The 144,179-nt window shown below is 31.3% G+C and overlaps 3 protein-coding genes across 10 annotated transcripts; all 3 read left to right on the top strand.

Moving 5' to 3' along the window:
• The first annotated feature begins 36,821 nt into the window (after positions 1-36,821).
• Positions 36,822-46,492, top strand: LOC112685801. Of its 3 annotated transcripts, none has more exons than XM_025557806.1 (4): positions 36,822-36,885; positions 40,300-40,407; positions 45,807-46,053; positions 46,176-46,492. In XM_025557806.1, exons 3-4 carry the CDS (start codon positions 45,813-45,815, stop codon positions 46,439-46,441), a joined length of 507 nt encoding a protein of 168 aa, XP_025413591.1. In that variant the 5' UTR covers positions 36,822-36,885; positions 40,300-40,407; positions 45,807-45,812; the 3' UTR covers positions 46,442-46,492. The 3 variants fall into 3 exon arrangements, with proteins under 3 accessions (XP_025413591.1, XP_025413590.1, XP_025413589.1); XM_025557805.1 differs by lacking the exon at positions 36,822-36,885 and adding an exon at positions 39,316-39,530; XM_025557804.1 differs by lacking the exon at positions 36,822-36,885 and adding an exon at positions 39,316-39,764.
• Positions 46,493-51,782: 5,290 nt separating this feature from the next.
• LOC112685793 (1-phosphatidylinositol 4,5-bisphosphate phosphodiesterase) lies at positions 51,783-91,960 on the top strand. Of its 5 annotated transcripts, none has more exons than XR_003148835.1 (23): positions 51,783-52,042; positions 79,722-79,932; positions 80,188-80,247; positions 80,343-80,480; positions 81,697-81,776; positions 81,839-81,974; positions 82,035-82,135; positions 86,062-86,228; positions 87,665-87,875; positions 87,938-88,031; positions 88,404-88,568; positions 88,626-88,814; positions 88,882-89,035; positions 89,100-89,257; positions 89,350-89,721; positions 89,798-90,002; positions 90,361-90,552; positions 90,612-90,792; positions 90,867-91,070; positions 91,140-91,305; positions 91,385-91,465; positions 91,531-91,675; positions 91,760-91,960. XR_003148835.1 is itself a non-coding variant. In XM_025557787.1 (22 exons), the coding sequence occupies exons 2-22, from the start codon at positions 79,762-79,764 to the stop codon at positions 91,606-91,608; spliced, it is 3,303 nt and encodes a 1,100-aa protein (XP_025413572.1). In that variant the 5' UTR covers positions 51,783-52,042; positions 79,722-79,761; the 3' UTR covers positions 91,609-91,960. The 5 variants fall into 5 exon arrangements, 3 of the variants coding, with proteins under 3 accessions (XP_025413572.1, XP_025413574.1, XP_025413573.1); XR_003148836.1 differs by having other exon boundaries at positions 51,786-52,042; positions 91,553-91,675; XM_025557787.1 differs by having other exon boundaries at positions 91,531-91,960.
• Positions 91,961-106,258: 14,298 nt separating this feature from the next.
• LOC112685794 (homeobox protein vnd-like) lies at positions 106,259-136,886 on the top strand. Of its 2 annotated transcripts, none has more exons than XM_025557792.1 (5): positions 106,259-106,962; positions 127,849-127,985; positions 128,098-128,202; positions 131,560-132,005; positions 135,666-136,886. In XM_025557792.1, exons 1-5 carry the CDS (start codon positions 106,484-106,486, stop codon positions 135,948-135,950), a joined length of 1,452 nt encoding a protein of 483 aa, XP_025413577.1. In that variant the 5' UTR covers positions 106,259-106,483; the 3' UTR covers positions 135,951-136,886. The 2 variants fall into 2 exon arrangements, with proteins under 2 accessions (XP_025413577.1, XP_025413575.1); XM_025557790.1 differs by having other exon boundaries at positions 128,095-128,202.
• The last annotated feature ends 7,293 nt before the right edge of the window (positions 136,887-144,179 follow it).

Here is a 144,179-nt window from a genome sequence, read left to right as displayed (position 1 = left end):
TTAACAATGAGTATTATTTCCATTTTAGAAAGAATCTTTTATATTTGCGTTTTATAGCAATTATTAGACTGAGATGAATTTAAAATGCCAAAAATTGATTTTGTTAACAATGAAAATAAATCATGTTCACCAGCAAAAATTAGAATTTACTAAAAGGAGAACTGTTCATTTGGAATTATTTTATAAAGTGCGTATATTAAAATGATAAAATGAAAAAATTATTTTATTGTTACCAACTTTTATCAAGTCGACCAAGAATATATTTTTATCTTACAGATTCACATTTCAATTTTGACATATTCACATTCGATTTTATCAGTATTATTAAATTACTCGTATAATGAAATTAAAATTAATAATAGTTGTTGTATCATATGAATGTATAAGTAAGTATCTTTTTATATATAATATATGTATAACTATGTGTATATATACATAATTAAACATGTAATGAAACATATGAAACATACGATATATTTATATGTATATGTGTGTTTCATATGTTTCATTATATATACTGACTCTGAATTTTATGGTTCAATCATCATCCAGAACCTCATTTCGCTCTAAATTGTGATTTCTTTTTTATCTGTTGACATATAACATAATTTTCATGTATTACTTTTGACAGTTAATCACCCTACTCTGATTTTTAAACATTATTACATAATCATATTACATACAATACTAATTATTTTGTTATCAAATTGTTTTTTTTTTTTTTTTATTGATGCATAACTATTTTTAGTTTAATTTTTCTTCATATTTTTATATGCACATTGCACAAAATGTGAACTAAAAAATTATCCATACTCGTTATATTAATAAGTAAATTTAAAAAAAATGCTATTATGTTTCTATTTAGTGTTTTTTTTATTTTTCATTAGCAACTATATAAATAAATAAGAATATGGAATTTTTTACGTATTCAATAGCTATTACACCAGTCATCGGATTCAACTAATGCATTAATTATTTCTACGTATATTATATTTTAATTGATAGTATATGAGTTATATAGTAAAAATTGTAAATAAAAGTGAATAATTTAGTTTATATAGCATAATGTATGTATTATTTTATAAATATTCTATATATTGACTTTAGAGAAATCAAAATTTTCCTCATTCTTTTACTGAAATCATTATTATAAAAATAACTGATATAAGCAAGATAAAAGTGATCTGGTGAGATTCGTAAGTCAAGTGGAATACAAGATGACTAATACTCGTATAGTGAAATCGTTTTATAAGTTTGAAATTGATGGAATATTAGTTCCGATTTAATGAGAAAAAGGATCTGATTCTCAATGATATTTTGTTTGGTAATTGTTTGCAATATGTACAGCTTTTATAGTTGACCGGATGAAATGAATTGTATTTAATGAATTTGACCTTTTGGGTGGGGTTGTTGATCCTTTGGGGTGGATTGAATATTGATGCCCTCGGTCATATTTAAGCTATTACGAGCAATGGATGGTTATTTTTATCCATAAGTAGTCTGTACGTAAAATATTCTTAACCTAACTTCCACTGTGGACTTCGTTATCATATTCATAATTAAATGCTATTGGTAATATTCATAAATTAATAATATGAAATTAATCAAAAAGCTTTGGATAGTATTTTAACAACTATAAAAATGTTAATAGAGAAAATAATTTTTAACATTTTATTTAATATTTTTTGAAATTTTAATTCAAACATAAAAAATAAATTTTATCAATCCTATAATTATTTGTTTTTACATGGCATACTTCCATTTTTCTCATCATTCGACGTTTAATTGTTTATCACCACGTACAATATTAATATGTCAGTATTTCATTTAGTATAAAATAATGATCGATATTTTCTACATACAATTTTGTAAATGTATACGAACTTTTTTCGATAGGTTCTATTCTCTTCCCATTCCAATTAATTCAAATTTATTTAACGTATAAGATATATTATTTCCCATAATAGATAGTGCAATTATTATATTTTAGTATTTTTCATCGGATAGTTATGAAGAACTACATTTTTGTTTTTCTAACTGTAGTATTTCAAGTACGTGACGATTTCTATTTTTCCCCTATTCTGTTAAAAATTTAAGGTACTTTAAAAAACACTTTAAAATTTTCATATGAAAAGTAAAAACAAACTTATAACAAATTGACGTTGTGTAGTATTGTAAGGTATATAATATTTTGTATAACTAAAACGGGTGAAACTCCTTGGTCGGGTGAGACAAAGGGACGGGTGAATAATATTGCTGTATTGGTCTTTTACAGTTGAAAATAATGTACCATTGCTCTCCAAAAAGCGACTCTGAATGAAAGAGGTCAGGTGGATCAGTTTGTTTTTCTAAAGATGATAATATTTGTTCATTTATTAAAAATTTAATGTCATTTAACAAAAAAATATTAGTTACAGAAAATGCATAGTAATATGACCAAATTTCTTAATAAGATAAGTTAAACTTCTAATGTTCTAACTTTGCCAAGAATGAAAAGGCATCTAAGTAAGTAAATAAACATTAAATTTATAATATAACCCCCTCCCATCCCGTATTAAAAAAATCATAATCGAAAAATAATAATAAATAAAAAATAATAATAATATTAATAATATTAATATAAATAATAATAATAATAAGTAATTTAGAAAAAATCATTAACTTTATTTTTATTATAATAATACGTATTTCGAACATTATGCTATGTTATTAAATTACTAACAGTAAATATTTCGAGTCATTACGATTAGTATTTATAGAATAAAAATCAAACAACTAATAATGGTAAATCAAAATATATTGAATTACCCGATTTTGTTAATATTTCATTTTCTAACATAAAAAAATATGGCATTTTCAAAAAATTTATAAAACGCTCAAATAAGCAAAAATCTTTTAAAAGTTATACCATATATAATGAACGATGATGTAAGTATTTAATGGTATATTTTAAGTCCTGATGATTATTATTTTTTGAATCACGATGAAAAAAAAAATTCGATTTCGTCAAAAACCGATTTGTCGTATATTTTATCATTTTTTTTTTTTTGTAATTTCAAGTCAGTTTAAAATATTTTTTATTTTTTATTTTAATACGTAATATACAATCTATATCAAACGACACAATAAGCATATATGATAAGGGGTACAGATAACATGAGTATACAAAATACAAAAAGTGAATAAAGAAGCCACCCAATGATGACACTTAAATGTTGATAGTTTATATGAAAAATGTAAATGAATTATATATATTTTATAAGTTAGTATTTTTTTTTTCTATATTAAAATTTGTAACAGGTCTCTACACCATTCACGTTTTAATCGTCTAGGAGGACTGCCGGGGATTGAGAGGGAGGAAAGATTTTTAATTAAAGGATTTGAGTGGGAGGAAAGACGGTTGTGGAATCTTTTGTAAAAGTGTTTGGCTTCCTCGTGGATAGTTTTTAATTTTAGGTCTGTATGGAGAGTATGGTTAGATATGTATGGGGGGAGCATTTATTAATTTTCTTAGCGCAATGTTTTGAAAACATTGAATTTTATTTAAATTTGTCTTTTTTGCACTTCCCCATAGCTGTATCCCGTACGTCCAGATTGGTTTCAGTAGTGTTTTGTAGATGAGGAGTTTGACATGAAGGGAGGTGTGTTTATTAGAGACTAGAGGTTTGAGGATACGAAAGCGGTTGTTCAGTGAAAGTCTTTTTGCTCTAATATGGTGGGCCCAAGTTAATCTTTTATCTAATGTAAGACCAAGGTATTTAACTGAAGGAGAGGATGGAATTGGAGCACCGTACAGAGTTAACTCAGGGGTAAGAGCTGGTCTAAGCGTAAAGGTGGTGTGTATAGACTTGCTATGGTCTAATTTAAATCTCCATTTGGTATACCAATTCTCCATAAGGTCTAGGTGAGTTTGAAGGTTTGCGGAGGCTATGCATGGGTTGTCATTCATAGATATAATTACTTTATCATCGGCATAATCTGCTACTGATGTATTTGGTGTGATTGGTTGATCTGCTGCGAATATATTGTAGAGAATGGGGGATAAAATGCCGCCCTGTGGAACCCCAGCATTTATACTGCCAATATTTGACGTGTCAGACCCGTATCGTATTTGGAAGGTACGTTCAGTTAGATATGATTTGATTAGAAGATAGAAGGGTGAAGGAAGAAATGTTTTTATTTTATGCAGGAGACCATCGTGCCAGACTCTATCAAAAGCTTGTGATATGTCTAAGAAAGCTGCTGTACAAAATAATTTTTTTTTCCAGAGAGAAAGATATTGCATCTACTACCCTATGCAGTTGATGGGTCGTCGAATGCGAAGAACGAAAACCAAACTGGTAGTCCGGTAGAACTTTTTTGTCAGAAATTATTGGTAGGATACGTTTAAGTATAAGTTTTTCTAAAATTTTCGCAAGGAAGGGAAGAAGACTTATTGGTCTGTAGGAAGAAGTTGTATCAGCTGGCTTATTTGGCTTATGGATCATGATAATTGTCGAGAACTTCCATAGTAGAGGAAAATAAGATAATCTGATTATTGAGTTGAAAATATGAGTAATATGAACAATGGCTCTCTTGGTGTAGTTTAAAATATTAAAAAAATTAATGACAGTTTTATAATACGAACCTTTCAAAAAAACTGTAACTAGACAATATTTTCATTCAAACGTCTACCATGAATGTGATGACCGAAGCAATCCTCAAATTCATGTATACAGACATGAAAAGAAAAAAAAAACATACTTCAGTGATATAAAACCAACACATTTTTAGTTTTACTTTGAATCTAAAATGTAAATGTATCTAAAATATGATGATGTTGTTTCATGTTTAAAAGCAAAGTATTACACAATAACCAAAATGCATGATTAATATTGACATTATGCAGCAAATGTTGAATTTGTCCAAACGTCAACGTTAACATAATCATAAACATAACCGCTGCGATACAACTATTCAGAACTTTGAAACGGTACACGGAATTTATGTGAGGTTTTTTAGTCTATATGATGTATAGGGCTGTATGGTTTACGATACAGAATATTATAATATATGAATCATATCCCATTGAAATAAATGAAAATAATTATAATGATTACATCTCGAGATGCATCATTTATTCCAATGCACAACAGCACTCGAGCGCACTGTAATAAACAAATAAATTACAATAAACATTGTTTTACCTCAAGTTGAAAAAAAAAAAAAGGTTGAAAGTATGAAAATCAATAACGTATCTAGTTGATGACAATTTTAAAGTTTAATAATTTATATAGATATTATTTATACGCATACTAAAGGCTTTTCGTTAAAACTTTTGTTTTATTTTTTTTTTTTTTTAATCATTGTTATTTAAACCGCACGCCAGTGGTCTTCAATCTTTTTGACTCGTGACCCACTTTTCTTATTACCTACATATTTTTTGCCACCCATGTCGTAATTTATAGATAAATGACAGGTAAATGAGTTTTAACGATGAAGTCGGGCTTTCGCTACACCATTACTTCGTTTGATGTTCATTCTTATCTTATACAAAATAGTATTTATATCTTATATAATATACGTATATGTATATGTATATGAAAGTTTTCGTTTTGAATTGAAGATTTATCGCTACCCAATCTTAAAGTTTACTCGACCCAAAATTTGGTCGCTTTCCATTGGTTGAAGACAATGGCTGTACGCTAAAGAAACAACAAGAAAATAATGTGCCATGGCCTTATTGCGATTAGTTTATTTTCTTCAAAACTTGCTCTGTACAGATTAGTAGTGTTGTACATACGAGTAACTATACCTTTACATCAGGGAGGGCTAGAGTTCTATACAATGTTATAGCAAAATAAAGTATGAGAAGGTGATTACCCTCACGGTCCACATAGTCTTAATTTATATGAATTACTTAAAAACATGATAAGATCAATCGATTAAAACATTTCTGAATTTGTATAATAAAATATGTAAAATTTAAATTGATTAATAATTAATAATGCATATTAATTTTTTGTTTCACACATTCGCCTGAATTCGATAAAAATAAATAATGTATAATATGGGATACCTAAAATAATAATCAATAATCTAAGACAAAATAATAAATAGGTAATATGTAGATAGCCAGTTAGGTACCAGTAATATTATTTTAACACCTAATTATAACACACTAACCATTTGAAGCAAAACAAAATTCAGACAATTTAGTAGGTATATTCTCGTAGAGTTTAATTTTTTTCGGTGTGAAAAAGAATGATTTAATGGACAAATTGGATTGTTTTGTTTTTATTTAAAAAAAAACCACTTCTAATGAATAAAAGAAAATAAAAATTGATATTCTCCCATTATCGTGCATTATTAAGATCGATTAAATATTCAATCAAATGAACAAAAATGAATGAAAATTATTATACATTGAATTTTTTGAATATAGAAAATTCTATAGTAAAGACACATATCTTAATAGCCTATTTAAGCGATCTACGCTTAATAATGTAAACGTATATTAAACTTTAAGGTTGTCGTTTGACTTACAACCTCTGAACCCAACAAAAAAGGAAAATGAAGTGTGATAAGTAATTAAAATAAAGGTAAATTAAGTGCACTGTTTAATTTGAATAATCACTAGGAAAAGTACAAAGCAATTAAAAGTTTACTGCAAATTCTTAAGGTCGATAATTCTTACATTTTCAAGAAGAAATTTAATATAAACATAGGAGGTGCTGCATGAAATAGATATATAATAACGCCCGCCATTTTCTACATTTTGTAAGTTTAATTTAATAATTCAGATGTATTTTTACATAAAATGAAGAAAATGACACAATTTTCGTTTCTTAAGTATCCGCCCCTAACTTACAGTCAACACGCTGAAAAATGTTAAGATACATAAAATATTAAAATATTCGTATTCAAATCCATGTTAACTATTCATACTGATGCATATGCATTCTTTGTACACAATACTGCTATATTGTATCTTTGAAGAACTTATAGGTACTAAAACGTATATGAAACAATTGTGTTTAAAGTTTACTCACTAGTTATTTATCTAAATTGTTATATGATAACAAATGATAAACAATGATATGGTGATAACAATTTAAAAGTTAAACACATCACGTATACGTTATAACGATACACGTAGACGTATGGTTATAACTTCTGCGGTTCTTTGAATCATTTAATATTCAACAATATTCTACCGCACGCTAATGGATTAACAAAGGTATTGTGTGCATTTTTCCGCGGGAACAATATTTACTTATTGCAAAATTATAACACGCTCTATATGCAAACGACTGTCGAGCTACCATTTAGTCTATTATAAACGTGTGCGGGTGAAACAATGCGTTTTTCAGCGAACAATTCGAATAAATTTCAGCTTTCAACCCGTAAATTGGCACAGTAAAATTAGCTGTTCTTACATGCAAAATTCGATTTGAAATGAAAAGAAAAACAAATTAATAGTGTTAGTTAATCGAAAACGTTGGTTATTCCTCTTGGTGTTTCGTGACGACTGTCGGATTGACGTCAAGTTCACCCCGACCACTGAACGTGATTCCGATTTCCAGCACTTACAAAAATAATGGTTTCGGTGTACTTGGCTGTACACAATAATTCACTCGAAACACGATTGTATCGTGAACACGTATTCACGATCTTATCGCAGCGGAAAACATAATATTCACGAAAGTACCGGGCATACGCGTCGCAGGTGCATGCACGTTCATGAGAAACCGCGGCAACCAGAAAGAGCCGGACCGCGAGCAAATCATGTTCAACGTGTCACCATCAACTGGGACTGCACCGGTTCTTAGCGCTGGCAAACCGCGGGTTACCAGTTCGATGGTCAACTGGTCATGTGCGAGAAACGTTTAGCGTACGAAAGATCGTGTGTTCGAACATTTGAAAAAATACATTGTAGAAATAATGCCATCGACGAAATAATACGTTCGTCATTTTCTCGATAGTATCGACCGGTATCTCCGACAATATTTATGTAGAGTGCCGCGTAAAGGGTTTTGTGACGTCGGCGAAGATAAACGTGAACGCGAGCCACTAAATGGCGGTTCACGGGATTCACAGCATGATGTGCCCAGGTGCATCCATGAAGGAGATCGATGGGGGCCATCGCCTTCTCTCCATATGCTGGGCGATGTTCTAGTTTCGTTTTACAGAATACCCATAGTTCTTAAGCAAACATTTTTAAAATTACAATTCGTTTTTACCGTTTTGTTTGCCAAACAGTTAGTGTAACAACTGCAGAAGCCCTTTGCAGGTAATTTTTTTTTTTTTTTGTAGCATTTTCACTTGTCAGTCATAAAAATTTAATGAATGCATTTTTGTATTTTTATTTAAGCCATTTACTACTAATAACTGTAAGTTAGTGACTATAAAACCACATTTGAGGTCACCCTAATCAAAGTCAATATAATACTCGACGATAATGACTGAGTAACTTAAATATTTATCACTCAAAACGAATGGTGAACAGTCACCATTAAAAGTGGCAGTGACTTTGAAGTAGCTTTCACTATTGTTGCGGTGATCAAATTTACTTAACCATTTAGTTAACCACCGTTAACCATCACTAAATATAACCCTACATACTACTAACGCTTTATAGATGCGATGAAAATGTGTACTAAACCCGTAACGCATTATTCTGACCGTCAACTATCAATGCAATTTAGATATATGATAGCTAACCTGTATATCTTAACCCGTGATAGAGCCGATGTCGCAGCCGGACGCGTCGTGTTGCCGTAAAGTATGGTTCACACTAGTCAGACACGTACCGACATACACCGTACCGTACCGTTCAAATATACTATACTTATTATTGTTCCCATACCTACATTTTCGCTACAACATCGTAAAGTGACTACACAAGTTTCCCTTTTTCCCCTTTATTTATATTTTAAGTTGGAAATATGTTTAAACATTTTTGTGACAGTGCATAAAGACATTTTTATTCTCTAACAAGTTCAATTAAAGACTCTAAATTTTCCAGTAAATGACAGCAGACGGATATTATAATTTTATGCCTGTTGTTTATTCACACTTATCATACAGACCTGTTCAGACCGGATCAGACACCAGGGGCGTATTTAGACTTACTTCTAGGGGAAGGGGACTCAACATTTTTCTTTAATTCAGGCTCAAACTTTACAAGTAACATTTTTGGTAATATTTATATCAGGGGAATCCTTAATATTTGTGTTTTTTTTTTTTTTTAATCTAATGTTGGATCCACTTAAAATGATCTTTTATGTAGTTCTTTTTTAATACCTATCTGTGTTTTGAAAGTTTCGCTTGTGTTTTATTTAATTTTTCACTAAGTGTGGATTGGGTCTTCAATCAAAATAATATATATTATTTATCGCTATGGGACATATAAACGTTATAAGAAATTGAGCGTTTAACGCTATAAATAATTTAAACGTTATTCAATTTAAGCATTTAAAATTTAGAATAATATTTAAATTTAAACGTTTAAAAAATTTTCCGTTTACCGTTATTGAAAATTAAAACGGTATGAAAATTTAACGTTTTGCATTATTTAAATTAGTGTACAATTTGAAACGTTTTCAAATGTAGTAATACTATAAAATAAATTATAATTTTTGTTTCTTAATAAAATACCCATTACTTATATCAAAATTGTCTTGGTCTAAAATTTTCGGGGGGGGGGGGGCGATTGCCCCCATCGTCCCCCATCAAATACGCCATTATCAGACACGTGCCGTCCCGACAAAACATTCTCACGCGGAATGCTGGATGGACTCTGTTGGTTCGCTACGTGTATGAACGGAACGGAAACGTTTAAATGTGAATTGCTGTATTTAAACAAATATTAAAATATTTTCCGGAACGGTCCAGTATCGTGTACACACCACAACACCTACAACCTATCACTTATCAGTTATCACCAATTATAGTACTTTATAAAGTTAAATGAGTAACTAATTAGTCAACAAAATGATTTATAAATAAATATTAATCTCTCATAAATATTATATAATAAAATTATTGCTATAGAGCAATATTTCATATTCTTACAAAATATAGGTGGTGCACGTGTTCCATAGCATGAGCCACCACTAAGAATAATAGACATAATCTTAGTCAAAAATTATGTAGAGGAAAATGGAAGCCAACATTTTTTTTTTTTTTTTTTTGAGGAAAATGGACAGTGAAGGAAAAGGCTATCTCATTTTTGGAGGAAAATGGCTACGACCAAATAAATGTTAATTAATAAATGTCAAAATAAATGTAATACAATTTTTCACATCTATAATTCGAATAATATATTTTTTCCTTCGATTTTTCGAACACTCGGTAAATCAAAAACATCTATTAATTGAATTTTCAGTTCGGTCTGAATTTCATATTATTGAGTGGCTTCAATTGTTTCATTATTTATATTCAATTAATTAGCATGTCGATGTAGACACTGTTTATTTTGGATTATAGCATTTTAAATATTTTAAAAAAGCCTAACCTTAAATTAAATAAAATAATAAAATATAAATAATAATATATAAATATAAAAAAAAAAATAATATATTAATATTAAATTAATTACCTTTAATTTACAAAAAAATAATTAATAAAAAAAAAATAAATATCAACAATGTCAAACGAAGAAGAATATAAGTCTGAATAGACAAAAAAAAAACATTTGGAATTGGATACCATTGGAAATTTCATTAATTACTCTTAATGTAAGAGGCAACATTTTAACATAAACAATGGTAAATAACTTACTGGCGAAAAGAATGCGGTTCGAAATTAGAAGATTTTACTTGATAAATGTTAAAATACAAGATGTAGTCGTTTATGAGGTGCCAAGAGTAGAACAGCAAAACGCTGAAGTTGAACTGGCACTTCGTAGGGGTTGGACAACATTCAACTTTCAATTAATATCGATCAGTCTCGGGCAAAACACAACGATTATCTCAATTATGAACCGTCTGCTGGTGGTTAGAAGGAGCCCAGAAGGAATAAATTCAATAAGTATAGAAGTAGCAGACTTCTTTAACAATCTACTCACTGATGATCAGGTACGTAATCAGAAAATACTCACTAGGTGGCCATCCCCCCCCATCTACTGACAGTTGCAATTTTAAAATTAATTTAAATATATATATATATAAGATATAAATACTATAAATTGTACAAATATTAAGCAGGTGACGTTAGCATAAGTGCGACGTGCGTTGAATGTGAATATAAGTGTCCAACCGGCGATCATAAAATAATTCTATATTTCTATATGAATCAATATAATGACAATACCCTCGCTCAAAGCATTTGAAAAATAGACATACAAGTATACAGTAGTCACTGTCTAGATAAGAAAGAACAACATGACATTATAATATAGTACCGGTATTTAGCTGTAAATAGCAATTATTTCCTCGTAATCGATCGTTTAAATTTAGTTATAAGTTACATTATTTATATTAGATTATAATTAAAACCTGATGTATTTGATTTTATTTGCGTCATATTTAGGCAATATTAAAAATTTGGTAAAAATTAAAAGTCATCATATAATAATGGGCCCATCTGAATACTTTAGGTGGGCTGGCCTAAGGCTGGACACATATTAGGGTGGCCTGACACACCCTGGCCCTCCCTTAGCTACGTGCCTGCTGATGATGAGTACAAATTAACGAAGAAAAGAGAACAAAAACTCCACTTCTTTGAATTTTGGATTTTTCTTAGCTATGGTAAAATATCGGCTATAAGTTACATATTATGTTAAGAAAACGGAACTTCAATATTAGCATTATATTAGGAGTAATAACTGAATTTCCAATTAATTAACATACTGTATATAGGAAAGAATTAAATTTGCCTCATGACAAAAAAATTAAATTTAAATAATATATTAAAATAAATTTGCATAGGTATTATATTAATATAGGTGTGAGTAACTATTTTATATTTTGTAGGCCGACAATTAGTAAAAAAGACTACGGTGCTGTTGTTGAGAAGACAAAAAGACCCTCGAACGAAACAGTGCGGAAAGTTGAGGAGCTTGTGGTGGAAGATCGTAGATTGACTCTCAATGAGACCAAAATTGAATAAATAGAGTTTCTACTGCACACTTCTTGAAGTTTTTCGGCCAACTCGGTCAACATTTTGGTCTCGTCAATTTCTGACGCGGGTCCGACCAGTATTCATTATCAAAATGTACACACCATCCATTTTATTTTATTTCACTTCAACCTCAATTTATCGGCAACATTTAAGCGACACCACCGCTCAATATTATGTAAAATAAATGAGTGTGGGCTCATCATGACGACGATTGCTGCACAAAAGTTGCTACGAACCGATCAATTGTACATAAGACACCACATTCCCCTTGCATTTGTAATTACCACGGAAAAATTTTAATACAATGTAAAAAAACGATAACACAAGTTCATACAAATTGAACATTAAGAAAAGACAAGGAGAAAAATTAAAAACTTTGAAATTCTGACTTGGAGTGGATGTAAGTGTTTCATATATATAATACGTTAACAGTACTAAACATTTTTAAACCCGCTAGATGTTTATGATTGTTTCATCGATGACTTAATTCTATTTTACCTTAAGACTGTTCAGTGGAATGTTTTAATGACTACATATTAGAAAATTACACATCCAAAAGCTCACAACATCCTTTGGAAATGTGGACCTCATTTACATGGTCATTGGCGAGGACCACTAACAGTTGTGAATTCTTTCATTCGAAAATCATTGCTATGTTGTATTCAGCTAATTAATTGGTAAACATTTTGTTGAATGTACAATGCGAAACGTACATAAAAATTAGAATTATTCATATAATTAATAAAAAAAAAAAGAAAAATAAATCAAACATCAAATGCAGTTGCCATCAAACACAATAACTAGATTTTAATATATACAACAATGCTTATCCCATCAATTTTTATCGATATAAAAAAAATATTATTTTACCATTATCTATATTTATTAAATTATTCATATTATAATATAACCCTACATTATTATATATTTATATTATAAAATATTAAAAAATAAAAATATTATTAACCATACTTGTAAAATTTGTTGTTACAGATAGTCCTAAGTCTGTAAAAATGGAAAAGAAAATGTTTCTTTTTTTTAATTTTACGGGACTCGGTTAGAATTAAAACACAGACTCAATTAGTATTATATATAAAATTTCACTGGACTCAATTGGTATATACCCTAAAATAACCCGGGACTCGATTCATTATAAAAGGTTATATTGGAACTCAGTTCGTATGCAGCCCACGTTTCGCCGTCCTGAATCTGTGGTTTCATCAATACACACCCATATTTTATGTCCACATACAGCATCACGAATATTTGACAAAACCACTTCGTAGCATTTATCAAAGTATTCTTTCCGTAATGTTGATTCGCATGGAATATTTTGTTGGAATATTTTGATAAAAAATATCTAAAAACATCATTATTCAATTTATTCATAGGAATATTTGCCGCGACCAGCGTTACACAAATTGTAATTGAAATTAATTGACTTAATGGTATTTTTATGAATGAAAGGCTGAATTTCTTTACTATTTTCAATTTTTTTTGTGTTTATATATTAAATATTATAATTTTTTTTCACTTAACAATTTGACGTCACAAATTTTACAGTATAAAATTAATCCATCAGTTGAAAAAACATTTTCACGGAATTCTGTAATATACTTTTTCAGTTATTTTCAGTTTTTCAGAATTTTAATTTTGTTCAACTTTCGGACATAATTAAAAAAAAATAAAATAAAAAAAAAAAATAAAATAAACGCGTGGAAAATGTATTAAATAACAATTGCGGTCGACGAATGTGAACTGATGAACAATCTTGAATCTATGCATTACCAAAAACTCGATAAGCCGGTAACAGATATAGTATTCAGAGATATCGACAAATATTGCAAAGAATAAAACTAATTGAAAATAAATTTAAACATTACATCGACAATGCACCGACTTCACAAGCTCTTATCGTTTTCGATTTTTACAAATAATACGTAAGTTGGGTATGCAATTATTAAATCATCTGAAAATGTATTAAATCAACAACGCAAAAAAGGCATTTAGGTACTATTAAAAAAGGCAAAAAAGCATTTATAAGTAAAAAAAAAAGGCAAAAAAAAATATACATCCATCGTCCTAGAAATTAAATGAAACACATTTTTGTATAAAAATTATTTTTATATTATGATTATTAAAAGAAAGGCTTTTGCTTCCAAATCCAAACCTTACATATTAGCAATTTGGCCTTTATTAATGTCTTTATCATTTTATTTATTTATTTGTTCTTTATTTATATTATTTAATAATGTCTTTATTAATTTACAAGTTCATTATAGATTCTTAAAGATACTCTTTTATTAATTTGAATTCATTAAATCATTATATGACGTGAATCGAGTAAATCAAAGTAATTTGGCTGTAAAGAGTCGGAAAGTATTTATTATTTCAAACAAATACACAAAGCATAACTAATTAAATTATCCTATTATAAAGTTAGATATTTCCCTTTTTATGTTTGGGACGTCTTGAATCAACAAATATACATTCGAAGTGACAGTATCGCCAAACATTGCGTCTGAAAACCCATCAATTTAATTTCGACTTCTTAAAAAAATTAAGTCTCTTCTTATTTTTCCTCTACATGTTAATGTTCTGTCGCATTATAAATTTAACTTTAAATTTATTTTTCTTTATTGCATGGCATAATGTTGTATGAGATTTGCCTGAGAAATTTATTAAAAATTATACATATATGTATTTATATATACATTTCAAGAGATAGCTATGGTTATTTATTTCGTGTTTTGCAAATTAATATTTTTATGTCTTATAAATACTCGCGGGGAAATAAGTTTGAAGGCATGAATTAATATACGCATTCAATAGTAATTTTTCATTTTCATCTTTCATAGAATTCAAAATTAAATATATTTATATAGTTATTCTATTAATATTTTTTGATATTATAAGTAGTGTAAGCAAATAGAAAATTTAAACTTAAATAATGACAGTTAAATATAATATATTTGATATTTTGAAAATACACTAAAATTTAGAGCCAAAAAGAGATATTAAATACTCAAATGTTGAGAAATCATAATGTGTGACGTTTTACTTTGCTGATTTTTATCTTAAAAATAACTGAAAAACAATTTAAATTTGGGTGAAAATTCTAGGTCAGGTTAAAGTTCACAGAAGGTTGATCGATAATGTTGTATTGGTCTATTAAACTTGTAAAGAATTATAAAATAAAATTTCTCTCAAAAAAAAAAAAAACGATTCAGAATGACAGATACCAGGTGGATCAAAATGGCAACTTACGAGTATATTGGTTTTTTTTAATATTTCATAGTTTAATATAAAAAGTTAATATTTTAAACGCCATTGAGAATTTCATAAATTTACACTCTTCAATTAACAAGACAACATTTCCAAGAACCTACCATAATTATCATGATCGGATTTATGTTTCTAGTATAAATCCTATATACCAACAGTAATAGTTAAAAAATACTTTACATGATGAAACCATTACATTCTATAGTTAAAAATTTAAACTCTATGTTTAAATATTAATTGTACACAAAAACATATTATATATAAGATAATTAATACATAAAATTGTACATGCTATGCTACGAATTTTGAATACCTAAATAATAATCATTTTATGAGTAGAACTATAACTAATTAATCTATATAGATTTTAAAATTAAAAATTTAATTAATCGTTGCATAAACAATAAAAAGAAAAAGAAACAAAAATGTACATTTACATCTAATCTCCTTTCGTAAGTATATAACTATAATTTGCATCTCATTATGACAAGTATTACCATAATGAAGAACAAACTTTGGTCATGTTGAAAATGCAGAATATCATTTGAATTTAATCAAATATAAATAAAATAAACAAATTTTTATAGCAGTAGTATTTACCTTGATAAGAATATTGTTTAAAATTTAAAATTTTAGGATATCAAAGAAGGGAAAAATTTGTATTTTCCAATTTTTATAAGTAAAGGTCAATCTTATAATCAAAAAGATAAAAAATATTTTAAAGTTTAACTGATCAACAGATTAAATTGTACGTATATTACTCAGAAGTCAAAATTACCAAAGAAAATGCAAATTAAATTGAATCAAATATTTTATATTCATACTTTTTAAGAAATGCTGAAATTTGACGAATTATGAGTCTATTTTTATGTTATAACTTACTTTAATTTAATTTAATTTAATTTACTTTTCCTAAGTCTATCAGTTCAAAAGATATAGAAAGAAATATACAGAAACAGGATTTCAAACCATAATGATTTTTTGTGGTTAATGGTTTTAGTTCATCTACCATATTATTTGGTTTTAAAAACTGATTAATATTGATCTTATATTTATAGTTTTTTAAAACCGGTTAATTTTGTTCTTTTAAAAAAATATATTTTTTTTGTAACCATTTTATACCTCAGACAATTCATTATCATAATTATGAAATAATTAATTAGAAAATTCAAATATCGTGAGATATTCTTAAAATAAGTTCATAATTTATATATTTATAATATATTTTTTTAATATACAATAAATAATATGATACACAATTTTAAGTTTTTATTATGATACAATATTGAATATACTAACACACATAATGAACAACATAATTGCAAAATTTATTACCGAGTAAGACAAAAAAAAAAAACCATATTAATTCAAAATGTTGAACAAATTTACAAATATTTGATACAATTTAAGATAGCACCATCGTCCATTAAAAGCGGTATTGTAACGATAAACAGGTGGTTTCTAGTTGTCATTAATCGTGTTCACATATTATCTATAGTAGTGTCGGGTTACAACCAGTAGTCCCACTTACCAACTGTTCAATTTTCATCTTTTGAATTATTTTATATTTATCGAATAATTTTTACCTATCTTTTGTCGAACAAAACAGGCTGACCAACTTAACAAAATGTGTAAAAACTAAAATTAAATATTAATTATTTTTCGTAATTAAAAATATAAATTTATTTCTGTTCGAGAACGAAAAATATTTTATATTTTTAAATTTTTATATTTTATATAAAATAATAAATAACTAATTTGTATCAATCGATTTAAATTTAAATTTATGATAATTATGGTAAAAAAAATATCCTTTTACATTACATTTGTATAGGATACATTAATGGTTATAAAACTATATTTTTATATTATTCTCACTATATTATGTTTGTATTCGAATGTTAAACTCAACACTTAGCATATGGTTTTAAACTTTCCAACTAAACATAAAATATGAACTAAAGCATGGGATGTAGTGAGAACATTAAAAACTGAGGCTGCTTAGGTTAAATAATGACAAAATTATACAATACGATTAATATTTCAGGGTCTTGATTATTCTAGAGTTTTCAACTTGAATTTTTTTGAAAGATCAAAAAGTTAAGTTTGTCAGTCACAAATTTGCATAATAACTCAAAGGTATAGCATAGTATATATCAGGGATGGCAAAAGATTTTGTGAGCACGCGAAAATTTTTACTATTAAATAATTAACAAAGCAATATTATTATAATTATTATTATTATTATGTACCTAAACTAACCTTTTTATACTAATACATTAATTAAACAATCAAATTATAATACAACAAAATATAATATTTTTAATATTTTTTTCATGGCACGTTCTAAAAAAAAAAAAGGTAATTTTTGGCACGCAATGTTCAAAAGGTTTGCCATCCCTTATATATATTATAGTAATCGAATATTTCACAAGAATTATATTACTTCTATTGTAGATATACTGAGAATCGAAAACTTTTATTTAATTATAGACATTAGATTATATGCCATCAATACGCTGTACGGGATTAACATAAATAAAAGTTTTGAGTTGATTTACATTGATAAAATCCCTATTGCTTATTTATAGTTCAATACATACATTGAATTAATTTAAGGTATCGAATTGTTCAGCTTGCTTATAAAGTTTTAAAATAGTATACTATATAAATAATCGGTGTATCGTTAAAATCACTTTTCTATAATATCATTTAATAATAATACTGAAAATCGATAAACAAAAGGACTAAAAACTTATCTAAAAACTCTTTTCACAGACGTATGGTAAAGAAATGTCTTTTATATATCTGCAGGTTTGGCTGGTATAATTTTATTTCAGCTGGACTTTATGCAATCGTGTGCCAATAATGACACTAAAGATCAACTATTAAGACGTACATTTCTATTGATAAAATGTATTAAATTATAATACTTTCCCTTGATATTGTTTATACTCAAGCATATTAGGCAATGTGTATATTAGTAATAATGGCAATATTATGGATAAAACTACATTAGTTTAATATTTTATCAACTGATTTGACTTTATAGAATACTATCAGTCGAATATAAAATTATTTTCTGGTAACATTTAAATATAGTTTATCATTGAAAACTATTGTTTTTGATAGCCAGACTCACCTCATAATAATAAGGAAATTGTACAAAAAAATAACTTCAATATACTTTTCCTACGCTGGGAAAGTCAACGATTTTTTTAACTCGTTTAGTTAAGTTATTTTAAAATATTAAAGTTAAGTTAAATTAAAAGTTACATATATTTTTTTCGTTAACTCGTTAAGTTAAAAATTAATTAAGAAATAATAAGTTTTCACAGAAATATAATAAAATAATAAAGTAATAAATTAATAACAATATATGTATTATAAATTCTAACAAAACGTGAACAGACACATACTAGTTGAATAATGAAATTAAATTGAAAATTATACCACAGTTGTTTTGTGATTAATCCCCATTGTAATAATAAATGATTATTTTAGTATTATAGTAGTATTATAATGAAGTTTTTTGACGAAAATCTTGAGTTAATTTATTTATTGATTTATTGATATTACGTAACTGGTTAAATTATAATGAATTAATCTAACTATGCCTAAATAACTTACAAATACAAACAGCTATTTATAAATTATTTATATTATTTATATATTACAAAACATATTCAGCTAACTATACAATTATTGAAATGACCTAGGCATTATTTGAAATGCCAAACAATACATAAGTAATGTGTTTTATACATTTTAACGATATTGATAATATAATATCGAAAAGTTATGATGGTTTTCGACTGTTAACAGGTAATGTCAATAGTTAATTGAAGCCAAAAGCATAGCTAAAGAAGGAGTAAGGGGGATTTTTCCCTCCTTGTTTGACTTATAACAGCTAAAAAATTTACTAATTTTTAATAAAATTTTAATTTGACCCATATATTACCCAAACTTAACCTGCTTATAACTTTTCAAATTTTTATTTTTTCAATGGATTTTTTTTTTTTTTTTTTAATTATGTTCTAAGTTGTCAAACTATCATTCTCTACCTAATGATAAAATATTTTAATATTTTTTAACAATACAATGTTTCATACATATTTTATATGTTTTTATATAGGTATATATTTTTTTTATATATATATTTACCTTGTAAGATTATAATTAAATATCATAAAATAAGATGCTAAAAAGAATTTGACATGTGTAAAAATTTAAAAATATACTTCATAAATAATACTAAACATGTTTTGGTATCTAATTGCCCTTCTCCCCCGAATGAAATTTCTTGCTATGCCCTTGACAGCAGCTGTACTTATAAACTCATTATTTGTAATTTTCACATTTCATTCTTTCATAAAATGCCGTGTTTAGAAATTCGAGTGCACGATGTGAAACATCGTTTCAATACTGAATTATTAATTTGACAATATGATTAAAAAAATAGTGTATTTTTAACAGATGAACAATAGCATCAATTAATAAAAGATGTTGATAATGACTTAAATTATTAATATTTATATATGCATATATTGTGCATTAATTGGTTTTTCTTAATGAAAATATTATTGTACTAATAGAATTAATTGTTTTTTTTTTTTGTATCATTCTGATAAAAAATAATTGAATTTTCCTATTCTGTACTTTGCCAATATTTTTTCGACGTTTCATTAAATTCCTAATTATATGAAATACCTAGGAAATGAATGTAAAAATATAAATAAAATATATTTTTTTAAAAATAGTTAGGCAGTACATAAAATTCTTAGTTATTGTAATAAATGCTATGATTATACACATTGCCGCTAACATATGTAATGTGAAACAAATAATTTTTTTAAAAAAAAAAAAGAATCGATTTGGCAACATTTCATGTTAGTAAAAGTGCTGAAAGAAGTGAAATTATGTTTATGTGTTTGTATACCTAGAGTTATATAGAAATGTATTGCTAAACTTTATAATTTCAACTTTTTTTTCGGTAAATTTACGAGTATATGAGCTCAAGTTTATAGATTTTGGTAATTAATTAATTCAAATATTTTGTTTGAAAAATATGTTATTATTATTGGGACGCTTTTAAGTATTGTTTACAAAATTTAATATTTCATTTTATTTTATTATTATTTTCAGATACCATTATTAAATTACTTTTCAATCTAAATTATTTTAATCTCATTGCGTCTCATCTCATCTCTAAATCGTATTAATCAATAATGGCACATAGTGCCATTGTGGCGTCTAACCATGAAATCTAAATATTATATTATTTTATTATTTTGTTTACCACGAATGATTTACAAAATATTTTTAACATTTATAATCCATTGATTTTATTTTAGCAAACGGGTCTAAAGTGTTATATTCAAAATATAATTCTCAGACACATGTGTTTAATTATAAAATTAAAATAATGGCTATTTATAATAAGTAAAAACCAATAGATATTTATTTATGGTTTTATAGATTTATCCCTTTTTGAACCACTAACAATTCACTAATTTGTCATCGTTTTTAATTATTATGTAACTGAATATAATAATACAATTTTATATATCAAATAATAATAAAGAATATATTAAATATTGATTTTCTTGATCCATCAGAAACAAATAAGAATAAAAACAGAGTGATTAAATCCAAATATTTTCATTATTTTTCTTTGTATAAATTGAAAATAAGAATATTAATTATATTTTAGATTCTGAGTAAAACGAGAAATTTATTAGGTATGATATGTGTATAAACGAATAACTGGCAAAAATTTATAAAAAGGAAGATAAAATTTACGATCCGTTTTCATATGTCCGTCTTCAACATGATCAAATTTGTATTTTCTTTGTAATTGAAAAAATATTAATAGTAGAGATATTAAATTTTCACTAAATACTTATATAGTCATCTTCTATAGATTGTGGTATAATTTTCAAAATACTTTTTTGAGCTATTTATAGAAATTATAAAATTAATTTTTTTTAGATTTTTATCGAAAATTATCAAAAAAATAATTTTGTTTTAACAAAAAGTCTTCACACATTATATAAAATTCTATATAAATTTACATGACTGATTAAAAAATATATATATCTTTAATATCAAAAAACAATTCTAACCCATTAAATATTAAATTTTAAGAAAACGATATAAATCATTAAAATCCATTACATTTTGTAATAAAAATTCATTAAATTTTTAATTTTTGTATTTAACACTAGAAAAATAGGATATAAAGTACTTTGTAGCTAAAAAAAAGTATTAAAAATTTGTGAATATGATTTATAAGCTCTTAAAGTAAAATGTTGACATAAATTCGGATATTTCCCGATATTATATCGGATATTTCAACAATTTCCCATTAAATTATATTAGTTATCCAAATAAAGACATTTTTTATTTCAAGATATTTTAGATATTTTAATGAAATAAAAATTTTTTATAGATACATGAAATTTTCGATTTTCCGAATTTGTTGATGCTTTTTTTATTATTGTGAAAATTAGAAAAGTTCCACTTAACTTATTAAAAAGTTCAATTCTTCTACTATATCACCCATCTTCTGAAATATAAATTAATCTATTCGACCATTCTTCCATTCAGAATTGTTTTCTTGAAAGCGCAATGGTATTCTGATATCAGATTTAAATGACCAATACAAAAATACGATTCACTCATTCTTGTATCTTGACTGAACGTGGCACCTCACCCGAGCCAAAAGTTTCACTTTTTCTTATTTTTTAAATATTTAACATGTAAATCTGTATAAATATTTAAATCACGACTGTAAAGTGATGGGTTTTAAGAAATTATGACTGCTATTTTAGATGGAAATAATACTCTGCATAGGATGATTTATGATCATTTTTAAATTAAAATACAATCGCTCATCAACGGCTCATTTTTGTATCAACCTTGTAATATCATCCCTGAGTAATTTGTCCAAAACTTGTATTTGTCTTACATTTTTTTAAGTTTACGTGTTACTATATAAAACACTCATGTATTGTGCCTCTGCATCCTTACTTCTTACTCAAAATTATGTAATTATAATAATAAATATACTTCATCGAACGAATGAAAACTTTTCGAATAAAACCATCACTAAAATAACGCCTTAAGGGAGTCATTAAATGATTAATATAATAATTTACCTGTGCAGTAGCGTGGTGAACATTTTTCAAACTTTAAGCAAATTATTTATACAATAACCCACCAAATACCCCCTCCTCCACCCCCACCTGCCAAACTATATATAATTTTCTATATGCTAATTTTGAATTTTTGTTATAAGAAGCCTTGCTTATATGTAAATGTACTATTAGAAATTATATTTTTTAATGCATTAATTATAATCAAATTTCAATATATAAAAAATAATATAGGTTTATAGTGATATCATTATTTATTTACAGTATCACATAAATATAAATTGATTTATTTATTTATTTAAATAAAAGAGCTCTTTCTAGCAGTTGAGAAGATTTGCCCATTCTATCTAATGTTTCTTCTAAATTATGTGAAATATCTTTTTCGCAAAATAAGAGTATTGATAATTCCAATCTGTTTTGACCGTTAGTTGTTCTTAATCTATTCTTTATTATCTTTACCTTAGTAAATAAAAAAAAAAAAAACAAGTATTAATATATTATTTATTTATATTTATGGAGTGTAAATATTACTTTTTAAAACAATTAACTATTGGATACCTGAGTAATAATATACATGTATTATAACAAATATATAATGATGATTAAGAGTTATTTGGATATATTGATTTATAACTAGTAAATACCAATATAATAATAATGGTATAATACTATAATATTGGGTACTAAAGTGTAATATGTATAATTATGGTTCATATAAAATCATTAATTAAAATAACATTTATTATAATGTTAACAATCAGTTATTATTAATTTTAAAAGATACAAACAATAATCGAATATATACAATTTAGTTCTATCTTACCTTAGAAAATACTCGTTCCGCAGAAGCAGAAGATGCAGGAATGGTACACATGGCTTTAAAAGCTAAATATAAATTAGGAGACGAAGCCATTAAACTATAACCACTCATAATTTGGACCATTCGAGAAGCAAAACCAAATTGTATATCATTTGTATGAGAAACTTCTATATCTTCACTTCCACTAACAATTTATCATTCTTATTAATATTGTTTGACTATTGTGCAAAGATTTTAGATATTTCCGGATTAGTAATACTAACTTCCAAAGATTCAAAACTTGCTGCAAAAGCCAAATATTCAGATTGTAAATTACATTACATTTATCTCAGGAAGCCATTTATGAAGTTCTAAAAATGTATTTGGAGGAAGAAATGAGTATTTTGCGGAACCTTTAATATGATAGTCAACTGAGATCTGTTAATATATATATCTCGACAAGATTGAAAACGACTGTCTAATGTACTAATTATTTTATCCAGAGTATAGAAATATACATTTATCTTAAATTTGTTAATAACATTAGTAAGTGCTTCGTCTCTGCAATTTATACTAGACAATTTTGTTTTCCTTCTTAATCGTTCTTCTTTTAAACTAGTTTCTTCTAACTTATGTTATATAGAAAATGATTTGGCTTCATTAATTATGTTGTTAAACATATCCTCATTTTTTAATTTTTTCATTCAATCTTGTGCACTATCAACTAAATGTAATGCTTCAACAAAGTCTAAGGTTGATGATTGTAGGTAATCTGAGAGTGTGGTAGTTAAATCAAATATTTTTTTTCATAAGTATCATTATAGCAATAAATTTGAATGAAACAATGTTTGGATAAAGACCCTTTGCTTGGCATGCTGTGCTAGTATTAGGTGACTTAGTGAAGATTTCTAAAGTTTCTAAAACAGCCAAGTATTAACTTCAACTACATTAACTGTATGATTGTGTGAGGTTCAACGAGTGGTGGACAAATTTTTAATTCTTTGTATTCTCATATTTGGGTACAAAAAATAGCTGAGCTTCAACAAAATCTGCTGTTCGTTTTTTAGCCGACATCAATGTAGTCAAAGCTTGGATATTAGAAATCAAAATTTTAATAACTACGTTAGAATCACAAACATCGACAACAACTAGATTTAATATATGCGCTAAACACCAAATATATACAGCCTGTGGATTCTGTAATTGAATATGAGATCTTAAGCCTTGGTATTCCCCTTGCATTGTACTTGCACCATTATATGCTTGAGCGATGAGTTCTTTTTTCCATTCTAATTGGTATTTCGCACATATATCAGAAAATAAATTAAATAAACCTTTGTCTAAAGCATCTCTAGCTACTTCTAATGCAACTAAACGCTCTTGAATAGTTCCATTATAAGTTACAAATCTTACAACAAATGCCATTTGCTCTAGCTTAGACAAACTAACTACAACTGTGGTACTATATAGTTAGTAGTACTATAGTACTCTATAGCTAGACACCACTGCAGTCAACAGAAAGTAAGGATCTAAATAAAGGTACAATTTTAAAGAGCCAAGGGGTACCCATCCACTCCTCCAGAAAATTTTTAGGGTTAAGGGCATTAAGTAAACGTCGTTCACCACACCATTGTACCTGTATAATAACCATAACAAAAATAAACTATTTATAAGATGATTTCAATGCACTCATCAATAGTCCCTGACAATAATATTATAAATTATTTTAGACTTCATTTGTAAGCTAAAAGGGCAGATGACGTAGAACCAGAAAAGTTCAACGTTGTTATGAATAGGTTTAAAACTTTAGACAGTTACTCGGAAACTATAACAATGCGCAATATAACTCAATGTTGATAACAATATTATTTACTTTGACGATAAATTAACGTTTGTACATTATACGCGCAGTTGTCAGTTATTATTATTATCATTATTATTATTATTATTATTATTAAACCGTTAGCGAGCTATTATCGGTGTATAATAGTGCATAATATATAATATATTTTATATTATTATATATTTTATACGCCTAGAACCAATGGATTAAACGCTGTCTCACGGTCGACTTTTTGAAGTCGTTAAATAAAACAATGAAGAATAATTAACCAATAGTTTTTATGAGTTTAAAGACGACATTTAACGTTTGTAATTTATACATACTTTTTCTCAGAGATTTATTATAACATTATCTTGTTATATATTTTAATAATATTAATACATAGTTCGTACATAGCACGTGACATAGATTACATCTACTGTATAAGAATATGCACGTTTTATCATACGCATAATATTATAAGGATTAAAATTATTGTTTTTTATTTTTTACTGATGGTACATGATGCGTAGCATGAAATTAGTTTTTATAGTGTTCTTATTGTAAAGTTCGCCAAATTATAGTGATAATGAAATAATCCTGAGTGCAATCGCAATAGCACCTTCACGCTATACTTATATATGTATGTAAGTAATATATATCAAAATAATACGAGCGTTGTGTTAGATATAAATTCGATTACATGATTTTGTAAAACAAATTTTTTCGAATGAAAATAAACAACAACTTAATAACCTAATATTTTTATTTATTTTTCGTCTATAAACCTCAATGCGCACCCGATCGATTTTGAACGAATCTCAAATCAAAACTGTAATTTAGCCGAAAGTAATATCGTAAAATAGCATTGATCCTTCAAATTTGGAAGCTTGGTGGATTTGACGACGCCGATACCGTTAATTTTTTTTCTGAGTTTTCCGACAATTTTCAATAGATTATTTTCAATATTATTTACATGATTTGCATCGAAATCAATGGGGATAAAACACAACAGTGATCGAGGGTAACTTCAGGCGTTTGAAAACGAATATTAATTTCACTGGCCGATTATCGACGTCCTACAAGCAATATATTATTACAGTGTACGCTTGTAACGACGACATTAATTTTTACTCGAGATAATGTCATAGTATCACCGAGCGACCCGTGACCGAATGATATTATAATGCATAGGCGTCTCCGTGGTCCCAGTACCTGCAAACAACCGCGAACCTTCATCTTGCGGTAATCCGAAACTCGAACACACGTGACTTTCCGTCCGGTCGATAATTTGTTATTCCAGCAAAGCGAAAAAAGGAAATTCACTAATGAAGCTATATTGTTTGCTGTAATACACTATACGTTTTTTTTACGACCAGCGTTGGGTCGGTATATACATATCGTGTTTTTTGCCGTTGTTGTTAATAATAGACCGCATTGTGTCCGTGTTCATTTATATGGGCTTATTCGTGAACTATTAGTTTTTTTTTTTCGTGTATACGTGATTGGAACCCAAAAACATACGGTCACGACATGTATTCTCGCCAATCCCACTTACTTTAAGATTTGTTTTATCGACGTTTCGGTCGAAAGCAAATCGATAAACGTACTTAAAGTAATATCGGATATCACCCCGTTCCAGGGATGCGAACGATGATGATGCGGACAGTAGAATATCGTCATTGGATATCCGATCGCGTTACACGTGTAAATTCGTCACCGGGAGATATAAATGGACGATCATTAATATACGGATCAATGCATTCTTTCTGTGTATAGTATACGTATACACTGTATACGATAAATGATGCAACACACGCGGTGTCGGTGCGCGGAAAATGTTTTCACAGTATAGTATTTAAGAAGAAGTTAATGCGGATACGTGCAAATTTAGGGTTCAAACCGAAGCTATTAATGTCCGCACCTTCTCTGGTTAAACACGTTATATTTTTATCAAACCACTTTCACACCTTCTAAAGTAGATCCTTGGATATATACGCACCACCCGTTCTTCTACAATAATATTTTGTTCTAGTTCCGTAGGTGGAAAATCTCAACGGTGACGTGATTTTTAACGTTGAAGCATATGGACAAGCCAAAAGGACGGTTCACCTCAGCAATGAGCGACGTGTAGGCGCACGGTAAACGCTGTGTGCACGCAGTTCTGTGATTGAACCGTCGATTTGTGATTCGCTTAGGTGCGTATCGTAATCGTTTATTTTTCAGTTTCTATTTTTACACTCGTCCAAATTGTGCGCGATTTATATTAATTTACTTGAATGAAACGTCTCCGACACCGAGATTGATTTATTCGATGTTTATTTGGAGGGAAAAACGATGATAATAAGTGAGTGGGTAGATATAATAGATAGGAAACGTCATTAATCATTAACCGGAACTAGTGGCTGGACTACCGGCGTTGCAGCATTCCAAATATTTTTAGCTAGGGATAAGAGGCTCATTTATCTAACTTAAACTCAACTGCTAAATATTTACTCGAATTACGATTTCGATAACTGATTCTAAAAAAATAAATCTAAGTTCTATCGTGTACCTACGACTATTTATCTTCAATATTGACATGGTTATTACGCAGACAAAATGTATTCAAACTTAGTACAACATTAATTTATACAGCCATTTGAGTGACTAATATGAAAATGAAATTGTTCAAATTCTGTCTCTAGCAAACAATCTTTACTCGTAGGTCCAATAAATGAAATTCTTATGATATAGAATTTATTTTTATGGATTTTAGAATTGCATAAAGTAGGGATATGCAATTTCTTTTATATTCTTATATCATCGTTTGTTATATTATGTTTTTTGATCAGTGTTTCTCAATCTTTTTAACGTCACAATCCCCAAAGTAGGAAAAAATAAAATCAGTGACCTCACAACCACCCATCATATAATAAACACTAATTTAAGCTTTTATTTGTTTTACCAGTTACTAAATATATTATATCATTAACTATTGACGAAACAAAATATGAGTTTTAGAATTGTGAGATGAATTGACGGTTGAAGACATTGGTTCTATTTGCCGTTTCTTATCTAAGCGAAAATGCCTCCCATGGTGACATTAAAAACTAATTACATTAATCACTTGTTATCTTCAGAAAATAATTAACTTATATATGTGTTTTAATTTTCGAACAACTACTAAGCAAATTTTTGAATATAAAACAATCACACAAAAAGATACAATTATTTTGGAAGACAAAAAGTCTTGAAATTATAATAAAAAGTTTTTCATATATAAATCTATTAGTAGTTAAAGAAAAAATTGGGTTGAACTTCAAAAATTAAATATTAAATTTTGACCAAAAAACCAAAGCCACGAAAATGCATTAAATATTTGTAGTCAATAATTCATACAATTTTAAATTTCTATACTCAAGGTATGATAGTTGGATACAAGATTTTTCTTAGATAATATTTATTTAATTAAATAAATTTTATAGTAATACTTTCAAATTATTTTAATAAAGTATGTGCTTCTTATAGGTACTTGAAATTTTCGATTTTCCAACATTTTCGATACATTTTTCTGTGCAAAAGTTATTACTACTAATTCAATTTACCTTATTAAGAAATGTATTTTTATTATATTATCCATCTTAAAAAATAAAACTGATCCCCCCCCCCGACCTCTATCACTTGGAGTAATTTTTTCGAGAGGATTGTTACATAAGTTTCAAATTTAAATTAACAATACATTAATATCATTGATCTTCCCTTGTATCTCACCCGACCTAGGAGTCTCGATCATTTTTATTTTTTTTTCAATTGAATTGACGTTAATACGCGTTGCTAGGGATCTGTGAAAAAAATAGCTTCTTCAATATATAGTATACTTAGTCCGAATTGTTTTTACTGATAAGATCAAAGGAAAAAAGGTCCATATACAAGTATAGATATTACATATACACAAAAGCCTTTGTTATAAATACATAAGCGTCGAGTTTGACGTTAGGTTGTATACAACAAAGTCGAAAAAAATATTGTTGTATACAACTTAAAGTAAAGACGAAAAAAAATTAAGCTTGTGGAAGCACATATTTTATATAGTGTGCCGGGGTTAACGCGTGATGTAGATATATACATCCGAAAATATAAAGTTAAAAATGCTTAACTACGTTTATATATATATATATATATATATATTAACATTATTCGTACTTCGTACGCATGTAAGAAGTTGTTTACAGATTTTACCGTGTACCTAAATTGGAAAAAAAGGAAACAAATAAGTTATGCGTGGTTGACGTAAAGAAATAAAATGGTTTAGTGAGGGTCGTGTGTGGAAAGAAGAACAGGACATGGTTATGCGTGGCCCCTAATATTTATTGATGCTGAAAGGATAGACATTGAGTTAAATTAAAAAAAAAAACCTTTGTTACGTGGGCGAGTGAACACCTGATTTAGAGTTTATATTAAAAAAGTTTAGGCTCCGCTTACGAAAACATTTTGCAAATTGTACCTGTGTGTGCGTATGTGTACCGGGTACACATCCATAAGTATACATATATGTATATCATGGTACGGGAAATCGGTCTCCAATATAGTATTTGCAGTATACAGTGCAATGCGCGTTATAGATTTATTTCTGCAACAGTTTCAATATCGATTTCTCAAAATTTAACTAGTTTAAAAAAACAAATGAATCAACTTATGCTAACCACAAAACTCTTTATGACAATACCTCGCGAATTTATGGATGTATGCGTATTACGAATGATGGAATTAGTTGCACAAGTCAATCATATTGGTGAAATAAAAAGAAAAAAAAACTATATGCAAATCGCTCCTTGTTCAATAGGCAACTTACCTAAATCGAATCACGGAACACAATTAAACCATCGCTTATAAATATTTTATACAACGGATTCCACCAATCTGGCTTGGGACGATATTCGATATACGTTCTGTGGTCCGTACAGTTTATCTAAGATTTTAAAAAAAATAGCTTATACTCGCAATTGTCACACTGATCCCGTACAAACCCTTTAAAAGTATAAGACATTTTGTAGTAAGCTACGATACCAAATAATTCGGCTTATCTCAAATCCATCTCTACGCAGACTTCGAAATAAAACGCACACTGGCACACCAAAAAATAAAATGGCGCAAAAACTTTTAGATTTATGCCCATCAAATTGAATCCAGATGAAATTTATATCGATGCAATATATCTTCCCTACATACGTCGAGTCACGTCTTATAAATTAATATTAAGCTAACAAATTTACTAGATACATTGAGAATAGGTACGTGTATTTTTAATTTAATGTATAAAAGTCAAAATATGTTGCGTAAAAACTGATCAATTATCATTGTTTAGATTCTTCTTCCTCGTTACTAGTTTCGTATCAATACATATCACAAAATGGTGACCGATAAAAATATCTCCGGATAAAATATCTCCAATATCGAATATCTAGTTGGAGATATTTTGTGAGGAAATATTTTTACTAAGATGTTTTGTCGTGGAACCTCATAAAATTACACTAAACTGTATGTTGATGAATTATCAGAATGAAGTACTGCAACACGAACGCTGTAGAATAAAGATAACGAATATTGATGTTCCGGATCTTGAAAAGTGAACCAAAAATCGCATATACTATTGAAATATACATTTTAATAAATAAAGTAGATAATCTATAAACTAGTGATGGAAATTATTTGAATATTTTAATATTCGAACAATCGAATAATTCCCATCACTACTATAAACATATTTTAATTTTGATTATATTCATTTTTTATTATAATTTTCATTCCTTCGCATAAAGTAATCGAAAGTAAATTTTCATTAATTATCCTTTTGACACTTTCTAACAGTATGGTATTTAGGATAAATGGATACATTCAGTGGCGTAGCCAAGGGAAGGGGCTAAAGCTGCTATAGATCCTCCCTTTTATGCATTGCCTTTTTATGTAGTATACTTGGATGCTACTATTTGATATTTAATTTTTTTAAAACTTTGGTCCTAAATAAATGTTGACAAATAACGGGTATTTGTATTTGATTCATAAGCGTATCACTTGTACCATGATTATAACTATTTTTTTGGTAGCTACTATGAACTTTGCGACGACTCTCGTCTATACTATCATTTTATAACCACTATAGTTTTTATACCATGTTGTATTGTGGCGATGCTATCGTAGCTGACCACCGTTAATTTATTATTAATATAAATAATATATCTATAAAATATACATAATATAATATATAATATATATATATAATAAATAATAAATATATCTGTAAACTTGGAAGGTGGGTGGGATAAAGGGTGAACTCTCAAATTTTCCTCTTACCTAACCTGCCTAAAAAAAGTGTGTAGCCCTTTCCAATTAAAAATCCGCCACTGAATATATTCATACTTTTCAGCTTTATATTTAATGTCTGATATAAATTTGTCCGAACTTTTGTTATGAAAATTGCTATCCATTTCATCATTGGAAGGCTTTCTTTATAAAAGCTTTAATTGAACCTGGAACAAAATATTTCACATGTGTTTGCTGTATAAAGTATTTCAGTGAAAAAGAGAACGGTATGTTTTTGGTGGAAACGTGTTACACCCACATAGACGAATGACTTCGGTATTGTGTATTAATTCCACGTATACCGTAGCGATGCAGGGATGTATTTAGACTTACTTCTAGAGGAGGAGAGAGGCGACTCAAATTATTTCTTTAATTCAGGCTCAAAGTTTACAAGTAACATTTTTGGTAATATTTAAATCATGTGAATCCTTAATATTTGTGGTTTTTTTTTTTTTTTTTTTAATCTAATGCCTGATCCACTTAAAATCAAGTTATTTTTTAACACTTGTCTATGTTTTGAAAGTTGCGCTTGTGTTTTATTTGATTTTCTCACTAAGTATGGATCCGACCAAAAGCCCGATTCAGTATTCACAGCAACGTGTAATTAGATTTCGTTATAAAATGAAAAAAAATTGAAATGTGTATCTCACATATAATCAATTCCTTAAATACGAATTCAGGGGGGGCGATCGTCCCTTCGCCCCCCTAAAATACACCCATGTAACGATGCACCTAAATGTAACCCCGTGGTTCAGCCTATCGGAGACAATTATTTTACACAACACGGCACGGTGTAGTGAGAACTACATTTTCAGTGGTCATATTTTAAATTTATTCGGTTCTTATAGCCACAGCGATGCAGATGCTCACCATTATATCGTGGTAGTATCAGTAAAATACAGATAAAATTCAGTATAGTATAGTATATTATAGTGTAATTCGCTATTGTATTACGATGAACGTGCAGGCGGGTGAGGGAAACAGAATGGGTAATGAAGTGGTTTTTTTTGTTATATATCGTACTGCACATATCACGTTGTTTGATCAAAAAAAATTGGTTTCGCTCATTTCAGCCACTCGCGGGAAGTCTGAATGGAAGGGGGAAAAGCCGAGATAATCCCTGCTACTGCTGAAACCTTGTTTTGCGGAAGAGACACTATTATTAACCGTTTGTCGTCTCGGCAACAGCATTCTAACACCCGAAAATGTTGACCTTTACGATTAACTGAATTTATCACGTGGCTCGGAGTTTCTTCGAAGCGTACGACCGTTTCCTCCTTTTATTTTTTTTCCGCCCTTCGAGCAACGATGATAATCTTCTCTTCGGCCGATCTCTATTCCGCCATAATTCCGCCACATACCGTACGTATTTACAGTGTGCAACGGTCGATTGTCCGTCCAGAGGTGATTTATGACGTCCGATTCCGAGCGCCGTCATACCATTTATTCTTTATTCCGGGTGGTAGCGTGGTTTCGTCAAACATCGGACTTTCGATATTCTTTCTTTCCTTTTCCACCCCTGATCTCGTCAAACAAAAGGAAATATTATTTTTCATTCATGCTACGTTGAATCTATCCGAGGGCGAGACCACGGTGAAATCTTAAAATCAAATATCGCTCTTGGCACCAATTTTAGAATGTTCTTTTTACATGTGTTGTTCATACATTTATATGAATAAACTATAAAATTAATATAATAATATAAACATTGTTTTTATAATTCAATTTTCACTCATTAAATTCTTATTACACAATTATAACCATTGTGTAATATTTCTTCAAACGCATAACAATTGCATCTTATTTGGTACAGTGAACAGCCGAATATTTGAATGTGACACATTCAGATCATAATAAGAACTTACTCAGCACGTATTCGGATAAAGTAGAATAAACGTTTATACTTTATTTTTTATTTTTAAACGTTAATCATTTATAAAAAAACAAAATATTAAAATTATTTATCTATTGGTGTTAGCCACCGTTCGTAAACATGGAAATAGAATACGCTCGATGAATGATGGTAAAAAGCACAATTATGCAACTAAAAATATATGTATATTTCAATACTCACTAATTACACAAATTATACATAACCTCTTCTCGTCGCTGTTTAATAATTGGTTTGCATAATTTTTGTTTTAAATAGGTTATCAGCAACAGAGATCATTAACCCCCCTCCCATCGTGTTGGTTTTTAATTGAATGTTATGGAACACGTTGAGTTAGGTAAGAGTGGTTGTGGTATTGAAGTATTGCTTGACGGAGTCTCCAGGCGTCGCGATGGGTCTATTGTCGGTAAAATGAAAAAGAAAACTAAGGACTATATTCACACTGCATGCAATTTCATCGGCGCATGAATGTCTTTTTGCTACCGAATGCAGTACTAAAGGTTACTTTCTTTAAACCGTGGCTATCCTTGAAAGCGTAGTGTATGCTTTCCGTCCACCACGTTCGCATCGCTTCCATAGTCATGAACGAGAACGTGTTCAGGCTCGACTCCACGGCGAATGGTGAAACGGATCTCACTGTTAACCATACATGGGCGTGATCGTATATTAACGTGGTTCACCCAGGTAAATGAACGAGATCGAGGACGCGTGGTCATCAAATAGATGCAAAAAATGATGTCCGTTCGTCCGAAGCTCAAGCTCGAAATACTCGTTCTCGTTCCATGTTGACGTGTGCTGTTTCGAGGGCAAGAAGATATCGTTAAAGTGTGTTGGATCCCCTCGGAAATTGGTTCAATTAAAGGTTCGCAGGACGCATCAACTTCTTCCTCGGGAATGGGCGCCAAAGCGGGTGAATCATCATACTCACGGTACAAAGACACTGATCGATCGCGCCCACACACGCGTATTCACGCAAACTTGCACATTATTTAACACGCTCATGACGTCATGGACATGATAAATGATAAATTTACGATAAACGATAGTAATGATAAATTAACGCAATGACGCCCAGCCATTGAGACATATACTTGTCAAATAGGTAGTGGTGGTTTACTTAACACTTACCACCAGTTTCTGAGCTCGAACCTGCGACTCTTGACTCGGACGCGCGGACGATCATCTCTTCGACGACGATGACTGATTTATGAAATTTATATCATCATTACAGATCAATACATTACTGCTTTTTTTTCTTTCGGACCAGAAACAGGTGTATTATCGCGTTACAAAAGTAAATCGATTCACTGATTTTTGTACAGCATAACTGTTATAATTTATAAATGTATACTTATTTATTATTTAATAAACAATACGTATTCGATGCAACGGAACACGGCTATATTCAGAAATCAATTCAATATATGACGTAAGAACGTCAGTTGCAGATTGTATCCAGTGGATTGCTCTGATTAAGATAATCAGAAGTAAAGCGATGTTTGGGGTGAGAAATTATTAATACCTATGTGAAATATAACCTATAATACTTAAATAACTTTTCCAAACATCTAAATTCCGAGTGAAATGAAAATGTAGTTCTTTTAATAATTTGGATTGTGAAATTAGCAAAAAAATTAAGTTAAGAAACAATATAAAAACATCTTGTTCGTTATTATTCTACAGTAACTAACCTTCAAACTTGAAACCCTATTTGCTTGTCTACTTCAAAAATTAATTTTCACGGTCGCTATTAATTCATCTTAAGCTATTATTATAGTTCATTTTTATACATTTCATTCTAAATTTTTAAAAATGAATTTCAAAATATGGATTATTTTTAGTCTACCATATTATAATACTTAATAACTCTTAATTTTAAGAACGCTAATTTTTTTACCTAAAATTTTTTATTTCAGGACGCGATTTACAAATATAAATTTTATGTGATACGTAACTATGAATTTGAAATTATCATTTACATTTGTTACATACGAAACTGTGCATTAATTGCATAACATTTCCCGTTCGTTTTTCGCAGCTTTTTAATATGGACTTTGTATTATTATATGATTTTAAGAGGACTTATACTTTCTATGGTTGTGTATCAAAATAACATTCAATGGAAAAAACGTATGTCAATAATCGATCGTATTTCCTAAAGTATATGATGTGTACACGAGTTAAGAGATATTTCGGTTTATATCGTCTAAAAGAACTCTCTTATGCACTATAAAACGGTCTGTTTTCCCATCAAACTATTTTGTATTATCATTTTCTAACGACAATCATCGACTTGGCACTGTCTCGGACAACCCATTAGCCTTTAGAAAACGACGAATTCTCTACGATGGTACTTATGGAATGTTAGTAAATTCATGGATATAAAACGATCGAGACCAAACTATGATAATATAAGTTGAATATGTGTTTATATGTTATTCGTACAACAAATTACATGTGAGTGTAGGTATATTCACGGCACGCACTACTCATATACATAATATATACGTCAAAGTGCAATAAACCGACCACACGTTATAGAGTTGATGTGGTTACGATCTTTATGGTTTGAACATCCAACAAAAGTGCTCAGTTGAACATTTTCCTTCGCTTTGACCTCATTCTTTGAATAAAAAGTATTAAATATGTAACAAAAAAATATTGTGTACAGTACATGTTTAAAAAATAAATTAATCTGATCGTGTTATTGTGAAAGTGTAATTCCTTTTTTATGCGGTAGATAAATAGAGAAAATAGAATCTAGAATATTAAATGTATAATTCAATATTAAATTTAAGACAATTTTTAACAAAAAAATCATTAAATTAATAAATAAAGATGTGTACGTCTTTAATTTTTGATTTTTGATTTGGTTTAAAATCGGTAAAATAACTATATATTTAATTTTTTAACTTATATTAGGGGCGAATTCAGACCAAAATAACGGGGGGGGGGGGGGAGATGATTTTTAACGGACACACATGATATAGATATTTATATGGATAAAATTAAATATATTAGATATAGGTTATTTATTTCAATAAAAAAGTTTTAAAAAAAATTATATAGTAATAATAATAATAATTTTTTTTAGTTATATCAATATGTGTCATAACAATAGAGTTTATAATTACAAATTTGTTGATTATGGAGGTACCGAACGATTTTTACGTTGGTCGTAATCAGTTATCATGTTTCGGAAATGCCGACAAACACAAAACTTGGTTACGAATATTTAACATCATGATAGTAGTATATAACTATGATATCAGTATTCACCAAATAATAGATATAAGTGATAATATCATTCGGTGCACAGCTCTTATCGAGCACACATGTTTATTAAACGTCCGCGATTCTTTTCATGTTTCACTTATACAACTTTGTCGATTTTAACAAAATTAATACCGTTGAAAAGGGGAAAAAAAGACGAATCACTAGTATTTTAGGTCTTACCCACTACGGGGGTCTGTGCAGTCCCAAGGTAAGAAAAATCACATTTTTAATTACCGTTGCACAAAATGTCTAACCAAAATAATACGCTGCCGCGCTCGTTATTTAACCAAAATAACACGTCACTGCGCTCGCCACCACAAAAGAAGCCATACAACAACAAACCGATAACTCCAATCAAAATTGTAAATGGCAATAAAATAATTAAACAAAACGAAATAATATACACCGACCCGGACGATTTATCATCTGTTGATTGGACATTGGTAATGTCTCCTCACTCCCAAAAACGTCAGCACATTCCATCACCTATCACGTCTCCCAAAACCAAACAAAGCAATACAACAAGTCAGTTTACAACAAAAAATCGTTACGCCTCACTTTCTGAAAACTTATCTACTCAGGAAATGGATACTGATCAAACGTCTGATTTACCAAATACCAAACCACAATTACCACCTCCAATTTTTATCAAATCTGAATTAAACTACAAAAATTTCTGTGACGCTATCAAACTATTAATCGGTCCCGAAGAATTCTTTTGCAAAAGTCTTATCAATAACCTAAAACTTCAAACAAAATCGGCTGATTCATTCCGAAAAGTAACAAAACTGCTTAAAGAAAAAGGAGTTGATTTTCACACTTATCAAGTTAAACAAGATAAACCACACAGAGTCGTTTTTCGGAACTTACATCATACCACGCCTATCGATTTTATTATCCAAGAATTAAATGAAAACGGATTCACTGCAAGACAAGTTGTAAATGTAAAAAATAAAATAACAAAACTACCGTTACCCCTATTTTTCATAGACCTTGAACCTGACCAAAATAATAAAGAAATATTTAAATTAACTTCAATATGCTACACCAAAATTAAAGTTGAAGAGCCACACCCCCGACGCCAAATAATAAAATGTCTTAGATGCCAAGATTTTGGTCACTCGAGAACATACTGTAATCACGCACCTCGATGCGTGAAATGTGGGGAAAACCACAATACTTCTGCCTGTTTAAAACCTATCGACCAACCACCAAAATGCGCACTATGCGAAGGACAACACCCAGCAAGTTATCGAGGTTGCATTGTGTATAAAAATCTACAACAAAGACACCAGAAAAATAAAAATATAATTAACCAATATTTCCAATCTGATATTAAATTATTAAGTAACAATAATCCCATACCTGTTAAAGAGGTCTATTGCACCACCCCAAATGATAATATTAATACTAATAATCAGCCTCACACTCAATCATACGCAGATGCCTCTCGTCAATTTAATAATACAAAAATCCATGAACAAACCACAAATTATTTTTCCAAACAGCTCACCTCATTCCTAGATGATTTTAAATTAATTATTAATCCACTTATTTCACTTTTTACAACGGTTATCAACAAACTTTTAATAAAAAATAATGAATAACTCCACCCAATCCCATCCCTCATTAAACATTTTACTCTGGAACGCAAACGGTGCCATTCAACACAAACATGAACTTCATAACTTATTATTCGAAAAAGAAATTGATATATTCCAAACTCGACTCCCATAAAAATCCTCTTATAAAAAATATATCCTCTCATGTTCTACCTGGAAACCCAAAACGACGTTTAAAAAGGAACTGGTTCTGTGACCTATTATAATAAATTGCCAAATTACAAATTATGAGGGTGTTGCCAATGGGCCTCTTCCCCAATCATGCTATTCATGCCATTGTTATTCATAATAATTATCATATTTACTTATTGTTTTTGTTTTTATGTACAGATTTTAAATTTCTTTAAAATAAATAAAAAAAAAAAAAAAGTGATAATATAGTATCAGCATAAGTTTGGTATAAAAAGAAATAGTTTAAGATTTCCCTATTTACCCTTGAAGTAATTACGTAAAAAACTAAAGTCTTCTATGGTGAACGGGGGGGGGGGGGGGGGAGAGAGAGGCGATCACCTCATTCGCCCTATCTGGATCCGCCTCTAGCTTATATTACAAATAGAATATACTAAAATTAACTTGAATTTCTTTCTGTCCACTGCAGAAATTAGGTACGTTAAAAATATAGGAATTTACATATTGTCCATATGGCCGATTGCATGTTATATGTTATTCAAGGTTCAAGGGGATATATTTAATAAGAATAAAATATTAAATTGTTTGTGTGTGTGTGTGTGTATGTGAGAAAAGAAGCGCTGTCGATGAGAAATTACTAAACCATAATTAATGGAATTATGGAGTCATGAGTTCTCTCAAAAAGTTTTCAGTGTAAAAAATACTTAAACAAAAAATGGAATTATACTTCTCTTTACTTACCAGTAGTATATGAATACACATTACAAATGTATAAAGGACATATGTTGCATAACATGCTGGCCGTATCGTAAATATGCCTAAGACACTTGTTTTGATAACTTATGTGTAGTGCAGTACAATACTCTGTACAGTCATGTTCACTTGTACATAACTATACTGTGTATACGTCACACATAGGCAATATGTTAGTTTTAAATAAGGCAGCATTTTACTAATACATCCTTTTGCTAATCTCATGTCATTTTCGTATTTTTTTTTAACTTATTTCATCTAGTTTTTGACTAGTCGTTTGCCACGTACGATTTAGCAGACTGAAATAAATTATAATCCACAGTGCCGGGTTTATTTTCTTCCTCGTATAGTAAGTGATGTACGAGTAGATTTAAAACAGTATAATAAACTTGTAATCACCATTAGTTTAATACGTTACGATTTTTTTCGAAAATCTACATTACGTCCAAACAGTTCTTAATATGTATTATACCAGCCCAATGCCTTTGATACAGCACTGATGAATTACATTAACTTTATACGAAATAATCTGTTAAAGTTCTCAGATAATTCAAATAAATCCGAAATATCTAATGTATCTAATGTAAGTATTAAGTGTCAGCGAAATGAATAATGTATTATTAAAATAATTATAATATTTAATACAAGACATACATATCTAGTACTTACATCATAATATGATACATCATACAGCCATATTTGTATATTCCAATTACTAATGCATTTGTATATACACGTGTGTAACGATTTCCTCGTTGTTATATAATAGACACTCGTCGAACAATCACAATTTAAATAACATTTACGTTATAGGTTAATCGTGTACAAACGGTGTGTTTATTATACATCCTAAACAGTAAAAATTAACTATAGCTAATTATTGATCCGCTAAAATAGTATAATTTTATCATATTTCAAATGTAGTGCCTCTTGAATTTTTACGGGTAATAGGTACCCGTAACCAGAAATACTCAGGAAAATATGTTTACGAGTAGTACCCGGTTGTTGACTTCCGGTTTGTTACCTCATTAAATTATAATAAATGATTTTTCCCGTCCTTTTATTTTTGAAAAATAATTCCGTAATAATAATTACATAGTATTTTATTGTTTCTATAGTAGCCGGAAAATACGGTTCCTGATTTTGAACTACCCGGACCAAAGCTGAAAAATCATAGCAGTCGAATATCCACAACATACCCGAATAAACGAATAACAAAAGCACTGGTATGTATTCTCGTGTATTTATTATTTATTTTAATACACAAGTGTACAATTGTGAGTAGTGTGCTTTTAACTTGATATTCAAAGTCATAGAATTGCAAACTTAACGATGGACACACGAGAAGAAATAGAATCAAACTGATAGCCAATCGTCATTAGACTTACTGGTTTCTCCGGCAAAAAAAATTCCTTTAAGGGCTATCTGACAGGCAAATATCACACACGACAAAGTGCACGTAAAAATAAAAAAACATAATATTTTACTAAACCGATTGTAATGAAACTCGTGGAATACCTTATACATCTTATATACTTCTCCTATTCGTCTTTATAATGATTTTTATGTTTATTGAAGAATATTAACATTTGCATAAAACATTATTATGTCTTAATATTATTTTAAACTTACTTGTTTGTAAACAAATCGTATATTTGTATATTATTGACTACTCGTTTCTAAAATATTGCATATTATTTTATATTATACATTAATTAGTTCCACGTGTATTCTAAAAATTATTATTTGGTTTAGAGCATGGTAAATAAATTATATTCATCCATCGCACTTATATTTTACTATTATTATTATTATTATTATTATTATCATTGTTTTTCTTATGTACAAATTATATAATAAAATTTTGAATATTAATAAAATATTAAATCCTCTTTTGAATATATTATAATATACATTCCATAGTCAATTTAAAACATAATGCGCTATAAAATTTAAATATTAGGTCATCGAAAGTGTTAATTATTGTTGGATTACATTAATACATAATGACATTGCTAAATCATAATACATCCGATATATTTGTCTTTTATTATTATTATGCATATGACACTCGGCATGAGCTCTTATTTAGATTTAAATTTAACAGAATTAATAGATAAACATAGATATATATATATATATATATATATAGAATATTAGATAAAATATAACAGACTAATAACAATAACAACAACAAATAAAACAAAGCAGACTAAAATATTATAGGACATGTTCTTCAAACATGTTTGTTAGAGTCGAATATCAAATTTCTCTAACCATTTGATCGCCATTGGTCCGCAGATGTGTAGAGTTGCTATCCCTCCTTCAAATCTTCTACTTTGACATTCCTCAACAATATGGCTTGTAGTCTGTATTAGACCGCACTCGCACAACGGGGAATCAGTCATGCCCCATTTGTGTAATTGATAGTTACACCTACCTTGCCCAGTTCTTATTCGGTTTAGGGCCGTCCATTGTGCTCGGCTGAGTTCGAACCCAGGTACTCTGCTATCAGGGACGCTAACTAGGAAATGGTTTCGGACGTTAGTGTTTGTCCATTTGTTTGCCCACATCTCCTCTATTGATTTATTTGACCGTGCCATGCTCCATATAGGTTTTCTGGAACTAAGTCTCATGGGTGGGTGGTTTGCTATATCTATTTGTACATGTAAGTCTGGATAGTTGCTCAGTTTCAGTATCATTGACTCAGTCTGGACTTGCCTGCGTAGGTCTGGAGGGGCTATATTAGACAGGACCGGTAACCAATCTAGTTGGGTTGATCTCACGGTGCCTGTTATGATTCTCATGGTGTTATTTAACTGTACGTCGACCTTCTTGCAATGCGCGCTTCTGGCCCACACAGGGGCACAGTAGTCTGCCACGCTGTACACTAGGGCTAGAGCAGAAGTGCGGAGCACGTTTGCGTGGCAGCCCCAGCTTGTGCCTGCTAGCTTGGCAATAATGTTATTACGTGTTTTTATTTTATCTTTCATGCTTTCAAGGTGCTGTCTGAAGATTAAAGTTCTGTCCATTCTTACCCCTAGATATTTTGATGCTTCTTCAGTGGTGATTTTTTAGTCTTCGATTACTTTGTTTAGTGTTCTACTGGCTTCTCGGTTGTTTAAGTGGAAAGTGCATGTTATTGATTTTTTTTGGTTTCAATTTGAGGTGCCATTTCTGGAAATACTTTTTTACTTTTGCCACGTCTGCGTTCAATATACTTTCGATTTCTTCAAAGGATGTGTATATGTTAAAAAGCATTGGGGAGAGAACGGCTCCTTGTGGAAGGCCATTTTGTAGAATTTTGTATCGGCTCGTTTTCCTTCCATGTGTTACTCTGAATTTTCGATTTGATATCATTTTCTCTAGGAGTAGTATAGTGGCTTTACATCTTATGGTCTTTGCTATTTTAAGGAGACCTCTAGTCCAGACTATATCATAGGCTGACGATAGGTCAAGAAAAAGTGCGACCAATTTTGTTTTTTATATTTGTCTTTCAAAGTAGATTATTATTATGGATAAATGTTGTTTAATTATGTTCTAGAAAATAATACGCCTAATTTAAAACCTAAGGAAAGCAATAGAAAATGTCTACATTGAAACAATGGAGGTGGTTTTTATTGGTTGTACCTAACTTAAAATTGAATACCGATGGTATTATTTAATTTTTTTTTTATTTAAACTTTATTAATACAATTAGTTTCAACAATTATTTAGTATAATATAATAGTCGTTTATATGAAAAGAAAAAGTAGTAACAAAATATAAATTAAATTTAAATCCCGTATGGTTAAAAAAAAAAATAATATATTTAATATGATATTTTTTTGTTGAATTGAGATATTAATAGTAAGATGTTAATTAGATGTTTATAGTATCAAAAGGGATATTAGAGGTATTCAAAAAGGACAGTAGGTGATCACGATGTGTTGATAGACTGGGACAGATGAATTGTAAATAGCTGATATGACAGACCATTGGATAATTGTGCAGTGTGCAGCGAAGGAAATCATTCAGTGACATTTTAAAGGAATGAGAAGAAAGTCTTGTGTGGCCAAATCGCAGATGGGAGAACAATATAATGAATTTCCTATAAAGATTGGAGTTGTGGAACTATGATAGAGTTGGGATAGTAGGAGATATATTTCTATATTAAATGGAAAAGTGAGGAGGGAGTGAACCCTGATGTTTGAGCCAAAGATTGGATGTGCAAGTCCTAAGGATGGTGATAAAGTCAGCTCATGGAATATTTATATCTGAAAGGCAACTGAGGAAGGCAGAGGAATTGGCAAGCTTATCTACAAATTAATTTCTCGCAATACTAGTGTCTCCAGGTACCCATATAAATTGAATGTCAGTGCTAGATTCTGTTAGAGAATATAAAATATGTCTAATAGTGATTATGAGAGGAGAAATATGTGATTTGAAAACATTAGAGGGAAGAACTTGATGACAGGACAAAGAGTCAGTGGTGATGAGAAATTTATTTGGCAGTAAGAATAATATTGTATTGAGTGCTTCGTTTATAGCAAAGTATTCATTTATGAAAGAAAATACCGTTGATTGTTAAATTATTAGAGAAAGAAATGTGAAACTTCGGGACTAAAAATATTTAGCTGATATAAGAGTGCAAAGCCGTCTCTGAAGTTTAAGACAAAGAGTGGGAAAGTATTACGGTTATAATCGAGATAGATATTGTTTACATAATCGGGTGGTGCAGATAATATAAAGATTCGAGTGTGATTTAAAAAGTTATTATATAGGTGAGTGATGGGAGGAAAAATTAAAAATTGGAAATTTATTATTATGTTGGAGGCTTGTTAGTTTAAATAATATAATTTTACGTGACTGAAATATAATATGCTGTGAAGCGAGAACTGGAAGAGTCTTTTAAGTATATCGCCAAGAGTAATAAATGTCAAGGAAGGAATTAAAAAAGTAGGATTCTTTGTTTGCTAATTGTTTGAGTAAAAATTTACCGGAAGGCCATTTGGTTCTAATATGAAGTGGTTGGCATGATGAAACGACCTCAACAGCAGAAGAAGAGGTGGATCATAAAGCACCAATAATGGATCTTAAACAAGAGGTTTGTAATTTATTAAATTTATTAAGGTGTAAGAGGGTAGAAGAGCTTGAAAAAAAAACAACAATTATCTAACTTGGCCTGTATGGCAGATTTGTAAATTAGTAATAAAGTGGGAGCCCCTCCACCATTCATTGGCTACGGATCTAATAAAGTTCTAACCAGCGGGTGATAAAAATAGTTAAGTCGTGAAGGTGGAGGAACCAACGAAGTTTAGGATCCATATTTAGACCTAAATATGTATAGTTTGAGACGTAGAGAATTATATGACCTGTAGTGGTATCACACTGAAGTTTGTGTCATCTAGAGAAAATTAAAGATTTAAATTTTTCGAGAGCTATTGAAAAGAAGGAATAAAATAAAATATTATGTAAAGAACATAACGTATCACTAAGAGAAGTAATTTCAGTGTTGATTTAACTATTGTGAGAGTACATTACTATATCATCAGTATACTCAAGACAACTGTGACTAGGAGAATTAAGACGATTGACTAGAAAGCACATGTAATGTTAAAAAGAATTTGGCTCAGATAGCTACCTTGTGATAGGCCGATTTTTGTGGAACAAATACTGGTAATACCGAAGGAGGGAAGAAAATTTAAAGTTCTGTGAGAGAAAAGTCGAAAGATAAAATTGGTGAAAAAGAGGGCGAGATTTAGTGCGTTTAGGAGGGAGATGAATAGAGGGATGTTCTCGAAGTCAAAGGCGCCGCGAACATCAATAAAGGTGACAACAAGGTACTCTCTATTATTGAAAGATAGATAAGTGTCAACAGTAAAGTTGGCAAGACAATCAGTGGTATTTCGAGGAAAAATAATATATTTAAAATTGCGTAACCTAACCAATTGTGGTTTAGAAATATTCAAATATTTACCAAATATTTTAGTAGCTGTTGAATTGTTCGGGTTGCTGGTGCTAACCATTAAATAACATGAAAAAAATAGAAGGGCTTCAGCACCTCCAGTTTTTTTCATTGAAATTGCACTCCTGATTGGCACTATAGAACACTGCGGCAAAACATTATCCATATATATATGAGCGTTTCGGTTTTATTATTTCCCGCTTAAAAAAAAAAAAAAAATGTGTGTTGAGATCTTTATAATAAACAGACATAACAATTAAGTGTTTTATAATAATATGCACATTAACAATACATACTAAAGATTTTTTTATTCTTATTTTATTATAATTATTACTTATTATAAACCATTTATTTTATCCCTGATGCATCACTAAACAAAATTAAAAAATATACACTCTACAAAATACTTAGATCTTAGATTTTATTATTTAAATAACAGTATAAATAACATTTTCTGAAGTTGTAAAATTTGAATTATGTTAATTTATAATAATTTTAAAAAAATATATATATAATTACTATCGTAACTATAACAACTGATTTCTTGTTATTATTTTATCATTGATTACTTAGTTTCATATAAATTATAATTTTGTTTTAAATATCATCATAAAAAATTTCATTTTCGACTATTTACCAATTTAGTATACGTTTTATTTAATATATTTTAAACAACAGTAAATAATGAATTCTGAATCGGAATCGAAACCATTTGCAATAACTCCTCGAAAAATACTGTGTGACGTCAATCTGCTGAATACTAATAAAAAGGCACAGAATTGCCAGAACGGGTACCCGTACAGAACCACTGTTGGAGAGAAGCCCAATGCTGGTGATCACAAATTCAAGGTAGACATACAGTACGGGCCCATAAGTGTGTGTGGAGTCATTAAACACCGCTCAGAAAGGATTGACCACATCAAGAGTAAGTCGGTTGAGATTGTAAGCTCCACAGATAACGACTCGTGTTCTAGAATAGGGTATCGTTATGCTTCGATTAACAATTATCAATTTTACATCATATAATATTATATAACTTGTTCGTAGAAAAACTGGAAAATCTTGGATTCGATGTAAACCTGATACAGTTTTGGATTTATGAGACAGTGGTGTTCGCATATGAAGGTCAAGAGATATTCTCATGCAATATCAGGAACCTGTCATTCAAAGGACAATCGTTCAAAGATCCTGTTACTAATAGAGTGATTCAAAAACTGGTAAAATATCGCAGGTACACCAATGATATGCGTGCAATAGTAAAAACCAGAGGATTAAATCCGAAATCGCATTGTTTCGCTTTCATCACCAAGTGACTCCATTGACCACAATAGTGAGTAGCCCGTCAAAGTAGTCTGAAATTAATTAAAAAAAAAAAAAACTGTAAATTAAAAATCTGAATAAAAACTTAAGACCTTGTATTATAAACACTAATTCTACAGTGATCCATAGAATTTAGAGGTATACACATAGTTTTTCATGAGACCTAATAGGTTGGTGGTTATGGCTTTAAATGGACCCGGGTGCCGCACTTCCGTGCTATCGGATGGCACCACATCATCTTCGTCGGTAGTTTCACGCCAAAGATCTTCGTATGGGTCTTATATTGCAAAGCGGCTCCAGGGTCACCCTGTAACGTTCAAAAACGAATTTAAATGGAGGTCACGTCGAAGAGTGGCAGTATAATAACGAAGTGCTATGATGCTGGTCAAGTCCAGCAGCTGTTTTCCAAAATAAATGTACCCGTGCTGTCGATTCCACGCGCACGACGTGCATCACACGTTGCACAACCGGTGATCGTATGTCTTACAACGCACGCACTTCACCGTCGGAGTTCGTATCGACTGTATGGTCACATTCAGATCACCTACGGAACCATTTGTGGAACGGTGCGTTCACGAAAGTATGTTGTATCTTTTTTTGTGTCATCTCGCACGCCTTTCGATCGGGAAAAGTGATATTGAACCAATTGTACAAATAGATCGTAATTTTAAAATGTTAAAAATACTGTTTTTATAGCCGTTGTATGGTAATGATTCAAAATGAATCAAAAAATGTACACGGCTCGATAATTTCATTTATTCGACATACATTTATTCATATTAGCTTATTATTATTAGTATTTTAACATTTTAAATTTTCTATCTACTTATACGATCTGAAAATTATATTTCACTTTTCTCGTTTAGTATCACTTTTCCCAACCAAAATACGCGAAATTGTACAAAAAACGATGCAACATACTTTGGTGACCACACTGTTCTACAAATGTTTCCGTAGGTGTTCCGAATGTGACTAAAGGTTGACATGGACTCCGATGGTGAAATGCGTGAGCTGTAAGTCTAGTGATGAGCAAAGTAGGTCTTGGTCTTGCAGTCTTGATCTTGATCTTGCTGCAAAACCAAGACCCAGACTGAGTTGGTAATACCATGACCAAAACAATTGTCTTGCAACTTTTATTGTAATTAAAAAAAAAAAAAAAATGTTCCTGGAAAAACACATTTAGTGTAGGTTAAATGAAACAATTTATTAGGAAAATAATAAAAATGTAATATTACATTGGACATACAACGCAGTGTTCGGGAAATAACAAATTGTTGAATTATTGAAAACAAAATAAGAAATAATTGGATATGATATTCACTATAAAGTGGTTCTGTAACAAATAGCAATTATAGTAACGTAAATCCTGAAACATTATAAAATAAACAAACTGGATTTACTGCATATCACTTATTCTAGATCCAAGGCACAAGGTAGAAACATTTGATTTAACGCATTGGAGAGTAGAATTAAAAGAAAGGAGTCTGAATAAATTTAAAAAAATCTATGAAGTATACTTAAACAATGAGCCAGTGACTTTTTTACTACTACAATATCCGTGCCCTAGTTATAGGTAATCACCGGAACAGATTAAGTAATGAATATGCACAATGACTACTTTGTACCAACTCTTAGTCAAAAGAGCTTTAGAAAATGTGATGTTATATTCGTAATTTTTTAATATTTCTCTATAATTACAGCTTGTTATACATGTTGAGTATTTACAATAACTTCAATACAACCACCGTAAATGCAACGTATGCACATCGTGCGAATGGAATCGATAACACGGGTATTTTTATTTTGAAAAAAGACTGCCAGACTTGATTGACTGATGAATGATGTCTTAGTAAACAAAATTAACAAATATTATCTCGGCTTTTAAACGTTTGTTTTTTATGAATTGATTCAAATTTAATATTTTACTTTAAAATTTAAAACCAAAAAGACATCCAGGTGACTTCATGAAGCTACAAGGTTTTGAAAATTCAAAAGTATTTAATAGGATTAAAGTATTGCTGCACTGTACAGGCTATACAGAGCGCATGCGTAAACGTAAGAATATATGTATAGCATCTAAGTAACTTAAACTATTTTTTAAATAATTAATGAAATTAATACAAACAAAATTAAATATAAAATTATTCGAAGTAAAAATCACATTAGTTTCGTTTTGAAACAAATCTACGTTTAAAGAAAAATCAAAAATGAATTAAAGCAAAAATTAAATGTTTGTGCACAGTTTGTAACTATTATTGTTCTGTTACTAATAATATAAAACCCATTATGTGAAGGAACTCATTTTTTTCGAGGTCCGGGTCCCGTGTTCCACATATATGTGAAATATATATATATATATATATATATATTTCTACATATATTACATTATGTACGTAAAATATTCTTTTTATGATAAATATATCGTATTATACTGAGTTCATCATTATTTATTCCATTTTGCACATTACACTTGGGTATTAGAAGCACTATGTTTTGAACTTTAGAAACTATTTGTTGTTTAGATAATTAAAGTTAAACGGCGTGCGTTCCGTCTTATTATAATGTGTTAGCACATACGTTTTACAAAGCTCTTAGCGATATTATATAAGAAGTTCAAAATATTTTAGCCATAGTTTAATTTCTTTTTTTTACTTATCGACCCGGTAACTATACCTTGAAATAGTGGCGTCATCTCAGTTTTTTCTAGAGTAGGGCAGTCGGCATGCTTTTATTATTTTGTCGACTCAACGTTAGTTTTACGTCAACTACCATACAAGTATTGGGGGTAAGAGGTATGTGCAAGATAAAAAAAACTTGCACTATAATAATCTATAAATCATTGAATTGTCAACTCGATGGCTCATTTTGACGTTACACCGATTAACGTAGAGGAGGAGGACGTCAAACCAGTCTAAAAATACCATGGTATAATGATTTGTATTTTGTACATCGGTAATCGTATAGCACACGTCTCACACCATAGACTTATGTGGTAACAATTTGTATTAGAGTAATCGATTATAGTTACTTTTAAAATTGTGAGTTTTTACTGATTTAAAACATGTCAATGGCTTTATAAAAGACGAATTTATATTTTGATGATGTGTTGACTTAGGAATAATTAAACTCTAGACCGAGGAAAATACATAAGTGCTCCCCCCTAAAAAAAAAAAAAATGACGCCACTACCTTGGAACTATAAATTCTTAATACTGAGTAAACTCTAAACCTATCATCTATAGACAAATCTACAGACAAAAATCTATTACAATTATTTATAGTATTCTTAAAACTATTTTAGAGTGGTGTATTTTAAATAAAATATATAAATAAGTATAGCAATATAACAGATAATAGTTTAAAACATTCTAAAATGTGCAAGTCTCTTTAGTTTGTGTAATTTCGAAGTTTAATTTGACTAAACTAATATTTGTTCAACATAAAAAGTACAAGATACGTCTTAGTTTAAACATACATCGAATTTAGTCTGTAATTACTGGGGGACATAATTTTCATAAAAATTCATGTTTTGATAAGATTATGTTTTCCGTGGATTTTTAGGCACCTAGGTATATGTTTTATTATTAAAAGAAAAAAAAAATCCTGATTTATATAAATTTTATAATGTCTCCCCACCTATATAACACGTACTATTGTTTAATTGCACGATAAAAGTCGATTCTATGATGTACAATTAATTCCTAATGTGCTTATTAAGAGATATTTCCCAAATAAAAGTCAAACCGAAGTTTTCACGCGTTATTTTTTTCAAGAATAGTATTAATGTATTTATTATTAATCTCATACGTAATAATGCGTTCCTTTCGGGAGGTTTATCGAAACATTTGAATCATATTTTTAGACGTCTTCTCCCATTAAAATCATTGCCGATTTTTACCACACACACACACGCACACACAAACATGAGTGACATAACCACAATAGTGTCTAAATTGACGGCGGTAGTGTTGATGGTCTGTATGCATATTGTGTGTACACTACAAACGTTTGCACGGATCATTTTTACATATACAAATGTACACATACACATTGCATTTCGTGACCGCTGTGCAATTACATGTACCGATGTTTGAAAAGCGAATGCGTGTAAAAAAAAAAATTAAAAAAAATTTGGTGTTTTCGTCGGCCACCGTTCCGTTAATTAGGTGTCTCCCACTACCGCAGATATCGGTTCTTCGACATGTACGTTATGTGCATAAGTGAGTATGTGCACGGGTTCTATACAAAAATAATATCGATATATCATAATTTAATTGTTTAATATCAAATTTTTTGTAGTAAGATTGTAAATATTAGATATATTACTAATATTTGTTATCAACATATTGGTAAATTCCAATACTTCTCATCGAGTGATAGTAAGTATGTTTTTTCAGTTTTATGATTTGGTTAGGATTTGAATCGTGAATTGTGACATTTGTTATTTATTTTTTTTTTTTCGTTGATTGGGTCTGAGAAAAAACTAATTTACCCGAAATTAGTTTTAGTATAAATTGGTAATTTAATTTTAGTAGTCATTTTGAGACAATCTGATCAAGACAGAGAAGGAATTATCAGTGGTACATCGATACTATAAAAAATAATCAAATTATACCGATGTATCGAAGAAGAATATCGATACTTGATAATATCAACATATCAAGTCCATGCCTAGTGCTCGTAGTACGTGAGTACGTGCAATACGACTGCACGGTGTAGCCGCGGCGAAACGCAAAACTGTACAGGTGAAAACGGATGTGCGATATTCTATAGAACAAGGGTGTATTTGAGTTGTAGCCATGGGGAGGGGGGGGTGTAACTAATTTTTCTTCAGTACAAACTTAAAAATGATTTACAGTTCATTACATACATGCTCATGTTCCTGTTATAATTTAATATAATTAATAATTATATATTCTTAATTATTTATACTTTACATTTTTTAAATAAACCAATGTATTATATTCGAAAAAAATACGAGCCATGGGGAGGGCGAATGCCCCCTTTGCCCCCCCCTCCCTCAAATACGCTCTTGCTATAGAAGCGCTAGGACGGACAAATAATTCGAGTACGTAACTCGACGAGCCTTTATTTTTTTTTTTTTTTTTAAAACATTTTATTTGTTTTCCGCACGAACGGCACACGTCGTTCCGAGAGCAGCGCGTGTTGTTGCGCGCGCGCTTTTCCGATCGATATTGAGTTTTGTTCCGCTGCCGTCGCCGCCGATCGTATCCGTCCGCCGGCCGTCGCGTCGTCAGTGGCCGCTGCTCGGCTCGGCCGGGCGCGGTGTTGGCGTTACGACGTGCCCGCGGCGCCCGCCGATCGTCGCGCGGACGGTAGCGCGACGGGTGGGTGGGACGAGTGGAAAAAACAGCGGGCGCGCGCACCACACACGTTTAATGTACGCGGACGAAAACGCGCGCACACGCGCACCACGGACGGGCCGCCGGTCGTCGCAGCGCGTACACGCACCGCCGCCACGAACTTATATATCCCGCGAAATCTTTCGCTACCGTAATCAGTACTTCGTTGACCGCCCACGCAGTAACACCGTCGTCCAGGCCGCCGAGCGGCAACGTTAGTTCCGCCGCCCTGGTAAGTGCTCTCTCTCTCTCTCTTTCTCTCTCTCTCTCTCTCTCATTCATTCATTCATATTTCATTACATACCATGGTACCCGGTGGCGCACACAGAATTTTTTTTCGGGGGGGAGGGGGGTCAAGGTAAAAATATAACACATTTTACAATCAACAAAATTATGCAAATTCTTTTGACTTACATAATAACATTGATAATAGAATGACTATTCTATTAATCAATGATACTAGGTATTCAGCACTAGCTCTTCATATTTCAAACTTGTAAAATTTCTAAATTTTAATCTAGACATCGGAAAAAATTTTGGGGGCTACAGCCCCTTAAACCCCTCTCTTTGCGTGCGCCACTGACGGTACCCACCGCTATACTGTTATTATTATTATTATTATGGTTAATACCGCGTCATCGTTTACTATTGAAATTCAATTATTTTCTGTAATTGTTGTTCTTGTCGTTTTCGCGTTCGTTATAATTTTATACGTCACTATTGTACGTGAACAATTAATATGATAAAAGTTTCTTCTCCTCTACACCACCGCGAACGATTCGATTTTTAACGGCTGATTTTTTTCGTAATATATGCGTAATTAGTTTTTTTTTATAATACGTATGGCTAATCGGTTTTGGACGCCACGGAAATAACAATACAAGTGGTCTGTGATTATTCAATAAAAAATATTATTATATATAGGCGTCCCTCGTTTACGATTTACACAATCGTATATAATATTATACTGTACAGATGTAAATCGTTTACGATCGTATAAAATACACGTGCGGTACGATCGGTTTTTTCGCGTAAACGTGTATAGTATTTGTATCACGGTATATTGTAATATACAATCATCTACCACGATGTGTTTAAATCGATTTGACGGTTTTGTTTTCGGGATTTTTCATTTCGTTTGTACACGTGTTCCTTCGGCCGCAAAGTTCGTTACATTTAAACTGTCATTATTGACGACTCGTTATTCTTTTGATGATTGTATCCGTCAACGCTATCATTTTGTTGCTTTAACTTTGGTCACGCTTTTGTATTTCAAATATTTTATATATATATTGTATCTTAACCGGAATCCTTCATTTATAGAAAAAAATTTACCATAAAAGTTGTATTTCATATTATAAGAGTGGTTATTACATTGAACCACTTTTCTTTATATGTTTTAATGTTAAGTTTATCTTTGCAAAATGATTACGTAAAAAAAAAAAAAAACCCCTTACTTAAATTTTAAAATAGTGGTACATCCCCAAAGTTACGATGGAACAAGATTCCAATTTTTCGTTCAACAAGATTCCATTCTTCGGAACTTTCCGTTTAAATAGCCAAAGTTCTTAATTGATTTTTGTATGCGTTATAAATTAATCTATGTATTTAAAATATATTTCTTTAAATAGTGTATAAATCTATATTTTTTATAAGTTGTAACTGTAATAAAGAAACATCCTTAAATGTATGAAGATGTTTCATTTTATAAATAAGCATTATTTTTCCCCATATTTTTCATACATTTTTTGTTTTCCAAAAAATGCAGTTAAAATTATTAATGGCTCAAATAAATTTAAAGATATTATATATATAATATGTAACTATATTTATAAATATTTTTTTTTAGTATAATATGTTAAGAAACATACATTTGTTGACTCAATTTATTATGTTCTGCGTTCCCATATAGCGTTACTTAATAGTATAATAATATCTTATTCTTCTCCTTCTATGGCATCTTAAAGACCATTATGGTTCATTGCCACAACAAAAACATCCCTCCACTTCTTTTTTCTTATTTCTTGATACATTTTCTACATTATCTGCTTCTAACATCCTGAGGTATATATTTTTGATTCTATCTGTCCATCATAGTCTGAGGCATTCTTTAAGCTGTTTTGTGTTTAGTCTCCGTTTTATTATATTTCACAATAATCCTTCAGAACTCCAAACGTAGCCCATCTTGTTTTACTGTTCTTCATGACTTCTTTAATATTGGCTTTTCCAAATAATGTTCCCAAATCTTAATTTTTCTAACTTTTTTATTTTTTCATGGTTCAAGAATTTTCCGAAATATTTTTCTTTCAAAAATACCCAATTTTTTCTTCCATTTTTATCATTCTTTACGTCTCACGTGCGTGTATAAATGCTATGGATTTAATTAAAATGTTGTTCAATGTTTTCTTTGATCTTTTTAATAGTATTTTGATTTGAATGGAGTTGATACGCTAAAATAGCATATGTTTACTGGTATCAATCTTTCCTTTATTTCCTCATGACTGTTCGCGCTTTCATTCACCCACGCTCCAAGGTATTTTAAATGTTCCATCTTTTCAAATGAGAAACTTTCTATTTCTAATTTTCTTGCCGTATGTATTTCCTGGATAGTATTAGGTATTTTGTTTTCACTCCATTTATGTCAACACCAATTTCTTTCTTCACCCTTATTAGCTTTTTTGTGAATTCTTTTACACTCTTCTCATTTTCTGTGATTATTATTAGATCATTTATATACGCTATGATTACAATGCGTTGACTATCAATAATTTTTATTCCTTACGCCTTGTTAAAAATTTATCTCACCACTGATTCTAAGGTAATATTAAACAAAATATAAAAATATTGTGATTTACTAATATATGATAAACTTTAAATGTAATACATATGAAACAATATCATGTTAAACCAGATTATATTTTTTTAATATTAAAATTAGATTTATAAATTTATATATATATTAAAATAACCATGCTTGTGTTGGTTTATATTAGTAATGTGTATACGTGACTCAAGGGGATTAGTGTATAGTAAATTATGTATCTTTACTCAAAACTTCAAAATCCTAAACACACCACTAATTAAAGCATTAAAAAGGTTAATTCATTTAATTAATATTCATGCATGTTTTTAATCTAATTAAGCGTAGGGATTAATAATTTATGTATTAAACGAATTAATAAATATCTACATTCGGTAAAAAATATTGCAAGCAACTATTGCACAATTTTAATAATTATTTAAAAAAAATGTATAAAGCATAAAAGCTTAATTATGATCTGCATATCAGCAACTGTTCAAATAAAATGTTTTTAATCATACCATTTTGCAGATGTTCTATATGCATAAGTTTTTGCAAGTAAAATATTTAAAAAAAAATCAAAACCCTATTAAACTGTATATGGAATAGAAATATAAGTTTTTTTGCATTTACTTTTTTGATAATCGTATAAATATCCTAAATTGGTTACTGTAAAAATATAACTGGATAGTATAAAAATAATGTATGAGTAGTAATATGTAGTATATTATAAATTTATACATTTATATAGCTATATCAACATAATGAAAAATATTATTTTTTGCACAGAAAAATCTCTGAAAATTAAGGCTAATTGGTTCGTAATAAAAGTTATATTCTCAAAATCTGCACAGTAATAATTAAATATTTATTTACATTAAAATTCCGAAATTATAATTAGATACTATAATAATCCACATTATAATGGAGTTGTCTCGATTATAATATAGCTGTGATAATGTATTATTAGTTTTTCGTGTTTAACGTGTTATGCTGATTTATATTTAAAATAATGATTTCACCGACATTACTTTGAAACCTAGGTAATTGCTATAACATGTTATATATTAGATTTTATTATCAGATATATACATAATAGTTGAATTATTCGAAAATTACTACTACTACTACTACTACTACTACTACTACTACTACTACTACTGCCTATAATTATTAATTTGAACAACGTATATTGTTATGAGATTATAGACGAGTAATTTTATCGCCTTTTTTTCTATTATATTATAGTTATTGTTAATTTAGATTTTGTAAATTAATTTTAAGAAAAACTTTTTTATCCATCTATAAAATTAAAATTGATTATAATTGATTATATTATAAAATATATTTTGCTGAAAAAAACTTAATTATATCTTTAAGCAATATTAAATAAATTATTTAAAAATGTGTACAAAGTTATTTCATAATAGTTAATAAAAAAGAATAATTTGAAATAACCATCTTCTTCTATGGATTTAAATTAATGTATTGGTGGTCACTCATTCAATAATTTATTAAATATCTCTATCAATAAATTTATTCACGGTGGTAAATTTAAAAATTCAGGAAATGTGTACGTGATAATACCTTTGAAATACAACTATTGTGGGTCAATACATTTTTATTCATATTTTTAAAAATATATGTAAATATAATTGCATAAAAGATCTAAAAATGTTGATTAAAAATACAAAATTCAGTAATATTAATATGTAAAATAAAATAAAATAAAATAAAAATAATACTATGTTAAAACTTCATTGGTTTCTATTGAACTGAAAAATGTGTCATAAATAATCTGTAAGACTGTAATACTATACATCTTAGTTTTAATTTTTTTATTTTATATAATTCAAAAAGAATAGCTAAAAAATATTAAAATTTATAAAATTTGAAAAAATTGAAGAAGAAATATTATATTAAGAGCTTGACTTATGAAACAAAATTATACGAATCAATTAGATTAAACATTAAAAAAGTTAAAGAATTAAATTAATTTGCATGAGTCTAGAAATTTAATTTTAAATTCCTGTTTATTAAATTGTTATTTACATTTTATAATGAAGATTGTTTCATTTTGAATTTTCTAGAATCTAAAGGAACATATTTTAATAAAATCTAAAAAAATGTCCTAAATATTGCTGATGATAGTTAGTTGTGCTTATTTACTACATATTTTTCTTATAATGTATTTCGATAATTTATGTTATTACTTAAAAATTATGTAGTTTCATAATTTGATAAAACAATTTAGAAATAACCACAAAATTATTCAAGAAAAATCATATATGAGACCATATTTTACATAATTGTATAAAACTTTTATTTACATAAATACGCTAAATATAATCAAAGTCAAATAAAAAAAGAAAGTTAATAAATTACTCGTCGTTTTAGCCAAAACGAAAAAATACATTTCCTAAACTGTTCTTGTAATGTTTTTTGTTAGTTAAAACTTCGATTTAGATTGATGGCAAGTTTTGTTAAATTCTAAGCGAAAAGATTATTTCCTTATTTTCAGTAGAGGTTTATAAATAATAATATATGAATTTATTGAAATTTAAAAATGTTAATTAAATATAAGTTTGAAAAATACTATTAACTTTAATGTTCGATTTTTCATATTTAAATTTACAGTGATATGAAACTATGACATGAATTCAATAATCTTTTTAAATTAATAGCCCAGAACTTTCAAAAATAAAGTTACATTTTAATTATTATATTTCATAGATAATATTTATAAGTATTGCGAGTATATTTGTATTAAAACTGATCTATATTAATATTAACATTAATACCAACCAAAAATAAATTTTTCATCGCATTTATTATTGTATATAAATATAATAATAAAATATTAAACTCTACTAATTAATATTTTCATACTAATACAATAGAAGTTTTTATGTTGTTTTAAAGATTATAACAGTTTATTAAAAAGTCAATATACTATAAATTAAAAAAATGTAATGTAATATAATAATTTTACAACTATTATGTTATAAAAGCTGAAAACGTTCTTGAACAACATTTTTTTGGACTATTATACACATAATTAAATATCATGTAAAGTTATAGGATACGATTATAATTTATAATTTATATGTTTATAATTTTAAGCATTTATATACATATACTTTTGTATTTCATAAATTCATGTTTCTTAATATATATAATATATATATTAAGAAACATGAATTTATTATATATTATATATAATATATAATAACATATATATTATATATACATAGTAAAAACTGACAGAATTCATTTTTCATAATGTGAAACAATTTTCGAATAATTATAATAAATTATTTCAAAATTGATTTTATATCAGTTATAGTACAATATCATATACTATTTTATGTTGATTAATCCATCTTTAACTGAATTTATAGAATATTTTAATCAAATTATCATTAATAGTTTACTAAAAAAAAAGTTTTATGGATTAGTTAAAATAAATTAGAGAATATAATTTTACTAATTATATATTACATAAGAGCATATATAATAAATAATAAAAATATCCGTGACCAAAAAAGTTTGTGCACTGTGAGCTGCCACGTTATTCAAATGTACAAGTCTCATTGCCACTTTCAATTTTCATTAAAAATTCTAATGTAGATCAAACTCTTTATTTACGTTAGTAAAGACACAAATATTTAGTAATGTGTAAAGAATATGTTAACAAAGTTGAACCCAGATTTTTTTTTTTTTTTGATTCTGTGAATTTATTAAAAATAATACATGAGAAGTATTATAATATTTTATTATTTATATAATGCACATAATAGGATAAGTTTATTACTGATTAAAATGTATAATGATAGGCATTACATATGAAATTTCACCATTTCTAAATATATTCTTATAACATATATCACAAGTAACTCAAAAACATTTAACTACAGAATGTAATTTCTACTGGAATAATAACGTTAAAAACGATATGCATAGGTAAAATAAGTACATTATATTAATTATTTTTAATATTGTATTATATAATTATAATAGTTTACCGTAATAGGAATGCATTATAATGAAATTTTAATACTGATCTAAAAAATGTGTTAATAGTTTTAATATATAAATGCATAAATGGTACGACTTTATTGTTTTTATTATGTATTAAGCGTACAATTTTCGAACAGTTTGAATTTCGGTTCGTTTAGTATTCATATGCGCACATTAATATGCAAGTGTATACATAAATAACATAAACATGTGTTAAGGTGAAATGTACTCGTACAAACCGCGGGGCTCTTATTATTAGTTACGTGGTGTTAATATGTAATTTTTTGTGCTACCGTATACTGAAATATAATATTGCAGCATTTCCCAAAAGTTTCACTATAATCATAAAGTTACACGTGAATAAAACAATATGCTATACGTAGAGTGTATCCATATATTATGAAATATATGTGTATTTATATTTTTAAATATGAGAATACAAAAGTAAGTATGAGTCGTGTGTGTTTGCTATGTGGGAAGTTTTAATGTTTATATCATGTTATACAGCTAATGTTGTCTCGTCAGTACGTATCTACGCGATAAGAAGTCACACGTCAAACTTGAAGTACTCCATATGACTATACTACAATTTACTACTACTATACTACTACGAGTATACTGCAATTTATCTTCTTTCCGTTAAATTCGCATAAAATGAGTTGATTTCCAATTAAAAAAACTTGAATTTAACGAATGTGTATCCCTTTGCACATTAAATACGAGTACATATATGTACGTCTGTGTTTTGTATATTTTTATGCATGAAGGTTAAAGTTGATAATTACACAACGTCGCTGATAATAATGCATTTAATATTTTCTATATGAATTTATTTCTTGTGTATTATTTTGTTGTTAACTACTTTTATTGTATTGAATCTGTAAACAGTTGTACTTTACAAGTTAGATATACAATGTATCATTTTACCATGATACTCATTCCCTATGCTATACTTCCAATTCATAAAGTGTAGGTACCTACGTATTATATTTTGTATATATGTGTTTCGTTCTCAATAGTTTACCAAATACGTTTACTCATTCCTTAATATAAAATTATTTGAGTTAAATAAAATAATTTTAACACTATTTTTATTCTGTTTGAATTGTTTTTGAGACTAATTATAAAATAACATATTAATTGGATTTAATATTACATATATACCATATATATATCGAAATTATGCTTACGAGATTTAATTATTGGTAAAGTAATAAGCACGTTTTGTGCATAAAAGCTATAAAATCTTATAATACGTGACTGTAAAATAACCATAAATCATATTAAAAACAGAATCCACAATTGTTTTTGATTGGTTTTACATCTAAAATATACACAGTTCGAATATTTATATCATATTATTTTATTTATCATGGACATTTTTTTATAAATTGTTTTTAAGTATCCTGTAGAATTCAATTTATATTCAATAATCTTTATAAGTCAACTTATAATTTACATATAATTTTTAAAACAGTAAGAAATGTCTACAATATGAATGTAATACAAAAAATAAGCAACTACTAATGTATACGGTACACAAATTTTAATTCAATAATTACAGACATTTTCAGAATTATAACTGATATACTATTTGAATTCATGTTATTTAACTCAGTATCTTATATATGTATATATATTTTATAATATATAGTTTGTTGTAATGGAATCCGGTCAAACCTTAGACTACATTGTTTAAAGAGTTAAAAGTATATATGTTATATATGACCTATTACATTTCAAGACATCATAATTCATCAAGTCTAGACTCAACGTGTTTGTCACATTCATTCGCATACCTAAAATTAATTAATTCGTCCTCTAAGTGGATTCTTAATGACGTGTATTTTCTTTTTTATATTTCAAACATTATAATAATATGTGGTTCATCATTTAAACAATCTCTATTTTAATAATATAACAAATTAAAGTTGAAATTTCAGTCTAACTTACATGGTTTAAGAACAAATATTTATTTTATAGTACGATACACGTGTGTATAATTGATACACTAAGTATTAATTGTTAATTATATGCTCAATGTTTAGAATTTAGACTGGTAAGGTACCATGTAAATCTGATTTTAGAGTCAGAATAAAACCAACACATTTTAAAAAAGTCAATATGCTATGTAACTATAAAATTTCTATGTAGTCAGAATTTTAGGTTGTGATGGAACTTGAAACGTTTTACGTTTCTCATAGACAATATTATAAATTATAAAATTGATCTATTCGGTGTTTTATAAAAGTCAATGGTTGTTTAATATTTTTTAAATTTTCTAATAATTAGAAAACAAATTAAAAATGTTGCGTTTTACTGTTATTCTTAGCTAAGTTGTAAAATGTATTTGAGTTAATTGATATAAGGTGCGACGCAGCGGAACTCCTGTGATTTGGGACCTCAATATAATGGAAAATTGAAATTTACAAAAATAGAAGCTTCCGTTAACTACAGCTAATTTTTTGTTTGATTTTTGGTCGAAATAAATAATAAAAAAATAGTGATTTATTTATTTTTATTTGAATTTATCACCTTAATTTTTTATACTTTTTTTTTTTTGAGACACATCTGGAGTATATAATTTTAGTGAGAAGAAGACTAAAAAGAAAGAATTTTAAATTTCATATTTTAATGAATAATTTTTGAATGTTTCTTAAATAGTTTTTTTTTTTTTTTTTATTACGCATAATAAAACTCCAGTGTTATATAAAGTAACATGTGTACTATTTTATAATTTTTCTTTTATCCATACTATTTGAGTGCATGAACATAAACCTAATTTTTAGTTGAAGATAATATTTGAATATTTTGTGGGTCTGATAAAATTGATAGATACTAAATAAATTTGTATCTATTAAGGCTTCACTTGTCTATCATGCACCGGAGCCTCCACAGGTCTAGCTACACCGCTGTATAACGTATTATTATTTAGCATTATTACTATTATATTGGTATTAAAATAATATTGCAATACTTATTATTTTATGATTAAAAGTAATTCAATTTCACTCTTTAACAAAATTACATTTCTAAAAGCCTACAAATAACAATTATCTTAAGCAATAATATTTTAAAATACTTTAATAAGTTTTATTCAAAATGATATTTTAACTAAGATGATTTATGATTTTATTTATTCAAGGGCATCAGCTAATGGCTTTCTTTATATTTCGATAAATGCAGTACAATTTTTAAATTCTATGTTCTATTTATAATATTTCTAAAATAATATAATTTATAATAATAATAATTTAAATATAAAATTAAGCAAAAAAGAATTTAGTTTAAAAAAAAATTAACTTTTTTTTTGTTATATAATTTATATAAACTTTTTGAAATATTTTAATGTTTTTTAATATGAAATCACCAATACAACGAAAATACGAGTAAATACAATAAACTAATTCACAGTTATAAACTGTAGGTTTCACGTAAAACAATCAACAATGTTATTTATGTTGTGTAACTTAATTATAAAAAGTAAAATAATATCGAACAATTAAAAAAAAAAAAATGTAAGTAAAATTAGATTACTTGTCGTATTTTTATGGTTTTCAAAACATTTTAATATATCAAAATTAATGTTTTGATTTTTACTTAATTTTCCATTAAATATTTAATTCAATATACCTAACTAATATATATATATATATATATATATATATATATATATATATATACTAACATTTTATATTATCTTTAATTAGATTCGATCCGTTGAAACCCTTTAAAAGTTTGCAACATGACACGTACCAGGTTGACTGTATAGAAGCCATGTGGACGAACGTATATTTACGTCATATTATGTATTGATTATTGTGTAGTATTGATTGCAATTATTTTATTTATAATTTTTGTAAACGAAATGTTCACTTACAACAATCCCTAAAAATATAATAACTTTTGCTTCTGGTTAACACTATTACAATAATATGCTAAATGAATATAGCAATGACAGCCTATTGTATGCTGTATATACGAGTAGTTTGAAACATATGCGTTCTATTGTTTGTAGAATTTTGACTTTTGATGATTACCATATCATATACAGAATAATAGCATTATTTTTCACACTGGGAAAAGAAAGGGTAGTTTTTAATTATTACGTTATCAAAACAATACGACATAATTAGAGCAACAATTCGGAACTGTCTAATTTATAAATATAAATCGTTTTTTTGTATAAATTATAATACAATATGTGTTGTGTTGGGCTGAACCTTCTCGCTCATTTGCAGCTTTGAAAACCTATTTAATGTAGTTTGTTGTAAATAGTTTTTCCACCTAGGATACAGTTGTATAAGTATATATTATTATATAGATGTATACAATAAAAGCAGTATCAAAACGAAATTTCGGGTTTTTGTTACGGTTTAATCCGTGCATAAAAGTGGTTCAAAGCCATTATTTCGTAAACTTTAGTCGAAACAAACCAAATTCGCCCCTATGAAATAAGGCAAATACTTAGATATTACCATACTTTGTATACGTAAAACATCTACTCTGCTCTGTGATTTTAGAAGTAACAAATGTGTACATTGTACATCTGTACTCAAAAGTTATTCATACAGCATAATGGGTGACCTTTACGTTTATTAATGAGTTTTGAGAGTATAATATATCTATGAAAATTTGCTACACAGTTTTCCGCATTACTTGTTTACTAGACATTGGATAAAAGGTGTAAAATATTCAAAATTTGTCAAATTTTATCTATTTTTTCAATTGAATAAATATCCATAGATAAAATATTATAAATTGTATGCTATATTAAATTCATATGGATAAAAGAGATTAAAATTAATATTATTACAAAATATTACAATTAATATATTGTAAATATATATATTGTGAATTTTTGTGTTTGTTGTTTAACGTCCAAGCAAATGGTAATACTTACGAAAGGCATCCACTCAATGAATCCTTCACTAATAGGTGGAGTTAAACTCTATATATAATTTAAAAAAATATTAAAAAATATGTAACCTATGATATATAACTGAATAAACTTGTAATTTATGTATGTATTATTTTATTGAAGTCTTTTGGCTTGCTGGAGTTGAATTCTTATCGCGTATAGATGATTATTCGGTTTACACCACTTTGAACCCTTTGAGGTCACTAGCGTTGCGTTATAATATGGTAGGTAATTGGCTTAAAAGGTTTCACGGATTCCCCGCGAGGATTGTGCTCACATTAGAAAACGATAATTATACGAATGTTACTCATAAATATTATTTCAGGCAACTCTAAATGAAGCTAACGAGGTCAATGCAGAGACTAGACGCAAGTTCCCTGTTGGGAATTTGTCGATGAACAAATCGCATTTGTATACAGTGAAAACTGTCTAAAGCGGACCCTGAATAAAATGGAAAATTATCCAATACGGAATTTTTCTATGGTCGCGGCACGTTCCTATAGTTTTATATAGACGCTGAACCTCAATAAAACAAAACCTTCTTAACGCGAAAACGGAACGATTTTGTAAGTCCCATGCTAGTAAAAACCTTGCATAAACAGGAAAAATGACACGCGCGTGTGTACTATAAACCAAAAATAAGGTATAAAATATAGATATGCACATTGTTGTATGTACATCGTTAAATAGTCATAGATAAAGAAGATAAAAATTTTCTATACATATTCGCACAATATATGTATATACAATGCATGTTATCGCATAAACGATACGAACTTTCTTCTTTGTAATTGTGAAATGGTCATATACCAAAAGTCGTACGTACACTTTTAATTTTATCTTCCGTTAATCGTATTAAATATTAAAATGCCAAAATATAAGTGTCTATGAAAAATATCAACTGATCGATAAGAGTATAAAAGGATAATTGAATAATCCGGAATTTTTCCGTTTTATTGAATAAAGTGGAAAACTGCTTAAAGCGGAATTTTTTGTTGGTCCCATGCGATTCCGTTTTAGGCAGTTTTCACTGTACCTATAAAAATGTCGATACTGTTTAAATGGCGTTTAACTCCAAACTATAAGGTATTTATTTTGACATAATTGAACGCTTCGGAAGTACACAGGAACTACGTAAACAGATAATGTATATTATTCGAAAAACTAATTTTGACGTATTTCCACTTATAAGTAATACATTATTCTATATAGAGGCTTTCAAAAATTAAATTATCGGTAACTTTTCATTTAAAAGTTGTGTATCAATCATGGTTTCCAATTATTAGTTTCTGGTTGAGCTTAGCAACATACAAATTTCCATTTTTTAATAAAAAAAATTAACCGACTAACCGTACTCGTCTAGTTATATTATTGCATACAATTTATTCACTATACCTACATATAATTTTAAAAGTCCTGTATGGTTATATTATACATGTTTATAAGATAGTATATGTTTGATGTTTGAGAAGTGAAAGTGTTTGTACTGTGAGTGCCATTCCTTTCCTATACCAAATTCGGAAAACGAATATATTTTAAATAATGTTATCCTTAAAGAATATATAATATGTACAAATTGCATTATTATACCTATCTTACGAATATATCAAATGAATTCCAAAAGTTATTTTTTTTTTTTTTTTTACCTTGTATTACCAAAAATTGTAATACAAAAATATGTCTTAAGATATAAGTCGACTACAGGTACAATGAAAATATGTGTACATATTTATTAGATATACCTCTTATATTATATAATAAAATAATAAAAAATTTAACTCAAATTAAAAATTAGTAATTGATTAATGCTCGTTAATTAATAAACAAAAAAATAAACAGTTTATTTACAGAAGTTCATAAATGCTTAGCCTGGAGTAATATTATACTCGAAACCGGTCATATTTTACAGTTATAATAACACTCTAGGATAAGCATTTATTTATTTATTTATTTATTATATTATATATTGTTATGTATACAATATTACCTTGAGAACTAAAAAAATAATAATATAGGGATATAACCTGAAGCAGTGGTATCCTTATACCTTTGCATAGTGGGTGAGGACAAACTTCATGTACGTATTCACATTTATATAGTATCCTAGTAATTTTTTATTAATAAATAATAACAATCTAAAGGAAAAAAAGTCGATGAGGAGCGACTGCCACATTTTCCTTCCTAATCTAGGGCACCTGTAAATATCATACAGAACAAATATTTTCGTGTTGATTATGTTTAAATCTTTAATTCTATATTATCAATTTTTATATGATTCGTATGCTCGTACGATTAATATTTTTTAGTCGAGTTTATTTATATATATAATATATCAATATATATTTTTCAATTTTTTAATTTGTTAATTTATAAAATCATATCAACAAGAAGTATTTATTTAAAAATCTTATTTTGTACTTCTTTCGAATAATTTGATTACATTTACGTAGTCTATAAATAACTATAACGTATACCCGTCTGTTATTTTAGGCATCATTTTTATTTTATTCAGTATCAGATACACTGTTCTTTACTGAGATCCAAATAACCAATTTTATAAAATAATTATTATTATATAACTCTATTCAAATTTAAAAAAAAGTTTAATTAAATATGATAAAAAATAAAATATTTTTAATCATTGAAGCTAATAGGGCTCCACTATTGTTTCTAAAAGGTTCTTTTAATTTTACAGTAGAAAGTGTAAAACGTAACAATTATTTATTGTTAATTAAAACAACGAGCGTATGTATAAATTTTGACAAGACTCCATCACTTAAATATAATTCACCGATACGTAAATAAACAATATTAAAATTATAATAGGAAAATTTAATTTTTTAATTTTAGATAATACGCATTCCCATTCCGGTTATTTTCTGGTCAGATATATTGTATATAAATATAATATTAAATGTACTCTATCTCATTTTGAGTTCCCTCCTACATAAAAACATATTATGTGTATTATGCTTAATAGAACACAGGCAAATAAAACTTAATATTAAATATTTCTTGGGGCTCCACGAGAAAAAACTGCTTAAAAAAGTCTCTGTGGCTGAAAAAGTTTAAAAATCGCTGATCTAGAATATACCATATATATATAATATATATATGGTATAATATATCTAGATATACCAATCTATAATTCAAAATATTGTTCACAATTTTATTCTGTAGATAGTATAGCGAAGTATTTTCCTGAATGATAATAAAGTGTTGATTACTTACAATAAAAATAAATGTATTATGTAGCTATTATTTGGGACTAATGAGAACAAAAATAATAATAGATAATAGATAATTTGTTATGCTTAAGTAATACATATATTATTTAACTACCTATAACAAAATATCTTATATTATTGGTGTAATTATCTCTTCATGGGAAATACTTGCATTAAAAAATATTTTCTAAGTCAAAACCTACAAAACCAAATAATTTTATCGTTAAATTATATTTTCAATATTAAAATGACAGTGGTTTTAGTTTTAGATATTCATACTCTGTTAATTGAATTACAGTATTGATTAAATTAATACTAAATTCATATTGTTGAGTCCTAGGTAGAAAAAATTTATAATAGCTTACGTATTATGAATAAAAAATTAGTATGTGTTTAGTCAGTGGCGTAATTGTGAGGGAAAGTGCCCCCTCTGATAATTTTTTGAGATATAAAAGTATAATTTTGCCCCCCCCCCCCCAGATAATCCAACAGTACATATAGCACCTTTTATTAATGAACTCTTATGTGTATTATTTAACAATATTGGTACCTAGTACCTGCTACCTACAATTTATGTTTATCTAAACTATAAAATGAGTTAAAAGACTTATGTAAAATCAAACAATTAGATATAGTGTATAAAATACATATAATAAAAATATATTTTAAATGGTGAGGGGGAGGGGTATCAGGGTTTTATTAATAATAAATATATTATATTGCTCCCTAGATTTTTTCCCAGTTACGCCACTGTGTTTAGTAGTGTATACTTAAAACCGTAAGCAATATCTACTATACAATTATTTTAATTTCAGAGTAAATTTAATTTTAATATTACTGTAGTAACGTAAATGATAAATTATTCTAAATTAACCGAAATACCAAAGTATTCTGCAACAATACTAAAAAAATATGAAGGATAAAATTCAAAAATAACTATTCATATTATGAAAATACTAAATAAGTATTTTTATTTTTTTTTTTTTAAACAATGTATAAAAATTTTAAAATGCAGTTATTAAAGGAATTACTTTAAAATTAATTTTACATAGGTTGAATATTTACTCTTTTATTGTTTGCAAATTAATAATTTTATTTAAACAATGTATAATTATAATATCTACCAGTAAAAAATACATCATTTTTAAATAATTGAAACATAATAATTTGATTAACAAGGCAAAATATTAATAATAACGATCTCACGGAAGGTAAATATATTTTTTTATAATTTAAATGTCTTAAGAGCTGAAACAAAATAGATAAGCGCCCTACAACTGTAATATGAGTATTTATAAGTACCATAATGTTGAAAATTATTTGAAAAAAATTTTTTATTTATAAAACAGAATATATATATATATATATATTAAAGAAATCGACTGAGATAAAAATACGATTGTTCATATTAAGTTTGTTCAAAAGAAAAATGAAAATAACATTATATCTATTTTTACGACTAACCATTCTAAATTAAAATGGGTTTCTATTTTGGCTACTTTACATATTTTATGCGAATGACTTTATACTGCCATAATATATTATGTTTAATAATATGTGTTACCTATATTATATTCTCCTGACAAATTTAATTGTATAAGTATAGATATTTAAAGAGAAATATATTTACTCGTAAATTTCAATCTATTTATCTGTTAGGGTGGGGGGGGTAATAGTAAATTTAATTTTTTTTAAATCGTAAATGCATTTTAGTGAGTAAATATATTATTGTAAAATGTTAAATTTAAATTAAAAAAAATTTAGTTTAATTATTTGATGTAACCAAATCGCGATATCTAGTTATAATTGATAACTTTATAGCATTACTGATAAGTATTACATATAGACTATATAAGAGTAATATAATATTTTCATTGTACACTTTATATGGCTATCGCTTTATGGTTATATATTTATATACCTTGCAAAGTTGTTCTGCAGTGTCATTAAATCAATGATAAACGAGTCACATAAATACAATTTTCTACAGATTTTTTTTATTATAGATTTTAAATTTCTTTACAAGACGTACCCTAATGATTTTGTTGGGTTGGTTCAATGCTATATTTATCTATATGTATAAAAAGATATTAATTGGTACTGTATAAATGAAATATTATATTTATAGACGTGTTACATCATTGTAATAAGATCATTTACGCCGGTATTTAAACTACCTAATCGCACACCACATGTCCAAATAGGTAAATATAATACTCACTTTTCACTGGTCCAATACTATTACATATATTAAGTATTTTTTTGAATGATTTATATTTTTGTAAATTATATAACGTATATTTACCTTCAGCATACAAGTTTGAGACCATCTGAAGTATTATATTATAATAAGCAGTACACACACGGTGGGTAAACTCTTACAACACCAATGGCACATATTATTACTATATATATACGAGTATGTACTATACCTATTACGTACAAGATGTGTTAGATGCCTAATTCAGTGTTCTCGTTACGAATATGTTGATTATGCAATATCGATTGCATGCGACGTTATACTATATTGGTAGTGGTTTATAAATTCAAATATTTAGGCACATTTTATAATAATATAATTTAAAATATACTGTATGTAGGTACTAATCATCGTATTATTGTGTACCTCTGACTCGAACTTTGTGAAGTAACACAACAAATACAAAACTACTTTATTAATATACATGTTGCATCAACATACTGTAACTACCTAGGTATCGTTGCTACCTACTTACAACATATTTCTTTATTGATTTGTTCTTGTACAATTTGCTTTTTAATTTTACAAACTGCAGCTTTAAAAAACCAATAACATTCAAGTATGATTTAAGGGGGAAATGCAATTTAACTTTCAAGCCGGGAGGCAAAGAAAATACTCAATATATATATATTAATATATACTTACAGTATTTATTAGTTTAGAATTACTGCATTGATTCGACAGACCGACAAAGAACTATTTACGCATGTTTTGAAATTTTTCATAAGACTGCTGACCAAATTTATAAAAGTTATTCTTAAAACAATTTTTTTGTTCATTCACTGAATACTTTTCCAAACTGTTAAGATTATAATATCAGAAAATGGAGGTTTTAATCGATTGAATTGACATAGTTTACATAAATATAAAAAGTATAGCGTCGCATACCTTCTATATGAATCTATAATTTTTCAACGTATATTCAATTAAGTATATAAACTGAATATTTTAACGTAGATATTTTGTATACAATATATATATATATATATATATATATATATATATATATATATATATAATATAATTTTGTATAGAAAGACACAACTATGAAATGTGGAAAAACATACTCATGCAATAACGAAAACTGTGAGTAGCTACTAACTTATAGTGGGTAATCTATGAAACCTCTTCATATATACTATATACTTATTACTAAAATCTCTTAATGATTATACTATATACTTACAGACTATCTTACTGCATATATATAGCATATATATAGCATATGTTACTTTGAGTTTTTATCGAGCTTACAAATAAATTACTTAAGATATCGAACTGAATTGTTAAACAGAAGACAAAATACGTATTTATACCGACGTGTATAATAAGCTGTACCTACATGAAAGAAAACAGTAATATAAACAGACTTTACTACAGTCTTTTGAATACTGAATGTAATACACTCGACTTGAAATACTAAGGATTTTATGACGGTCAAATAAAAATAAAAAAAGTCAATATTTTACTGTATGTGTATTAAATATTATTATTTATTACAGTAAATATTGTTTCCGTATAAAATGTCGCTTCAGTTGAACGTGACTTCCAGATACTACAAGATTATAATTTCCACGAAAGCGAATAATGTTGCAAAGTATTTGCATTACATTGGTATATACTGTTGTATACAGTTATAATAGTGTACTGTTGTCATAGGTGCGGTGCTTGAGATTTTATTTCGAAACACTTAAATTGAATTCCTACATTATATAAGTTTAATGTATGTACGTGCGTATGTGTTTAAATACAACAACCTCAATACATTTATTGTAAAATAAAACCACTATAACAACTGCAACATATAGTTTTACGAATTTTTTAAGTACCACATTGAGAAAAATTGTCATTTACAAGTTTCAGAACTCACCACGATATGAATTATAAAACTTGAATTAGTTTTTATTATACATTTGGAAGAGAATTTTCAGTAACAATAAAATCAAATGGAAAACAATTCATAAAACTATAACGAATAAGCATTTTCACTTGGACTTATACTTGGAAATAACCAGTGGCGTATTTAGGATTATGTCCTGGGGATTCAATCCTCAAATTTTTTTCGAGTTATTTTTATAATTTAAGTATCACGATATACTGTTGACCAATGACGAAATATTTTAAAATTTTTTAAATAAATGAATAAAGTGTATTTCATCTCATAACAGATAATAGAAATAAGCATATCAACATAAAATGTAATAAAAAAATAAAAAATGTAAAGTAAAAATGTTATTTGAAATTCCAGTAAACGGTAAACTACAGAACTCTTAGAATTATTTTATCATTTCGTGATGTCAGATCGGCCGTAAAAATTGATTGTTCAGTTGAATGACAGTTGATCATAATTAGACCGTGTTAAAGCACCGCCCGTCTTGAAAATTACCGTATAATTAAAAATACACTTATTGGCTATTGCCTATTTGTTCATCAAATATAACAATTATTATTATTGTTTACTATAGCAAATTTATAAAGTGTACAGTTGTACACTTGAAATTCAGTGATTTTATTTTTTGTTGAACTACTATCGACTGCCGACATTTCTTGAGCACATTGTGATGATTAATTTCTCTAGTTGTTAATGACTTGTAAAAACTATAATATATAAAAATAATAGTTTAATTAATCATTTTAATCTAAATTAAAAAGTATTTAATAAAGTTATCACTTTTAAAACCGTTAACCCGTTTCAAAGTAGGATATTTCCTCATATGTTTGTCTGAATTAGAAGAGACGTTACGTTTATCATCGTTACTCTCCAAAAAGCGAGAAGAGTAACCATGGATATGTTTTTCTGAAAAATAATGCGATGCTTTTTGTAAATTTTAAATAATATTCGTAAAGTCTGTAGTACAATACAACTTAAAAAATCCAAACTCTATAGTAATGACTAAATTTTATAACTGGAGAAAAGCTCTGAAAAGATTTCAAAACAATAGTAAAAAAATTATTATTAAAACTTTTTATTCGATTCTAAAATGTACACTTTAGTCTAAAATTATATTAATGACAATTAATCAGTAAAACTAGACACCAGTAAGACCATCATCATTGGCATCACAACTCTTCTAGAGTTTTTGCCACCACCGACAACTCTCTCCACTCTTACCGATTTTGTACCTTTTCTTCCCAATTTGATATCCCTAGTTTCTCTAAATCCTGCTTTATACCATCTATCCATTGCTTCTTTGGCCGTCCTCTTTGTCTCTTCTCCGTGGATTTCCATTTGGCCGCCGCTTTAAGGTAATCAGTGTTTGACCTTCTCATCACGTGCCCAAACCATTTTATTCTTTGTGCTTTTACAAAGTTGATTATCTTTGGTACTCCTGTCAAGTCTCGGATCTCTTTGTTTATTCTTCTGCGCCAACACCCCATGTCGTTATCATATACTGGGCCGCAGATGATTCTAAGTATTTTGTTTTCGAACGACATAAGTTTTTGTTCCATTTTGTTTGTTAAAGGCCATACCTCACATCCATATGTTAGTGTTGATCTAATTATCACCATGTAAAGATATGTTTTAGTTTTTCTAGAAAACAGTTTAGATTTTAGGTATTTGATTAGTGAAAATTATGCCTTTTCTGCTTTGATTATTCGGCTGTTTAATTCGATTGACCAATCATTATTACCACTGATAGAGGTTCCTAGATATGTAAATTGATGCACTTTTTCAAACGTATGTCCTTGAATCACTATATTGTCGACCTGGTTGTTTTTTGGTAATAGTTCCATCACTTTGGTTTTACTATCATTTACATTCAACCCTATGGTTTTTGCTTCGTTGATGAGGACTGTGGTGCACTGCATCACACTCTCTACATCGTCACCAATTATATTCAAATCATCTGCGAAACCTAAAATACCAATCTTGTTTGTACCGAAGTCGATACCATAGTTATTCCTTTGTATATTCCGTACAAATTTATCCAGGGCAATGTTGAATAGTAGTGTTGAAAGGGCGTAGCCTTGTTTTAGGCCTGCCACCACTTGGAATTCTTCAAATAATACGTTGTCAACTCTTATTTGATATTTTGTACTATTCATATAATATAGGCAAAATATGTGGCAAGTATTTGTCGATTTTAAAAAGACCTATGACAGCATTCACCAGGAAAGTCTTTATAATATAATATACGAATTCGAAATTCCAAGTAAGCTGATTTCCCTAACAAAAGACACCAGTAAGAAAGAAGTAAATAATGAAAAATTACAAATATTTAACTCCAATAATCGAAACAATAATGTTATGTGGTAAACAAAATATAGTGGTCCCAACAATTCCAAAAAATTAATAATGTAGCAAACTTATGGCAAATATGAAAAGAATGAAGGAAATTTTCTAGAAATATTACGAATCGTAGTTTACGATATAGGGCTTATGGCGACGAACGGCTTAAATCCTTTCTAGAAAGTAATTTACATTTAAAGTACACTAGTGTGATGATTTATAACGAAATCATCGAATAACTAAATTGTAATAAAACGAATTGTGAGTAGAGTAAATTCAGCTCAATGTTTTCAATATTCGCTAATAAAATAACCGATATAAAGAACATCGGACATGTAGCATTGTGTGCAAAATACCTCAATAAAAAAAATTATGATAGTAAAAGATAATTTAATTTAAATTATATCTACGTTAGATATAACAAGAAAAAGTCTAGCTATATTAATATTAGAAAGATAACACACTTTTGAAATAGAAACAATGTACATGTGAGGACAAGACGTGACTACGATATTGGGAGAATTTAACGGCATTCAAGCCATAATCCATAAGACTCATCTTATTTACTTTTTTTTTTTTGCATTGTTTCGCACATGCCTTAAACTTGGCTATTTCGAACTAAATGTGCTAAGCAACATGTATGTGTTTTTGATAAAACGCTTTTATATAATCACCAGCTTTTTTTCATGTCAGGTACTTATTCCAAAATAAATAGCAGAACACCCTTATATTTTACACAATTTAACCACGAAATATGAATAGTCTTATCGAATAATTAGCATATCGGGCGTGTTTCAGGAGAGATAAGGGTAATCCTCCCCCATATTAAAATGTGTCATTTAATTTGTTGCATATTATATTTCACTATGTTGTGTTATCCTACATTTATGTGTTGTTTATAAATTCTAAGTCACAAATATCTAGAGATATTTTTGATTCTACACTACTTATTGAATTTGGACTTTGTCATAATTATTAGTTGAAAAAACAAATGATTACTTTTATCACCTTTAGAAGCTCACAAACGATGAAACCCGTACTGCTTTTCTGAATTTTAATATATTTTTATATATACTCATCATGTTATCAGCTACAGGTACAACAGTACCTTAATCTAACAGAGGATTGGATTTTGTTATCTTATTTATACCTACAAAATGTTTTGAATTTTAAATTACAAATGTATATATTATATTTTTGTTAATTTTGAAAAGATATTTTTTTTTAAGAAAATGTTAAACTTAATGCAGTTTATGAAAATAATATATATAAAGTATTCATTTTCGTACGATAAGAAAATGCATTATTTACTATTGCATTTATATAAAGTAAATAATCTCATTTTTACCAACGGTTCTCTCAGTCTTTTCAGCTTACACAAACGCTCGTTTACAACTACGGATCGTATATTAGCTTTGCGAACTATTCACGAGCCAGACCAGGTTCAATACCGAGTCGTCGTAGGTACCACTAACCTCGAGAAAGCATGTCACTCTGCGTTCATGATTCTGAATCAAAGACCTTGAGTTTCGTGCCCCTAACTCTACTTTTCTTGGTATTTTCGTACCAAGCCATGTATCATGATGTTACTCGGTCTCAGCCCAACCTTCCAATTTTTACCAGTAGGTATCTAAATATACATACTTATTCATGAACAAGCCCTTCCCATTAATGTAGACTGGATCTGCGTCTGTGATATATTGATTAACTTTATCTACATGTTATGTGTAAATAACGATTATATTAATTGGATTTTGTGATTATAATATGCAAATAATGTATAGTATTATTATACTTAAAATATTAGGGAATACTTAGTCCGTATTTTCATCTTAAACGAAAACAAGTTAACAGAAGTCTTTTTTCCGTGTTTAACAAATTTTATATAACTAAGAAGTATATTTAATAATTTATTTTTAATTAAATACAATTTTTTTATTTTTATGGCATAATAAGCATATTAATATGCCACAATTGGAATAATATGAAATAAATGTATGTATAAAAGTTGAACTTAATTTTTTTTATAGAAAAAAAAAGAAACATGTTCTAAAATCTAAACTTCAATCATAATTCTTAATACGGATGAAAAAATATTTTTATTGTTAACCCAAACATACATGCAAGATCTTAGGTTATCCTCAAAGACACTAATTATCAAAATGCAATTTGTAGCAAATATAATTGAGACATTTAGAAACATTTAAATATAAAAACTCAATGGAAGCTTTGTCTTTATGTAGTCCAAATGTATTTAAATTGTTAACAATTTATGCAGCACTATCGATTTCCACTTATAAAATGAAAGATCATTTATGGCTTTAAAAAAATAAAGACTTTTTACTTACCTAAAACTATAGACCAGGGAAGTCTTGTTTTTTTACTAAGATTAAATATTATTTATAAAATGAAATAAATTAGAAAACGTTTGTTTTCTCTATAACTTAATGGTTTAGCTGTGTTATCAATCAATTGGAAGGATCGCATTGAAAGTAATCGAGAATTAGACGAATTGATTGTAAAACATAGATGAATATCTTTAATTTTTATAAATTTAAATACTTTTTTTAATTTATCCATAGAAATGTATGAGTATACTAAGTTAAATAAATTGATGTAGGAAATTGCCAAGTAAATTAAAATTTTTAATAAGTTTTATTCAGTCAAATGTTTTATATTCTATTACTGTCATAATTATAATCAAAAATTGAAGTAATAAATCTAAGATTTTTTACAAGAACATAAAATTACATTTATAAGAACATACTTAAACATAAATGGTTTATAAAGATGATTATAAACTAGTAGGTATAAATTCGTGATAAAACTATGATACTTTTGAAATAAAAAAGAATACTGGTTAGTCAAGACACCCTCAAAAAAATGCCAAAATACCTCATTGTTAATAAAATAATAACCTAAAATTAAAATATCAAATTATTTCAGTTTTTAACTATTTTGGCTTGAACTCTTATAAGGGTTAATTATTTTGTTATCATACATTATGTTCTGCCATGACGTATCCAATTGTCTCAACAATGATTTCACGCTTCCCTACTACGGTTAAACCATCAGCCGCAATCGAGTAACACTGTAGGTTTGCTAAGTTTTGATTCAATTATATATTAAGCCGTGATTGGTTTAAAGTATTACATTTTATTAGATACAAACCAATCAATATTTGTTTAATATTAATAATAAAATATATATAACTTGCGTATTCAACGATGAGTGGGCGAATGAGACTAGGAACTGCGGAACTCTTGTAGATAACACTAAATATGTAGTTACATTGCTGTAAGTTCAAGAACTCTAGCGCAAAAGTATATTGTTTAAATAATTAAACAGCAAGGCCCAAACAAAACTCTAGATTGATTGATGGCATTTTGTTCTACCTCCTTCCATTCCCTATCATTGTGTAATAAAACTGTTATAGGCTATAACTTTATTACTTAATAATGTAGTTAAAAAACTATAATACAAATAGTGTCAATAGTTGGACAAACGTAACTATTATCGCGAGAGCATAACTCTGTAGGTACTAAAAATACGCTAAAGACTGCTCGAGAAACCCTAGTGTGCCGCTAAGAAATTCTAAGTATCTACTATACACTTGTAGTTTACTACTGTAAAAGCGCGTTTTTAGAAGGCTGATTGCTTGTACCCCAGAAGTCGTTCGTAGCCATTTCAAAATTATTTAATAATGTTTTTAAAAAATAGTATGTTAGGGAAACAGTTTCTCCCTCAAAGTTCAAGTCCGGGTTGTGAGGCTACAGCAGTATATACTGCATGTCTATATTCGTTTCATGTGTGTACATATCTCGTACTAGTATACATAATGAAATTTTTACGCAACCGGCACAAACCCGTTCGCAGTGCCGTAGATTTAAATCGTTAAAATATTATAATAATAATATATTACGCGTCAGATGAACAATGACTGGAGACCATCGCCCGCAGAAGATGTGTCCCGAGCGCGGGCAATAATAATTAGGTATATACGCGCATGTGCTTACGGTATTATAACATGATGTAGAGCCATGATTCATAAATGTCTAGGTATTGTCTTCAGCAGTAGGTACATCACTACACTGAGTGTTTGGAGTAGTTGCTACTTTACGCGTAAAGTATACATTTGAATTTAATTAGTTTCTCAGTGTTTACCGTTGAATAATTATACAACCTGTGATGGGGGTGAATTTGCCGGGGTTTCCTTGGCTGCAGCCTACCCTGACACTCTGTACGCTTATGAGAACGGAAAAGGATACAGAGAAAACACGAAATCAAATCCTGTGTTCAAAGCACAGCAGTACTCTGGTCGCGGACGTGCATCATTCCAACGACGGGTCCGGTATAAACGTCGACCCGGACGCAGGGCCGGCGTGAGGGAAAGGTGACTCAGGCGGTCGCCTAGGGCGCCATTTTCAGGGGAGCGCCAAAATTGTTTTTTTACAATTTTGCACCTAATGTCAATAATTTTAATATTATTTTTTTTTTTTTATGTAAAATACCTATAACTTTGTATTGAAATATTGATAATAATTATGGTTATTTCGTTTAGCCGTGTATTTCGAGTATATTTACTATGGTTTAGCGTAGAATGTTTTATCGTATATGTTGTTATAATTCCCAAATATTTGTTATCGTTCAATCGGGATCGCGTCGAATCGTCGTGACTCGTGACTAAAAAATTAGACGATAACAAATGATGTACAAGTTGAGCATAATAAATCATTTTTTTTTTTTTTAAGTATAATGATATTACGGGTTGTTGTATGAAAAAGGCGCCAGTTGGCATTTTGGCCTCGGGCGTCATTTAGTCTTGCGCCGGCCCTGCCCGGTCGGGTTACAGGATAGAGATCGCGAAGAATCATCTTTGCGCAGGTGTCCGAGCACAGAATATATAAAACGTGAATGTTTCATGTATTTTGTGGTCCGAGCAGCCGGCGCGCCAATCGACCGGCATTATAGTAGTAGCTGCTCTGTTGCCGCAAAACAGCTTCGAAACAAATTCTACAGTGGTTCGCAAAATATTGCGGAAACCCGGCCGCTGATTACGCTCGTCGTCGCCAACACTGATAAGATCGATAACAGCCGACGGTAGTTTGTTATTATTTTTCTTTCGTCCCGGTTTGTTTTGGTTTAGTTTTTTTTTTTTAGTTTTTTTTTTAACTAGTTCCCATCTCTTAACGTATGTAATCAATATACGTGTGCACTACAAATGTGTTCTTAAACACGTGTAACAGACGTCTGTTATCGTTTTCTGTTAAACAACGTTTAAATCCTTGTCAGTATTCTTCCTCGCCTCGGTTCGCGCGTTTATTGATCGTCTCGGACACAACTGTTTTGTTATTATTGTTGTTGATAATCGTATAGTGATTTCCGTCCGATCGGTGTCCCCTCACTGCACCAGCTGCCGTTGTTGTCGATAAGCAACTCGCGAAAACCGTCCGGTTTTCCGACGCCGGCAATCGCTCTCCGTCCGCGGTCCGTCACGTCTGTGTACTCGTCGCGCGCCAGTTCGGTCGAATGCAATCCGTGCATAGGTCTCGCCGTACCTTTCGCGCCCGTCGTTGGCAAAAACGCCAACCAGTAGCCCGTTATCCGTGAGTAATAACAATATTGTGTCGATATGAAAACCGTATTGAAACGCCGTCCGTCGTCGTCCAACAACTCGTTACCTTCGAGCTACGTTTGTAGTGGGAGCTTTTGAATTCGAACATGATATAAGTAATTTTTTCAACTGTACTATGTTAAGTTTTCTATTTATAATTTATGTTTCTCATATCAGTTGTCTTACTGCAGTAATATTTAGTATTACTTTTTTAGTTAGATTAATTCTCTACTTGTTCTTGCCAAGCATACTATGTAAAGACTAAAAACTGTATAAAAAAGAAAACTTTTTCTTTTTTTGTATCATTAATAACAATTAATTTTGACTACCGATTTATTATAGATATTTTGGTTTAGATAGTTTGTTTATCGGCAATATTTTTCAAATGTTGACAAAGAATGGTGTTTAAAAAGTATTATGTGTTAAGTTTTACTATTGTAAATTATTATTTCATCGGTAATTTTATTGGGCAAGTTCAATATCCATGTTATGGAAAGAATATCATAATCTTTGTCAATCACTTATTGTATACCTGTATATATTATTGTGTTATTAAAATGTATATTCTATTTATGAGTAAGGATTATGTATATTTTAGAATTAAAAAAGTTTTAATGAAACAAATTGAATAAAAGGAACTTTTTTTTGTTATGCCTCAATGTATTTAATCTTAATAGATATACCTACAATATAATATTTTCTATTATAAAATATATTACATCTAAATATCCATCATCTCAACCTTAATTGCTCTTTAATTTGTCAATTAAAAACCCATTAAATTTGTTTTCACATTGTAAGCGGCTTTGATTAATTACTCATTTATTTGTCTCAACAGTCCATGAACATAACGTGAACATCACGACCAATCGGTCGCAATGACAAAAAAATTTGAATTCAATTGGCAGATCCCAGTTCCTGATTTGTTGCTACAAGGTAGTGTGTTTGACCGTTGGACTGAAGAAAAAGATAATGTTGAAATTGAATACGGATGTACATTCAAAGTGGACGAATATGGATTTTTCATTTACTGGAAGAGTGAAAATCGAGTAATATATATTTTTAAATATGAATTGATGGTAATAGTTTTAATTTGTCAGCGCCATTTACATTTTCTCCAAAATATTTTAAATAATTTTTTTTTTTTTTTATATCAGCATTCCATAGATTAATTTAAAATATTCTCAGTCCAGATAATTTTTATATCATTAGTATTAAACAAAAACTTCTGACAATTTTTATTAATTTTTTTTTTTTTTTAATAGTATAAAATTTAAGAAATATATATGATTTTAATTTTTTAGGATGGAGATGTCATTGAGTTATGTCAAGTCAGTGACATACGCTCAGGAGGTTTACCTAAAGTGAGTATTTTACTAACAAAATATTGACTGAAAACTTAAATGTTTTCATTGTTTTAAAAAGTTTTCTAACAGTTAAAATTGTATTGTTTTTCTAGGATACCCGACAACAACAACAGCTGATAAATAAACATGGTGATACATTGGAAGAGAAATCTTTAACGATATGCAGCAACACGGATTACATCAACATAAATTATCAACATATTATTTGTGCAGATGCTGCAACTGCAAAAGTAAACAAAATATAATTTAACCTAATGTTGTTTCATTTATTAAATTATATTCTGTAATAATAAATTAATTTTAAACTACTCAATTTTCTATAATTAATAATAGTATCATCTCTTTTTAAAAATTTAAAAATAAAATAAATTTTAATGCAAAAAGAGTATATTATATTTATATAATTATATGCAGTTGCGTAATGAAAACATTTATTGGTCCATTATAATTTTTAATTAGATCACATGTATTAATGTAATTCAAACAAGTATTTCAGTTATCTTGGTTATTAAGTTGGTCATATATTAAATGTTAATTTATTACAGTTATAAAGAATATGTATTAGAGCTTACATTTTTTATACTTTTAGTTTTTTTAAGTATTACCTAAGAAATTATAGTATTTTGATGATGTATCCATTTATTTAATATGATTTTTTATTCATATAAATTTATATATTTAAATTTAATTGACTGGTTTCTTGTATGTTATAATGTAAATTCGATTTTAATTTTCCCCATTATTACTGTTATTACATATTATTAGCATTAATAAATTATGTTTTATTATTGGTGGATTTGCATATTATATTGAATTAAATTTATATACGAAATAATAATTAATTTATTAATAATAATAATTAATTTCCTAATTTAAATATCTCATTATTTTTTGAAAATGTTTTATTTAAAACTCAATATTTGAACTACATTTTTATATGTTGTATGTTATGTAATTTCACTGTATAAAAGTATTATTTCATTTATAATTGATTTATTGACATTGGATATTGCTTTTTTAATTTCAGTCCAATTAAGAATGTATATTGATTTTGATATATTTTATAATACAGCTTAATTTTTTTTTTTTTATAGTAAGAAATGATTTAACTTGTACTTAAACTAGATCTTTGGATATTTGAAAATTAGATTAAATTATTGTTATTAAACTATATGATCATTTTCCAATTTAAAATTGATTGAGCTTTTAATATTAATCAAAATTAAAAAAAAAATTTTATAAATAAAATTAATAATAAAAATGATTTAATATAGAGAATGTTAACTTAAGTAACTAACTGTAAATTATCTTATTTAACAACTAAAATATTACTAGTTATTAAATCTTCATTCAAGATATTAAGTATTAATTATTATTATTATTTATTATATTGTATTTTTGTATAAAAAAATAATTGGAAAATATTTTTCCTTTTTTTTTATGAAGCAATGGCAGGAAGGTCTTCGTAAAATAACTCACAACAATAAGATGAACAATGTATGTGTACGAACCAATCTTATGAAACAGTAAGTTATAGTTTGATATAATTGGTTTTGTTAATTTTTATAAATATTCATTTATTTTATAGTTGGATGCGATTAGGTATGTTGGTTGATCCAAAAGGAAAAGTTCCCGTAAAAGTAATTGCTAGAACATTTGCATCAGGTAAAACTGAAAAGATGGTTTACCAGTGTTTGGCTGATCTCAACTTGCCTAGTGGAAAAGTATAGTAGATTTGATAATATAAATAATATAATTTGTATCCATTATAATAATTATTTTAGAATGATACTATCGAGCCATCAGATTTTACTTTTGATAAGTTTTATGCACTATATCACAAGATATGTCCTAGAAATGATATTGAAGAGCTATTCCAGTCAATGTAAGTTATTAATTAGTTTTCAAAAAATACTTTTAATTACATTATATTTTAAATAAGTTGAATATCATCTATGTTAGTTAATAACTAAATTAGTTTTAATTAGGGATAAATGGGAAGACATTTAAGAATCGGGATGGGAATCGAGAAAAATCAATCCTAAACTTGGGATCGGGATAATTGGGATAATTTAACAATTTTTTTTTAAATTATAAATTAAAAATATTATCTTGTTAAAATTTACAACATAATTATACTCTTAAATATGTAACTTTCTTCTAGTTAGTAATATATTATTTTGTTGGTTATATAATAACAATTTTTTTATTTATAATTTTGTATAGTTTTGTTGTAAAAAAACAAGTTCTTCAACATAATTTGTTTTGATTTATATTTTCAAATGAATTAATATTTTCAAATTTTTTCTCAAACGTTTAATAGCTTTTGCAATATGTTTTTAGTGTTTAACAATTCTTCTAGCTTTTTTTATTATTGTGTTAAATCCATCTGTTGCATCTTTAGCATCCTTTATTGCTAATTGGATAGTATGTGCGAAATAGATCAATAGCTCAAAACGTAAAAGACGCATAGCACTCACCATATTTACAGTATTGTCCATTACACAACATTTTTGTAAATCTAATGTACTTATTCATAATTTCTGTACATTTTTGAGAAATATTAATTGCATTATAGATTTATGGTAAAGATTAAGAACCCAAAATATTATAGTTATAAAATGTACAGTCAGAGATAAGTAAGATGAATTCGCTGCAGATGTCAAAAGAACAGTTTTAGATTCTAGATTTTTTAGTTTTTAGATAGTAGAAGGTAGTAGTAGTGTTGAATCATCTTCATACTTGACGAAGTTTTCCATTTTTAAATAAAATTTCTTAAGTCGAAATTTAGATATTTAAATAATTAAAAATAAACATGATACATTTTCGTGGCATCAAAAATTTACGTTAAATAAACAATTAAGTGACAAACCGTCAAGTACCAACAATTAGGGATGGGTAATTCGCGAGTTGATTCAAAAAGTCCAGTCTTTTAGTTGAATGAATTGAATCAGTGTTCCATAATTCAATGACTCAATAACTCGATATTAACTACATGTATATATATATATCGTATATATCTGTGGTTAATATCCTAGTTCTTATCAGTTCTATAAGTTTAATGTTATCATTTTGTCAGCTCATGACTTGTGATTTGTGTCAATTTAACTCACATATCTATATTATATATTGTATATTGTATTATATATACAGGGCTGTAGTCCTAAAAAAAGTTGAGGGTATACTAAAGTTATAATATTAAACATTTCTACTATCATTAGGTATTATGTCTTAAAGTAACTAAAACGCATAATCGTCTAACCAAATACTTAAATAACACAACACAAATACGTTTGTACAAATTAAAATGAAACAATTTTTTTTATTAAAGTGTTTTACTAAAATATTTTATTGAAAAATATTCCATAAATGTTGTGTGGATCTCGATTTTGTTAAATTATTTCTTCTCAATCTTGATTGGTTGTCATCAGCTGAGCGATGGTCTTCTAGCCACGACCTCACGTACATTTCTGGGTTGAACACTTAAAAAGGTGGTCCTTTACTTTTAATTAACATTAAACTTGATACGTTTGAAATTAAAAGTGGTACCCTTAAATTTTTAATATTATTCATAAAGCTAAAACGTCTTTTGCACTCAGCTGTCGAACATGATAATGATGCGATTGTATTTAAAGTAGATTCAAAATTATCTGGTAACAGTTCATTATTTTCTATAAAGGCTCTTAATCCTTGAACATCTTGTATTTCATCAACATCAAACGCCTATAAATTCTTCGTAATTCTAATTCTAATCCTCTAATACTTTCACTTTTTCCAGTTTTTATATTATTTAGATCTAGTGCTGAAATATCACTAAGCAATTAATGGTTCTCATCCTCTGACCTCGAACATAATCGAGTGGTCATTCTATCAACTATACTTTGAATAAATTGATTTAGATTTATAGCAACGATTTTTTTATTCGGAACAAGTTCAATGTCATTATATAATAATTTTGATTTATATATTCTCCTGGTTCTTGCTTAAAACTTTCAATTATTCTAATTTTTCTATTTATTGACTGTTCAGCTTTTGGCAGCATAATTGTTCGAGACAATGTAACTCATTAACATTGAAAGTTATTGAAATAAGACCTAGATCTAAAATGAATTCTGAACTTTAAAGTATTTTTTTCAAACCAACGAATGCTGCAATTGTATTATATTCAGGATCATTTTCACCTAAATAAGTTTTTAAATAAACTACCAGAGTATGTTTATTACTTAACAGTCTAATGACTTTAATATTTATATTATTTGGTGATTTCACTACAACAGAGAGTACTCGTATACGGACCATATAACCAGAAGGTATATGGCGTATACCGCCGTATACCCTCCACTACAGCCCTGGATATATATTATATATATCACAGTCTATATTAAATATGATATAGACATCTGTGATTGAACTATGTAGTTCATTGAATTGGTGATTCATTATTATCTGGAACAAAACGTATAATTGATAAGACCTTATAAATTATGAGTTGACTTACTAAATCAAATAATTGGCATGAACTGAGTCAAGTAAATTGAGTCAAAATGCTCACCTCTGCAAACGATATAAACTATTAATAAATTTCTATCAATAATATTGAAAAATCTAAAAATAGATAAGAAAAACATTAAATGAAATTTGTTACAATATTAAATTATATAATTTGAAATGGTTTACAAACTTTTTTAGTAATAATGATAACTAGTTAAAATGATAAAGTACAAATGTACAAATTTTCGGATTATTTACAGAATTTCGGAATTATGAAAATAAATTGATTTCCCTAATTTTTTTTCCAAGGTTCATGGTTTCCAATCACTCCTTGTTATAATTCTGTTTTTACAATTCCAAATATGTTAATTATACTCATAAACATATTAAATTATAAATATTAAAAATAATTGTCTAAAAACCATTAAAATTTAGTAGAAAATTAAAGACTATTATAATTTGATATAGTAAAATACATTTATATAAATATGCTATATAGTATATTTATCAGTGACTCGTTAACTTTAACATAGTTTGTTTATAATCAAATTGTTAAATACGTTTTCTAAACCATTTAAACCATTTTCATTTAGTCGTCTTGATTCAATTAACTTATAATTCATTGGAAATACATTTTAACTAAAAAATAATCTAATTGTAGTTAATTTAAGTAGATATTCTATAAGAAACTACTAAATTTTCATAAACAAAAAATGACTACTATTATCCTAAAAAAAAATATTAATTATTATTAATGGATAACATAATATAATATATAATAGTTGAAAGGGAAAAAATTCTGAAAATGATAATTATACTTTTATTGTTTTTTTTTTTTTTGTTTTATATATATTATTTTATAGAAATATTTGAAAATAAACGTCTTTCCGAAATAATTATTACAAAAATTCTGTATAGTATAACTTGTAAATGACTAATTAAAAGTTTAAAATATATAATAATAAAGTTGTTTTATTTTAGAACATTTCTTATTATTATTAAATTATAATTTATTGTATTTAATGTATTGAAAATAAAATAGCAAAAAAAAAACCAGTGAATTCCGATTTACTTCCATTAAGGAATTATTGTTTTAGACATTTGTTTACTAAACTTATTATCAATTTGGGTTTTTGTTTACAAATATTTATTATTTAATACATTTTATTTTTATTTTAATAAATTATAACTTGGAAAATAATAAAAATTATGAATATTTATATACAATTAAATATTTGTTTAATAGGTTCTTTAATTTATTTTTCAGCAACATTTTTATACTATGATGCATATTGAGTGTTGTAATTTTTTATCCTTTAGCACCCAAGGAAAAGCTGAAAATATCAGTTTGGATCAATTTATTACTTTCCTAAATGAAAAACAGCGTGATCCTCGTTTAAACGAAATTTTATACCCTTTGTATGATGAAAAGAGGGCAATTGAAATTATCAACGACTATGAACCATCAGAAGAGGTAAAAAATGAAAGTAAGTAACTTTGGATTTCTATTTATTTATAAGATTAATACAACACTTTTTGAAAATGTGGAATTCATTATTATTCTGTTTCACTTGTATCAAATTGTACTCAGTAATCTTTATTGATTACAGCTTTATTAAATCCGTGATTTTATATATATATAAGCGGTTGACTAATGACTATTTATTTGTATTATTTATACGGTCTTAAAATGTTAGATAGAAAGCCTACTGTAATTACAGTGAAAACTGCCTAAAACGGAATCGCATGGGACCAACAAAAAATTCCGCTTTAAGCAGTTTTCCACTTTATTCAATAAAACGGAAAAATTCCGGATTATTCAATTATCCTTTTATACTCTTATCGATTAGTTGATATTTTTCATAGACACATATATTTTGGCATTTTAATATTTAATACGATTAACAGAAGATAAAATTAAAAGTGTACGTACAACTTTTGGTATATGACCATTTCACAGTTACAAAGAAGAAAGTTCGTATCGTTTATGCGATAACATGCATTGTATATACATATATTGTGCGAATATGTATAAAAAAATTTTATCTCCTTTATATATCACTATTTAACGATGTACATACAACGATGATCATATCTATATTTTATACCTTATTTTTGGTTTATAGTACACACGCGCGTGTCATTTTTCCTGTTTATGCAAGGTTTTTACTTGAATGGGACTTACAAAAGCGTTCCGTTTTCGCGTTAAGAAGGTTTTGTTTTGCTGAGGTTCAGCGTCTATATAAAATTATAGGAACGTGCCGGGACCATAGAAAAATACTGTATTGGATAATTTTCCGTTTTATTCAGGGTCCACTTTAGACAGTTTTCACTGTATTATATGTTTGATAGATTGTATGCAGTATATCCAATACAGTTAAGCGGTGCAATTATTATTATTACCTATTCATTTAAATGTACCACGTTCGTATATATCCCATTATTCTACATTAAACAAAAGACCATATGATTGGCGAAATCATATTTTTTTTTTGCTTGATTTACTCTAATCCTTCTCAACTGATCACTCGTTCCATTCAATCAAGTAAACGCGATTGCCTAAAGTGGCCTATTAAAAATTACTCTCACCATAATTACTGATGTCCTTTTTTTTCTAAACTTCTCTTTATTAGCTCTGTTGATTCCCCTCCTTTATTGTACTGATAAACTTCAGTGTCCAAATCCGAAATACCCATTATAATTATAATTTTATTACATCTCACTTATCAATCAACTACCTATTTAAGAAACGAACCTCTTACAAGGATATGAGATTCACCAATGAAAATACGACTGTTTTTCCGTGGCTTGTTACTGTTTATATTATTATTATTAAATATGAAGAACATGTTTAAATTCAACATATAAATACTTCATGTTATACTTTTTCTAGTTGAGAAATTGATAGTTATTACTTTTTTAGAGCAATTGTCAAAGGAAGGTCTAATTCGATATTTAATGTCTGACGAAAATGCACCAGTATTTTTGGATCGATTAGAATTTTACATGGATATGGATCAACCTTTAGCTCATTATTATATTAATTCATCTCATAATACTTATTTATCTGGGAGACAATTTGGTGGAAAGTCCAGTGTTGAAATGTATCGACAGACACTTTTAGCTGGATGCAGGCGAGTCCATTTTATAAACATTTCTTTTGAATCAATATTTATTTTTATTTCATTACTCATAGATGTGTTGAACTTGACTGTTGGGATGGTAAAGGTGAAGAAGAAGAACCAATTATTACTCATGGAAAAGCCATGTGTACAGATATTCTGTTTAAGGTATAACTAAATTATATTCAAATCAGTTCATTTTATTTTACCTTATTTTTAAAAGTAACTATTTATACTAAATAAATAGTTATTGATTACTTTTACATTATATATTAATATTAGAAAAACTAAATAATGTTTAAGGATAATAAATATTTTTATAGTGTTGTTCTAGTTCTTATTATCCTATTAATTACATTTTTTTTAAACATTATGAGAAAAATATACTCATATTTGCATATTTCCTTTTTATAAAATATAACTCATGATATATATTCAAAATAATTTGGTGTATTCTGAAGGTTCAAAACCCTATTTTTCATGTTTGTAAATAATCTTATTTATTAAATGGTCATTAATGTTTGGTTTATTTATATTTAGGATGTAATTTATGCTATTCGTGATACAGCATTTGTAACATCAGATTATCCTATAATATTATCATTTGAAAATCATTGTTGCAAAAGTCAACAGTATAAACTTGCCAAGTATTGTGATGAAATTCTTGGGGATTTATTGATGAGAGAATGCTTACCTGATTATCCAGTAAGTTATCACTATAGTGTTTACTGATCTTGTATTAAAAATTTTAATTTTTTTAAGTGTGAAGCTGGTGTGCCGTTACCTCCCCCGTCATTACTAAAAAGAAAAATTATGATTAAGAACAAAAGATTAAAACCTGAAGTTGAAAAAAGTGAACTTGAGTTGTTTAGAAAAGGACAATTTGTTATTGAAGATGAAGAGAAAGAAGATGCAACTGCTGTAACAACAAATCCCCCTGAAGAAAAAAAGGTAAGTCACAATAATATGGTGATTTTTGTTATAGTTTTATTTTCACGCTTAATTTTCTAATATCTAGGTGGAAGCACCTGATGCTGGAACTGGTACAGAAGGTGCTGAGGCACCACCACCAATACAATATACTGGATCAACAACAAATGTCCATCCATGGCTATCTTCAATGGTAAATTATGCACAGCCAATCAAGTTTCAGGGTTTCGATGTGGCTGAAAGTAAATTGGAATATAGTATTTTTATGGAAAATTAAGTCCATTAATATCTCATTTTGTATTGTAGAAAAAAATATTCATCATAACATGAGTTCATTTGCTGAAAATACCGGACTTGGATACTTAAAGTCTCAAGCCATTGAATTTGTTAACTACAATAAAAGACAAATGAGTCGAATCTATCCAAAAGGAACACGTGCTGATTCTTCTAACTATATGCCTCAGGTATTAGAATCTTCTGTTTAAGTCGTGAAACATTTTTCTACTTCTACTCTCAATAAATTACAATTCATTTCAATTGAATATTATTTTTAAAGGTGTTTTGGAATGCTGGTTGTCAAATGGTATCATTGAATTTTCAAACTGCTGATTTGCCAATGCAACTTAATCAAGGAAAATTTGAGTACAACGGTAACTGTGGTTATTTGTTGAAACCTGATTTCATGCGTCGAGCAGACCGAAGTTTTGACCCTTTCGCAGAATCTCCGGTAGATGGAGTGATTGCTGCCCAATGTTCAGTTCAAGTGATTGCCGGTCAGTTTTTGTCTGATAAGAAAGTCGGCACTTATGTTGAAGTTGATATGTATGGCCTTCCTACTGATACTATTCGTAAAGAATTTCGTACCCGGATGGTGCCGAGCAATGGTTTAAATCCAGTGTATAACGAGGAGCCATTTTTATTCAGAAAGGTATTTTTATACTATCATTCAAATATTTTCCATTACTATATGTTTATTAAAATTTGATATTTATTCTTAATTATAGGTAGTGTTACCAGATTTAGCAGTACTGCGAATTGGTGTATATGAAGAAAATGGAAAATTATTGGGACAGAGGATTCTACCTTTAGATGGGCTACAAGCTGGCTATAGACATATATCCTTAAGATCAGAAGCCAATTTCCCAATGGCTTTACCTATGTTATTTTGTAATATTGAATTGAAAATTTATGTTCCTGATGGTTTTGAAGGTGTGTTGAATTTGAAAATTAATAATGTAATTTAATAAGCAATTTTACATAATTAACTTTAATTCACTAAGATTATCTTTAATAATATGAATGTCATTCAACTTATTTTAATATATTAATAATTATATTGTGTAAAATTAAAAATTTAAGCTATTTTTTTTTTTTTTTTTTTTATCAAATTACCGATTTTGTTTTATAGTATTTTTAATAATTGACAAAAAAAAAATAAAAAAAATAGCAAGGACTCTATTATATTATTAATTTTATATATTAGTTAATCATTTATATTACTTGATCAATATCTTACAAATTATATTCTTTTATATTTTTTATAATTATGTATTATATATTCTTTAAGATTTCATGGCTGCTTTATCTGATCCAAGAGCATTTTTGTCGGCACAAGAAAAGCGTGCGCAACAGATGAAGGCAATGGGTATTGAAGAAACCGATATTAACACCAAAGATATTGTGGCTGGTGGGGGAGGAGAAGGCGACAAGATTAATAAAAAGGGGAGCAAAAACAAAAAGTCTGATGAACCAAAGAAAGGTAAAAATGAAAAGAATCTTAAGTATTAGTTAAATATAAATATTACTGTTTTATTGTAGAAGAAGAACTGAAATTTGAAGCTATAAACCTTGAGTACTTGAGAAACGATAAGGGATTTCAGAAAGCTAGACGAAAGCAAGAAAAAGAACTAGAAGCTTTGCGTAAACGACAAGCCAAAGAAAAAGCTTCTATACAAAAACAGCAATGTACATCTGTAGAAAAGGCTGTTAAAGGCAAAGAGTAAGATAATGGCAAACAGTTTTAACTAATAATGCACAAGTTGTATTTATTTCTTGAAATTATTTATATTCTAGTAAAACTGAAGTAATCAATGATGGTAGTGTTAAAAAATTAGTAACTGAGCAAATGACTCAATGGTCAGAAATGGTTGAACGTCATAGGCGAGAAAAGTGGGCATTGCAAAAACAACAAGCCATTGAGCAGCAAGATGCTCTTGTGAAACTTATGGAGTCACTTCAAGCTGCACAAATGAAGCAGTTGGAAATTCGACATGAGAAGTATGAATTATATATTATAAAGTCACGGTTTAAATATTATGTCATGCATTTTTCGTTTGTTATTTACAGAGATTTAAAGGAGATGAACACAAGGCAAGCAAAAATATCTGTGGAAGTAATGAAAGAAGTGATGAATGATAAAACACTTAAGACTAAAGGTGATAAGGATAGGCGGTTGAGGGAAAAGAAACAAAATAACACTAAGAAGTTCATGGACGAGAGAAAATACGCTCAGGTATATTCAATAAATATAATGTATACATTAAACAGTCTTCAATTATAGTATACACGTTTTTACGAAAATCTATTTACAGATCAAGCAGGCTAAAGATAAAGACAAGTTGCAGGCAAAGCATGAAAAGCAAAAGCAAGAGTTGATCAAAGATATTAACAATGTATGTTTGAATGACTAACTCGTTTGAACTCGACTTATTGTTGTTGTGTTTTCATATAATCATAGATATTCGATCTGTACATTTTAGCTTTTGGAGATGTACAAGAACGAGGAGATAGAGTACGAGCTGAGCAACAAGACTGAGTTTTTTGTATGATTCCTCAGTGACAACACACATTGATGAACCACGTGTCATTGCTGCGGTTATTATGCATGTTCTTACACCATATTGCAATATTTTTACATTTTTCACTTAGTTTTTTTTTTAAATAATACAAATCATTATTTTGTCTAGTGTTAAAAATAATGCAGTAGACCCAGTGTACACCTAATTGTACAAAATTTTGAAAAGGTCAACCTAGTCAATCCTTACTAAACATCGTTCTATGGCCTAGAATAATAACAATCCACCGCTGGAAATATTTATGAGTCAACTTAATAATATTGTTAGTTATAAATTAAATATGTATACATATACATATTTCTGTGGTTGAAACTATAATTTTTTTCTTTTATTGTGTATTTATGTGTTTTTCCTTTTATTTTATAGTTGAAAAGTTGTATTTATTTGATTTTTGTTCCATAATTAATCTTAAATAATTATTGATCGTATTTTATTTTCCTAATTTAATGTTTAATTATATTTGTTGGCTAGTTTTTTAATACGATACTATATAATGAATATAAAATAAAATAATAAATATAATATTTGGTTTACTTTGTCTTTTGAAAAATTCTCTACACGGCCTAACCTGATCTGTGCGGGAAAATCGGGTGCTAAATATTATACTTAATCTGTTAAATAAATAAACATAAATATTTTACCACGGTTAACTAAGATGAGTATTTTATTAGTGGTATATATTTTAATTTTTACATTTTCGATAAATTAATTGCATATTACTAATGTACGATAGGTGACCAAACATACATTGCACTTAAAACGCGTAAAAAATAAAACGATATACGTGTAAATCATGAAATAATCGCTCTACTTCCAATACTTACCGTTTAGTTTTTTTTTTTTTTTTGTCATTCACAAAACCGTTCGTCGCAACACTCGACCGTCGTATGATAAAAAGTGACATTTTTTTGACGCACATCGGTGGTGGTGTATGTTAAGGAGTTGTGTATAGGCAATATTTAAAGTGCTTGCGAGCGTGACTTGCGACTGTGTGCGCGGTGATCAGTTATTAGTGTGTGTACGTTGTCCCACACCACACGTGTACACCATGTACTACCCGCTTTACTTATTTATCTGCTAATTGACAAATAACTACAAAAATGTTTATTAATACACAATAATGATCATTACGTATAAAATAACAATACGCGCCAGGAGCGGATCTAGGGGGGAGTTCAGGGGCTCAGCTGACCCACAGCTAATATTTGTTGACAAAATTGGCCTCTTGGAAATTTTTTTCTCTTTTTAGATCTTGATTTGGACTCTTGGACAGTTGGCCCATCGGAGTTACTTGAAAAATTAATGCCATGTATATTCAAAATTTAAAATTTTTCAATTCATAATTTATATTTTAAATTATATCTTTTTAGTAGAAAGTTAAGTAAATCATATTTTATTTCGAACGTTTGTTGCGCTGATAAAATAAGATTATATTTATTAATCGTAAATAATTCATTATCGATGGTATCACTAGTTCTAAAATGTAATATAAATATACTTATACACTTTTATGAGCATATTGTATTTTTTTTCTTTTTTTGCAAGGTATTAATTTCTAATTCCGTTTCATCCCTAATAAATGACCTCTTGAAATGGCTTGAACCACAGTTCCCCGACTCTGGATCTGCCCCTGATAAGCGCATGTTCTACATTCCGTATTATGATCGTTCGCCGTCTGTTCTACATTATTTCTACAACACTGTTTCTACATTTCTCTACTCATCAACGTTTTGTTATTTTTTCAACTTCACTGTTTTAATTTTTAAAGATTTGAAAGTTTATTAATTATAAAAATACGAGTTTTCTATTTTAAAGTGCAAAGGATTAAATATTATAATAACAAACGCTGTAGGCATTCATTTTATTAAAAAAAAAAATGTTTATTTATATTATTGTTTCGGTAAACCTGATCTTATGGTTAATCCTCTATCAAATCTCGAGTGTATAATTTCTGGAACTATATTATGTTTATTTGAAATAAAAAATAAAGAAAAAAGTATTAGTTACCGTTGGGTGTCCGCACTACAAAATGACATAATGTTCGTTTTGTAATATTAAGTTGTCCTTGTACTTGGAAATAATAACAATGATTTTTTTTTTAATATTAGTTTTCATTATATATCATAAATTTTAATTTATTTGCATTTACGGTTTTTTTCCGGCGTATACTTTTTAAACTTTGAGGACACTTAATTTCTATAATTGCATTTTTGCCAATTAGTCCATCGGGACTCGCAGCTAAATAATTAACAGTCGTATGAACAAATAATCCTATAATCCTGCTGGTTCAATTTTAATATTATTTTTTATTTCAAAATCTCTTTTGGCCATCGGTTCATTTTCAATTCCATACCTATAAAATGTGAACAAATTAACATTTAACTATTCAGATTATGCATACCCTATACAGTACATTTGATTACCATTACACTTACCGAGTGGCAGAGTTTCATTGAAAAATATCATAGAGTAAGTTCTTAACGGTGTTTGCCCGAAAAGTGCTTGCTCTAAGTTTACACACTTTTCCAAAATTTGAAACTGTAAGATGTATATATATTTTAACCGTTTATCATTTTTTAGCTGTCCTACAGTTCTTATCTCCGCTTCTTCTATTTCATTTAGAGTTAGTTTTAAATTATTTAAAAATATTTGTTACTATCTTAAATATTCGTCATGTGGCATATCAATTATTGCACGTTTTAATTCATTTGCAGCCCCATAATGTTCATTTGGTCCGTCAACAATTTGTGACCTCTTCGGAAAAGTTCTTATAATTTAAAAAAAAAAATCAGTTATGTATATTATATTATTTATTCTTAGACAATAAAAATATTATAATGATTTTTTTAAATATGAGAATGTTTTACTATTCATTCACTAAATAATTAAATAGAAATTAAAAAAAATGATATATTATATTATATTATCATAAAGATTGTAATAATTTATAAATATAGGCGTATATAGGTTATTCGTTATAGGTTTAGCATTCTATCTATTTTAATTCACAGAAAGCAAACATTTAATTTAATGTTTTATTTTAATTAATTTTAATTAATTTATATAATTAAATTTAATTTAAATTATTAATTATAATAGATACATTTCGAAATTTAAACGTCGACGTTTTAATTTTTCTTTTGATCTTTCTACTTTTTTTTATAAATTGCTTTGTAAATAATCCTTTGTAACTAATTTTCTAGTATTCGTAATTTTTTTATGTAAATTACTATTATATTTTGCTATATGATGTTATTGCTGAATTACACCTTGCAATGTATGACCCTAAAAAGTGTATATGATAGTTTTATATACGTCAAACATATACAGTTGTACAATTTTAAGTTGTATTAGTATTTGTAATTATGTACCTCTAGAAGAAAAATTAATTAGTTTTCCACCTACATACTTGGCAACCACACCATTAAAGCCTTCTACTACGTTTTTATTTACGTTATATATAAAGCTTTCAACATGATGAGGAACGATGTTTCTTGTCCCTAAAATATGTTTAAATAATCCTCGATGGTCCGTTTGAGGAACCAAATTTACCTCGCCTTCTTTAGAACGCTTACAAATGTAACTATAAATACATAATTTTAAATTATTGTAGATGAAAACAGTTTTACATTTATTTTAAATTATTATACTTGGCACAATTAGAATTATCTCCAAATACGTGGTATGGGCTGTTTAATACATCCTTTATCAAAAGTTCAACTTTTTCATTAAGCTGCTACGTCATATTTTTTTCTAAAAACTATTGCCTTAGTAATTGCGCACCTATTTTAAATGTATACATTTATGAGTTTTACTAATATTTATAATTGTACCGTAACAGTACCTCGAATAGCCTATTAGTATTTCTAAGTAATTGGTGCTAGTTCTAAGCAAGACGGTGACATGCGATATTTGCGGTGGAATGGAAGTGGTGGAGGAACGTTTCCTCACGCATCGTACAAGTCACTGTCACCCACGCAAACGATTCAGAACGTGTGTTGTATTTGACTAAAAACTATGTACTTTTTGGTCATCCTACCGATCGACCTAAATATGCGAAAATAATTATAAAAACTGATTTGAATTCGCTATTGTGTCCACTTCAGATCGGTCAGTCCACATTTTAAGAATTCTGATTTTAATTCTGAATAATTAACTTTTCAAAATCCAAAAAATTTCAAAACATTTGAATTCATTATTATGTCTTCTTGAGATCGGTCAGTCCACATTTTAAGAATTCTAATTTTAATTCTGAATAATTAACTTTTAAAAATCCGGATATTTCAAAACATTCAAATTAAATTATAGTTTTTAGTGAGGGGGGGGGGTGAAATTGGGAAAATTGGACTGACCGATCTCAAGTAGACACAATAACGAATTCAAATCAGTTTTCAGAAATATTTTCGCATTATTAGGTCGATCGGTAGGATGGTCAAAAGATGAATATGTTTTGACTAAAATAACTGCACGCAGATGCGTACGCAAAAAATATTTTTCGAGGGTTTTAGGTTGTACATTTTCATAATAATATAATCTATATACCAATTTTACTATATAAAAACATATTTAATATCATTTTCCTGAATGTCGGAAGGGGGTTTGAATCCCTAAAACCTCTCCTTGTGTACGCACCTGACTGCACGTCACCGATCCCCTTAAAAATTATTGTATCCAACAACTAGATTAGTTTTATCCGTGTCCTTTCATCGAGGAAATAAAAAGTCTTATGTGTATAGGGATTTGTTTTTCAAAAACAATAACACATACCAATAAATTTTACAAATGAAATAAACTTTTTATTTTTACAAAACAATGAATATGTTTCCCGGTCTTAAGTCTAGCAATCGTCCGCGTAAACGAGCCCGTGGTTGGGTGAAATTATAATTTTGCCCAGGAAATCACTTGCCTTCAACAGGACCGTCCCAAGGTTTTTCGAGACCGAAAATTTAATCGAAATGGATTTTAATCGTTCAATGCGATCGGACAAGTCGCTACACGCTCACACGCGCACGACTTTAATCGCCGACACGAAGCGTGTAAAATATAGCTCAGTGTAATCGAGGCTTTATTGTTAATTACTATACATCGAGACTTTATGGAGGCCCTCTAAAAAATATTCCAACAATGAGGCAAAATATTCCCGTCGCTCTTCCCCCCCCCCCCACTGAACGGCTCTGGCCCTCTTACCTCGCGTACATTCACCACGACATGTTTGAAAAACACGGACCGCGTAGGCTTATGCTAACCGTCTCTTCGGGCATTTTTTCAAAATCGAAAACGTTTTTCACGAATGAGAAAACACCCGATAAAACGCCGATCCCTTATCGGGACGAAAACGTTTCGCCTGCAGACACGAGCGCGACGAGTGTTACGCCGTGTGCCGCCGCGTTACCGTTGCGTTCGTTCGGTACAATTATCGTTTATAATTTGTACACACAGATACCGTCGGGTTAACAATACGGTACCGATATTGCGTATTGTAATGTGCAAATAACGTGTTTTCGACCTTGCTCGGCTTTTCGTAAACGAGGTCGTGTCGTCGTGTTCTGCTCTCGTTACTGCGCACACCTGAATATTAACTCGCGCGTCAGACGTTCACTTCGGTAATAGATGTGAAGAAGCACGTGCGCCCAGTGGCATCGGAGTCCTAAACGTTTTGGTCGGCCGAAAAATTATTGAAATGTCCACCTCGTATCTAAACGTCGAACTCAATGGAGCAAGGATAGTAGGCATAGGCGTAAACTGGAGAGAGCTAGGGGGCAATAGCCCCCCTGGAATAAATTAGGAGAGACAGTGCCCCCTCTGATATTTAACATACCATTTTTAAAATAAGTAAAAAACAGTTGGTTATAGATTATACTGTACATTTTTTTTTTTTTTTTAATCTTAGTTTTTAATTTTCGCTTATCTAACATAATATTAGAAAACAAATAACTTTACATAATAATATGTAGGTAGTAAAGCGGCGTTTAACCGCGGAACCCTTTTCGTTAAATATGTAATTATATATTTGCCCCTCCTAATAAATTTCCAAGTTACGCCTATGGGGGTGGAGGATGGATTGTGGTTTTTACCGAAAGAATTTTGATGTTGGGCTTGAATTCCGTAACGAAACTTACATACGGTTCGGCTCCAATACGGCCCCGTCATAAATGTTTAAAACACGTCAAGGCCTCCGGTATAGGGTTCGGCGCCACTGCTCGTACCAATTATACCAGTCGTATGAAAAATACAAACGTTACGTGTCGCGTTATCGACGGTAAACAAATATATTTGTGCACGTCAATCATGTTGTCATCGTCTGCAGTAGATCGAGTTGCGTGCGTAAGATTTTTTACGAGTGGGTTTTGAGATATTGTTCTTATTGTTCTAATTTTTCCTTCGACTGTCGAACATTAAACGACGTACATATCTATCTGTGTTTATATATTTTTATTTATAAACCAAATACCACTCACTTGTTACATCTCAAAAATGACTTATCGTACAAATTTACAATTTGACATAACACTAGATGTGCAATGAGAAAGTATTATACAAAATTCAACCTTATATGGGGTAAAAAAGGATAAAAACGAAAAGTGATAAACATGAGAAAAAAAATCACCTAGCCGGAAACGCTAAAGGTACGACCATGAAATTTGATGAGTAGTTTTGTTTTATGATGTGGAGACGTCCCTAAAAAGGATTTTTACGCTTAATTTGAAATGTAACGACGAAATGTATGAACTTGAAATTGAACTTAATGATCTCCCCGATACTCTGGACGCGTAATAAAAAAATATTGAAACCAGCAAATGCGGTCTTGTGATGCGAGAAAGGTTAATTCAACGTACAACCAAAACAACCGTATCGGTTCGTTTGAAATTTCGTTTTACCGACCCTAGGCCCGTTCAATCGGTGCACGGCAATTAAAAACTGCGTCCCGGCCAAGGCTGTTCCGTGCGAAACCGGTCAATGCAGCCAGTGATATTATAATAACATAAATGGTGCACTGCACATTGTACGATGTACAGGATCCGACGTTACTGTACGCGTCCAGTAGTCGACAGATGACATGGTACAAGAAGTGCATGTTGTGCAGCAGGACGCGAAAACTGGAGTCACGGGTCGTTAACGATTCATGTACGGGGATCGATAATAATTGGATAAAAATATTTCCATCTCGGTGGTATAATTAATGCGCGCCGCATGCACTACGTTGTACGCTGCGTTAAATATTGCCAGATTTTAAAGTTCTTAAACCGGGACATCGCATTGAATGATCTTTTTTTTTCTTTCTTGTTTGTAACGCTCAGATGGAAATAAAAATAAGTATATCCTTTTATATCCTTTTATTGCCAATGTCGTTCTAAGTTTTATTATTAAACTGTACGATGCTAAACGTTATTTTCTCTCAGATTCTATTGAATGGGACAAATTGAACGACCGATCGTCACATCGCGGGATATGCTGTTAAACCCGGTAGGAATGACTAGCCTAATAATAATGATGTTTAGTCGACCATCAGTTGCCTGCCGACCGACTTAGTTTTTATTATTTTAGAACACAACAGGTAGGTATGATTGAATTTAAAAAAATTAACATTAACATTGAAAAAAATCATATTAATTATTCATATTAATCTAACCAACTTTTCATTTTATTCGGAACAATTTATTTTTCGAAATCTCCATAGAATTGAGCTATGTTCCCCGAGTATATTATACTAAAGAGTTGTACGATAAATCATCGTCGTTACTCTCGTGATAAGCGTGATCGGCATAGACGAAACTAAACAATTTTATTATGACAGGCAAAATGATAAATAAGTAAAATACAGTAGGTAGGAGTGGTATTATCGGTGACGATGATAGAATTTTTTTGTTTTTAGGTAGGGCCAATTGGAGGCCAACAATTATAAGGTAGGATCACGAAAAATGAGATTTTAGTAAAAAAAAAAATATTAATAATAATAATAATAATCGGAATACACTTGATAAACGTACGCACCGAACACATCAATATTATGTCTCGACGGCGATGCGCAAACTGTCACCAGTTTTTGGACATTCAAGAGATGAGTTTTCGCGATCGTCTTCATTCCGAATCGGCTTTTCGTTCGTGCGCGTGACAGTTGCGCTGGGCGTACCACCAGAGGATCGCCCGATGGTCCCTTGTTCGACCACGACCGTACCATAATTTTATCGGCTGCGATATATCGTACGAATCACATTAATGTTTTCATTGTCGATCGAACGGATTCGTACACTGCAACGGTATAATTCTATACTGTTTTCCACGACGTCGGACCACCAAAACATTAATTTCATTTGCGCTGTGCGCGCATTGAAAACGTGAGGATCGTGTGCGTACGTTTAATCGCTTAATTATTCAGCAAACAGTTCAATCAGTGTCGATTAACCGGTGTTTACTAATCGTTTTTTATTCCTTTTTTTTTTTTTCTAGAATATTTTATTTAAACCTATGTCAATAAGGGGCAGTAGATAAGCCGCTCAGTGTTAACGGTTTCGTCATGAGAAATACGATAATCGCCTGCGCGCGTTCAATATCAATAATGATATACTCGTATGTGTTATTCCGCTCGTCCGATCCGTCGTAGGCTCTACGCTCACCGGTCGCGCTATACATCCGTTCCCATTCGATCGGGATCCACTGCTAGTGTTACCGACCGCGGTCACCTTTACTTCGAAAGGCGAAAGTCGTTATTAATTATTATTTTTTTTTTACCGAGTGTTTTTCCACGCGCGTTTATGATTGAAACGCAGTCGAATTTTCGAACTTCAATTCCCGTGGCTGGTGGGTAGAGCGAGCAAAAATTTAAACGGAAATTCAAATGTCCCTTTTTTTTTTCGAAGGATGCGTTTATAATCGAGTCTTACATTGCGCACCGTCGGAGCGACAGTAATCATTCGCTACGCGTAGAATCGATGGTGTAAAAATGAATTTTTGATTTTTTTTTTTGTTTGATTTTTTTATTGAAATAATATACGGATTAGGATCCAATTACATGAATTGAATTTAAATGGCATTCAAAAATATTATTAAACAAATACAGAAATAAAAAAAATAATTAATTAAAATTAAACAAATACAGAAATAAAAAAAATAATTAATTAAAATTTAAGTAAAACAAAAAATAAAAATAAAATACAATTAATATTAAATAAACATATCAAGTTATATGTATTGCTAGGTTAGCGGAAACTTGGTTTTTACAAAATGTAAATGAAGTAAAAAAATATTAATTGATCGGGTGTGAGCTGAGAAAACTTTGAATGACAGATGAGTTACGAGGTTAGGACAGTCAATATAGCCATTTAATAACTTAAAAATAAAATATAAATCGAGTATGATTCTACGCTGTTCAAAGGATTCCAGATTCAGATAAGTAAGTAAAGGATGGTAAGATGAGGAGTTCTGGAAATATTCAACTTGAAAGCTAAAAACCCTAAGAACCTGTTTTGAACTTTTTCGAGAGTAGTTATTAATCCAATAATATTTGGTGACTAGATAATTGAACAATAGGTATTCAAAAATTAAGCGTACCAGCGAACAATAAATTGAAATAAAAACATTTTTATCATTGAAATCGACACAACTTCTGTGCATGAAACCAAGCAGTTTAAAGATTTTATCCTTTATATAACGGATACGAGCATTGAATGTTAATTTAGGTTCAAAAAGTACGTCAAGATCCTTTATAACGTCAGCTATTCTGGGTTTTATTTTATCAGGGCTATTTTATTTAAAATTTTTTTTTATCTCGGAAAACAATTGACAATCATTGACTTTTTGACTCGCACCTCCGCGTTCACACGTTGATTGCAGCTGATAACGTAACAACAATGTATTATGATACGATGTTTACGCGCGTACACTTGGCACGGTAAGACATAACAGCAGTGGTCGGAATAGTAATTGTGTTGTATGGTTGAAACGAGACGACGCGTTACGGTACACGCATGGCCGCGGACGACGTGTTTTCGGCCGTGCGATAAAAGTGTAGTGGCACGTGGTGCGCGCGTGCGCGCGTACGTACACGAATTGTTCGTAACCGTAGTACCGTTACGGTAATCGTATAATGGGTAAACGGGAACGTTCCGTGATATTAGTTTTGGCAACACAGGATCAAAAGGATCACATCCGTGTTGACGGGTTTAGACGCGATCGACGTGCGCGACGGTACAGGGCACCGAAACCATAAGGAATCCGCGAGTAGCGTCAAGATCAGAGTATTAAATCTGTCCAAACGTCGGCGACGCTAATCGTTTGCCGTAGGTAAAAGAAAAATAATAATTGTTTTCGCAACGCGATACAATATGAATTCGACTGTTGTTATTATGTCGAAACGCGCAAGGAGTGGCCGCACTTGTAGGTACAATTACAGTTTTATAAAATATCGTTGTATTATTGTTACTATTACGTTTGTTTTCTGTTGGATTTACATAAACGAGGCAACTGGGCACGTTTGAAAAATCATTTTCAGAGTTTTCGATTACGAACGGGGCTTGGCCCTTCCAGGTCCCGGAATTCTGCCCGTTCGAGTTGTACGTTTAAGTGGTTTTTTTTTTTTAAGGCAGAGGCGCCAAAACAGTTCGCGCACTAAGCGCTGAACGAGCTAAAGCCGGTGTTGTGCACCCGTACTACAAGAACATTTCGGCGCGATTTGTCCGAGAAGTAAAGACGATAAATGAGCGCCGTATGTTATCCATCACCGAACCGTTTTACGACGTCGACGGAAATTATTATTATTTTTATGCCCGCATTACGCGTGTTACGGAAAAGGTAGTCGAAAGCGATAAAAAACAACATGTGTCGGCGATCTTAATCTTGGGCTGCAGTGCGTGTTGTCCATGTAACCACAACAGAGGCTGTGGACGAGCGTCGGGTTGAAATAATGTTATAAAATCTGTAAAAGTATAACAGCGAACGCGATGTACCTATTCGTATCACGTCGAGTCCCGGTCGGTAGATAATGTACGTATACGCGTACCGAACGGTTGTATTCGAATTTATTTTCATTATCGTTATACATAAACGCGTGTTAAGATAAATTATTATAATACACATGATATTATACCGGACGGGTACGGGGATCGCAATAAAAAAACAAGACGTTTTATGGTTCAATAACGCGTTTGTGTTACATAAACTGTCGGCGTGTGTGTTACACATTATTAGTAATCGTTGTGCACGAGATGCAATACGCTGCTGTAGCGATGTATCGTGGTGGTTTTCTTCTTTTTTTTTTTTTAAGTTTTTCCGACACGATAGTCATCTAACTTAGTGCTAGTGTAATTTTGTTTTATTTTTTAACATTTTTTTACGATCGGTATGAATTCAAATTGGTTTGAAAGTTAAGTAATACTGATAGCAAAAGATGGGGCGATACAGGAATGGGTAAATTATGTAGCTGAATTGGTCTTTAAAACTTGAAACCTGTGTATCATTGCTCCGGAAAAACGGTTCTGAATGAAAGAGGTCGGTTGAATCAGTTTATATTTCTAAAGATGATTGATATAATAGTATAGAGTATACATTTTTTTAATAAAGTGGATTGAACCTGAACTTTCGCGAAAAAAAAAGACATTTAATATTTGGGAAAATCGAAAATATCATGTGCTTATAAACATCTAAAATGTAATTAAATTTCATTTTGTGACATCAGTTTTTATACTTTTGGCTATAAAGAAAATCTAATAAACAATCATATATTTTATTTTTAGGTCTAAAAGTCTGAAGTGTAAATTTTGAAAGTTTTATGAATTTTACACTAAAAATATGTACAAAGTGAATTTTCATGATTTTTATCGTTTTGTATTCAATATTCAAACACTCGTAAATTATTTCTGTATGATGAAGTTCATTTTTTTTTTTTTTTGTTAATCAGTAATAGATATGTATGAGAAACTGTGTATTAAATGTTCAAAACTTTTTTGACTAATAAAAATGTTATTTTATATATTTTTTGAAAAAATGTACGAAAACATAAAATTTCTCATTATCAATACATAGTCCAAAAATATCTTTTGAAAATTGTACCATTTATTGTTAACGATAATATAATCTTTCAGTAAAAATTTTTTACGATTAGTGATTTTGGAGTTTTTACAAAACAAAAATTTGTTTTTGTCAACAACCGGTTTATAAGTAATGTCGTTTTTTTATAACTTAACGACAGTTTTTGTAATTTTTAAAAAAAATATGTAGAAAATTTGCAATGGCAAAGTACCAGCTAGAAAATATTTTCTATTTCAAATATATCTTTCAATTATGATGATCCGAGTGGTTCTTCGTTGTGTACACACACCAAAAAATGTAAATAATACGTAATAAAATAATACAAGGCGGTGAATTGTAGTGGTGGGAATGTGAATTTAGGTTATAATTCAAGTTCATTGTAGTTTTTTCTTCGTTTTTCTTAATTAAATACTATAATAATAACAAAATTATGTGGTAAAAGATATAAGCCAACTTAGTCAGTGGCGTTACTATACTGTGCTGTTTAAACTTTGTTTTGCACCAATTCAAGTGAAACGGACGGAGAGTAAGGAAGTTCATAAAAGGAAATTCGAGGTTCACCCTCTTCGAAATTTGCATAACTGGATCTCGTTAATATATAAATATATATTTATTCTGTATGATTGAGTTCAATACGACGAGATTGGTGCGAGTGTAATCAAAAGAAAGTATACAAGGCCGTCCCAAGGGAAAGGTGAATAAAGCTTTCATGCATAGTTCCCGTACTTAGTTCGGAATTTACAGCCTCCGCGTTTTCATGAATAATTTTCAGATGATGAATTGTTTCCGATCACCAAAGACTACAAGCAAAATAACTGTTAAGAGAAATGAAAATGTTTGATGAAGTTCTAGTAGAACAACTTTTAATTCTGCTAGCGAAGAAAATTTTAAAAATTAGTATTTTTTCCAATTCTTGACCAAGGAATTTCTTCTTTAAATAGATTATTTAAGCGATTTGATGTTTATTAAAGTTTTTTTATTTGATATTGGAAGTATTCCTGAAATTAATAAAATGAATAAAGAAGATTTGACGAAGCATTTTATGAATCTTCAGATATTATAACTAGTGGGTGAAACTAATATTAGACTTTATATTTTTTAACAGATACTTTAATAAAAATTGCCTTAAGAAACTTTGAAGAAATAAAATTTATCTATACAAGTTCATACATTTATTGTTAATCAAGATATAGAAATAACAGTGACATTGATAGATTGGAGGTGATGGAAGATAAAAATTGTTTTTTTTTTTTTTAAAAGGCCACGAAAAAAATATTTTCCTTAGGCCTTTTTAAGTATAAGGACGACCCTGTACTTTTTATAAATAATGCAGCATAGTGTGAAGAATGATTAAATCGGTACCTAATTTCAAAGTGGAAGTGAAAGGAACCAATAGTTTGTATTTAAACGGACGTTTATTAATTTAAGAACGTTGATCTTCAAGTTCGTTATATTTTGATGTAATGGCGATGTGATAACGTATTCGGATTGAAATTCCAAGTATTACAATATCGATTCAATAATTATGTAATCTATTCGATAGTGGAAGTAACTGTATATTTAAAACTCAACACATTCGGTCGCTTTCATTAGACGTTCGACGACTCGGCGGATTCGATGTTAAAAACATTATTATCCGTACCCGACCCTCTAAATCAAGGGACGACAACCTTTTCGAAGGAAAGGAAGGAAAGAGCTACTTTTTTTAAAAATAAATTCCAAAATTAAAAAAGAGCTCTAAAAAAGCTCTAAAGAGCCGTTCAGGTTAAGCAATCTTTTTTACTATCCTAATTAGCCGCAAGTTGCCGACTTCTGCTCTAGATGGATGTCATTCGGTCATCGAAGCTCGCAGAAATTTCATAACCTCAGGGTTAAAACATTGTACGTTGAAAATTGTTGTTTTATCCCTTCTCGTACCTACTCGTATCCAACAAAACTGGAACCCGAAATCGCGAAACAGGCATCATTCATCATTTTAAATCGCGAATAAATGGGAATGAGTTCACACAGCAACTAAACGCTGTCGCGACCGCGGTAGCTGACGATTTTTATTTTGACCGATCAGCAATTGAAAACTCACCGCTAAGTTGTTTGAAATTAACTTTAATTACACGATCAGGAATTTTGTGGTCGAGAGAAAAATAAACCACTTCGGCTTTTAGGCTTTACCGAATAAATGCAAGAAAAACGTTATGTACTTATGTTACGTTGTACCGTTTAAATAAATCTCGGAAATCGTAACTCGTCTACTGAGCTACAAGACATCATAGAGTGTTTGTGAAAATGTAAAAAATCTTTCGATTCAAGAAACGGCACTGACTTGTGCCGACACTCGAAGATAAAAAATTAAAAAAAAAAAAAAAACGAAATAAGTAAAAAACAAGTTGCGTATGTGCCTAATATACATACACGTACGTACGTACACGCGCACACTTATATATACACAAATATATTGTGTACACACTCGCGCAAATGTATATCTACGAGACGTATGTGTGTATGTAATATCCACAAGGATCCGGTACGGGGCGGATAAGAGGTCGTCTTATCTATCGGCGACGTCGGTGCGGCGCTTCGGTTCGGTGTTCGGTCACGCCAGCGATACGGCAGTTGTACGCGACACGACGACGACAATTGTTTACCGACAAACGCACTGCCGTGGATGGGTCCTCGGTCGAAGTGAGAAATATCCGCGGCAACATATCGCCGTATTCAAACGACCATCGGCCGTCGATCGTTAGGTTCCGGACCATCGTATCGTCCGCATCGCTTCTCCCGACCGTCCGGTGATCCTCGAACGGCCCTGGCGACATGTACCACGTGCACCACGAGCACGACGTCCTCGCCGTCGGCGACCCGATGGTATTGCAGCACCATCACGTGCACCAGGACCATCACGGTGGTGGTGGCAGTGGCAGCGGTGGTGGCGGTTGCGTCACGTTCATGCCGGTCGTCGACCAACAGCAGCAGCACCAGCAACAACAGCAACAGCAACAACAACATCATCTGCAGCACCAACATCACCATCATTTGCAGCAGCACCACCTGGACCAGCAGCACCAAGACGGAATGCATCTGCAGCAACAGCAACCACCGCAACAACAGCAACACCATCACGAGGCCAACAATCCGGGCATCGGAGGTGGTGCCGCGGTCCCTTTCCAGGAGCCGGTTGGCGGCGGCGGCAGTGGCGGCGGTGGCGGAACTCAGACGGCCGGAGCGTACGAGACCAGCTGTTGGCAGATACTGCCGCCCGACTATCCGTACGACGACGACCTGCGGTACGACAGGTAAGAGCGTTTTGTTTTCGATAATTTTACGTGTAGACATCAGTAGATACTGAAGTGGCCGTAGGTAGTCGTAACGAGCGCGGATCGAATCCGTGCCGAGGGAACGTTAAATGTTTTATCCTATTTCGACGGTCGTAAGAAAAAAAAAAAGCCCTCGTCACCACGATGTGTGCGTTCGACTAGTCGGTACGACTCGAATCTTGGCGGACGGATCGAAATGTTCGAGTGTGTCGTAAGCGGATTGACCTGAAGCTGTTTATCGGAAAGCGTTGTAGTTCGCAAAAAGCTGTATACCGCCCGACGTGCACGTTGTAATTCTCGTTTGTCCATCAATATCCGCATGGACATTACGTCGTTTTCAGTCACGAAATACCGAAATATCCGTACCGAACGAATTATTGGTAACGCGTATTTCCCCGTATTTTATTGGCTTTGGGTACGACTAAGCGTAACGTGTCACGCTTGGCTTGTAAGATTATTTTTTGTCCCGCTTATAGCGAGTTACACGTGGCGAGATGAATTGATCGTTATGAATAGATCGCGCGTCGCATGCGATTTCGGTACATTGTCGTCAACCCGTTTAAGTCCGTTTAATATAGTTTATAGTTAGTGCCCTGTGTTTTCAGTGCTTTTAACGTTGCGTTTCAAATATTTTATTGATTTCCTCGATAATAAACACATATCATAATACGTTTGGTTTTTCTTTTAAATTAATCGATACCCTGGCAGCTCTGTAAATCGGATCTATTAAAAGAAATATATTTATTTATTTTCGTCCGTAGATTGGTGAGTTGGAACCCTTATAGTGTGGGTTATGCGACATTGATTTGTTACTAAACGCTCGTGTGGCTATCTGTCCAGAAACAAGTTATACGGGAATCAGCTTAACCACAACGCTTAAAGACAACTGTAGCTGATCAGTGACCACCACGTCCCTTGGAAAAAATAATATAATTACATTTATAATATAAAGCTTCTATAAGATCATCCTGTCGTTTATGCAATGTTGGAGTTACGTGCATGTGTAAACGATGGAGAGTTCAGAATATTAGTTTGGGAGGTGCATTTCTCTACTCCACACGTACGCTATTTTATTCTTTCATATATTTATATATGTGTTTTATGTATCTTTTTGGTCAAGCTTTCCATCTATAAAGATCATTTTTATACAATAAAATAAATGGCTACGAGGAAAAGAGATGGCATGGCCTCTTTTCCTCATCTGAAAGTTGATAGGTGTGCTTTCAGAAGAACTAAACAATTTACCTGGACACAATAATAACAGAAAAAAAACAAAGACATTTCATCAAGAATTCTATCAGGATATAAATGATTTTATGGACTCATAAAAATACTAAGACTACGATTTTTGTCGATAGAAATTAAGTAACAATTATATCTGAATATATAAAAATTTCGTGTCACGATGTATGTTCGCAATAATCTCCGAAACTACTGGACCGATTTTGATGAAATTTTTTACACCGTGTGTAATTTGGTCCAACTTAAAATATAGGATAGTTTTTTTTTCAAATTTTTTAATATTTTAAATATTTTAATTAACTTTTTAATAAATGTGTATAATTGCATGGTGTATTTCGGGTTTTCCCGTGACCGACCGCAAGTATTTATATAGCTATCTGTAATCTGACCTTTTTTCTATTGTGTATGTTTTATCGTCGTCGGCGTGTAGATATGAATTGTTCCGAGAATTATATAACTAACCTAACCTATGGTTTTTATCTCAATATTATTTTTTGCATTGCAATTATTTTAATAAATATATAGGATAGTTTTTATCTCAATATTATTTTTTGCATTGCAATTGTTGTAATGAAGAAAGTTATAGAATTTTCGAGAAATGTTCAAAGGTATAAAATGCGAAGTTCGGTACGACGTAAATTCAGAAAATATATATGTTGGTTTGTACTTAATTTCAACATTTAGATACTTTACCTATTACTTTTAAATTTTCTCATACATAATAACACTAATACATGGCCTACGAAAATGCCAAAAAAACCAACTAATACGCGGGCAACGCCGTGTCGGGACAGCTAGTAAAATATATATTTATATATATGCTATTAAATACTATTAGCTATATAACCTTTATACGCCCATTCGTCATTTATAAGGCAGAGGTTTGGCCATTAAAAAAGACTAAGGAAAGTTTTAAGGAACATTTTTGGGACCAATGAAGGACGAAGAAACGGGAAAGCGAAGAAAAAGGAAAAATTATGAATTGGAAAGGCTATTCCGAAAAGTTAATATATTAAGTCTAATCGAAAACCAGAAACTTCAGTGGACTGGACTTGTGTCGGGAAGTCAGAATGAACTAATACGAATGGTCATCGGACGAGTACCGTGTGTGTTGGGAGATCATCTGAGGTGATGTTCTAGCTATGTTGGTTTTCGCGTTTTAAGTGATCTTGCGAAGTATTGATATAACACTTGCGTAAATCAGTACCGTCGTGGCGACTTGTCTAGGAGATGAATATTACAAGCCCGAATGCATTTTTCTTAGTCATTTTGTTTCGTGTTGAGAGTTCATCCAAATTTTTTCACACGGCAAATTTTAACGTTCTAAACGAACGAGTTATCAACGTTTGCTGAAAATGCGATTGAAGTACAGTGACAAGATATTCTTACGCAGGTTCTGTATACTTGCTTGCATGCGTTTCTCACATGTGCGTGCAGTAAAATGGCTTCTATACTCAAACACACACACGCACACTCGTGTACACACATAAAGGAGCTGTTACGGAGGGACTTCATGACAAGAGACACTGGAAACCGAAAACTTGTTAAAGTCATTATGCATTGCGAGCTCGCGTTCGTTATAATAATATAATATTTTATTGCGCTGAGTGGTTGGCCCCTCGAAGTTTGCGTTTGTTATTGTTTTAACAATCCCCCTTGTACTGATTACCTACTCTGCACTAGCACACACTTTATGCTGAAAGTACATGAACGAGCGAAAACCAAGAAAAAAAAACAACATTAAATGGATATATATATATATATATAAGTTTTATATATGATAGGTATACGTTGATATATAAAATCATGTATAAAGAGTTTTTTGTATATACGTATATTTACGTACACTCCGAACGAGTAAGGCTGAAGGGCGTGAGAAAAACAGACAGCTGTGGCCTATGATTAAGCGAGCACAACCACGTGCCTGGTACAGGATTTTTACCTGTATACAGTTTGCGATGTGCGAAGATTGTCGTGATTAACGCGCCAAAAAAAAAACCTCAAATGTTCAAACGATTAATAAGCGAAAAAAATGCTCATAACTCAAAGCACTCGTGTGTACATTTATAAATCCGTGCAATGCCTTTAATGGTTGAATTGAGTGTAATGATTGTGATTCTACTGTATTATTGTTTATAGATAAATATTTATTTAACTGATATTTTATACTGAGTAAAAATTATGTTATAACCAAATATGAGTTTCAGAGGATTTCATAGTGTATTTATAATATTATTCGATGTAAAACTAAACGAGATAGCTACCGTGAATACAACATGATCTATTGAAAAAATGTTCTATTCCATTCTCCGTTATGTGATCAATTTCAAATTAAATTCGGAAAACGTTGAAACGTCAATTTTACGACTATTTTAGCAAACTCTCCATTTGTAGTATTTAAAAATAATGCCGATAAAAGCTGTGTGTACGTACCTACTACAATATTCTACGCGTATTTATTTAATAGTTTAACACACAAATCGACTTTGACCCATTTGTGAGACGTACACAACAATGTAGTCGATCAAATCTTAAGTAACGAAGTGGATCTAAGAAATAAATATATTCATTTACCGTAATTTACGGTCACGCCATACGTTTCAACTCATTTAATCATGTTATTACTTAAACTTCACTTAATTTTACAAATCGAATTATATTTTACAAACAAATAATGAAAACAAGTATAATGGTTATTAAAAAAAAATCGCGGGTAACGTTATTCATAAAATTTAATTTTTTGTTAATTGTTACTTTTTTCCAAATATTTTTAATAAATATTAAGTATTCCTTGTTTTATTGTATTTAATTATACAGTAAACCCCTCTCGTCCGTCCACAGACTAGAGTTAACGGTAACTAGTATGCCACTCCGGCTGATCCGACCACATTATTATTGATATAAATACCTAAAAAATATGTGCATTTGGATTTTCCAATTTATAGTATGTAGCTAGATATATTTATACAATTAATTGCCAGTTTACTATTTATCTATTTTTTATTTATTTTATTGTTTAATTATTTATATTTATTTAATTTAATATATGTATATAATTTAAAATAATAATATTATATAATATATTATAATAAATAAATCTGATAAAATATTCTATTCAAATATTTCTGTATATTCTGGTAATTCGACTTTTTTCGCGTTCCGACCACATCACCAGTCCCGACCACACCACTAGTCCCGAAGGTGACGGATTATAAGGGTTCAACTGTAATCATAATATATCATAATATATTATATTTATATAAAATACAAATTTTAAATCATATTTATCAAAAAAAAAAAAAAAAAAATAGTAAACTATTATCGTCTATTGATTTATTAATTTTCTTATTAATAATCAGTTGATTTTTTTTAGACAGTTTCATATTTTAATTTAATAATGTAGTCCATGATAAATAATATTGTAAAGGCACATATTACATTGATTTTCCAATCATTTTGCGTTAACAGTAGTACACGTTTCGTTGTAAAGTAACTTTGTAAATCGCGGAACTGAACGATGTACGTTTCCATGCGAGTGTAAAAACGATTCGTTTTTCGCAATAAATCATATTAAGTCCTCTTTGATCTTTTTACGAATCAAAAAATATATTATACGAATTACCTGTAACCAATTACCCACGTTTTTTCTTTCACGCGTGTGCGAGTATATAAATAAGATTAGTGGAAAAAAAACCTCGTATCGGTTCGTTTTCACCTGCTCCTCGTCGTGCGGAAGGCTGACGGGGTTAGACCCGTCAAATTACGAAAAAAAAACCAATCTTCATCGACCGGCTATCTAAACCTGTAATATTGTAGTCTGTATGCGATCGACCTACCCGTTTATGCGTATAAGTACGGTATGTACGTATATACCAGAACTTGTGCCACGTAGTACACGCGTGTGTATAAAAAATGTGTACACAAATGGGTGACGGGGTGAGCAGCATACGAACGGCAGGATAGGCGACGGCGGTGGGAAAACGTGGTAGGGGAAGGGTTGCATAATTAAGGGCAGATGAGCTTCGGTCGACGGGTCACGAAGGGAGCAGTCTAATTGCTCGGAACGAACGCAATTTGTCGGTATATTAAAACAAAATAATAATAAAAACCATATCGCTCGTCCATTAACGCTCGTCGGTTTCGAATCGCGCGCGCTCGCACTCAGCTACACCTACGCACGCGTACTGCCCCCGCGTACATATTGCCATCGAATAGGCGATGCGCTGGTAAAGGCTTTTCGACGCGACCATAACATAACGTGCACACAGATGGTTTGGTGTAGCCGTACACCCGTGTGCAGTTCCGTGACGAATGGTGAGTGGTCGGCGGGCAAATGGGACAATTACCCCGGGTGCCAAATTTTCCGGGATGACATTTATTGGCATTGTGTTCTTTCGATTGAACAAAACTAGGCATCTAAATAGTTATCCGTCGAAGTGTTCACTATGCAAACGAAAATAGCGTTTAGTCGAACGCGTACAAGTTAAATAAGTTACACGAACGTCTATTTTAATGCCATTAATTATACTCGCTGCGCCATCGCAGACGGAGTGCATAGATTCGTTCGGGTAGAGTGCTAACATAAGTGTTGGCAGCAAATGTCTACTGCGCTGGTTATTACTGACCAAAAGGTCTCAACAATATTCAAGTACTGAATTGGACGCACGTGTACCGTTGTAAGTCACGCATGTTTTTATTCATTTTTCGACTCGTTGGAGAGCTGTAAGTTTCGCCAAACCGTTTCAATCCTTCGTGGTCCGTTCACATTGCATGTCTCGGAAACGCGTTAAACCGTCTGAGGAAATGTACGGGAGTATACTGTACAAACGACTTATGCGGCACGGTCGTTTCAGGACCGTCGTTTTAAGGGTTTCGTTTGGTACGTCGGCTGCTGTGCATTTCTTAAGGAACACCGATACTGTGAACTCCGTTCGGTTTTGCATTGCAAGTAAACGGACGAACCGCAGCAGTAGCGACGCTGCGTAACCATACCCCAACCAGTCATAGGTGGATATTTGGTCACATCCGTGGGAGGGCTTAACATTTTTGTCTTATCCATTAGCGTGAACAGACATTTTTATACGCTTCAACCCACTTACTGGTGGCTACTTCTACTTTATTCTAGTTGAGGCACCAAATATATACAGGTAATAGGAACATAAAAATATAAAATATACAACTCATTTCCATTTTTTATTTTAACAGTACAAATCTATTCCTTTATTTTCTTTATTACTTACATACTATGGTTTTCTCCGATAACGATAGTCCGTAAATATTCCAGACCATTCTCGCATACCAACAAAATAAAATAAAAATTATAAACTTCAAACGTACGAATCGCGCATGTACCGGCAACATCGGTTCGCGATCGTTGACAATGCCCAGTGACGACGGGTTTGATGGCATGTTTGATCGGTTTTATTGCCCATTTGGCGCTCGAATTTTTCGTCTAATCGCCTCGCGCAGTGACGATTACGCGCTGTGTGACACTCGATTTAAGTGTTATTGCAGCGCGAACGACTCATTTGCGCTTCACGTTCACATCGGCTCCGCGCGGTGTGTAACGCCGTACAAGCATACACGTTTTGTGTTCATAAATGTCAATAAAATAACGCGACGCACGATACACGATGATTACTACCGGACAACAGACGAATCCCTAACGCGAAACATGACCAGAGCCGTCCTACTAGGAAGAAGGGTCTGCTGAGGCGAATTGATTCGGGAGGGGAGAATCCCTCCTCACAAAAATGTAGGAGTGTAGTAATAATAATAGTAATAATAAAAAAATACTAATCGAGTTTGCAACATTTTAGTAAATATAGTTTTCCAAATCTCGACTAATCAATGTCGTTTAAATGCGTCGATACAAGTAATTTACATTTTTAATAATTTCTTAACAATGCATTACCACCAGATACCACGTTTAATTAAAATTCAATATATTCCTAGATAATCTATAAACAGACGTAGAAAATAAGAACTAGGATGTTGGCGCGTCGAAACTTGCTCGGTAACGAGTTTCTACGTAAATTCGGATGAAGTGATGTTAATTTTTCACACCCCGGCAATAACCATAATAAGTTACCGGTTATAAAAATTTAGAAATTCATATGGCTGGATAAGAACGTAGCCTGTATAGTTACGCTTAAATATAAATTTTTATTCAATTAAATGTATTAATTTTTCGAAAAGAAAAATAGTGGGTAACGCCGAGTATTTCTAACCAATCTGGACTTTAAGGAGACTACTGGGGCAAAGGGTGCAATGGTCCCGTTGACCTTTCCCTGGTGATGGCCCTGAATATAATAGTAACACAGTTGTTGCGCATACGCCACCCCGCTCGCAAATTAGGTTCCGTACCGAATACGGGACGATATTATAAAATTGAAACCGTGTAAATCAGTGGTTCTTAACCTTTTTATAACCGTTTACATATTATGAAATTTTTCTCGAACCACTTGATCAGACAACTTTTTTTTGTTTACTTATCAAACAATTAAATGTAGGTAGATTATTTTACACGCATGGATACTTTTATTAGCAAAATTACAAAGTTATTAAAATATAAACATTTAACGAACATAAATTAAATGAAATATGTACAGTTATTGTTCAAATGAACCAAAAAATAATTAACATTATTAATACCGATACAATGAAATATATATAACGATTTTTTCGAGTACCGTCTACGAGCTTTCCGCGTACCACCACATAGGTTGACAACCACTGGTGTAAATAGTATGGAGGTAATACATTTTTTGAAAGCGCAAACACTGTTTTAATTATTATGTATACCCGACCGACAAATGACAATCGACAGATAAGACGAAAACGCGTTCAGCAACATTTAAAGCAGTATCGTGATCGGCACGCGTAAATTGGAGTACAAAAATTATTCACACGTATATTTATTAAAAAATGCACGTCAATAGTTATACGATCAATTTCCCTTATGACGAATATTATACGATTGTCGAACGTGTGCCTGTGTACAGATATTGTTATTTTTTTTTTTGTAGAACAGGTGCGTTTCATTGCGATATGAGTTTCACGTACGTTACCCACGCCCACACAAATCCTCTATTACGATCTATAGATATAGATCGATCACGCACATCATTCCTTAACGTATATATACGCAAAAGACGCGCATGTATATTATTATTTTCAGGACGTGCCGACTGCGAGATTAAACGTTTTCAGTATTTTGGCTTTTCATATTGTATCTGTGATGTAAGTACGCCTTGTGTATCCACGTACTATTGACTGACGCTCGATTCAGCCGATAATCGATTCGATCATCGGTACATTTTGTTCCTCATTGTTTACGAATAAAGTGAAATGTATTACAATACACAAGTGTAATAATAAATGAAAAAACTGTAGCAATGACGAATCACTGTTCGCAAACGCTGCCGAAAAGCTTTTCATTAGTTAATCGTTTTTTTACACATGTAATTAGTAAGGATAACATAATACGATTCTAGTCGACGCGTTTATGAAATAATAATGGTAATCACTTTTTTCTCGACCATTTTAAAACGTTGAACACACAAATAATAAAGTAACTCAATAAATAAGTAGGTATAATAAGGCGCATTATCCGTCGTTATTTGTATATAATATATCATTTGGTTATTTTAATAATAACGGGAAAATTTATATATATATATATAGAGAGAGAAATACTTAACAATCGTTACAACGAATTATTTTTTCTTTACTTTATTGTGAATTCTAATTCGTATACGTATGAAAGTTAAATATTTGTATAGTCGTCATCATTCCGTTATCTTAACGACTATACAAATGTTTAACTTTCTTACGTATACAAATTAGAATTCACAATAAAGCAAAGAAAAAATTAACCGTCGAAACGATTGTTAAGTACATATATTTTTTCCTTATTATTATAAATAAAGAAAAACTTTGAATGGATATATTTTTGTAGTTTTTCGGATGTCCGATGTGATGAACGGTTTCGTTGTATTTGTTAATAGCGGCTGTATATTATGAATGTGTGCATAGGTTGTCTGTCAAAACACCTGCAAAGGACATTTTATCGATTTTTATTGATCATTAGTAATTAGAACATTTCTTCTGAATACAACTTCGTCCTTACATTAAATAACACTTGTACTGTGTACTACAATAAACTATATTTAATATAATAATACACTCAAAGATGTTCAGTGTTCATGAATGAATTAAGTATATCAAATATGTATAAATGAATGTCATTGACTTTAAACATTATCTAATTATTTACTGATTGATACAATTAACATAAAAATTATAATTACTAGTGAATTTTAAACAATCGTTGTATATCATTGTAAATCACTCAAGACACGAAAATATATAAATACGTAGTCGAACATTATCCAGTCACAATAAGAAACTTGTCGAAAACAATAAAACTCCGTTTACCGTCTAACGATTAGAGGGGGTATGTACAATATAATATAACCATCAATCAATACTTATGAACCATCATAATGATGTCTAATAATTAGATAATTATCTACTCATCTCGGATAGATTTGAGTTTATAAACTTAATTTTAAGACAGTATTCGATTAATAGATAAATAAATTTAAATGCGTTTTTAAATAAATTTACATTTAAATTTGAATTATTATGATATTTGTTTGTTTTCTTAACTCGCATATTACACCATTACACTCCCCGTATTATTTTAAGTAACCGTATATAAACGGTAAACATCCCTGATTGTCGTTAGAATCATATTAAATAAAAGATAAATCACAACGTTTACGAAATTAACTTTATGCATTCCTTACATATTTATTTATTCTTTACAAAATGATTTTAATCTATTACGTAAATCTACAAAAAACATGCATGTATATGTACGTAAGGCTGCATTTGAATTGGGTCCCGAATTATTTTAGGTATACACTGGTTTCTAAATATTTGTTGGTAAGTACTACATTGTACTAACATTTTCCTTCCCATTTTAACAGACTTAGGACAGTCTACGATCTATTTAGATCACAGGTATAGTTTAAAATGTATTTATAGTTTTTTTTTTTTTTGTTTTTTAGTTTCTTTTCCATTCATTTTTATTTATATTATATAATGACTTTAACATTTTTAATATTTTTTTAATTTACCTCTATGGCTATAATTATAATATATAATAAGTATTTTTATATTTGATTTTTAACATTTTTAATATTTTTATCAACAAAATTGTATTAAATTATATTATAATAGAAAAGAAAATAAAAAAACAAAAAAACTATAAAAAACATTTGTAAGCATACCTGTGGTCTAAATAGATCATAGACACTCCTAAATCTGTTAAAATAGGAAGGAAAATGTTAGTATAATGTAGTACTTACCAAAAAATATTCAGAAACCAGTGTAATACCTAAAATAATTCAGGACCCAACTAGTGTAGTACCTATAAAAATGCGGGACCTAACCAGTACAATACTTGTGATTAGCCCCTAGTACTCGGGACCCAACTCGGATGCTCCGGTACGCAATACACTGTTTTACGGTATCAGAAACATTAAATCAAAAATCAATAATATTTGTGTATACATATCATAATATCCGGATGAAAAAAGGCTTGTTGAAAACATAGTTGAGTCCTCGAACGGCATTTTTTGATGCTACCATTCTTATTATTATTATTATTATTATTACTATTATCGCAGCGACGATGTTATATTTTTTATGGATCTCTCGACACGCACATGCAATATAATAATAGTAGTAATAATAATACTGTATATACACGCGCATATATACTAATATATTTATAAATTACTATGTAAATGCGTGTAAATGTTGTATATATACTTGTCGTTGTACACATGCGAACGAGTTCGAGGGGTTATTTGACGCTTCAATGACGTTCAGAGTACATCGGGCACTGTTAGACACTCATCGCTCGATACCTATTTAGTTTTGGAGAGGCTCTAGAGAAATGGTTATTCTTAATACAGAGGTGCAAACTAGTTTAAATTATAGGAGAGAGGGCAAAACAAAAGTATTCAATAGCAAAAAAAAAATAAAATGTTCGCTACGCTCGTACAAAACAAATTACGTATTTAGTGTATTCATGTAAGCTTATTATTATGCCTGGACCATCGATTATCGACCAATATCGCGCTCATCTACCAAATTAGGGGGGAGGGGCGAATGCCCTTCCTACTCCCTTAGATTTGCGCTTCTGTTTTTGTAGAATAATAGATAATACATGTGTATCATACGACGATTCTTTACTCAACCAATTGCACAACACTCGGTTGCTACTCTGCAATCTGCAGTGTCATTAAAATTGCACGATGAGCGTATTATTAAAGTTAATACGTTAATACTACGAACGCGTTTAGTATAAACAATTTGCAAAAATCTTATGATTTCCTACGTTTTCTTGTACGATTTTGATATGTATATGAAGCGTTTGAATAGATACCATAGCAAGTTTTTAAATCATTTTTATGTTTTTATTTATGTTATGAGATGTACTTTCATAGATGCGTAATTCGCATTGCTTCCGCGCATGACATTTAAAACGCACGCCAAGTTGTACCTATATTATTAATAATTATACATATACATAGTAAGTGCACGCAGTACGAGTATACAAAAGTATCCGATTTCATTACGTATATAATAATCGACTGTCTCCGATTTAACTTTAAATAATTTATAACCTCAATACCAACACATATGAGCTTTAATCATTATCTATATTCTACTGCAGTATTCCATATTATTAACAGTATTATAAACTCACATTATAATCTACAATACATACACGATTTAACTCAATATATATATATATATGCTATATTATAGACAGGTGTAGATTAAACTTCACGTTTGTTTTTTAAGTCTTAATACATTATGCGTACGTCAAGCTATAATGTAATTAATTTCGTTAGATACCAACATTATATTATATTGGTTAAAGACAATATTATTGTTGTAGAGATAAAAATACGTTAATGACGAATTGCGCTGTAAGATCTTAAATAAATAAAAAAAATAACCCGTCAGCGAAGAACCGTCATAGAAATGCAAATAACTTTAAGAGGTATTATGTTTTATGAATTCAATAGGTATACAATATTTTACACAGCTCCTGTATAATGGTGTAACTCCGTTACGGATATAGGATATGATGTTATTATGAATCACAAATATTAAACAGGTATTAAGAATTATTATTTGGGTGTATATTAATAAAATATAATATCTACCATCGATAATACGGATACCGATCAAGGACCATCGGTGAGGAAAGAATATAGGTATGGAACATTTTATATTATCATATTAATTGGTTCAGATGATGATAGTCGACACTGTACACGTGAAGGGTGCTCAATGGAAACTCGATTTGAAATGCAAATCAATCGAGACGTTTATCGTACTTGTATATTACACATTGTACGATCATTACATGTTTTATATTTACGTACCTACCGTACGTATTACAATACAGCAGAGTGATAATCGTTATTCCTTTTTTCGTATGCTGTTAGAAACCGTTATCAACCGTTATCAACCGTTATCAACCGTTATCGGTACACAAAACGTAGTAGTATCGAAAAGCCTACTCGCATCTGTCAACTTGAGATGGAAAAATTGTAACAGTCATCTGATATGATTTCGTATTGCACATTGTTTTATTATGTAATTTGATGTATAGTTAATTGTTCTTCGACGTATTATATTGGAGTTTTATACGGATGTGTGAAAATAACAATTGTTAAAAATGTCGTGATAAGTGACAGTAGACGCTTAATGATTCAAAACTCAGGGGACCGAATAGAGTGGTTCTGGCCAAAAACATTGGAATTGATAAGTGTTTACCGACGTCTGACACCTTATTATTTTCGATTCATCCAGCCGACATGCAAATATTTTCTTCGAACTATCGAGGGTTTGTGTACTTGTCTTGGATTTATATTTCAAACGATTTTCGAAACGAAACGTTCGCATGCAAAAGAACGTACTACCAGTCGTAGTTACCAGCCCTGCCGTGTGTCTGTGCACGTATTACACTGCGGTGACGTGTTCAGGACGGATTCAGGATGTATAGGATGTATACTGTTGTACGCAGGGGAAATTAAATAGTTCGAGTTTTCAAAAACGATTTCGAATCACCAAATTAATAGTCGAGTGCGTGGCGGTTTTCAAGGGGATTTCTACGCGAACAGTCATGTAGATCTCACGCGTGTTAAGGTTTTTCGATGATTTACTCTCGGACTTTTTAACGATGTCGACCAGTCCGAGTAGAAGAGATTTCACCGTGGACGTCAAAAAACATAACACGAAAACGTTGCAATAATTACCTGACACCGCTGGAATCGATACCAAACGCCGTTATAACGCGCACGCACTAACCTATTTTGTACACTCTCACAATATAATAATAATAATAATAATAATTATAGTTAATAACACGTAGTGTATATGCGCGCACGGTGGCAGTGGCGGTCGAAGTCGAACAACGGTTTTTAAGGGCGCGCGCGCACCGCCACCGCTTTCTACCCGCTTCCGCGGTGGCCACGCCCGCCGTCCAATCGCCGAGGCCGACCACTCCCCCCGCCTGGTTTTTCGCGCCCTCCCGACGATCGCCGACGGGGTCGCAGCAGTCGACTCCCGTTCAAGTGGGTTGATGCTCGTCAAAGACCAACCGACCGACCGATCCTCATCGTGTTTCGAGTGTCCGCCACGCGAGACCGTATCGTCCTCGTACTCACTACTGCGTACGTGTCTCTTTCTCTCTATCCGTCTCATTCTCCGCGTGCAATCAAATCTTCGGTCCGGCGCACGGTGATCACATCACACACGTTCATTCGATATTTTTACTTGTCCGTTCCAACCCGGCTGCTCTCGTTTATCCCGTCGTCGTCGTTGCCCGAGAACGCGCGTGTCCACGCTTACTTCTTGTACGCACCTTCCGAGTCGTACCGCTGTCATCATCGCGCTGTCGCGAGGCCCTCACCGTCCGACCGCGCGCCCGCACCCGTCGGCCGCCATGTCGGACAGCGAAAGCCCGAAGCCCGCGGACGAGGTGGTCCATCACCATCACCACCACCATCCGAGGATACCGCCGTCGCTGCTCGCTTGGTGCCCGACGATCATGCCGCCCTGGTGCTCGCTGCTACCGGCCGCCTGGTGCAATCCGGCCGCCCTCAGGTCAGCCTTCCCAGGGTCAGTATCATGCACGACATTTTTACCGTTTACCGACGGGACGTGCGTGCCATATCGGGTTTCGTGCGTCCTGACCGCTAATCCGACACCTGAAATGTACATGTCAATACGTCGTAGGCGTATAGTCAAATCAGGTGTTTTTAGAGAATTTAATTTCCTGCAACCGTGTACTATCTGCCAAGTTATTGCTCATTTACCAACTAGACGAATAATAAAATATCAATATACTTAAAAGCGCTGGTCTAATTCAGGCTGTTATTTATCGATTTGCTGCAATCGACTAATAAGTTTTTTTTAAAACCAATTCCGAAATTCGTACGTGATGCATAATAATTGTCGATTTCTATGGATTTTACTTATTATTTATTACTTCCGTGAGTGCTCCGTAGTAAATTGTAACTGTACCATTCGAGCCGTAAAACCGTAAGGTCCTTTTGGCCGCCGCCGTTAAAATGGTGTTCGTTGGCAGAACCGTCATTTAATATCGAATATCCATATTTTTCCACATTTATATATAGCGAACTTTTACAACACCCGTCTCGCGTTATTCAATATTATCAATAATGCCTACTATAATTACACACATTTTTATTCCATTTTTATACAACACCATTTGATGATGTTGATTATATATTCTTGTAAGTTATTACACGATAGCCAAGAGTTTTATTGGAATTTTAGACATGTATTTTAATATTTTTACAACTAAATGATAGAAATCCGTTCGGAAATCTATGATGTTCGTAGTAATTCGTTATCTATTTTATTAAATTAATTATAGTTTTTTGATGATTTTTGAAAATAACTATAAAATAACTATAAGCAATTAATTCTTAAAAAATACTAATTAATAATATAAGTAAATGTATATTTGGACGATATAAGTCTATAATCTTTGAGTACCTATTTAAAATAAGATTTAATTAACTGTGATTGAGTCACTCAATTCAAAAATGTTAAGATTTTAACAATAATGTTATAAAAGTAGTTTAAATAATTCGTCAAATCATGGAGTACATTATAAAATCAATATTATTATTTATAAACAATTTACATTCTCGTTAAACTTAAGTAGTGGTTCATCTTTCATGAAATAATTCACATATAGAGTTGTTCATAGAAGTGGCATCGAAGTCCTAAACAATTGGTTGGATGAAAAATATTTAAAAAAACCATACTATCTAAATATCAGCCCCAATAGCGTACCAGGAAAAGGGAGGGATTGTGGTTTCTACCCAAAAAGTATTGATGTTGAACTTTAATTTTGTAACTAAGCTTTCTTATGATTCGGCAGCCAAATTTCGGCTCAATATGAAGAGACCCAATCCTGAATTTTCAAAAGATGTGAGGTTAAAGCCTCACCTACTTATAGGGTTTTGTGTCACTCGTAGTAGTAAAATTAATGATATTTAATATAGTAAAAAATCGAATTAACAGTTTATTAATTAATCTACAATCGTGGGACTATAGTAATTAATAATAGCAGAAACCAAAATGGTGTTTAATTTTTTTATAAACACTCCAATTTTGTAAACACATTGAATATTGATATTTTCCTATACTTTATGAATTAGTGAGGAAGCTAAACTTAATTCATGCACATTATCGTAGAAATTATAATTTTATTTTATATTGTTTTTCAATTGTTCCATTTTTAATAATGCCTATTATTAAATAAAAAGATAACAATTTTTCTTTTTCCTCTCATTCTATTATTTCATTTAACATATTGAATCCGGTCATTTCATGTAGACAGATTTCAATTGATAACGTATTAATGTTCTCTGATGATTAAAGCAAATTATTTTAAACCCTAACAAATATTATCCGTTGGCTCCAATAAATATCTATATCGGACACATACTAAAAATGGATATCATGAAACGGGGCATCGAGTGGAAATTTGAGTAATTACGTTTGTAATTATTACAGTATGCGTTATTGATTATGTATTAAAGACCACGAAACGAGTGCTATGGGATTTTCAATATTAGTGATATGGAACATGTGCACATGTTCGTATGATGATTTTCTTAACGAACACCGACGAGATAAATTGTTGCACCGTTCGACATTAACCGTAGCCCTTACGATATGACGACTCGGAGCACTTGTGTAAATATTGAAATATTATATCCCTCGAAGCATTTAACGGTCGACTTCTGTAAAACGGTAGTCGATCGCTAGAACCACATACTGCATTAGGAGATTCGGTTAAGTGAGCAGTCGATGGAGCCGTACTCGTATATGTTAACGTATTATATTTTATTAATTCCCCGAGTACCGGTACAACGGCTGATGGTGTCGTTAAAATATTTGATTCAAAAACAGTGTCACGTATCACTACAGCGGGTCGGCGCCCGGTAAAGCGCGCAACGCGGTTTTTTTTTTGACGGCAGTACAATATTTAACATTACACGGACAGGAGACGAGAGAGTGCGTGGTGTATACAGTACGGTTGTAATTACAATAATAATCGAAAACTAGTACAATATAATAATAACATAGTAGTCTCCGGAGTCTACAAACGTCGCTGTACACACCAGAACATAATATAAACGTACAGTAATATCATCGACTGGGATTACTGTCGAAGAAATCGCGTCCGCGCGCGCGCACATAAACGGCGACGGCAAACGCGCGTAAAGTGTCTGCTGCGTACAAGTGTACAACATACATACGTGTTGTACACGATATATTTATGAATATATTGACACTCCTTATACGTGTACGCGTACCATATACGTGTATCGTTGTTGTATATGTTAGGTATGGACGAAATTTCGTCGACTGGAAATTTATGGCGAGGTTGAAATCCGTTTGGATTAAAAACGTGCCGGGATTAGGAGAAAAAAAAAACCGGTAACACCGTGACGATTTCAAATATTATATTATATTATCCGAATAATATAATACGCACTTATACGCGCGTCCGGAGTGTGTGTGTATTAATGCTGCTGCTGCTGCTGTTGAGAGGACCAGTAAACGATGTCGTAAAATAATAGCTTTTAATGCATCGCATAATATATAATACACACACGTACACGTAATGTAACGTATCGGTCGATCGGAGCGGTCATACAGGGTGAACCATTACCCCGGTTCTCTCCGGCCACCGAACAGCTGGGGGCAGTCCGAGACAAAACGTCACTACGGCTATCGTTTCTTTTCTCAGCCGCTCGCACCGATTCGGTTCGGATTCTAACCCAGCCGGGCGAGCCCGCGGAAACTTTTCGAGCGTTTTCGATTTCGGCGCGATCGTCATGATAAACAATCGGCTCTCGGAGTCTTACGGGTACTGTCTGCCACCGTTTCGCGATCCCATGCCCCCGTGTACCGTCTCGCGAGTGATAATAGTACTCGACATTTCCTGTACAACCCGGTCAACGTGAAGACTTTCTTTGAAAACCGTGTCGGTACACTTTGAAGTTTTGGGACTCCCCCCCCCCCGTGCTGCAGCGCGTCTTTGCGATTCGCGATGGTCGTACACCGGGAAAACGTGGTACCATCGTCAACCACCCTGTATACCGCGACGTCGTAGGTACACAGTCGGCGGCGGTCCGTTTGTGTGCGCTCGCTGTGATCGTACTACGATGTGTATCGCATTATAGTAATGTAATGGTGTTACCGTTTTATTGCGGTGCCGCCGTCGAGTCGGACACCCGAACGGCAATTCGTGAGACGTTATAGAGAGCGCACGACCCTCCAACCGGTCCATAACACACTGCACGGCGGTGTATAATAATAATAATAATAAATCGTATACATTACACGTGTACGGATCGGGGTACGTGACTCCGAATAAATTTCGGCAATTTCGTCCGCCGCCATCTCCGCCGACGCACTCCGGGACGTAATAAAAACCGCATGCCGTGTGCGCCGTCGCGTCCATAGTGCAGCCAGGTTTACGCGGCACCGCGAGTCGGTGACTCCGCCGTGAACAACGCGTCCCTGACGGGATCGTGCTCCGAAACTCGCCCGCCGGTGAACAAGGGAAGATTGTACGCACGGATGGGTCACCGCGGTCTTACTGTGGTGTTCCACTAACACCGTACGCCGTGTACTTGTTGAATATTGTGTAGAATTTTACTATGTTACCACAAAATATGATAACTCGACCAAACTATATATTTGATGTTTGATAAAAAAAAAATGTATGCTATTTTTGCGAACTGTACCAATATTCAATTATAATACAACTATTACAAGTTACAACTACGATAATTACGCTATTAACATTAATTAAATTAATTAATAATTAATTTAACTGTCAACATTTATTAACGAGTTAACACGATAAGACAGTAAAAATTACGTATAAATAAAACGAACGATTATATTATTGTACCAACGTCATTCAACTTTATGGTAACAAGTGGTAACGTGGAACGTCATGGTATCCAAATCACGGTTCTGATATTTACTAACCAATTTTATCGTTATACGACCTAACCGATGTGGTCTAAGCGTTTGGCAAAACCTTGTTACACGGGTGTTCACATCGGGGGGAATCGTCCGGCCGTGTAAACATTGTGCGAAAGCACAAAGAGTCGGTTTGCGGAAACCCGCAACAGGAAAACTTCGTTTCCGTTCAGAATCATAATCATTGTTTCGGTTTCCCGTTGCAAGCTCCACGCTGATAGATACGACGCCGTACTGAAACAGTCACACCGGCAGAACTTGGCCGTGGAGAGATTATCGAAATTAATAGGTACTTCATTTCGCTACCGCTTCGTATGATTTGAACATTTCCGAGGATTGCACTCGAAGTAATACCCGGCAAAAAGATCGAGTGTCTCGTTGTGATTAACAAACATGCGTATACCGAGCGCGTGATATTTAGTTTGCGGTGACCCGTTGATGGTTCTAGGCGAAGTCGATTCGAACCGAACATTGTACGCAACACATTTTCCCGTAACGAGGTGCAGAGATGAGCGACCTAAACGGAGTGGAAAACCCTCTGAAAACGTTTGAAAACCACTCCCGACCGGTCTGCGTACACATCGGAACCGTTCAACAGTTGTAACATATCATCTCTTCTACGTGTACAACGCGTGTCGCGAAGACGCTTTCGGTGGCAATCTCGGGTCAATATGGTCCAGACGTGCATCCGTCGTTTCGAGTGCGCGTGGGTGTCGGGCTTCGTACAAGAGCTCCGTCGTCGCAACAGGTGTTTCTGCCACTTAACCGTCCCAGGGGGTTTTGGTGGGCGAGGGGCACTGCAGCGCGCACTCGCGCATGAAGAACGTGCCGGTTTGGCATTCCCGAGGATTAACCGACGGCAAGATAACCCGGCGTGTCATCGCCACAGCACAACCAGTACGACGAGTGGCCACTCTGATGTATCACTCAGGGGCGGCGGAGGAACCGATTGGAACGTGCGCCGCCACTGCGCTTTGTTACACCGTTGTTAGTAGCATCACACTTCATCCTGGTTCCACTTACCGGACGCAAGCGTCACTCCCGCGCGCGAACGAGACCGGCGAGAACGTGTTGAATCGTAAAATATTTAACCGTCGCATTGCGATAAGGTCCCGACCGTTCAAAACGCTCTAGTCGAAACTCTCTCCGCGTCCGTCGACGGTCCGACCTCCGCAACCCTTTCTCGTCCCCGTGACGTTCCCGTACAATATCAGGCACACACGACGTTTTAGTTTTTGTTAAACCGTACGAATGTGATGCACAGGCGTCGCCCCCGGTCCGACGGACACACTCACTCAGCAGCGGATTGGCCCGCCGGGCTACCGGGAAAGTTCCCGGTGAGCCGGTAGTCATATTATAATACTGGGTCGATGTACTTGGATTAAAAATAATTTATTTAAGTATATTGTATTTAATTGTAATATTGTGATAAAAACCTAGTGTAAACGTGATGTAAACAGTTCTACGAGCAATTAATCCATGAATATACGAGACTTTTATGGAAAATTATTATTATTGGATGGTGGGCTGGTCTTACGGTGATTTCCCGGGCCGAAATATTTAGCCAATCCACTTACTGAGCCGGAAAACGCAGATTTCTAAAACGAGTCATAATATTGGGATGGAATCCCTTCCGTCCGAACAACAATCGGCTTGAATGCGGACGGACTGTGAACACGTTGTTTATACGTTATAAATATTAAAAAATGATCGATTGTAACACGTACCATCAAAATGTTCAAAACAACATAATGTGATACGATGTTAAACGTGGAAGGGGTTGGGATTTGTTAAGTCGACGACCGCCGCTTATAACGCTCGGCCGAAAACTGTAAACGGTTGAAAAATGTAAAATATTATTTTTTCCCTAAATCACGAATGTATAACGGTCTTCTATCGATCACTCACCGAGAATATTATACGTAGTTGAATACTTTTTTTTCAAATATGCTAACAATTTTTTTTTTTTGTAACGTCTTGTTTCAGACTTTTGGACAGTATAAAAATGCCGAGCAGTCAAACGCGACCGTCGGGTTTTCACATTTGCGACATACTGGACTTGAACGACGGCAAAGTGAACTCGACGGACAATACGAACACGACATTGGGCCCGCATATAAATGGTAATTCGCACAATACAATGCACTGCGATACGCGCGTTTTTACATTTGGAAATGCGCGGTTTGTCGTTTACGTGTGTTTTTCGCGACTGTAACAAAATTACTTTTTCAGCAGCTCCCGACGTGCACAACGTCAGCTCGGGCTTCCAGTTCCCCAGCATCTTGCAATCGTCCGCCGACCTGTTACACCATTGGCCCACATCACTTACTGAACTCCGAGGTAAGAACACCGTCGATAATTGGTATTATTCTTTTTACGTTGATGCGCACTTTGCGGCCATAATAACCGGCCGCCGTCGGCGATCGATACGTGACGATTACGGCGCGCGATAACTTACGCGACGAAATTTGCTTTTACGCATGCATATGTAATGCGGATGATTGGACATTTTATTTCGTAAATGGTTTAATGCCTAAATCGGATCCGTTTTCGAGGCAAACCGTGCATGTAATAATGTATAACGAGCTTTTTTTTTCTCCATCCATTTGCCGGTAGAAAGATCAAATCGTGCGTGATATAGTGTTATGTAGCAGTGTTATATGACGTACAGTACAATATAATGTCGACGCGCGAAAAAGTTGATCTCGTCGTGTAAAACCGCGAGCGGCGCGCGAACGTATCAAACAATGTGTGTACATTATAATATGACGACAATGGAGTCCGTGGATGGTTTTAATTTTAATTTTTTCTATCCACAACGCTCGAACGGGGACGATAGAGCGGAGTTGGAGGGCACCCGAGTGCGAACAACAAATGTATACATCTCCCGGAGAGTATTATATATGTGTACAGGGTTTACGCTGTTGTGTTATAATGGCGGTCAGACATTAAAAAACAAATTTAAACCCGTTACGCGATAGCAGGGTCGGGGGTGGTGAAAAAAGGGAGATCGACGGACGGGGGTGGGTGGGCAGAACGGAGGTTACAAATTAAATAAGGCTCCCGTCGCCGTTGTCGCCGCCACCGTAGTAGGAGTAGTCGTGGTAGCGTGTATAGTATCATGCTCACCCCGTACACGACTTGTGTGTGTGTGTGTGTGTGCGTGTGTATAAAGCTCGTTCCCTCTAAGTGGATTAAATACGCGCCTTTCTACCCGCCGCGAGCAACAGATTTTCTCTCCCGTTTAGCGCGCGTGAAAGCCGACAATGGTTTTTATTAAAAACAGAAGTATCCTATACACACACACACACACAATATAAAAATATACGACCTACGTTGTTGTGCTCTTTCGTTCTCATCGAGCGGTTTTTGAAAGAATCTAATCTTCGCTCGAATGCAACGGACTTTAAAATATAATGTATATAACGTCGTGGGACCAAAACCCTTAGATATTAGACATTGAACGACAGAACCACCGATCGACTCTTCGGGACGCACGCGACAAACGGCGAACGTCTAAATTCTGCGACTTGGTCGTGGCGCGTAAATCGGGACGTGATATTAGAATAACCGTTAGCATTGCGTTCGAAATCAGACGGCAAACCGTCGGTCGGACTCGTCGCGCAGCTGTTCTACAGCGGCTGTCCGATGTGTCGTCGGCGCACGCGTGTGTTCGACAACGCGTGTATTCACCGTAAAAATCGTCTTCGACGCGCTTGGGTCAGTAATAACACGATTTCGCCCCCGAGGCGCGTTTACGATATTGTTCACGGGGAAAAGTCGCATTTACACGCGTTTTGTTCGGACGATGCGCGACGAGAAAAACGCGCGTGCGAGTGGTCGGCTTTTGTGCTACGAATCGCTGTTTAGCACGGTGTTTATTGTTATTAGCGTACGACAAACGACCGCGCGTTTTTGTTGAAAACGATTGTTCGCTTAACTACGAGCGCGGTAAACGCGGTATAATGCACGCCGATGACGATCAGCTCGCGTCTTATACGCCGTACGCAACACGGGCCGGCCCAATTATAATACAATAATACGTATCGTATGACGTTTTAAAACTCGTGTCGAACATCTGCGACGCGCTTACGCGCACATCACATTGTATTATTATTATTATTACTATTATCATCATTATTATTCACACGCGTACATATAGGTGTATGTCGTGAGGTACGCGCGCCCATGCGCTATTACACCGTACTTGTGCACGGAGAGAAACGGAGAGAAACAATCGGGGACCGTGCGTGCACGTACACGGGGTGGAGTTTGGCGACAAAAGGGCGTGACGCGACGGCCGATCAAAGGTGACCATTGTGCGAATTACACGGGGGGCTTAGTGAATGTGACCGGGCGCAGGGAAATGCTAGACGTACATGTGCACCGAAGGGTCGGCGGGGGATTTATTTTTTTATTTTTTTTTTATTCTTAACTAAATAACATCAATAGGTACACGGATAATCTGACGACTCGCGTGGCGTAACAAAAGAGACAAAATGGTCGATCGGGGGCCTCGCGTCTGCTACCGCTTCGTTCGCGCGCGCGTCCTACCTATACACGTATTCCGATGTAATACATACTTTATTTCGTGTGCGCGCCCCACCGCCACCCCTATGTACAATCATTATATTATTATACATCGATAGCGCGCGTCTATAATGTAATATTTGATACGAAAAGAAAAAAAAACCGTGTACGGATACGGAGACTATAATGCATATTGTTCAGCGCGTATAGATGAGAGATGCTATTGAAGACGGGCAGCTAGAGGGAGAACGAAAGACTGAAGAAAAACGATGTCGTGATCGGGAAACATCCTGCGGAGAGTCTACAGGGGTGTAGCAGATGCGTAAAAGATCACCGCGGCCGTGACACAATGATGCGGTGATACATTGCATGTACTCATTGGGATCACGAACGATTAGTGCGTTTAACGATTCTTTGGTTATTCAAGGGCGTATAAAGAAAATCATCCCGACGCGTGTAACCGATACGCCCATATGCATATACTCGTTACGGGTTTTGTACGAAATATTGTTACAATGGCATTAGTTTTTAAACGGAGCACGTCGTATTTAAATCCACGCATTACAATTTCCCCTCATGACCTCTGCAATACACGATTGCATATCAATCGAGCCGCGAAAACGACAAACTAATTCCCGGTTTTAATTTTACCAATCGAATGCGCTAAAGTTTCCAAACAGTATAGAATACTAACTTCAATCAGGTCCATTAAACGGTCCAAACTATCCCCTTGATTCGAGACTGTCGTTATCGAATTATATTTTATCGTTGTCATTTCGACGTTAATCTCAACGTCTTATCGATAGCGATAAACTTCTCAATAAACTTTTTACACGAATTGCAATAGCGAACGCGTATTTGTACTTCATCGCCGTTGAAACCAGCATGTTGCGCGCGCGGGCGTTTCGAAAGCTGAACGATTTTCTAAACTTTTCGCGACCCTGTCGTGTTTCTGTCGTACTGCAAACGGTCGTCCGTATCATCGGAACATTGCGCTAAAATCGTTGTGATGTCACTTACAAACAGCCCCCGCATCAACGACTCTGAGACGACCGAATACCGCGGTTATCGTAGTATTTTTGCAAAAATATTAACGCGGTTGGACGGAGACAACAAGCATATTATGATTGTGATGTCACGCTTTAACGGCCGGTCTCAATGTTTCAGGATTCGGCATGAGCCACGGGACTCAGCAAGCCAGTCCGGACAGCACGTCACCGGGGGTGACGGACCTGACGGATACGTCGAGCACGCCCAGCGGCCTGGCCGCAGACACTTCGGTGGTGAGCGTGGGCGGCGGCGTGGGCGGCGGTCCGGGATCGGGTACGGCCGGTGGTAAGGACGAGCCGTCCGAGATGGACGGCGAAGAGATGGACGACGATTTCGACGACGAGCCAGGGACCGCAGGCGGAGATCACGACCGGTCCGGTTCGTCCGGTGCCGGCGGACACCCTTCCGACGGTAACGGAACGGTGCACAAGAAACGCAAGCGCCGCGTACTCTTCAGCAAGGCACAGACGTTCGAGCTGGAGCGCAGGTTCCGGCAACAGAGGTACCTGTCGGCACCCGAACGCGAACATTTGGCGTCCATCATCCGGCTGACTCCCACCCAGGTTGGTTTACTCACGTTTTCGCGCGCATTAAACGTACGCAATATATAGACTGCGATCGGAATACTAAAATCAAGTAGAACTTATAACAAGATGGCGTAATCTAGGATTATTCGCGAGATTCGAATGCCCATTTGTGGAAGTTTTAGCGATCTTAAAACTCGAATGAGTACTACTCCTTTTTTGTTTGTATTTTTTTAAAAAGAATGTATTACCACGTGAAATTTTGGTCGTCCGGCTGTACGGGGGACGCACTACGGCTTCGCACCTCACAGGACTTACGGGAACTATGTATTTCGGTTCCATGTCAAATTTTTGTGGCGCCCACTAGACTTTTAAAAGTACCTAAATGATATAGTGCGGGTCGCTTTATAGAACTCGATCGGTAGTCCGGATTTTAGACATACGTAAATGCTTCTATATGCACATGGCTTTATTTTGTATGGATATTTTTGCGCTTTAGGATCTATATTTCAGTAGAACACAATAATGCATATATCACGGAGTAACAAATATATGTCGGTTGTCATGATGATGTGTGCGATTCAGTGAAGTGCGTGTGAGAACCGCAGTTTTTGTGCAACATGATCGAACCAAGGGGAACCGAATTTATATAGAAGGGCGCCCTTCCTAACCCGATTTCGTGGACCAAGGGAAAACGTCCTGTGCGCGATGGCTGCCGCAAAAATTGGGGGACCCGGTCGTGAATATGCGTGTGTACGTTGTTTGAAATATCATTTCGTGTGTTTTTCAAAAGTGAAATAGTTTAAATGCAATGATTTACTGTAAACAAACGTATTTTTGACAGTTGAAAATATTGAAAATGAATTCCTTTTCACTGCGACACGCTGTCGACCGGATAATGAAAATAGATGGTCAAAACACTACCTTACCCAATAAAACAATTTGATTTTTACATAAATTTAAATTTAAAGTGGTCTATTATATTTTATCATATACATTTTTGTTCATTTAAATGATATTTTTTACTATTCAGTGTTTGGATCCTAAATTGGATTATTTTAAATTAAATCGGATTTTTTGGAAATTTATTATTTATTCATGAGTGAACCTTATTAAATGCTTATTATTTTTTTAAAATAAAGAAGACAAATTATGTTAATATGTTTAAATTAAAAATTACAATATGACATAACAACGCTTTAAATTATTAATAATTAATATTAAAATATACAAAATATAACAATAACCATAATTTTGTTAATTTTCGTTACCTGAATTTTTTTTATACAAAACCGTGTATTATCGGTTCAACTGCAGCTAGTAGTTGCAATATTTCTGTTGAAAATTATGAAATTTTTAGATGGGTAATTTTCTTAGACTAGAAATGAACGGATCAAATGACACTAATAGTTTGTGTAATAGATCCTCATTTGTTTTGATCCTAGAACATTTTCTAGTATATTTTTCTCGAATATTTTTAAGGTCTTTATTGCAAACCTACTATGCTTTTTTAGACATTTGGTCAATAGGAAGTAAAGCAACAGAAATGACAGATTATCCAAATAATAATATCTTATGTACAGAGTCTGGCATATAGTACCAAGGATATTATTTTATAAACAATTAAGCAGTTTCAATTGAGTATTCACTGAATATTTTTTTCCCTTATTTCATAGCCAGATGACATAGCTTTAAGAATTGTTTCTTTAGGCGAATAGCACCGTATTTTTGCTTCTTTTATTATATTATATGGTGAGTACATATCAGAATAATTTTCTTTGGAATTTAATCCAATAAGTTACTATTACTATTTATTAGTAAAGACAATACTTTATCTTCGATCATGCGAGTGAAATTTATTTTTTTTATTTTGCCAACACTTTCCTATTTTAGATGCCTTAGTAGGAGTAGTATTAGTAGATTATTTTAAACGTTTTGCAGCGTCCTCTTCTCCCAATAATCGTAAAGTCATAGGAGTAGCATATTTCAATTAGGATTTAAAAATTTGTGTTCGTATAACTTCCGTTTTTCTACGCTTTGATCTTTCACTACACAATTCAAAAGATATTTCTGGGCGACCACCCTCTTTAGACGTAGAAGGTAATTCATTGATATTAGTAGTGGTATTTTCTGATACTTTGTAAATTGTTTTTTTTAATCATTCAGTATTATTTTTATAAAAAAATTGCCTTAACCCTATTACTTTTTTTCCATCGATATACGATATGATACGTATGATTTATTTAATAAAATCCAAATTATCGTCAGAATAGTGTTCAAATCCAAATATCTTATATAAGTAACTTTGCACTTTTTCAATTTTTTAATTACTTTCACCTTCAATTGTTTACAAATATTCAAAAAGATCCCCACAAATTTCCATAATAATTCAGATATACCAACAAAACATCGACTACAACTTTAAGGAGGTATAATGTATAAATAGGCAACTAAAGGCAAAAACACTCTTTACCAATTTTTATATAATAACATTTAAAATAAAATAATTCAGTTTAAGTGACGTGAGCTGCTAAGACTAAAAACATAAATTCTGTTAAATAAAGTATACTAGTATACAATTCAACAAAGAACATTTTTAAAGGCTAGTTATTTAATAAAAAAAAGTAATTAAATTATTATAATTAATAAAAATTACATGCTAACTTTCGACGAATACATGAAAAAACAATATATATATATATATATATATCGTTGACTATTTACAGCCAAATGCTCAACAAATAACAGACAGCAAACTATAGAATCAAATGAAAAGACACTATAATAATCATAAATGTCTTGAGCAATCGAGCGCTGATTACGTAATAGATACTTATTTTATAATTTATAAACATGTAGATGATAGAATATCATAAAGTAATCATTTATTATTAATAACTTTTACTATGGGTTTTGGCCGACTATTGTCATATTCTGGCCCACTGTGTGACTGCTAGATTACACTATCAGATCACATTCAGACAATCGGTTCTATAATCTATGTACAGAAAATATAACAAATCAAATTAATTACGAGGTTTAAGTGAAAATAAAGACGCGTTATGTTAAAATTGAACGTAGTAAACTAAAATGTTCTTCTTAGATACACAGATATTTGTGTTAGGAACAGATATAAATTCACTAGATACATTTCAACTGATATTTTGATAAAACTTAAGTGGTGCAGACATTTTTTACAATAGTTTAACAATTAAATTAAAAAAAAAAAAATTAAATATATTTATATTAAAATAAAATCTGTTTAATCTACAAAACTTTCAAAATGTAAGTGTCATTTGGGTGGCTTCTTTCTTCACTGTTATTTTTCATTTCATTCTACTTATTATGTCTACTGATACAGATTGTATATTTCTTCTTTAAAAATAAAAAGGTTATATATAAGGTATGTATTATATTCGTTCATATTTTTAACAACGGAAATAAACCGAGCATAAACCGCGTCAAAAGATGAATAATATCGATTATAAAACTTTTTCACTACTTCTTTCAAGTAGGCACAATATGCGTTAAAATGTTTATAAAACAGAACATGCAACGGTAATCCGTACATACGAGTACAACTCGATGGAATCGGATCGTTCTCGTAAAACGTTTGTGCTTTCGAGTACGTTTACGCTTTGTTGTTTTTACGCGTATCCTTCCCGGTCTAACTTGTGCCTGTTCACCGCGTTGTTTCAGGTGAAAATCTGGTTCCAGAACCACAGGTACAAGACGAAACGGGCGCAGCAGGAGAAGGGCATGCACGTGGACCATCACGCGGCGGCCGCGGCCAACGCTCTGTCGTCGCCCAGACGGGTGGCCGTGCCCGTGCTGGTGCGGGACGGCAAACCGTGCACCAACCAGCAGCCCGGAGCGGCCGGCGGCGGCGGCGGCGGCGGTGGTGGAGGCAAATCCGAGCAAATGGTGCTGCCGTCGTACTCGCACCCGCTGATGCACGGCCAGACGCCCAGAACGTGGTGGTAATAGCCGCGCGGTACGACGGTCGCCACCACGACCACTCTCTGTACAGTGTACTTGTCTTCCTAATACGGCCGCGCATTGCACACGTGTGTAGTACCCACCTAGGTGTAGGCTGTTGTGTATTCGCAAACGTTTAATGACAACATTATGATTTCCTCCGCTGCGGTCGTCGTGCACCGCGCCCATCGGGGGTTGTTTGGTCGTTCACCGGAGTGCCCGAGCGTGGCTCGACCGTGAACATATACGAACGACGCGTAACATTTTTTTAGTATAACCTTCCGACCCCCGTGCGAACGTGACCGAGTCCAAGTCCAATAACGTTGTTTCGGTGTACAGTACGGTCGTGTTGCACGCGAAAATCGCGAAAATCGCCCCGGACCGGTACGTGTTCCGTTGTACGGGCGAGCGTAAAATCTGCGTCACGTTATTGCGCGGCACACGCGTTTCGTCTGAGGATTATTTTCGCGTCCAAGTTTTTTCCGCGACCACCAAACAACAACGGATCTATCACATCGTAACACGTAACTCGCAACGTGCCGCGCCCGACAACTCGCTTGTACGTAGTGTATATTACGTTCATGTGCATACACGTCGCGAGTCGGTGTCGATCATTGGCGGCATTATAAAACATGTTATTGTTAAATAGTTAAATCGTTTTTTTTTTTTTTCTTATTTTACTTTTCAATCCTATACCGTCGGTACGGCCCTTACGGCGTTGGGATCCCGTTCGTGTACGCGTGTGGCCCGTAATAAACCATGTCCCCCTCCACGTTCTCGTTTGGTTAAACAAATATTTATAAACTATATAAATACATAAATTATTATTATTAATAATGATATGATGTTTTGTCGATATTTAGAGTACATAGTCTATTCATTTATGTATACATTACTCGGAGAAAAAACATTATTCATTTGTAAAGAACAAAAAAAAAAATCCTAGGCTAATTTTATTATTATTATTTATTATTATTATTATTATTATTATTATTATTATTATTATATGATAGTTATTAAAAACAAACTTTAATAATATTTTAAAAATACGAAAGACTAGTCATTACGCGAATTTTATTTGTTTATATTTTTATTGTTAGAATGTTATATTGTAAACGAGTGCCGCGCCGCCGGGTCACAAATAACTTTTTTTGTAATTTTTAAGTTGTACATATGATGAAAACGAAAAAGACCACACGGCTGTTGAATAAATGTTAAACGACAAATAAAACATTGCATAATTTATGTACGGAAACTTATTTGGTCATTATAAATACATATATATATATATATATAAATAAATAATTGTTGCGATAATATTAAAACTGTTTCTCATTTCATCTATAACATTTTTTTTCTTTCTAATCCATCAATAGGTGCTTACCCGTGAACACGAGTAAAAACGAATGGATCACCTAATAACTATAAGAAAATATTACAATTTTTCACACGACCTGTATTAAGTTTGATTGATTTTGAAAACGCTAAACGAAAAAAGTCGGAATATTCTCGAATCATCTCTTATAAAAAATAATTTACAAACGAAATCAGGAGTCGTAATTTTATTGTAAATTGTGCGGTAGCTAAATGAAACCAGGAAAATTTTTCCCAAGGATCAACATCAAAGTTAATCATCATTATACAGTATCATGAGCATTTTTTTTCTAGGGAAAACATATCATTAATCGTGTAACTTATTGTGGCGGTCCACGTCACGTTTGATTGAATATTTTTACACTGCACTCGTTTCCAGAGGTATGTATGCAATTGAATGTTATTATTTTAATATTCGAATTAAAAATCATCGAAAATCATGAGATTATTTATAATATTTTCATAATATAACGTATGGGAAAAATAATGTTCTGCTAACGCAAGGGTTCGCCAATCAGTCGATATTTTTAGGGATATAAGTCGATCGTTTTAAAATTTAATTTTACCCCATTATCGATGGATCACGTAAAATAATCGGATTAATCGTATAATGGGAACATTAGATTATTATTATTATGAAAAAACAATAAAAAATTATTCTTCGGAGCTTAGATTTTTTTTTTTTGCTCATCAAACAAATATGATATCTTCCTAAAGACCTAAATTCTCTTGGATGTCGGTCACCAGGGACTTAAATGTCAAATGTAGCTCACTTGTTTGAAAAGGTTGGCGACCCCTGTGCTAAGGAAATACATTAATATATATGTACTATAGTACAATTAGGCATCCGCACGAGTTATTCTTAGTGAGGTCCGGTAAACCATGACTGATGTATTAAATAAAAATTAAAAAATTGTTAATCGATCAGTTGATTATGTATGGTGCCACTGGTGACATTGGTGATACGTGTACAATTATTAACGCATGTTATGTTGCTTAAATTGTTGTTAGATTTGATTCCAGTAGTGTCGATTATTGTAGGTTTCACGCCGAAGCGCGTGCGTTGTACAACGCAACCTTCTTATAATATTTTATTAAATACTAGACGGGAGTTTACACTCCAAGCGGAGCACGTCGTCGCTCGCGTGGCCTCGCCTTGTTGACAAATCTGCCCGCCCTTTTATCGATTAGTTTTTTTTTTCAATAAATTCCCGCACACGCACGCCCGCGTATAAATATAGATAACCATATACCACGTGTTCGTACGACAGTAATATGTGTAATCGAGTCGATATTGTGCTTGACGGTCGTGTTGGAAGAACGACGGGGCGGTGAAAAAAAAAAAAAAGAAAACCTGAAATCAATAATAATTATAATTTTCTGTTTGCGTTACGGATACCGCCGTGTTTGTGTCGATCCACATTTATACGATGCGCACGTTTAGTATTTACATTGTACACCATTAACCTATATAAGCGTACTCTCAATGATGTTGTTGTATTATACTCCGTTGTGTGCACGACCGGCGGTGCTGTTTGTCGTGCAGTTTATGTTTTTAATAACTCGGTAATGCGCGCGGGTAATACGTTTGTGTGCGCACGATCGGACGATTTTTTAACACGTTCGTAACGAAGGAAAAAAAAATTGTAACAATAACCGTTTTTTTTTTTCTTATCTACTGTACGCGCGCGTCCGTTATCGGAGACAAACAGTGCCGAGTCAATAAAACAAACCGCGTTATTTCTGTGCGCGCGAGAGTGTGGTGCGCGTTCAATAATATTAGATCAATACACGCATGCCGATAAGTACGGTATTGTATTGAAAAATATCGATCATTATTTACACACGTTCGATCCGGGGCCGGCGCACGTGGGCCCAACGTGTCGTCGATAGGTTTGCACGTTGACACGGCTGTAATCGTTTGGCGGAATTCGATTATTGGTCGTGCCGGGGCGATTCGTTCGCAAGGTCGTCTGTGCTACGATATTACGCACGCGAAATATCCGATTTATTTCGTCATCCTTCTCCGTAAGTCAACACGTTATGCTACACGGTTGTGTTTGTGCCTGTGCAAACACGTCGTGGGTAACGTACGATCAGCGCTCGCGTCCAGGCCCGTCGTAAGATATAATAAAACTAGAAATACGATAGAATCTAATCATGATTAATTTACCGTGATATATGAGACCCGATTCGAGATCTCAATTATTAAAATGAACTATATGAGAGTTCCCCAAATGGATCTCAAAAATTGTTTTGAGCATTTGGGTGAAATTCAGATATAGGTATCATGGCCGGATGGACAAATTTGACAACTTGGCAGTTAACCTGTTAAAGCGAAAATTGTACGGTCGCTCTTTTATTAGAAATATTTTATAAATAGGAATTATAATAAGCTGCAATAAATAACGGTCGCATTGACCTGGTGGAGCTACGATAACTGTAACGATGGATAACAGTAATTATTGTCGTTTTTTGTCGATATTCATTAAATTTTGTTACTTTAATTTCTTCAAAATTGTATGCCGCCCCAAAGCAATGCATGACTTCGGAGCATCCGAGTTGGGTCCCGAGCAGTGGCGTATTTAGGAATTTTGCTAGGGGGGGATGAAATATATAATAATACATCCTAACACCCATAAATTCGTACATAATATACATTTTTAAAATCCCCTAACTTGTTACCTATTGAGGTTAGTGTGGATCAAGGCAAAATAAGAATTAATCTTTATAATTACCTCATCATTTTCCAAACAAATTTTTTTATTTGTACTAAAATAAGAAAATAAAGTTTTTTTTTTGTTTTTGAGTATTACTCATATTGTCTTAAAACTTCACAGTTACAACTTACAAGACGCAAAAAATAAAGTCGAACAATAGTCGATTCGGCAGTAAGTCAGTACTCCGAATGGCGCGGCGTCGCTATCCGTCAACGTCCAACGACCGTACATATCTACTTTTAACGAATCACGATATCATACGATAAAATATATATATATATATATATAGCTATACATTAGCCATAAATCTACTAGTAACAAATTTTCTAAAAATAAACCCGCCCGGCCGCCCTATGGTTAATCCACGGTCTTCATGGTCATTTTGTTTTGTTTACCGATTGCTTATCGGGTTTATTATAAACACTCTTGCATGAAAAATAATTCGCAGAAACGTACAAACTACAGTACACCATAATATAGGTATAGTTTTTGTTGCCTGATAGTCGTACATGCCGCCAACGATAAACGATTAGTGGCGATTAGTATATCAGACTATCAGAGCGGTAAAATTACCACGACTAGAACATTTAGAAAACAGAAAACATACATGCTTGAAAGTAATATCATATTAAGAATATTAGAGAAAATGAGACAACTTATAGCTACCTAGGAAAAAAAAAAAGGTCAAGGGGGGGATCTATCCCCCATATCCCCCCCCGTAAATACACCACTGGTCCCGAGTACTAGGGCTGATCGCAGGTAGTGTACTAGTTGGGTTCCGGATTTTTATGGGTACTACACTAGTTGGGTCCCAAATTTTTATAGGTACTACACTAATTGGGTTCCGGATTTTTATAGGTACTACACTAGTTCATGAATATTTTTTGGTAAGTAGGTAATACATTGTACTAATATTTTCCTTCCTATTTTAACAGACTTAGGACTATCAATGTTCTATTTAGACCATAGGTATGGTGAAAAATGTTTTTTATAGTTTTTTTTTTTATAGTTTCTTTTCCATTAAAATATAAATTATTAGAATTGTGTTTGTAAAAATATTAAAAATACTAAAATTGTATAATATTATTATACAATATTTTTATCACACTATACTAACTCTCCATTACTTTTATTTAAAAATATTATATAAATTATAAAAATTTTAAAAAATGTGGTCCTGTGGTTTAAACAGATCATAAACAGTCCTAATTCTGTTAAAATAGGAAGGAAAATGTTAGTATAATGTAATAATTACCAAAAAATATTCAGGAACTAGTATATATCTAAAATAATTCAGGACCCAACTAGTGTAGTAATTTTAAATTTGGGACCCAATGCGGTTGCAGCCCATGACTTGTTTGTACTCTAGCGACGGGCCTGCTCACGTCGGATGCGTTTTCGTACAAATCCAACTCATGCCAACAGGTACTTTCACGTACGAACCGCCCCGATAAACCATGTACAATTTTAGCGCGCAGTCTGGTTGCGAATTGTTCATACGTACAGCTTTAATGTGCGAACACCATCCAAACTTGTTGAGGATAGGTCGTACAGTATTTAGAGTATATTCAAAATTTTCTTGAATCTATTCGGTTCTACGGTAGTGACGATAGCACAGTCGTTTCCAAATTAGAATTTTCTTGAATATATAGATTTTTCATTGTATTCAGGACGTCATGAAAGCGATATCACCGGAACATTGACTATTTGACGGGCAAAAACGAAAAAAGGTATACATTACACCAATATGCCCAACAATCGCTTATATGATGTAGAGAAGGTTTTTAATAGTAAAATTCTAAAGATGACTTTTGACCAAATAAAAAACAATGAGTAGATTTCAAATAATGGTAAGGAAAAATAACAAGTTTGAATTACTCTTTCGCAAACAAATTATATGGGACACAATCGGGAACTGAAGATTACAGTGAGCTACAGACCATTATAATTCAATTATTACAGATCGCTTGCGACAAAGCCCAAATCTAAATATACGTATGATTCTGAAAGAGAATCCAGTTGCAACATAGCTGATCACCTATACGAGGATAAATCGTTTTTGATACAAGATCCTATTGACGCGATTGTTTCTAAAAAGTATTATTTTTTGTATTAATGTTGTTTTTATTTAACACATGTATGTTATACGAACAGACCAGTATTCGTCAATTACGCCGAATTTGGGGCACTACCTATATAGTATACATCTATTGCGCCGATATAAAAAGGGTATATTAAAAACGTATACATCTATTGCGCCGGTATAAAAAAAGTATATTTAAAAGGTATACGAGTACATCTAGTAAACCACTATAACTATACAGTACAAGTAAAAATCGTAATGGCTAAAAACAAAAATTGAAATCAAACTTATCATTCTACATACTTAGTATTTACTCTAATAGTAGATTATATATATACTTACACTAATCCCACAAATTTTGAAAAGTTCTTAGGTCTAATATTAAAATTATTTATGTCTATTTTACTATTTATTTTATATTTTTTTGTCATAAATGTAAAGTTTGTTCTATTCGTGATAACTTAGTGAACACGTATTATGATTGTTGCGTTACATTATTTTTAAAACTTCATAAAAAAACAAAAATATTTGGATAGGGTGAATAAAAATATTTTCCAAACGCTGAGTGAAAAGCCTCACAGGTATTTGTTGTTCTTTCGTCTGATATGTTACACGATGACCAAAGATACGAGGGAAAAGTTGCATTTTTATCAGTATATGTATGAATGAGGTGATCACAAAATGTATTAACTCGAATATCGATCGGCGCAATAGATATATACCTATAAATTATACCTTTTACAACGGCGCAATAGATGTATACCTTTTTTCCATCCCATAATTTTTCTTTCTTTACCTGCGATTTTACGTGCAGTTGATATAAAGCCAAACAGACATTTAGTTAAATGTTTATTAATAAATCCTTTAAAGTCAAAAATATCAAATAAATAAGAATTTTTATTAACATTTTGAATATTATATCGAACCAATTAGAAAGTGAAGTAAAAATTAATATCTAATTACAATAATTAGTAACTGTGCATCTTAATAGTTTTACGAGAATTATTTTTAGTATTGTTCCATTTTAGTTCGTCAATCGAACACAGAATTTTCATTATCTTTGTTAAATATACGATTATCTATTTCAAGTAGGCTTAAATCAAATAATGTGTTTATTTTGTGAAAAAAAAAATTAATGTAAATTTACTTAAATTAATTAGTCGGTGATAAAAATACAATATCATATCAATAAATATACATAAATAACATTTTTTAATATAAGTATATATGTCATAAGATATAGGATGGGCATACAAATACAAATAGGTTGTCAAGGCTTATACATATACAACGACCATAATCAAATAATACTTAGTTATTTTTCTATTTACTGTTATAAAACATCTAATGCATTTTAACCGTTTGATTTTATTGTTTTGTTAAAAAAGCTATATAGTATATTGTTATCTTAAACTTTTAAACAATAATCGTACAAGATTTCATATTTTAAAATTACGTAATAGTAATAAAATATAACAAACAACGTTTTATTAGGTTACCAATAATTTCTACGATAATTTATTCTTTTATACATAATTATTGATAAAAAATGATGGATTGTTTTTAATAGGCTACACAGTAGTCTTTGATGTATCAATAATATATCAGATAGAGAATTATCAGCTATTTGTTAACAAATGAAATTCCGTTAAAAGTGATAGTATTGGTTTGATCTCTCTTTTAGCAAAAAAACAACAGACTCCTGTGCCTAAATAACACAATTTTATCCATAAACATATTATATGAAGAAATAGTAATAAATTAAAGAAATATTGTGTACAATATATAAAATACGATAAGGATATCAATTACATATGATTATAAACGCAATTGTTTTCGAAAATTGAGGTGGAACGTTAAACAATGTATTTTCATTGAAAATAGCAAAGTTATATCGTGGTCAATTTCATAGTGATTACATCGAGTTTCTCAAGAATTCACCATAATTATTCAAGTTCATACAGAGCTTTGATCTCATTATATAATTATGCAGTATATATTTAAATAAGTACTGTTATAATATTAAATACCTGAAGTCGTTATAAATACACGTTGTGT

The sequence above is a fragment of the Sipha flava genome, unplaced genomic scaffold (genome assembly GCF_003268045.1).
Source record: "Sipha flava isolate LNK unplaced genomic scaffold, YSA_version1 292_pilon_pilon, whole genome shotgun sequence".
NCBI classification, from domain to species: Eukaryota; Metazoa; Arthropoda; class Insecta; order Hemiptera; family Aphididae; genus Sipha; species Sipha flava.
This window is presented reverse-complemented; position numbering and strand designations above follow the sequence as displayed.

Excerpts from the sequence above, each read along its gene's own strand:
- LOC112685793 (XM_025557787.1), top strand. The coding sequence starts at position 79,762 with ATGACAAAAAAATTTGAATTCAATTGGCAGATCCCAGTTCCTGATTTG. Across the intron at positions 80,481-81,696 it reads CAGATGCTGCAACTGCAAAA|CAATGGCAGGAAGGTCTTCG; the intron begins GTAAACAAAATA and ends TTTTTTATGAAG. Across the intron at positions 89,722-89,797 it reads AGCCATTTTTATTCAGAAAG|GTAGTGTTACCAGATTTAGC; the intron begins GTATTTTTATAC and ends TCTTAATTATAG.
- LOC112685801 (XM_025557806.1), top strand. The coding sequence starts at position 45,813 with ATGAATTCTGAATCGGAATCGAAACCATTTGCAATAACTCCTCGAAAA. Across the intron at positions 46,054-46,175 it reads AAGGATTGACCACATCAAGA|AAAAACTGGAAAATCTTGGA; the intron begins GTAAGTCGGTTG and ends ACTTGTTCGTAG.
- LOC112685794 (XM_025557790.1), top strand. The coding sequence starts at position 106,484 with ATGTACCACGTGCACCACGAGCACGACGTCCTCGCCGTCGGCGACCCG. Across the intron at positions 106,963-127,848 it reads GACGACCTGCGGTACGACAG|ACTTTTGGACAGTATAAAAA; the intron begins GTAAGAGCGTTT and ends GTCTTGTTTCAG. Across the intron at positions 132,006-135,665 it reads TCCGGCTGACTCCCACCCAG|GTGAAAATCTGGTTCCAGAA; the intron begins GTTGGTTTACTC and ends GCGTTGTTTCAG.